Source organism: Aquarana catesbeiana, linkage group LG13 (assembly GCF_042186555.1).
Source record: "Aquarana catesbeiana isolate 2022-GZ linkage group LG13, ASM4218655v1, whole genome shotgun sequence".
In the NCBI taxonomy this organism is placed as follows: domain Eukaryota; kingdom Metazoa; phylum Chordata; class Amphibia; order Anura; family Ranidae; genus Aquarana; species Aquarana catesbeiana.
In genome coordinates, this window is record NC_133336.1 from 30251438 (window position 1) to 30395616 (window position 144179).

At 45.1% G+C, this 144179-nt stretch overlaps 4 protein-coding genes across 7 annotated transcripts in view; 2 read left to right on the top strand and 2 right to left on the bottom strand.

Annotated features, from left to right (window-relative positions):
• The first annotated feature begins 17210 nt into the window (after positions 1-17210).
• ZNF410 (zinc finger protein 410) lies at positions 17211-40847 on the top strand. Its single transcript, XM_073610774.1, has 10 exons — positions 17211-17359; positions 24444-24512; positions 24740-24836; positions 27769-27972; positions 29811-30002; positions 32067-32205; positions 33647-33828; positions 33901-33990; positions 35085-35183; positions 36611-40847. The coding sequence occupies exons 2-10, from the start codon at positions 24480-24482 to the stop codon at positions 36730-36732; spliced, it is 1158 nt and encodes a 385-aa protein (XP_073466875.1). The 5' UTR covers positions 17211-17359; positions 24444-24479; the 3' UTR covers positions 36733-40847.
• Positions 40848-42286: 1439 nt separating this feature from the next.
• Positions 42287-66850, bottom strand: FAM161B (FAM161 centrosomal protein B). Of its 2 annotated transcripts, none has more exons than XM_073610776.1 (8): positions 66758-66850; positions 55370-55596; positions 54817-55256; positions 49806-50143; positions 47521-47630; positions 47196-47363; positions 44227-44326; positions 42287-44120 (listed from the first exon to the last, which is right to left on the bottom strand). In XM_073610776.1, exons 1-8 carry the CDS (start codon positions 66833-66835, stop codon positions 43977-43979), a joined length of 1605 nt encoding a protein of 534 aa, XP_073466877.1. In that variant the 5' UTR covers positions 66836-66850; the 3' UTR covers positions 42287-43976. The 2 variants fall into 2 exon arrangements, with proteins under 2 accessions (XP_073466877.1, XP_073466876.1); XM_073610775.1 differs by having other exon boundaries at positions 66687-66833.
• Positions 44066-93930, top strand: COQ6 (coenzyme Q6, monooxygenase). Of its 2 annotated transcripts, none has more exons than XM_073610779.1 (13): positions 44066-44385; positions 67207-67387; positions 69833-69967; positions 70052-70110; positions 70178-70301; positions 72928-73058; positions 73145-73252; positions 79554-79616; positions 83384-83491; positions 91641-91843; positions 91959-92074; positions 93552-93718; positions 93807-93930. In XM_073610779.1, the coding sequence occupies exons 2-13, from the start codon at positions 67231-67233 to the stop codon at positions 93834-93836; spliced, it is 1401 nt and encodes a 466-aa protein (XP_073466880.1). In that variant the 5' UTR covers positions 44066-44385; positions 67207-67230; the 3' UTR covers positions 93837-93930. The 2 variants fall into 2 exon arrangements, with proteins under 2 accessions (XP_073466880.1, XP_073466879.1); XM_073610778.1 differs by lacking the exon at positions 44066-44385 and adding an exon at positions 66761-66861.
• Positions 93931-95689: 1759 nt separating this feature from the next.
• ENTPD5 (ectonucleoside triphosphate diphosphohydrolase 5 (inactive)) overlaps positions 95690-144179 on the bottom strand; it is a 70885-nt gene continuing 22395 nt past the window's right edge. For both annotated transcript variants that reach the window (XM_073608843.1, XM_073608842.1), the window contains 13 exons: positions 137910-138135; positions 135389-135468; positions 111077-111220; positions 107616-107691; positions 106654-106689; positions 103979-104061; positions 103807-103886; positions 103667-103728; positions 102124-102225; positions 100147-100287; positions 100015-100071; positions 96095-96210; positions 95690-96021 (listed from right to left, as the gene is read on the bottom strand). In XM_073608843.1, the coding sequence (XP_073464944.1) occupies positions 95938-96021; positions 96095-96210; positions 100015-100071; positions 100147-100287; positions 102124-102225; positions 103667-103728; positions 103807-103886; positions 103979-104061; positions 106654-106689; positions 107616-107691; positions 111077-111220; positions 135389-135468; positions 137910-138114 (1266 nt within the window). In that variant the 5' untranslated portion in view covers positions 138115-138135 and the 3' untranslated portion in view covers positions 95690-95937. The remainder of the gene's footprint in view (positions 96022-96094; positions 96211-100014; positions 100072-100146; positions 100288-102123; positions 102226-103666; positions 103729-103806; positions 103887-103978; positions 104062-106653; positions 106690-107615; positions 107692-111076; positions 111221-135388; positions 135469-137909; positions 138136-144179) is intronic.

Consider the following 144179-nt stretch of genomic DNA (forward strand, 5'->3'; position numbering starts at 1 on the left):
GCTGATAGGTGTCCCTCATTCCCATCTCAAAAAGTTGGGAAGTATGTAAATAGAACTCAATTCCATCACAGATTCTACAGGGAAATAAATTGGATGTAACCACCCTCTTCCATCATCTGTAAAAAAAAAAAAAAAAAAGAAGAAGAAGAAGAAGAAAAAAGACTCATTAAAAGACTCACTTTGCCCAGTTTGGAAAAGTCCAAACACCCAAATTAACAAGTAATTGAAGATGCAAAACCAAACACAAAGGGATTGATTTACTAAAGGCAAATAGACTGTGCCCTCTGCATGCGCAGTTGCCCCAGAGCTTAGTAAATGAGGTAAGGCTTCACTTTGCAAAGAATACCCAATCACACGCAAGGAAAATTAAAAAAAAAACAGCATTTTTGCTTGCACATGATTGGATGATAGAAGTCAGCAGAGCTTCTCCGCATTTACTAAGCTCTGGAGCAACTGCACTTTGCAAAGTGCACAGTCTATTTGCCTTTACTGAATTCAACCCCGAAAAGTGTATGGGGATGTCCTGGTCCTCCAAAGACGGATGTCCTCAAACTTTGAACCTCGAGGTGTAAGGCAGGTATTCTGATCCACCTAGTGAAATCCAGGTCTAGTCCATGGCAGGTACTCGGTGAGGGCTCTCTTGTAGTGAGACCAAAAGTTTTATCTGAAAGTGGTTGCAAACCTCAGACATGAAAAATGAACAAAGCATATCCCTCTATAGTGTGTATTTGTCTCAATACAGAGCACTAAGTGTCATTTCTGTCTGCTGCCTCCTTCCTCTGCTATCAGCATGAGTCACTTCTGACAAGTTTTCCTGACACCCAGAAAAAAATGGTGACAGGGGAGGGAGCTCCAGCTGATTGACAGCCTCAGCTCTGTTCAGTGTACTGTGTGAAGGAGGGGGGGGGGGTCCCTTCCCTTCAATCAGCTCTCAGAGCGCTCCTCAGTTAGCTCTGCAGTGTGTAATTTCAGCTCTTGCCCCCCCCCCCCCCCTTTTTTGACACCTCAGACAAGCTTTATAAATTCTGCACTTTGAATGGATGTAGAGAAGAGAAGACTTCAGATAAACAAGTACAACTTATGTAGGAGGATTTGTTTCATCTTTGTGTATCACTTGAGGATAGTCACTTCACTGGGTATATGTAAGCATAGCTCCCAACTGTCCCTGATTTTGAGGGACTGTCCCTGATTTGGAGCAATGTCAGTCTGTCCCTCTTTCCTCCTCATTTGTCCCTCATTTTGGTCTGATCTATATAGTTGTATATAAAATGCACTTTTTATCTATCAAAAAGGGTTTTCCAGTGCTAAACCTTTCATCTGATTTCTAAATTGCTACATTTGTAAATTCCAAAAGCCAATATAAAGGAATAGTAGTGGTAAAAAAAAAAAATCACTCGTGTGTTTAACCAATCTTGTTTTTTTGTACAGTTCTCCTTTAAGGGGGCGTGGCAAGGGGTGTGTCCTATGCCTACATACGTTTGCTGATAGGTGTCCCTCATTCCCATCTCAAAAAGTTGGGAGGTATGTGTAATGCCGCGTACACACGGTCGGACTTTTCGGCTACAAAAGTCCGACAGACCGTCCGACAGACTTTCGACGGACTTTTGGCGGACTTGCGGCAGACTTTCTAACAAACGGACTTGCCTACATACAATCACACAAAAGTCTGACGGATTCGTACGTGATGACGTACACCGGACTAAAATAAGGAAGTTGATAGCCAGTAGCCAATAGCTGCCCTAGCGTGGGTTTTTGTCCGTCGGACTAGCACACAGACGAGCGGATTTCTGGGTCCGGCGGAGTTACGACGTAAAGATTTGAAGAATGTTCCAAATCTAAAGTCCGTCAGATTTGCGGCTGGAAAAGTCAGCTGAAAGTCCGGGGAAACCCACACACGATCGGATTGTCAACCAGCTTTAGTCCGTCGGCGTCCGTCGGACTTTTGTAGACGAAAAGTCCGACCGTGTGTACGCAGCATAAGAGTTTACAACCACTTTAAAACACTATAAGTACTGGGAAGAAAAACAAAACAAAACGGATAATCTGCTGGAAATCCAGTGTGCTCCTAACTTCCTGTTTGGGCTGCCAACACACTGGCTTTGTTGCACTGTCACTATAATGCCCTACACACAAGTGCAACAGTGCAGAGAGCAATGCTGATGTCTTCACTGCATCAATGGGGACCACCCATACCCAAAGAAGAGACAAAGAGCAAGAGGAGCCATCGTGTCACATTACTGGCCTGAAGACTTTTGTAAAACCTAATAATAAAAAAAGAAGTATAATGGGGGTTTTAAGGGTTCCTCCTCTAAGATGGGGGAGTAATGTTCCTCAGGTGAGATCTCAAGGACTCCTCCTGACAAGACAGATGTGCCTGGTCTGGCCAGTGGCCAGGAAGGCTGAGAGCCTAGAATGCTTGTGTACCTCCCGGGGACTGGTGACCCAAGTGTGAGCAAGGTGTGGCAGGTATTAACCACTTGCCTGCCGGGCACTTAAACCTCCTTCCTGCCCAGGCCAATTTGCAGCTTTCGGCGCTCTCACACTTTAAATGACAATTGTGCGGTCATACTACACTCTACCCATATTCAGTTTTTATCATTTTTTTCACACAAATTGAGCTTTCTTTTGGTGGTATTAAATCACCACTGGGGTTTTTATTTTTTGCTAAACAAACAAAGAAAGACCAAAAATTTTGAAAAAAAAAACAGTTTTCATAGTTTGTTATAAAATTTTGCAAACAGGTAATTTTTTCTCCTTCATTGATGTGCGCTGATGAGCCTGCACTGATAGGCACTGACAAGGTGGCACTGATGGACACTGAAGAGGTGGCATTGATAGGCCACCTATAAGTAAATAGGTGGCACTGATAGGTGGCACTGATAGGTACTGGTAGGTGACACTGATAATAAGGCACTAATGGGCACTGGCAGTACTGATGGGCACTGATAGGTGGCATTGATGGGCACTGATAGGCGGCACTAATAGGTGGTACTGATGGGCAATTATAGGTGGCACTGATAGGCACTGACAAGGTGGCACTGATGGACACTGAAGAGGTGGCATTGATAGGCCACCTATAAGTAAATAGGTGGCACTGATAGGTGGCACTGATAGGTACTGGTAGGTGACACTGATAATAAGGCACTAATGGGCACTGGCAGTACTGATGGGCACTGATAGGTGGCATTGATGGGCACTGATAGGCGGCACTGATAGGTGGTACTGATAGGCAATTATAGGTGGCACTGATAGGCACTGACAAGGTGGCACTGATGGACACTGAAGAGGTGGCTTTGATAGGCCACCTATAAGTAAATAGGTGGCACTGATAGGTGGCACTGATAGGTACTGGTAGGTGACACTGATAATAAGGCACTAATGGGCACTGGCAGTACTGATGGGCACTGATAGGTGGCATTGATGGGCACTGATAGGTGGTACTGATGGGCAATTATAGGTGGCACTGATAGGCACTGACAAGGTGGCACTGATGGACACTGAAGAGGTGGCATTGATAGGCCACCTATAAGAAAAATGGGTGGCACTGATAGGTGGCACTGATAGGTACTGGTAGGTGACACTGATAATAAGGCACTAATGGGCACTGACAGTACTGATGGGCACTGATAGGTGGCATTGATGGGCACTGATAGGTGGTACTGATAGGCAATTATAGGTGGCACTGATAGGCACTGACAAGGTGGCACTGATGGACACTGAAGAGGTGGCATTGATAGGCCACCTATAAGTAAATAGGTGGCACTGATAGGTGGCACTGATAGGTACTGGTAGGTGACACTGATAATAAGGCACTAATGGGCACTGGCAGTACTGATGGGCACTGATAGGTGGCATTGATGGGCACTGATAGGCGGTACTGATGGGCAATTATAGGTGGCACTGATAGGCACTGACAAGGTGGCACTGATGGACACTGAAGAGGTGGCATTGATAGGCCACCTATAAGTAAATAGGTGGCACTGATAGGTACTGGTAGGTGACACTGATAATTGGGCACTGGCAGTACTGATGGGCACTGATAGGTGGCATTGATGGGCACTGATAGGCGGCACTGATAGCTGGTACTGATGGGCAAATATAGGTGGCACTGATATGCCACCTATAAGTAAACGCGGCACTGATAGGCACTGGTAGGTGACACTGATATGCAGCAATGATGATAAGGCACTAATGGGCACTGGCAGTACTGATGGGCACTGGTAGGTGGCACTGGTGGGCACTATTTAGCAGCAGTGGGTGTGGAGTGTGTTGGACTGATGTCCCGTTTACACAAGCTGATAATCAACTTTTCTTTTTCTCCTCACACTGTCAGCGTGAGGGGAAAAAAAGCAGACTACCAGCTTCTGTTTACATCACATGATCAGCTGTCATTGGCTGACAGCTGATCACGTGATAAGGGGCCAGGATCGGCCCTTTACTCCGATCTGTGATCAGCCGAGTCTCATGGACTTGCTGATCACAGAGCGCGCCGCCTTCCTTAAGGATCCATGCGGCTCGATGAGCGAGATTTCAAGTTCATGTTTGTGAGTAGACATCTTTTTGGTTTTATCAGAAATTTGTAATAAATGTGTTGGATAATGCACAAGGACAGTGCGCCATCTCTTTAGTCTTATATTCTTACAGCACGGCCAGGACAGCCCCAGTCCTAGAGGGCAGCAAGGCATTTAAGGGATTATCGGTTCTCTGACCAAGTAATACAGCACTATAGAGTCAGTTCACTCATGCGCAGGAGTATGTTGTTTTACTTAAAGTGGAGTTCCACCCACTTTTACAACTCTTCAGCATCCCTCACTGAACTGTGCACTGTAAACGAATTGGATAGTTTTTTATTTTTTTTTCTCAGCACTTACTGTATATCTGCTGTATTCATTTTTCACTTCCTCCTCCCTGGCCGCGGCCCATCGCATCATTTCCTGTGTGCAATGCCTTCTGGGAAGGGGCGGCAACTTCCTCTGACACTGCCATTGCTATGGAAACCTGACCTGAAACCTATTACACTGCTTGTGCTGCACTGGGCATGTGTGAGATCTGCAAGGATGAGATCCAGTAAGAAATACAGTCTGGCTTCAGATGCCCACACTTAAGATGGCCACGGCCTGCTGGAAGTTTATAAAATAACAAACTATTGCTATAAACTAACAAAACAGACCTTAGTTTACAGACTAACTTTACTAGAATACATTAAGCTTGTGTATTATAGGGGTATTTTTAGTTAAAAAGTATCATTTCGGCCGGAACACCACTTTAAATAGACTCTGCCTGACCCAAGATGGCCACTGAAGTCACATGGGGCGCCAGCGTCCAATCTGACAGCTGCCTCCTTGTGACTGCAGGAAATCATAGTACCTCAGAACTTCCTTCCCCTTCTGCATTGCCTCTTTGGTCAAGCGCCACCTGCAGTGGGGGGTGTAGGGTGCAACAGCCAACACAGGTGTGCCAAAAAATCCTTTAAAGTGGTTGCAAAGCCTCACATATACCCAGTGAAGTGACTGGCTTCAGGTGATACACAGAGATTAAACAAGAAGGCAAATGGACTGTAAAGTGCAGTCGCTCCAGAGCTTAGTAAATAAGGTAAGGCTCAACTCTGAAAAGAATACCCAATCACGTGCTAGGAAAAAAAAAAACAGCATTTTTGCTTGCACATGATTGGATGATGGAAGTCAACAGAGATTCAGATTCAGTTCATTTACTAAGCTCTGGAGCAACTGTACTTGCAGAGTGCACAGTATTGTTGCCTTTAGTAAATGAACCCCAAATCCTTCTACATAAGTTGTATCTGTTTATCTGCAGTCTTCTCTTTTCTACATCTGTGCAAAGTCCAGAATTCATAAAGCTTGTCTGAGTGTTTAGAAAAAGGGGGCGGAGAGCTGAAATTATACTCTACAGATCTCAGTGAGGAGAGCTCTGAGAGCTGATTGGAGGAACGGGACCCCCGCCCCGCACGCACACAGCATGCAGGAACAGAGCTGAGGCTGTCAATCACAGGCTGTGTGCTGGAGCTCCCTCCGCTGTCACCTTTAAGTTTTGAGACACCCCCCCACTGTAAGTCATTGGCACAAGGTCAGAGCACTCCAGATTTTTCCCTGCGCTCTCTTCCTAAGACATGCCTTCTGCCCAGCTCTGAACAACTTTTATATCTGGCTGCCGGGCATGCCATGTACTTATAGATGGCAAGTATGACTTATTTTTTGCACAAGCTCTCTTACTACACAGAGTCAGAAGGATGCAGGTTCCCCCGCCTGTCCTGATGACTGGGGAAGGATCTGTGGCCTATTGATTTCCTCTTCCCCACACTGGTGGTCTTCCTTCAAGGGAGCCCTCACCAAGTACCTGGTTGATCTACCATGATAGACTCCTCATGAACACTTTGTATTTGGTTTTGCACCTACACATTTTTGTTCATTTTGGTTTGCTTTTTGGGTTTTTAAAGGGCTTTCACACTGGGGCTGTAGGTGAGGCAGTTTTCAGGCGCTATTTTTAGCGCTAAAGCGTCTGAAAAACGCCTCCAGTGTGAAAGAGGTCGCAATGATTTTGTGAAAAGTAAGGGGACTAGGGGAAAAAAGGGGGACAATGGGGACTTTATATGAAACACATCACTAGAGCAGGCTGAGTCATCAGATGTAAAAAAAATGTAAATTTATTGATACCACATGAGAAACAAGGTGCAATAGATGATACTCGCATATAATCAATAGATAAAGTACAAAGTATGTAAAACATGGCAGTAGAACATATAATAGTAGCATAGTAACATGTTATACATTGTAACATAGATAGATTGCAGTATCATCAAAATTACACCCCACATGTGTATACGTAATTCATATTGTATTAAAATCCAACTGATGGCTAAAACACTAAAATGCCCATGGTAGATACATATTCGTTGTGACATGTCAAGAAGTTATGAATGTTCAGTTGTATTGCTCGACGCGTTTCGTGGAAGTTTGTCCACTCATCAGGAGCAGCTATCTGGAAATATCTAAAGTAACGTATAAAGTAGTAATTAATAATATTTAATTACAACAGGAAGAGGGGAAGCAAAACTGCTAGTCCTAACACTCTTACCTGTAGATATATGGTATAATAGTAGTAGTCGAGCAATACAACTGAACATTCATAACTTCTTGACATGTCACAACGAATATGTATCTACCATGGGCATTTTAGTGTTTTAGCCATCAGTTGGATTTTAATACAATATGAATTACGTATACACATGTGGGGTGTAATTTTGATGATGCTGCAATCTATCTATGTTACAATGTATAACATGTTACTATGCTACTATTATATGTTCTACTGCCATGTTTTACATACTTTGTACTTTATCTATTGATTATATGCGAGTATCATCTATTGCACCTTGTTTCTCATGTGGTATCAATAAATTTACATTTTTTTACATCTGATGACTCAGCCTGCCCTAGTGATGTGTTTCATATAAAGTCCCCATTGTCCCCCTTTTTTCCCCTAGTCCCCTTACTTTTCTCAGATATAATTGGATGGAGACCTGTGTACCGGATGGTCATGGTCTCATATAAAGTCCTAACCTATACCTCTTGTTTCAATATTAATATGGGATGGAAACACACACTAAATACTATATATACCATTGCTGTGGTCTTGTGTCATATGCCTAGTTATTATATTTACTTGCTATCACTGGAATATCTTTGTTTTATCCTAGTCATGTTATCTATCCAGGTTGATACTCGGGGGGTGGATCCTTTCCATCCCCGGGAGCTGCGACGCGCACCGTTGCTATCCCCCTATCCCCCTGATCCACCAGTCATGGGATCGGGGGCGGGTGTCCGCTGCGCGTCAACGCCATGCCCCGCACGTCGGCACGTTTGGCGTCAATTGACATCACGTGCCGTCGTGACGCTGTTTCCTTCTGGCGTGCATACTGATGGAGGCCGGAGGTTGCCTATATAGGCGCTAGTCTCCTTAGTGGGCTGCTTCCTCTCCTCCCTCCTAGCACGTCTTAGCGTGACGTTGGGGGTTCACCTCGTTGGCTGGCGGGCTGAGACTCTGTCATCTTAGGTAACCGGAGATCTCCTTGCACCATGCTTTCTTCACCCCCCTTACACACCCGTCCTCACTTCACCTGCCTTGCACTATCCCTTCACTTTGTTCGCTTGGTGTTGTGGTGGGCTCTTATTGTTCTTCCATTCCACCGGTCTCCCAGACACTATCTGTCTGTTTTTCCTATGTTCACTCCACTGTCACTTCACCTTGTCCCACACTTGATCTTCCACCTAGTGGTCATCCAACATCACCTGTTTTTTACCTATACGTATTTTATTTTATTTATCTACAGTTACCTTGGGTCAATGCTCTATCTTACACCACCTTGTTGGAAACCTAGGTGAACTTTTTCACTACCCATTGCTCTACGGCGTCCTGAGCTGCCTCGCCCTGCCGCCTCTTGGTTGCCTCCTCAGCTCCTGTGGGGTTGTTGTGTCCACCCCTGATTATCTCCTACCATCATGAACTTTTCTATATATGCCCTACTACTATTATACCATATATCTACAGGTAAGAGTGTTAGGACTAGCGGTTTTGCTTCCCCTCTTCCTGTTGTAATTAAATATTATTAATTACTACTTTATACGTTACTTTAGATATTTCCAGATAGCTGCTCCTGATGAGTGGACAAACTTCCACGAAACGCGTCGAGCAATACAACTGAACATTCATAACTTCTTGACATGTCACAACGAATATGTATCTACCATGGGCATGGGCGTCCGCAGAAATTTTTTCAGGGGGGGGCATCATTTAAAGGTCACCCATGCTCCGCCCTTTTTGTCAACATCATAGAGGGGAGGGGCTTGAGTGGGCAGTGCCGCACCAGCTGGATGTACATCTCTCTATCTCGCCCCAGTTGGTCATCAATTTAGAATTAAAATTATTGCACAAAACAATGCCCACCCCACTAACACTACACTGCCCACCCCACTAACACTACAACAATGCCCACCCCACTAACACTACAACAATGCCCACCCCACTACACTACAATGCCCACCGCACTACACTGCCCACCCCACTACACTACACTGCCCACCCCACTAACACTACACTGCCCACCCCACTAACACTACACTGCCCACCCCACTACACTGCCCACCCCACTAACACTACACTGCCCACCCCACTAACACTACACTGTCCACCCCACTAACACTACACTGCCCACCCCACTAACACTACAATGCCCACCCCACTAACACTACAATGCCCACCCCACTAACACTACACTGCCCACCCCACTAACACTACAATGCCCACCCCACTAACACTACACTGCCCACCCCACTAACACTACACTGCCCACCCCACTAACACTACACTGCCCACCCCACTAACACTACAATGCCCACCCCACTAACACTACACTGCCCACCCCACTAACACTACACTGCCCACCCCACTAACACTACACTGCCCACCCCACTATACTACACTGCCCACCCCATTAACACTACAATGCCCACCCCACTAACACTACACTGCCCACCCCACTAACACTACACTGCCCACCCCACTACACTGTCAGGCATGCTGCAAGTTTGCTCGCTGGCTGAAATGAATGCATGGATGTAGGCAGCGTGACTCTCCCTAACTGCTCGCTGGCTGGCGGCTGCTCCGTCCCTTCTCTGAGATGACTCACCTGCTTTTTTATGGATCAGTCTGCCACATTGCCGATTGCCAGATGACGTCCCAGTTCCAGATCCGGATCCGGCGCGGTCAGATGGAGAGGAGGAGACGATGGCGGCGACACAAATAAGGAGGCGGAACGGGACTCCAGGAACAGCCTTCCCACATGCACCGCCCAGGCCTTCCGCAGCATATGACCCCATTCGCTGGGTAAAGGTGTGAGCGGGGCCAGCGTCAGCATCAGCTTTTCTTGAGGGACCCATAGCTTTAGTGCCCTCCCTCTCCTGGTACCTTAAGGTTTTCCTCCTTTCCACATTTCCTCCCTCATGCTGGCGCCGGCTCTGCACCCACCCAGGATCAGCCTGGCCCCTGAGTGTCCATGTGCGGACACCTTGCTCCAGGGGGGGGCACTAGCCCCCCCTTGCCCCTACCTGCGGACGCCCATGACCATGGGCATTTTAGTGTTTTAGCCATCAGTTGGATTTTAATACAATATGAATTACGTATACACATGTGGGGTGTAATTTTGATGATGCTGCAATCTATCTATGTTACAATGTATAACATGTTACTATGCTACTATTATATGTTCTACTGCCATGTTTTACATACTTTGTACTTTATCTATTGATTATATGCGAGTATCATCTATTGCACCTTGTTTCTCATGTGGTATCAATAAATTTACATTTTTTTACATCTGATGACTCAGCCTGCCCTAGTGATGTGTTTCATATAAAGTCCCCATTGTCCCCCTTTTTTCCCCTAGTCCCCTTACTTTTCTCAGATATAATTGGATGGAGACCTGTGTACCGGATGGTCATGGTCTCATATAAAGTCCTAACCTATACCTCTTGTTTCAATATTAATATGGGATGGAAACACACACTAAATACTATATATACCATTGCTGTGGTCTTGTGTCATATGCCTAGTTATTATATTTACTTGCTATCACTGGAATATCTTTGTTTTATCCTAGTCATGTTATCTATCCAGGTTGATACTCGGGGGGTGGATCCTTTCCATCCCCGGGAGCTGCGACGCGCACCGTTGCTATCCCCCTATCCCCCTGATCCACCAGTCATGGGATCGGGGGCGGGTGTCCGCTGCGCGTCAACGCCATGCCCCGCACGTCGGCACGTTTGGCGTCAATTGACATCACGTGCCGTCGTGACGCTGTTTCCTTCTGGCGTGCATACTGATGGAGGCCGGAGGTTGCCTATATAGGCGCTAGTCTCCTTAGTGGGCTGCTTCCTCTCCTCCCTCCTAGCACGTCTTAGCGTGACGTTGGGGGTTCACCTCGTTGGCTGGCGGGCTGAGACTCTGTCATCTTAGGTAACCGGAGATCTCCTTGCACCATGCTTTCTTCACCCCCCTTACACACCCGTCCTCACTTCACCTGCCTTGCACTATCCCTTCACTTTGTTCGCTTGGTGTTGTGGTGGGCTCTTATTGTTCTTCCATTCCACCGGTCTCCCAGACACTATCTGTCTGTTTTTCCTATGTTCACTCCACTGTCACTTCACCTTGTCCCACACTTGATCTTCCACCTAGTGGTCATCCAACATCACCTGTTTTTTACCTATACGTATTTTATTTTATTTATCTACAGTTACCTTGGGTCAATGCTCTATCTTACACCACCTTGTTGGAAACCTAGGTGAACTTTTTCACTACCCATTGCTCTACGGCGTCCTGAGCTGCCTCGCCCTGCCGCCTCTTGGTTGCCTCCTCAGCTCCTGTGGGGTTGTTGTGTCCACCCCTGATTATCTCCTACCATCATGAACTTTTCTATATATGCCCTACTACTATTATACCATATATCTACAGGTAAGAGTGTTAGGACTAGCGGTTTTGCTTCCCCTCTTCCTGTTGTAATTAAATATTATTAATTACTACTTTATACGTTACTTTAGATATTTCCAGATAGCTGCTCCTGATGAGTGGACAAACTTCCACGAAACGCGTCGAGCAATACAACTGAACATTCATAACTTCTTGACATGTCACAACGAATATGTATCTACCATGGGCATTTTAGTGTTTTAGCCATCAGTTGGATTCTAATACAATATGAATTACGTATACACATGTGGGGTGTAATTTTGATGATGCTGCAATCTATCTATGTTACAATGTATAACATGTTACTATGCTACTATTATATGTTCTACTGCCATGTTTTACATACTTTGTACTTTATCTATTGATTATATGCGAGTATCATCTATTGTACCTTGTTTCTCATGTGGTATCAATAAATTTACATTTTTTTACATCTGATGACTCAGCCTGCCCTAGTGATGTGTTTCATATAAAGTCCCCATTGTCCCCCTTTTTTCCCCTAGTCCCCTTACTTTTCTCAGATATAATTGGATGGAGACCTGTGTACCGGATGGTCATGGTCTCATATAAAGTCCTAACCTATACCTCTTGTTTCAATATTAATATGGGATGGAAACACACACTAAATACTATATATACCATTGCTGTGGTCTTGTGTCATATGCCTAGTTATTATATTTACTTGCTATCACTGGAATATCTTTGTTTTATCCTAGTCATGTTATCTATCCAGGTTGATACTCGGGGGGTGGATCCTTTCCATCCCCGGGAGCTGCGACGCGCACCGTTGCTATCCCCCTATCCCCCTGATCCACCAGTCATGGGATCGGGGGCGGGTGTCCGCTGCGCGTCAACGCCATGCCCCGCACGTCGGCACGTTTGGCGTCAATTGACATCACGTGCCGTCGTGACGCTGTTTCCTTCTGGCGTGCATACTGATGGAGGCCGGAGGTTGCCTATATAGGCGCTAGTCTCCTTAGTGGGCTGCTTCCTCTCCTCCCTCCTAGCACGTCTTAGCGTGACGTTGGGGGTTCACCTCGTTGGCTGGCGGGCTGAGACTCTGTCATCTTAGGTAACCGGAGATCTCCTTGCACCATGCTTTCTTCACCCCCCTTACACACCCGTCCTCACTTCACCTGCCTTGCACTATCCCTTCACTTTGTTCGCTTGGTGTTGTGGTGGGCTCTTATTGTTCTTCCATTCCACCGGTCTCCCAGACACTATCTGTCTGTTTTTCCTATGTTCACTCCACTGTCACTTCACCTTGTCCCACACTTGATCTTCCACCTAGTGGTCATCCAACATCACCTGTTTTTTACCTATACGTATTTTATTTTATTTATCTACAGTTACCTTGGGTCAATGCTCTATCTTACACCACCTTGTTGGAAACCTAGGTGAACTTTTTCACTACCCATTGCTCTACGGCGTCCTGAGCTGCCTCGCCCTGCCGCCTCTTGGTTGCCTCCTCAGCTCCTGTGGGGTTGTTGTGTCCACCCCTGATTATCTCCTACCATCATGAACTTTTCTATATATGCCCTACTACTATTATACCATATATCTACAGGTAAGAGTGTTAGGACTAGCGGTTTTGCTTCCCCTCTTCCTGTTGTAATTAAATATTATTAATTACTACTTTATACGTTACTTTAGATATTTCCAGATAGCTGCTCCTGATGAGTGGACAAACTTCCACGAAACGCGTCGAGCAATACAACTGAACATTCATAACTTCTTGACATGTCACAACGAATATGTATCTACCATGGGCATTTTAGTGTTTTAGCCATCAGTTGGATTCTAATACAATATGAATTACGTATACACATGTGGGGTGTAATTTTGATGATGCTGCAATCTATCTATGTTACAATGTATAACATGTTACTATGCTACTATTATATGTTCTACTGCCATGTTTTACATACTTTGTACTTTATCTATTGATTATATGCGAGTATCATCTATTGCACCTTGTTTCTCATGTGGTATCAATAAATTTACATTTTTTTACATCTGATGACTCAGCCTGCCCTAGTGATGTGTTTCATATAAAGTCCCCATTGTCCCCCTTTTTTCCCCTAGTCCCCTTACTTTTCTCAGATATAATTGGATGGAGACCTGTGTACCGGATGGTCATGGTCTCATATAAAGTCCTAACCTATACCTCTTGTCGCAATGATTTTGTGTCTCCCTCAATGGCAGAAAAAGACAATAGGATTTTTGTACTCACTGTAAATTTATTTTCTTGGTGTGCATTGAGGAACACCTTGTTTATGATCATGCTTTTGGTGCTGCTTTGCTACAAAACTGAGGCATGCTGTTAGTAGAAGTGGTAGGAGTGGATATCCTGGGCTGGCCTACAATTATTTTGCCAGCATTTTTTACCCTCTGCACTCCTCTCCTGTACACACTGCCCTCTGTCATACCCTCTGCACTCCTCTGCTGTACATATTGCACACTGTTATACCCTCCACGCTTCTCTAGTGTACATAGTGCTCATTGTTATACCCTCCACACTCCTCTCTCATACATACTGCCCACTGTCATACCCTCCACACTCCTCTCCTGTATACTGTATACTGCCCACTGTCATACCCCCCACACTCCTCTCCCGTACATAGTGCTCACTGTCATACCCCCCACGCTCCTCTCCCATACATAGTGCTCACTGTCATACCCCCCACACTCCTCTCCCATACATAGTGCTCACTGTCATACCCCCCACACTCCTCTCCTGTACAAACTTCCCACTGTCATACCCTCCACACTCTTCTAGTGTACATAGTGCTCATTTTCATACCCTCCACACTCCTCTCCTGTACATACCACCTACTGTCAAGCCCTCCACACTCCTCTCCTCATACAGTCTGACACACCGCTACACCGATCTCGGTAAAGAGCCTCTGTTGGAGGCTCTTTACCACGTGATCAGCCATGTCCAATCACGGGTGATCACGATGTAAATAGGAAGAGCCGGTGATCGGCTTTTCCTCACTCATGTCTGACAGACGCGAGTAGAGGAGAGCCGATCGGCGGCTCTCCTGACAGGGGGGGTCTGTGCTGATTGTTTATCAGCACAGCCCCCCCTCAGATGCCCACTTCAGACCACCAGGGAAGCACATAACATGTGGATGGCCAGATACATCCCCCATGGCCATCCACATGTGCCAACATATGCCCAATCAATGCCAATCAGTGCCCACAAATGGGCACTGACTGACAGCATTATGAAAACAAAAAAATTCAGTGATGCCTAGCAATGCAACCCATCAGTGCCACCTATCAGTGCCCATCCGTGCCACCTATCAGTACCCATCAGTGCCACCCATAAGTACCCATCAGTGCCGCCTACGAGTGCCCATCAGTGCCATGTATCAGTGCCCATCTATCAGTGCCCATCCGTGCCACCTATCAGTACCCATCAGTGCCACCCATAAGTACCCATCAGTGCCGCCTACCAGTGCCCATCAGTGTCCATCAGTGCCACCTCATCTGTGCCCATCAGTGCTGCCTTATCAGTGCCCATCATTGAAGAAGAAAATGTACTTATTTACAAAAAAATTTAACAGAAACAAAGAAAAACTTTTTTTTTTTTCAAAATTTCCAGTCTTTTTTTATTTGTTGTGCAAAAAATAAAAATCGCAGAGGTGATCAAATACCACCAAAAGAAAGCTCTATTTGTGGGAACAAAATTATAAAAATGTAATTTAAGTACAGTGTTGTATGACCGCGTAATTGTCATTCAAATTGCGACAGCGCTAAAAGCTGAAAATTGGCTTGGGAAGGAAGGTGTATAAGTGCCCGGTATTGAAGTGGCTAAAGGGTAACATTGAAAATACACAGATTCTTTAATTGCTATACTTTGAGGATGCCATAAACCTGCATGTGACAGCACTACAGCCACTAAAGCCCTGGCTGGCTTCTGTTTGTGAACAAACTATCAGTTTCTTCAATTTATCGGTGGTAGCACTATTGCTGCTAAATGACAGATCCTCGCTGGCTTCTGTTTGTAAGCAGAAGAGCTGGAGATCCTGCGTGACCTCATTGTTCAAATATGGTAATCACAAAATGGTCGATGATGTCACCCAGCATCCTTGCTACTTTGTTTACCTTCAGAAGCCTCCTGTGTATCTGCCATTTACAACAGGAGTAGCTGCAAGAGAAGGTCCTTGGGCATGGCTGGTAAATGCGTTGGGAGAGTTTACCACACTCTGCGTCAGTTTTGACTGACGTGGATCTAAATCACTGAATGGTGTGACTGATGTCGGATTCACATTGGCAGACATTATTTTATTAAATAAAAGGACATATCCTACTTACCCGTTTTACTGGCCAACCAGATTGCATGCCTGAATAAGAGTCTTGTATGGATCCTTTTAAGCAATGTGTACTAACCCTTGGATCCAACTAGAGCCATACCAGGCCCTTATCCTGGCATGCAACCATAACCGTTTTTGGCTAATGAAGTCACTCAGCAAACACAGGTGCTGTGTTTATAGTGGCCATTGGGGATCTGTCATTTTGAGGCAGTAGCAGTATCTTCCCTCTACCACAGAGCCAACCCTACCCTACCCCAAGGTGGCTGCAGAGTAATTGTAAAGAGCAGCGCAAACTGATGGCGCTATATAAATCCTGTATATTATTAATAATAATAATAGATATACAGTGTGAGCACTATCAGGTACAACCACAAGGTGGCAGCAGAGGAGTTTAATATTATATTCACCTAAATGCAATGTGAATGCTACCATTATCGGCCACCAAGCGACAGCAGAGGAACCGTTTGGGGTGCCGCACATGTCCATTCTCACTGCAATTTTGGCGAGATTTTTTTTTTAATCAGCAGTTCTAGCAAAAACCTCAGTTTACACATGTGTGATTTGTAGCTGCAGTTCTTACAATAGCCACCATGTGTCACTATTTCAACATGTATACAATATTGTATCCTGAAGGGTTAATGATAACCACCAGGTGTCTATATTTTTTTTTTTCATAACACGCAGCTCTAAAAATAACCAACAGGTATCACTATTTTCACATTTCAACTTTATTTTTTAACTTGCATTTTCTAAAAATAACCGTACTGGTGAAAAATTGTATGTTAGTGCAAATAAAAAAAGTATCACGGACAGTACTCCATTTTCTCTGTCATAATTGCACTAATACGGCTACAATCAAATCTAAAAATAACCACCAGATGTCACTATTCTCAAAAGTAACGTATTTTTTCTTTTTACTTGCAGTTCTAAAAATAACCAGAAGATGTCACTATTCTCAAAACTAATTTTTATTTACTTGCAGTTCAAAAAATAATCAGCAGATGTCTCTATTCTGAAACGTAACATTTATGTTACTTGGAGTTCTAAAAACAACCAGCAGGTGTCGCTATTTCCACGTATTTTCCTCTGTAGGGTCCCCTCAAAAGTTTCACTTCATCCGTACAGCACAGCTCCGTCTTCCGTACAACCCAATGTATGTGTCTGTAAGGCCGCTTTCCTAAGGACTCTAAAGAACATCGTCTTCAGGTTTGACCGGCGCTTTCCGACGAGCAAACATTCTGATTCCCGTCACCTGTGCCCGGCGGAGTCCCTCCCACTTTTCTCTGCAACAATGTTTACTTCCGCCACAACCGCCTCCTGTATGGAGGAGAAAGAACAATTTCCGGTTTCCGTACAGAGCTTTGTTCGCTGTCATTGGTCCAAAAATACAGGGGTGGGGTTAGTCCGATCACATGACCGGGCTGATTCCGGCGTCTGTGCGGTGTGATGGTCATTGTGTACACAATTCCTGAGCGGTGGTCTGACAGCTGGAGAGGAGGGAGGTGGGTGTCAGGGGCCCCTGGGATCCTTAGAGGGAGTGTTGGGGGCCCTGGAAAGGTGTCTTATCTTTACTAACTACATAGTAATGGGAGTGTTTCTGTCACGTTTGTTTAGCTGTGCTCGTTATCATAACCCCTCCCATCACAGAATTTGTGGCCCCCAACTCCACCCATGGCGTCAATCGTGGCCCCTGACTCCACCCATCACAGGGCTCGTGGCCCCTGACTCCACCCATCACTGGGATCATGGCCCCTGACTCCACCCATGGCGGCACTCGTGCCCCCTGACTCCACCCATCGCTGCGCTCGTGGCCTCTTACTCCACCCATCACTAGGCTCGTGGCCTCTTACTCCACCCATCACTGCGCTCGTGGCCTCTTACTCCATCCATCACTGCGCTCGTGGCCTCTGACTCCACCCATCACTGCGCCCGTGGCCCCTGACTCCACCCATCACTGCGCCCGTGGCCCCTGACTCCACCCATCACTGCGCCCGTGGCCCCTGACTCCACTCATCAGTGCGCCCGTGGCCCCTGACTCCACTCATCAGTGCGCCCGTGGCCCCTGACCCCACCCATCACAGTGCTTGTGGCCCCTGACTCTGCCTCTTGCGCTACTCGTGGCTCCAACTCCACCCATCACTGTGCTCGTGGCCCCTGACTCCACCCCATCTCACCTCCTAGCCTAAAATGCACCCATTGCTGTGTTTGTGGTCCCCCTAAATGCACCCATCAAGCCACTCGTGTAATCTAATGCCATGTATTGCGGCGCCTCGGTCCCCCAACTCCCTGCATTGCGGCGTCTGCGTCCCCCAACTCCCTGCATTGCTGCACCTGCGTCCCCCAACTCCCTGCATTGCGGCGTCTGCGTCCCCCAACTCCCTGCATTGCTGCGCCTGCGTCCCCCAACTCCCTGCATTGCGGCGCCCTCGTCCCCCAACTCCCTGCATTGCGGCGCCCTCATCCCCCAACTCCCTGCATGGCGGCGCCTTCGTCCCCCAACTCCCTGCATGGCGGCGCCTTCGTCCCCCAACTCCCTGCATGGCGGCGCCTTCGTCCCCCAACTCCCTGCATGGCGGCGCCTTCGTCCCCCAACTCCCTGCATGGCGGCGCCTTCGTCCCCCAACTCCCTGCATGGCGGCGCCTTCGTCCCCCAACTCCCTGCATGGCGGCGCCTTCGTCCCCCAACTCCCTGCATGGCGGCGCCTTCGTCCCCCCAACTCCCTGCATTGCGGCGCCTTCGTCCCCCAACTCCCTGCATTGCGGCGCCTGCCTCCCCGAACTCCATGCATTGCGGTGCCTGCGTCCTTCAACTCCATGCATTGCGGTGTCTGCCTCCCCCAACTCCCTGCATTGCGGCGCCCTCGTCCCCCAACTCCCTGCATTGCGGCGCCCTCGTCCCCCAACTCCCTGCATTGTGACGCCTGCGTCCCCCAACTCCCTGCATTGCGACGCCTGCGTCCCCCAACTCCCTGCATTGCGGCGCCTGCGTCCCCCAACTCCCTGCATTGCGGCGCCTGCGTCCCCCAACTCCCTGCATTGCGGCGCCTGCGTCCCCCAACTCCCTGCATTGCGGCGCCTGCGTCCCCCAACTCCCTGCATTGCGGCGCCTGCGTCCCCCAACTCCCTGCATTGCGGCGCCTGCGTCCCCCAACTCCCTGCATGGCGGCGCCTGCGTCCCCCAACTCCCTGCATGGCGGCGCCTGCGTCCCCCAACTCCCTGCATGGCGGCGCCTTCGTCCCCCAACTCCCTGCATGGCGGCGCCTTCGTCCCCCAACTCCCTGCATGGCGGCGCCTTCGTCCCCCAACTCCCTGCATGGCGGCGCCTTCGTCCCCCAACTCCCTGCATGGCGGCGCCTTCGTCCCCCAACTCCCTGCATTGCGGCGCCTTCGTCCCCCCAACTCCCTGCATTGCGGCGCCTTCGTCCCCCAACTCCCTGCATTGCGGCGCCTGCCTCCCCGAACTCCATGCATTGCGGCGCCTGCCTCCCCGAACTCCATGCATTGCGGTGCCTGCGTCCTTCAACTCCATGCATTGCGGTGTCTGCCTCCCCCAACTCCCTGCATTGCGGCGCCCTCGTCCCCCAACTCCCTGCATTGTGACGCCTGCGTCCCCCAACTCCCTGCATTGCGACGCCTGCGTCCCCCAACTCCCTGCATTGCGGCGCCTGCGTCCCCCAACTCCCTGCATTGCGGCGCCTGCGTCCCCCAACTCCCTGCATTGCGGCGCCTGCGTCCCCCAACTCCCTGCATTGCGGCGCCTGCGTCCCCCAACTCCCTGCATTGCGGCGCCTGCGTCCCCCAACTCCCTGCATTGCGGCGCCTGCGTCCCCCAACTCCCTGCATGGCGGCGCCTGCGTCCCCCAACTCCCTGCATGGCGGCGCCTGCGTCCCCCAACTCCCTGCATGGCGGCGCCTTCGTCCCCCAACTCCCTGCATGGCGGCGCCTTCGTCCCCCAACTCCCTGCATGGCGGCGCCTTCGTCCCCCAACTCCCTGCATGGCGGCGCCTTCGTCCCCCAACTCCCTGCATTGCGGCGCCTTCGTCCCCCCAACTCCCTGCATTGCGGCGCCTTCGTCCCCCAACTCCCTGCATTGCGGCGCCTGCCTCCCCGAACTCCATGCATTGCGGTGCCTGCGTCCTTCAACTCCATGCATTGCGGTGTCTGCCTCCCCCAACTCCCTGCATTGCGGCGCCCTCGTCCCCCAACTCCCTGCATTGTGACGCCTGCGTCCCCCAACTCCCTGCATTGCGACGCCTGCGTCCCCCAACTCCCTGCATTGCGGCGCCTGCGTCCCCCAACTCCCTGCATTGCGGCGCCTGCGTCCCCCAACTCCCTGCATTGCGGCGCCTGCGTCCCCCAACTCCCTGCATTGCGGCGCCTTCGTCCCCCAACTCCCTGCATTGCGGCGCCTGCGTCCCCCAACTCCCTGCATTGCGGCGCCTGCGTCCCCCAACTCCCTGCATTGCGGCGCCTGCGTCCCCCAACTCCCTGCATTGCGGCGCCTGCGTCCCCCAACTCCCTGCATTGCGGCGCCTGCGTCCCCCAACTCCCTGCATAGCGGCGCCTTCGTCCCCCAACTCCCTGCATGGCGGCGCCTTCGTCCCCCCAACTCCCTGCATGGCGGCGCCTTCGTCCCCCCAACTCCCTGCATGGCGGCGCCTTCGTCCCCCCAACTCCCTGCATTGCGGCGCCTTCGTCCCCCCAACTCCCTGCATTGCGGCGCCTTCGTCCCCCAACTCCCTGCATTGCGACGCCTGCGTCCCCCAACTCCCTGCATTGCGGCGCCTGCCTCCCCGAACTCCATGCATTGCGGTGCCTGCGTCCTTCAACTCCATGCATTGCGGCGCCCTCGTCCCCCAACTCCCTGCATTGCGGCGCCCTCGTCCCCCAACTCCCTGCATTGTGACGCCTGCGTCCCCCAACTCCCTGCATTGCGACGCCTGCGTCCCCCAACTCCCTGCATTGCGGCGCCTGCGTCCCCCAACTCCCTGCATTGCGGCGGCTGCGTCCCCCAACTCCCTGCATTGCGGCGCCTGCGTCCCCCAACTCCCTACATTGCGGCGCCTGCGTCCCCCAACTCCCTGCATTGCGGCGCCTTCGTCCCCCAATTCCCTGCATTGCGGTGACCGCATCCCCTAACACCACACATTGTTTTTATTTTCTCCACAGGCACCGCACTCCTTGTCATATCCCCACCCCACCTCTGTGCTCAGTATATAAGTGTAGGTCTTATCTGATATTTCTCAGCTCATCCTCCTCCAAGGCAAACCCATGACATAGACTCCGCCCACACCCAGGTAAGCACAATCCCAGAGGAGTTATAAGCTTTCCACCTGTTCCTCAGTTCTGGTTTCCTGTGTCGCCTGCAGGCACATCTTTTTTCTGACCCTTATTTATTTTCTACCCCCCGATTCCTTGGGATCCCTCTGCCTGACCCCAGCTTTGTTACGGGTAAGAGGGTCCTGTGTTCTGGTTGGGGAGAGGACTTGGGCAGAATGCTGGGTTATGGTTGCTATAAACCACTTCCTTCTCCCATGTTGCAACCATTTTCTTGGCTCCTTGGCGTTACCCCTAGTTTTTCGGTGGGCGTACCTTACCTCTCTGGTGGTCTAGTGGTGCACTGAGTTGGTTTCTGCCACTAAGATCTTGCGCAGATGAGGAAAGGGCAGAAGCTCTGCCTTCTCTGACTGAGAAGTGACAGATGGCATGGTGGATGTCAGTCCCGGTGATGTCTGACAGATGTTGATGACACATCAGCGATACACCTTTTTCCAGGCATGCAATCAGAAGTTAAGCGGGTGACTGCATCCTTCACTTCTGATGGTGGAACACACCCTGGGCTCCATGGGCGGGAACTTGTGTGCGGGATACATGGCATTGGTCCTAGTGGATACAATTTCCCAGAAAGTTGTTGGTGTCCGCCATAGTGCTTCACTACAGCATCTTTATGTTCAGGCCCCCCTGTCATGAGACAGGGTGATACCCCTCTTGCAAGGCCATCGAATGTTGCCGGACCGATCTTGCAGAAGATGGTCTTCTTCCTTTTTTTTTTTTTTCTTCTCAACTCTTTAGGCATTTATGTCATTTCGGGTTTTGTTTTTTTAGACAGTGTAAAATGGCTGCCCTTATGGAGCCCAGGTTAGTAGGGATACTGTTCTCCTATCATGGGGGTTTCTGTCCTTTAAAAATCATTACCTGGGTTGTCTTCTGCTTAACCAAAAAAGGTGTTTTCCTCTACTTTGTTTGAATCCCGCCTCAGGCATATCTCCTGGCTTGGACTCTGTTGGAAGCCATCATGGGGTTGCTGTGTCCTTATCTCCGAGAAGCTCATCAGAGGAGAACTTAGTGCTTTTTGGGGTTGGTTGATGGATGGTGGGCTTTTGCTACAGAATTCCCCCTCCAAAGAATAGAGAGGACTTTAATGGTGGAGGACCTGTCCACCTTGGAGAAGACTTTATTGGTTTTGGAGGACCCATCCACCCGGGAGAAGACGTTAATGGTTTTGGGAGACCCGTCCACCTGGGAGAAGACGTTAATGGTTTTGCAGGACCCGTCCACCTGGGAGAAGACGTTTATGGTTTTGGAGGACCTGTCCACCTGGGAGAAGACCTTAATGGTTTTGGTGGACCTGTCTACCTGGGAGAGAAATTTTTAATGGTTTTGGGGCACCTGTAAACCTGAGAGATGATTTTAATGGTTTGGGGGACATTATTGGTTTTGGGAGACCCGTCCACCTGGGAGAAGACGGTTATGGTTTTGGAGGACCCGTCCACCTGGGAGAAGACCTTAATGGTTTTAGAAGACCCGTCCACCTGGGAGAAGACGTTAATGGTTTTGGAGGACCCGTCCACCTGGGAGAAGATGTTAATGGCTTTGGAGGACCCGTCCACCTGGGAGAAGACGTTTATGGTTTTGGAGGACCCGTCCACCTGGGAGAAGACGTTAATGGTTTTGCAGGACCCATCCACCTGGGAGAAGACGTTAATGGTTTTGCAGGACCCATCCACCTGGGAGAAGACGTTAATGGTTTTGCAGGACCCGTCCACCTGGGAGAAGACGTTTATGGTTTTGGAGGACCCGTCCACCTGGGAGAAGACGTTAATGGTTTTGGAGGACCCGTCCACCTGGGAGAAGACGTTAATAGTTTTGGAGGACCCGTCCACTTGGGAGAAGACGTTAATGGTTTTGGAGGACCTGTCCACCTGGGTAAAGGGTTGTCTTTTACTTGACTGAGGCAAAGCCTGTCAAGGAAGGCTTTTCAGGTGCTCCCCATGTTTTTGGGTTTCAATCAGGTGATGGTTCTTGTCCATGTCTAAGGGGTCTCCTGTCCCTGGTGCCACTAATTCTGATGCTTTGCTATATCAGGGAGATTAGGAGCATGTCTAGACCTATGGTTAAAGGTCAGGGATAGGGAGGATGGTTCTTTAGCAGGATACTTCTGGGATTTCCAAGGGCACCTTTTAATGTACTAGCCAGGGTGGTTTCTATCTTCATCCTCAGAGTGGGTGTTCCATCACCCCAATCTAGGGCTAGAGTCCCTTTTCTGAGTCCTGCCTACTCTTCTGGTGGGGTTTTCTATTCCTTTAGCCTTGTTGACTTCATGGGAATAAATTCGGGTGTTCTTTAGCAGACTCAGGAGTCTCTTCACACCCTTTGTAGGTTGTTATGTAGTTTCTGGGTCAGGCTTGCCCTGATGAGTCTTGCTTAACAAATCCTAATAGACATTTAACTTTTGTTCTTGGATCCTTAGAGATCATCAGTTTGTAGGTCCTTTTTTTTTTTTTTTTTTTCATAGGAATTTGTTTTTTGTTCAACTGTTTTAAATTCTGGTTGATCAAGTGATAATCTGATCAGGCCTTCTGCCGTTCACAGAAAGTGATTCTCCTTTTTTGCAGTAAGAAGGAGCAAGAATTTGCTTAAATAAGGAAGATATATTTTGTATATAGGATCAACTAGAGAATTTAGTTCTTCATCTCTGTTCATACTGTTCAGGGTGTTCCAACAATAGAAGTCTGTCTGTAAAACTTCAGGCGCAAGATGGTTCAGGTCTGTTATCTAATTAGCTTACACCCCCTAAGACCAGAATTTTCCTTCAAGGTTACAGCACATTCCCCTTGCTTGTTTCCAACTTCTTAGGCCGGGTGGGCTGGAGAAACCATTGTGCTATTTTGCAAAGCTGCCACGTGGTCTAGGACTGATCTCTTTTAAGACTTTGCACAATCAACCTTCTCAGTTGTTAAGATTGTCATTCAGGTGAAGAGGGTTTTCAGTCCGTGGTTCCTCTAAGTATACATCTTCGTAGGCTTTCTTGTCACCGTCCTTGGAGAGTGACTTGGAAAAAAATGAGTTATCTCCATATAATTCCTTTTTCAAGGCACCCTCAAGGACGATGAGCTCCCTCTCTATGGTTTTTTTTGCTGTGCGATCCTTTCAGTTGTTCTTGGGTTTACTGAAGACCTGGAGCTACTGGGAACTTATAACCTCTCTGTGCTTGTGTTTACCTGTAGATGGACAAAGCCTATCTCATGTGCTGGAGAATTCATGTGTTACAAGGTAATAACTTGTGTTTTTTTTTCTTTGTCAGGTGGAGCTGGATTTACTTGATAGCGGAGCTGCTCCAATGTTATCTGATGAGCTGCAGCCTAAACCTGAGGTGATTTTGGTCTCCACCAACATTTTCTAGTTCATGCCACCATCTTTTACTTGCGCAAAATCTAATTTATTACCATTAAGTTTCTTTCCTGTTTTAAATGCTTCCTATATTTTTATCACCAACACTATCTGTTACCCTTAACTGCCTTGGTACTGTCACCCTCATTGGGCACCATGAATTTTCACATTGATTTTGATCTTCTTCTTTTTTTTTTTTTTGTGTTTCAGCTGCTGGTGGAGTTTGTACAGAACGCTTCTATTCCGCTGGGAGAAAGTCTGTCTCTCCTGCCCGGGACCTCAGAATGCAGCTCCCTCCTCCTGCCAAGTAGGTACATCACAGTGGAGTCAGATGAGACATGGTAGACAGAACTATGTGGGTGAGGGAGCTCCTTTTGGGCACCTAATGCCCAGGTGCCCAACCTGCAGCTTGTCCGAATGTGTGCAGCACTTTGGTGCTTATTATTTTGCCCTCAGGGCCTCTGTAGACACCAGTCTGTGTTTTCCTTGCTGCAGCCAATGAAGGAATTACCGTATATTCCAGTACTTACCTGGCTAAGTTTATTTTGTTTACACTGTGAGGTTGTTTTACTCAAACTGGAGAGTGCAAAATCTGGTGCTGCTGTGCATGGTAGCCAATCGGCTTCTAACTTCTGCTTGTTCAGTTAAGCATTGACAATAAAATCTGGAAGCTGATTGATTTCTGTGCAGAGTTGCATCAGATTTTGCACTCTCCAGTTTTAGTAAAGCAACCCCTGTCTGTCTGACTTCTTCGCTTCCATTTTATTTTTAGAATGGATCCTGCTAAAAAAAAAAATTCTAATTTTGCACAAGTAATATTAAAAGGGGTGCACAAAAGTGGGAGCACTGATTTGTAAAGGGGGAGTAACGGCTATGATCTCTAGGTGTATCATGTTATGTGACTCCATTGACCATCTAGTAAAGTATGTCCTTAATTTCCAACAACACCTACAACCTACAGTGAGGGAAAAAAGTATTTGATCCACTGCTGATTTTGTACGTTTGCCCACTGACAAAGAATTGATCAGTCTATAATTTTAATGGTAGGTTTTTTTTAACAGTGAGAGACAGAATAACAACAAAAATATCCAGAAAAACGCATTTAATAAAGTTTTAAATTGATTTGTATTTTAATGAGTAAAATAAGTATTTGCAATCACAGAGGTCAGATGTTTCTAGTAGTTGGCCACCAGGTTTGCACACATCTCAGGGGGGATTTTGTCCCTCCCACTCCTCTTTGTAGATCCTCTCCAAGTCATTAAGGTTTCGAGGCTGACGTTTGGTAACTCGAACCATCAGCTCCCTCCACATATTTTCTATAGGATTAATGCCTGGAGACTGGCTAGGCCACTCCAGGCCTTAATGTGCTTCTTCCTGAGCCACTGCTTTGTTGCCTAGGCCGTGTGTTTTTGGTCATTGTCATTCCCATGTTCAATGCTCTGGCTGAGGGAAGTTGGTTTTCACCCAAGATTTGACGATACATGGCCCCGTCCATCATCCCTTTGATGAAGCGAAGTTGTCCAGTCCCCTTAGCAGAAAAACACCCCCAAAGCATAATGTTTCCACCTCCATGTTTGACGGTGGAGATGGTGTTCTTGGCGTTATAGGCAACATTCCTCCTCCTACAAACACAGCAGGTTGAGTTGATGCCAAAGAGCTAGATTTTGGTCTCCTCTGCTAACAACAATTTCACTCAGTTCTCCTCTGAATCATTCAGATGTTCATTAGCAAACTTCAGACGGGCCTGTACATGTGCTTTCTTGAGCAGGGGGACCTTGCGGGCGCTGCAGGATTTCAGTCCTTCACGGCGTAGTGTGTTACCAATTGTTTTCTTGGTGACTATGGTCCCAGCTGCCTTGAGATCATTGACAATATTCTCCTGTGTAGTTCTGATTCCTCACCGTTCTCATGATCATTGAAACTCCAAGGTGAGATCTTGCATGGAGCCCCAGACCGAGGGAGATTGACAGTTATTTTGTGTTTCTTCCATTTGTGAATAATTCGCACCAACTGTTGTCACCCTCTCACCAAGCTGCTTGGCGATGGTCTTGTAGCCCATTCCAGCCTTGTGTAGGTCTACAATCTTGTCCCTGACATCCTTGGACAGCTCTTTGGTCGTGGCCATGGTGGAAAGATTGGAATCTGATTGCTTCTGGGTCCCAGGTGTCTTTTTATCCAGGTATCAAGCTGAGATTATTATTATTATTATTATTATTACACAGGATTTATATAGCGCCAACAGTTTGCACAGCGCTTTACAACATGAGGGCAAGTTTGAGAGATTAAGAGTCCTCCCTTTAGCATAGTACTCTTAATATCAGTTCGTTACCTGTATAGATGACACCTGGGAGCCAGAAATCTTGCTGAATGATATTGTATCAAATATTTATTTCACTCATTAAAATGCAAATCAATTTATAACTTTCTGGATTTTTTGTTATTCTGTCTCTCACTGTTAAAATAAACCTACCATTAAAATTAGAGACTGATCATTTTTTTTTTTGTCAGTGGGCAAACGTACAAAATCGGCAGGGGATCAAATACGTTTTTCCCTCACTGTATTTGCAGTTGTTTCCCTCTCTTGAGATGTAGACCATCCACTATTTCATTTCTGTAGTCTCCAACAGCTTTCTGTAGCTATACATAACTAATATGTGCGGTCCTTTGATGGCAGGGTCCCCTTTATCAAGTAAGTGTGAAACCACTGACCTAAAAGGTCTTTTCTCACTCTGGTCCCATGACTTGGTGTCAGAAATATTGTGTGGGTTGGACAGTCGGGAGCCGGGCACGACTGGCAAGAGTCCTCTATAAAAGAAAAAACCCAAATTAGATGTAAGAAGAAAAGGCAGAATGTCTCAATTAGACCCCCACCCCTCCCCAGATTAGATTTTACAGTGTGACTGTTGGAGGTCATTTATGAGATCCCTCCAGATTAGATGTTACAGTGGAACAGGAGAGGTCTTCAGTGAGGCTCCCAGATTAGATGTTTCAAAGGGACCAACATTGGTTGTCTATGAAGCCCCCAAATTAGATTTTACAGAGGGATTATCTGAGGTTGTCTATGAAGCCTCCAAATTAGATGTTACAGCATGAGTATCAGATGTCCTCTGTGAGACTCCCATCTCCTGACACCTGTCTCCTTGGCCTCAATGATGGGGCTATGTAGATCAGTTTGGCTTTCATGTACTTTGTTTTTGGATAGAGGTTGATAATGTTTTTTGTTTTTCTCTGTTGAACAGATGCCCCTGTGGTGCAGAGGATGCCATGTAAGGTACCCAGCCCAGCGTTGTTGAACAGTCTTCAGGTGGACATTGATCCAGGTGCAGACACCCGAGATGATAAGAGCGGCGTTCTTTTATCGCCTTCAGAACCATCATCATTGCTACAAGATCTACCAGCCAATGATAATTCATCCTTCATCCTTCTTAATCTTGCCAGATCAGGTAACGATTCTGCATACTTTCCTTCCCTTATCTGTCTGGATGTGTGTCTTTTTCATTCAACCTGCACACATGTGATTGTGTGCAGGTTAACCATTTCCACATCCTCCATATATTTATGACCTATTGGGCGGAGAGAAGCAGTGTGCTGGAGTTGGGTGTATTTAAATACTGCTAACCAGTTTTGCTTATGGGATCAGAAGACTAAATTTGTTTCCCAATCTTTATAAATGCATATGCCAAGGAGGCAGATAAGATTAGTAGTATCAGTTTCACTGTGTGGTCTGTAGCATGTGCTGTTCCAGGAGTTTCATGTATGATGAGTCTTGAACCCAGTGTTGTCATTAAGGGGTAGGAGAAACAGACACGTTGGAGTTTTCTATACCCTAATGCATTAAGGTAAAAAACCTTCTGTGCTGCATGTGTCGTCTTCCCCTCCTCCCACACCCCCCTTCTACTTACGTTATCCTGATCCAGCGATGTGAATGAGCAGCGGCTCTGTCCTGCCTCACTGCACAGATAGCAGTGGAAGCTATTGGCTCCCACTGCTGTCAATCAAATTTAAAGAAAGCAGGGGCAGGGCCAACCCGCACTGTCTGCGTCAATGGATTCAAGGCGGCTCGGCAGCAAACCGCACGAATGTTCCCCTAGGAAATAGCTTCCTATGGGGGCACTTGCTGAAGAGGAAAGAGGAGGCGCCATGAGCGCCCGCGGGGGGACCCCAAAAGAAGAGGGTCGGGGCTGCTCTGTGCAAAACCCCTGCATACAGCAGGTAAGGATAACCTGTATTGTTTTTTTATAGAAGTGAACCTTTTTATGTTTATTTCTCATCCTTTTGGGGTACACAGGAAGTCTTGTAATTGTTGTTATCGTGCCACCGACTGGAGGGATTGGACATCGAAAAACAAAAAACCTAGGCCAGCTAAGGATAACCCCTCAAACCTGCTCAGTTCCCAAACCAAAAGAGGGGTATCCGTCCCATCTTGGGTCTCAAGACCCTAAGTATCGGTTCACTATATGCAGTGCGAGAACCGCATGCAATTTTTTAAATTTTATTTAATTTTTTGTTTATTTAATTTTTTTTGAGCATAAAGTCCTTTTAGGTGACTCCTGGGCTGCAGGTAGTCCCCAGTTCTAATGGTTTACACACCTCTCAGTTGCAATGCTTTTGGACATCCACCAGTGTGTCACCTCAATGGATGAGAAAGAAAATAGGATTTTTGGATTGAGGGACACAGGTCCTGCCTCTTTTTCTGATCTTGCTGATTTGCCAGTAACGGTGAAAATGTTTATTTACTGTACTGATCCTATGAAGAAGCAGTGTTGTCACCCTAGGCCAGTGATGAAGAACCTTGGCACCCCCAGATGTTTTGGAACTACATTTCCCATGATGCTCAACTACACTGCAGAGTGCATGAGCATCATGGGAAATGTAGTTCCAAAACATCTGGGGTGCCAAGGTTCGCCATCACTGCCCTAGGCTGCTCTCTGGGTTTGGATAACAAACAAGTTCAACTCCTACTCTCCATCTTCATTACATGGTGTGTGGGTTTGTAGTTTACAAAAGATAATCTAGAAAACATAACTTTTGAGATTTCAGATCATTTCACACATAGTTACAAGCACACTGAATTTGTGGCAAGACCTCCAGGTACTTTTTCCATACTTGCAGATGTACAGTAATGTACCTTTAAAAAAAGAAAACGAACAGCAAAAACGTTTTATACAATATCATTCTACAATCTATTATTTGCTTTAGGTTTAGATACCATTTTAAATCTTCTTCATATTTCCTTGGTTACATTCCGCCTCCACTGCTATATTGATTTCTTCTCTTCTAGGACTCGGGTCACCGTCAGAACATTTAGTCTTTGTTCAGGATGAAGCAGAAGACTCTGGAAATGATTTCCTGTCCAATGATTGCACAGATAGCAGTACGCCGTGGTTCCTGCGGGTTCAGGAATTGGCTCATGATAGTCTGATTGCTGCCACTCGGGCACAGCTGGCAAAGAATGCCAAGAATAGCAATAATGGTAATAACTAATACTGCAAGAGGGACTTCTTTGTATTTATTGTCCTGGTGTGCCTTATAACAAATGACAAGAATGCTTCATAACACCATTGTAGTCATTTGTATGTTTATTACATTTTCCTTTTTTTTTTTCCAATGCACTATAATCATGCCATCCCAAAGGCCATATATAGAAAAATTAAAATCCAGGATTGCTGCACTTAAAATGTTACCAGTAAAATCAGTCTGTGTATGCAGTAAAGCATGCTTGTTATACTCACTGTGGAACCTAAGGGGTTAATCCTCCACATTGTGTAAAAAAGATTGATTCTGTTCTCTCTGATCTTCAAGAAAATTGGGTGAAAGAGCTTGTGCAAAAAGAAAATGGTGGCACAGTCTCCAAAAAGCAACATTTTAAAGAGCATAGGGTATCCCTGAAAATGGAGACACAGGAATATGGGAGTTTTTTTTTTTTTTAAGGTGCCACAACCAATAGTAGACAAGATGATAATATGTTTAAAAACAATATTTATTAGTCCATAGAAGAAATGTAAAAAGACATTCTAAAACCACGTACAATGGCGCCCCTGCTGCCTTTCAGGCCGTCCTTGTGGCTTGCAGAATGTCCTGTTGCTTCCTTGGCTATACATAGGGCTGATACAGTTTATGACCCATGTTGCCGACTGGTGATATTCCATCAAAGGCTTTGACCACGATCCCCTTTCATCACCCTGCACTGGTCTAGTGGCCCTTGATGTGGGCTCCCTTTCTAGCTAAATATAATCACCATCACAAAAACTCTTTTTGATACCATTTTTGGGGTATAATTATTGTGAATGAGCCTCTGTATCCATCTTCTGTTATGTCCGTAATTCTGGGTTAATAATATTATGTGAACTTGAAGTGGATCCTGAAAAAGCCCAATCTGGGCAAAACACGTCAATTTCACCACCGTCCTTGGTTCTGTTGACTGTATGGCAAATTTGTCAACATTGTACACATTTTTAGAATGTCTTTTTACATTTCTTCTATAGACTAATAAATATTGTTTTTAAACATATTTTTATCTTGTCTACTATTGGTTGTTGCAAGTTAAAAAATCCCCCATGTTCTCCTGTCTTGCCTTGTGGGAAATTTGGGAATACCCTATGCTCTTTTAAATCTTCTCTAATCCTCCCCTTTTTCCACAGTTGCCAAACCATCTACTGACAGAACAGAGCCATAGGAGGCACTCTGCACATGCTCAGTTTGATGTGTATTGCTAGAGAGTTTCTTTATGGGGAGGGTGCATGTGATCAGCACAGGGCCAATCAGCACTGTCCAGACAGAGGGTCAGGAGTCATGCAGCCTCATAGGACAGTCAGAGGAAAATGAAAACTCCACCTACAAGCTTTAACCAGTTCTTGGCTGGACACTGCTAGAAGTCACAAGACTGCTATATACTGCGGATTAGAAAAGGTGTTTAGCAGTTTATATTTACTAAAATAATTGCATTCCCGTGTACTGAAATTAAACAAAATTTATATATATATATATATATATATATATATATATATATATATATATATATATATATATATATATATATATATATATTATATTTTAATAAGAAGAAAAACGTTACAAAGGTTGCTGCACTTAGAAATTTGTTGCTTTATTCCATCAAATCTTTGGAAAAAGATTACAAAGCAAGTAGAGTCATTCCAAACAAAATCGTTACAATCATCTGTTCAGACACAAGATTTCGTTTCGGGCTGATTTGTTTGCGCCCTTCCTTAGATCAGTCAGAACACATATATACAAGGTCGATGGGAGGACCTGTTTGCTGGCACTAGATTGAAAGCTGTGTGCGGTTCTCCTCTACATATACAGTATGTGTGTGTAATATATATATCTCTTTTTGTAGGTGTGATAGTTTGTTCCCCTGTCCCTGTGCCTTTGGCGGGACAGCTTGGCCATTGGGTAAATGTGGAAATTTGCCTTCTGTAGTGGTGGTAAAAAAACTAGGCAAATATGAAAGCTATAACGATCTAGCATTACTGTATTTAGAAATTTTTCTCTTTTTTTTTTTTTTTTTTTTTTTCAGTGGAAATTTCACAGAATAATCTTCCAGAATCTGAACCAAAAGCTACTCCATCAGAGAAACGTCTGCGCTGCTCATACAAGGGCTGTGACCGTGTCTTTGTGTGGCCGACACACATGAAATACCATCTGAAAACACACAGGTAACTTTCCTGTACCAGTATAATGACTGGGAAGTATTGTCTTTTTGTCCTCTTGTGAACACTGTAATTTTCTAAATTTACAAAAGAAACCCCAGAACTGGTACCTATCATCTTTACAGCCCGGGTGTTGGCTGCATGTTAACGTGCCAGGAATGTAAGTATTGGTCCTTGGAATTTTAGTGGCTAGGTCAATTGTACCAAACATTGCCAAGATACTATAAAATAGTATATATAAGGAAATATGGTGCTTTTTTTTTTTAGGTATGTGATTTTGAGAATTCGTTGACGAGTTTTGATTAAAAATCAATATATTAATTTCAAAATCTCAAGTCCAAACAGGGACGCTGGGTTTGAACAAACAACACATTCATTAATCTGGCGGGCTCCAAGAACTATTTCCTCAGGCGATGAACCCATAGAACCCTATGAAAAGCAACTGTGCAGGCATAGACAGCTCATTGCAATGAAAATTCCCAGTTCAACTTGCTAGCCAGCCTGCAACCAGCCAAATGCTGTATAACAATATGCATTAAAAACAAGGTTTTAGTTTGCACAGATTTGCAAATACATGCGTAAGCTGCAGAGCACCTCACGGCACCCCAGTATTATCTGCAGTCCTAACTCTTTATACGTTTTTGAGAGCCTCCATCGTTGAAGCACATGCATATTAATGGATAAATAGAGGGCGGGTATGCCTGAAGGGAGCCCACCCCTCCTTTGAAAGCACAGGGGCGCACTGGACACCCATCACAACGGCAGCAAAGGTGACCAGTGTGTCCCCTTACCAGTATTTAAACAGTACAGATGGCCATTGCCCCACCTATAACTGGCCTTTGCAGCAAGGAGCATATGGAAGGGCAACGCATGTTGCAGATAATACTGGGTTTCCTGTGAAGTGGCTGTGCAACTTTGCAAATGTGTGCAAACAAAACCCTTGTATTTTAATGCATACTGTTTAGACAGAATAATTTGGTTGGTTTCAGACTGGCTGGTAAGTTGAGCTGGGAATTGTCTTTGGTTTTGTTTGATATGCATCGCCCTTCCATGTGCTCCTTGCTGCGAAGCCCAGTTATAGGTGGGGCAGTGGCCATTTGTTTGTATAGACCGCACATGGAAGAGGTTGGCAGTGCGGTGGGATGTAAAATGAACCCTGGTGGGCACAGGAACAATTGCAAGGCAAGCATGCATCCAGGGGAGTGGGCTAAGTTAGCACAGTTGGGGGTTACAAAATACATAAAGGCACCATGTAAATGCCTTTATCCTTTAAACCATCCATATCAATCCAATTATTAGACAAATGTTACTCTTCAAATCGTAGCTAAATATCATCTAAGATGCACTCTGTGTTCCCTATCGGAGGAGCTCCAAGCTAGCAGCCTTATTACCCTGCTTGGGGTGTACTGAATCCCCCTCACTGCTCCTGTTTTTTTTTTTTTTTCAGGAATGACCGCTCCTTTACATGCCCAGCAGAGGGTTGTGGGAAGAGTTTTTATGTTCTCCAGAGGTTGAAAGTCCACATGCGCACTCATAATGGTGAACGACCGTTCCTGTGTCCGGAGACTGGCTGCGGGAAACAGTTCACAACAGCCGGAAACCTGAAGAACCATCTCCGTATTCACACTGGTGAGTGGTGGTAGCAACCCTTAGATCTTGGCTTGTGGTTGACCTGTTTACTGATGATTTGTCTTCTCGCAGGAGAGAAGCCATTTGTGTGTGAGATGGAAGGGTGCGGCCGATCGTTTGCTGAGTATTCCAGCCTGAGAAAACATCAGGTCGTTCATTCAGGTAAAGACTTTCTATGACCCTTTGACATAGTTATGGTGTATTGCTGCCTGTATGTGACACTGTTTAGCCAATGATAGTTTTAACCTTAGCAGCCACTGTATGGCCAATAGAATAAATAGGAAAGCATCCCAAATTCTGCATAAACATGTATTATATCGTGTAATTGTGTCAATTGCATCCTTCACATGGAACTAATAAGACATGTCTTTGATTGGAAGATATGATTTCTTTGCCTGCCTTCTCATATATAGGGTCCATGTAGTGTAGGCCTCTCCATTCCATAGAGCAGTGGTCTCCAAATTGCGACCCGGGTGTCGGATGTGGACCTTTGCTTGCTATTATCCGGCACCATTCTATCAACTGACCCCAATGATGGGGCACCATTCCCCCTACTGACACCTGGCACTATTCTTCCCATTGATACCATAAATGGGGCACTATTTTCCCCCATTGAAACCAATGATGGGGCATTTTCTACTCCCACTGGCCATAGTCTGGCCCCCCTAATGCCTGGTACCCACTACTAGTATTTTTCTTTTTTTTTAATAAAAAAAAACTGACAGCTCCGGTCAGAGCCGCTGTACTAACAATGAGACATTAGTACATTGATCTCCCCCACTGAGCTGTTGTGTTTTGACGGGGGATTGCCCTCTCACCAGAACACTCCAATCCGCGCTCTCCATCATTAGCAGAGAGCGCTGATGGGGAGTCGGTCGGCTACTGTTTTTCCTGTTGGCCGAATGTCAGCTGTTTTTATTAAACCGGCCAATGTTGCCCAAAATTCGGCCCGTATATATGGGGCTTAAAGCCTGAAGGACCGTAAACTGGCCCTTTGCTTAGAAAGTTTTTAGACCCCTGCCATAGAGCATTACAGCAGGTAATAAGGTGAAGCGTCTCACACTGTGTGTGCCCTTCCTCTAAATCTCATTAGAGTAACCTGTTAAATAGAACATCGGTTGGTCTAAAGCATATATGCCTATATACTTTGTACTAACTTTAGCCAAAGCTTTGACATTATACTTCATTTTGTAACGTATGGCAGCCATTATATGTGCACACTGTAATAAGGCTTCTATCTGCTGTGTGCTGGGCAGGTGTGAAGTCCCACCAGTGTCCCATCTGTGGGAAGAGCTTTTCCCAGAGTGGAAGCCGGAATGCTCATGTAAAAAAGCATCACTCAGGAAAGCTGCAAGGTAGGTGCTACATCCTGGAAAGCTTTTAAGGTAGGTGGCTCATCCTGGAAAGCTGAAAGGTAGGTGTACCTCCTGCAGTCCTCATGGGTTATGCTGGTAATTGGGGGGGGTGTTATAAGTTACATAGCTGTGCATAGAATGGTTACCTATGATGTTGCAGTGCCTTGAAAAAGTTTTCATACCCCATGAAATATTCTACATTTTGTCATGTTACAACCAAAATCATAAATGTATTTTATGTGATGAACCAACGCTAAGTGGAAGGAAAATTGATAAATGGCTTTCATTATTTATTTATTTTTTTACAAATAAATATCTGAAGTGTGACGTGCATTTGTATTCAGCCCCCTAACTAAAACCTAGGTGAACCAATCAATTGCCTTCAGAAGTCACCTAATTAACAAATAGAGTCCACCTGTGTGTAATTTAGTCTCAGTATAAATACAGCTGTTCTGTGAAGCCCTCAGAGGTTTGTTAGAGAACCTTAGTGAACAAACAGCATCACGAAGGCCAAAAGAACACACCAGACAGGTCAGGGATAAAGTTAAGGAGAAGTTTAAAGCAGGGTTAGGTTCTAAAAAATATAGCCCAAGCTTTGAACATCTCACAGAGCACTGTTCAATCCATCATCTGCAAATGGAAAGAGTATGGCACAACTGTAAACCTACCAAGACAAGCGTTTTGGAAGCACGGCCATGCCCCCATCAGCTAAAGAAAGGAGGCGTGGCTGTGCTTCCGAAACGTGTTCTGATTGGCCAATAGGCGGCTCCCAGGTTCACAGCTCCCAGGTTCACAGCTCCCAGGTTCACAGTTCCGGATCACTTTCACGGCGAGTAACCCAGCCGGCGTCTACCCGAGGTTCCAGCTCCTGGCTGTTAACGGCGCTCGTGGCTCACCATTAAAGGACATGCTGGCGGTTTCTGCTCCCATGCTGGACGTGGCAAGCCCTCACCCACTAAGCACTATGTGAGTGCAATCCATATTGTCTGTAATTGCTTATATCAATAAAATAATGCTGCACTAGGAATTGTCTGGCACTTCTGTTCCATTTCTTGCCCACATCCCCAAAAAGACTTGCAGCTCTAATTGTAGTGAAAGGCGGTTCTACAAAGTATTGACTTAGGAGGGCCGAATACAAATGCACGCCACACTTTTCACATATTTATTTGTAAAAAAAAAAACATTAAAACCATTTATCATTTTCCTTCCACTTTACAATTATGTGCCACTTTGTGTTGGTCTATCACAAAAAAAACAATAAAATACATTTACATTTTTGGGTGTAACATAACAAAACGTGGAAAATTTTAAGGGTTATGAATACTTTCTCAAGGCACTGTACATACAGTACATTTTGGAGTGAGAAGCTTTGCAGATAACCAGAAAAGTCTGGTTTTGGATTTTCAGGTTTTTCTTTCTTGTTTCAGAAAACAGCAGAATGGAAGAGCATCTCCAGCTGAGTGAAGACGCTTTACAGGACTCTTCTCTGCTCTCTGTGTCATCAGACAGACACTCCTATGAAGAGGACGTCTCCATTTTGCTTAGCTAAAGACACTGACTTAATTGGTTTTTCTCTTCACATGGAAACAGTATTGAAAAGAACAAGAACTGGCCGAGGAACCAAGTCTTGGACTTTTATGGCTGGCTCTGGACAAACTGATGAACTGAAGGCCTGCAGAGTCTGGGGATGTAAAGGACACCCCTGTAAAGGACAATCACTTTATGTATGACAGAAGCCAGGCCCTCATGTCTTCCTAAACATGACAGTCTGTAAAAGCACATTAAATGTGACCCCCCCCCCCCCCATGCTACTAACTTGTTAAAATAAACTCTTTCCCGTCAATGGGTTCATCTGTCAGTAAAGTGGTGTGCCACTGCCATCCCAGGAATGGATGACATCATAACGCTGGAAATTATAATGTATATGGGTACAACTCATAAATGACTTTTATTCTAGAAAAAGCAGTCTGTGTATAATCTGAGCAACATAAGACTTTTGTATTCACTGTAACATCCTTTTCTGGGAGCCCATTGAGGGACATAGTCTTTAAGTTATACAGTTGCCTAAGGTAGAAAGAAATCCTGGATAGCCGCACTCTGGGATAAGGACATCTTTATTTCAATAAAATCCAACAATACAGTTAATTGCAGAGACGTACAGGGTGGTAGACTGCTAACGCGTTTCACATCATTTGGATGCTTATTTGTATACAGTTGCCTGCACGAGGATTGGACAGGAGCAGACAAAAAAAAATTGTAGGCCAGCCCAGGATAACCCCTCCCACTGCCAAAATGCCTTTGTTTTGCAAGAAAGCAGTACAGAGAGCATAAACTACAACACAGAGGGGTTGGAACCTGTTTCCCTTTAAGGGGAAGTACAGCCAAAGCTCTGGCTGTACTTTTCCTGTAGATCACAGGAGTGATGTTCGTTCTGCACTCCTGTGACCTGTTTTGTTGGCTGACATCACAGAACTGGTCCAGGCTTGGGCAAGATCGTGACAATGAAGCCAGAATCCCCCACATGCCTGGACCAGAACCTGGTTTAGCGAGCCACTGAGAGGCTGAGCCGGCTGCTTCCGCCCCTCCACAGCCCCGTGCTCCAGTGAGAGAGGGAGGGGGCCACAGCACAGTCAGTAGTTCTATGCTCAGGGAGCCCTGAGAACCGAGCAATCAGCGGTGTTTAATTGCTCAGTTCTCAGTCTTAGAGCCGATGGGGGACAGATGCTGCATCCACCTAGGCAAGTATGATTTTGCAAAGAAAATTAAAAGTGTGTTTTTTTTTTTTAAGTGGTAGTAAAGTCTTTTTTTGCACTTGTACTTACAGGTAAGCCTATAATAAGGCTTACCTGTAGGTACAGAGAATATCTCCTAAACTTGCGCTGTTTAGGAGATATTCACACTGCATGCAGCCAGTGAAGTCACCGGCACATGTGCTCTGAAGGGACGGCATACCCTTGCCATCCCTTCAGGGTTCCGTGCCAAGGCCATGATATCATCATGGCTTGGCCAATCAGACGGCTGGACCACTCAAACCCAGAAAGACCGTGTTAAGGTGGAAGCCCTGTCAGCAGTGACAGAGTGCTGCTGGAGGGCTTTGTTCTAAGGTAAGTATTTCATAATGTGCTAGTATGCAATCCATACTAGCACATTTTGCCATTGTCTTGCAGGGTTTTTTTTTATTTATTTATTTATAAAAAGGTGCGGTTTAGTACCACTTTAATGGATTCCAAGAAAAGGATTTTACAGTGAGTACAAAAATCTTATTTCTCTCCTGTCCATTGAGGGGCACAGGAATTCAGATACCGTTGGGTTATAGTGTCCCCTACAGGACTTGGACATTGGTAAACAAAAAAAAAAAATCATAGGCTAGTCCAGAATGACCATTCCACTACGCTGCATGCCTCAGTTTTTTGCTGGTATTTTGAAAGGATGGATTTATTTGATTCAATTTTGCTGAGAAAAGTCTAACCACTGTTGCCAGACTTTTTTTTTTCTCTTCAATTTTTTCTCTGCTTTTTTAAAGTATTCCTCTGTATTGACTTATAAGCACCCTGAAGAGTCCTGGGCCCAACCTGAAAATGTGTTGGAATTCCCTTGTCAGAGGGAGTTTATTAAATGTTAGGTTATACCCACCGTGTATGAACCGGTGGACCCATTCACAGGAAAATCACTAGACCTCAGGAGGCTATGTTTGCCTTTAAATCAGTTTTCTCTGCAGGTTCTAGCCTCTGTTGACTCTAATCTGCCAAACATGGCAGAATGGGTTAAGGCCCTTTAAAAAAAAATAAACTCCTCTCTCCACTGATCTTAAACTCCTTCCTAACAGAGGGTGTGAAATAGATGTCAGGAGCCTAGTGCTTCAATTGTGCTGGCTTGTAGGTAGCATCTAAACTTTTACCCTGTATGAGTTTAGCTTTCATACAGATGCGCAGAGCACTCTGACTGAGAGCCTGGGATGCATATGCTGCATCAAAGGAGTACCTAACTTGCTTGGTGTTTGAGTGATGGCATCTCTTCAGTCTTACTCATGACCCCATCATCAAGTATTCTGCGGGAAGCCAGAGCATAACCTACCTCAGCGTTTTAAGACATTCAAAGAAAGGTTGGTGGGGTCCCGGCCTTCTTTTCTTCTGCTTCTGCAGGGAGTTCATCAAGGCCTTGTCAACCTATATCAGTCCATGTGGGGGGGGGGGGTTTGAAAGAAACTGACCAAATCCTCAACATGAGGGTGTGTCTTCACCTTTCTAAGGAAGGGGGGTGGTTGCTAGTTCTTGTAGATCCCTGGATTGTCTGTTTTTAGGGAAGACAATTGAGTGCCCCTTTAGGCTTTGACTGATCCTTTTGTCTCGGGTACTTTCTTTAGCTACTTACCCTCTTTGTCCTCTGTGCAGAAATTAACAAACCTCCCACTCTTTTGGGGTCTCCTCTACCTGTAATTTTGTACCTCTAGTCCTGGTGTCTGTTTGACCCTTGGAGTTTTGACCTTGCCTAGCCATCTCCCTCTTTCCTTTGGAGATCATCACCTCTCAGGACATGAAAAGTAATCAGTGGTACCTGATACCCTGCGGAAGCCTTTCCTCTCAGGGACCCACTCATCTGCCTGGTCTACCAGAGCCAGCTTCAGTTTTCCTCTGCCCTAACAGGATTATGCACCCTCAGGCTCCCCTCTGCACTCCTGGTACCTTCCAGACTGAGGTTCCTTAGTGTGTAAGGTACCAGGTAACTTAGTAGATGTTTGCTTAAGATCTTTTTCTTGGCATTTTCCTAATGGGATACTCGGGTGACCTTCCATGAAGAGAACAGTCTAAGTGGGCTTGGGCGGACAATCCTCTGAAGGTCTACATACCTGCAATATCTGGGTGGGATTTGCTTCATCAGCTTTGGGCATTGCAAGTTGTGGTTGAGCAGCTTGAAACTGCAGTGGGGGGGGGGTCCATAGAAGGGTTACCCTCAGTTCCCTTATCTTCTGTGAAGGAGTTACCTGGCTCTCCTCTCTTCCAGGTGCATCGGTTTTTATGGAGCACCTCTTTGTCCTCTTCATCCACCCCATTACTTTATGGCTGTAGGTTTAGTTCCTGAGCATTCTAGTGTCTGACTGTAAGGATCTCATGCTGATGAAGGCTTGGCAGGTCTTTCCCTAGACTTGCGGGTGGCCAGAGAACCAGATGTTGGAGGCCTAGACTTGCTTACTCCAGAAGTAAATTAATGTGCAATATCCAGTCTATTCCAGTGGAGTCTGGCAGTCCAAAAGCCATGCTGAGAACAGGCCAGGCTGGATAGCTGAAATCGAAGAGACCGCTCTAGCAGCAATGTAATAAGTCTTGTTTGAAGAAAAAAAAAATGCTAGCAATGCCATAGGTTAGTCTTTTAACATGAGAGCTGAACAAAAGATGTCCATCCTCCTAGAACACTAGCAAACACTCATCTGGTAGTGGATAAGATTATCTCGGCCTGGTCTATAATTTTTTTGCCGGTGTCCAATCCTCCTGTAGGCGGCTTTAAAACCTGATGGTGAAAGACTTTGTGTCCTCAATGGATGAGAAAGAAGATACAATTACAAGGAAAACATTGGTTTGTCAAAATGTTTGAACAATTACTCTACTTTTAAAGTGGACCTGTTAGTAACTTTTTACCGGTCAGTGTGAATAAATTCTAACATCGTCACATGCAGAAACAAAAACTCAACTTTTGTTATCACAAAGCAGCAGCCCCTGGGCTTCAATCGAGTGACTTGAGCGTATCTATAGTCAAAATATAAAATCATATTTATTTGCACATTGTATTTCAATTTAGATCTAGCCTACTCATACTAATTTTGAAGTTTTTGTAAACTTTGTGAAGAACCCCACACACATTTACTTCCTTGAATTCTGTGACATATATTCTTTGCTGTGAGTAGGCCCTTCTGCGTCACACATTTCACAGAGCCTGCCATCGGTGCTGAGAGGAGGAGTCAGTACAAGAATTACTGCTTGCAGGCAGCAAGGTACCATGGGATATGTAGTCCTTAGAAATCGAAAGGAAGCAGAGACAAAGCATGCAGGGAGTCCAATAAGTTGCGAAAAGGCATTGCGAGTAGTCTGGTAGCACTAACAACATGAAAGGAGATTTTTTTTTTTTTTGCAAGTAAGCTTATATAGGATTGGCAAAATAATTGTATTGATATTACAATGATGATGTTATAAAATGAAAGCGTATGCTGTGACTATAGCTACAGTCCTTTAACCAAGGCCTGAGAAGAAAATCCTGGGATTATATTGTCTGCAGGTAGAAGGAAGCATATCCTCAGTTTTCTCTCTCCCAGTGATCACTCACTGGAGCTGTACATTATAACTCCCGAGAAAGCATGCTGATATCTGTAAGACAGCCAACAACATACAGGCAACAGTATTTATCTCATGGTGCCATCCATCACTCAGCTTCTCAAGACAGGGAATAGATGTTGACATTGGATGATGCCTGCACCTAAGATGATGCAGCCTCTTTGGGAGAGGGGAGGAAATAGGCATTCTTAGACCCCATGCACACTATTAGATTTTCTGCAGATTTTTGTCTTCAGATTTAGCAAAACCTTATAATATGAGGTCAAACGCTAAGTGTTTCAATTGTAGTGCAGGCCCTTGCACTACATGGTTGTGTAAATCTGAAGACAAAAATCTGCAAAAAATCTAATAGTGTGTATGGGGCCTTAGTGTTGTGAACTCTGTGAGAGGTGATCATTATCTGCAAGGGTACACTTGTCATGATTATCTACCATTAAATATACTAACTATATCATTTAAAAGCTAGGTTATCTTTAAGTATATTCTGGTGCCCTATTTTATAAATGTTTAGTGTTACCTGACCAGTATAGGACCAGTGCCGAGTTTACATCCCCCATGTTCTCTGGGCGTTACCACCCATAACCCCCACCCCAGACTGCTGTATGTCCTCTGTGGAACAATTGACCTCTCTAGATTACTTTATATACTCTGTGTATCGTCTGATTATGGTAGGTGGTCACAGGTTACATAGCAGAGGTACAGAAATCTTGGGAAGGCGGTCCCATGTTACACAGCAGATATACAGGGCCTTGCAAAAGTATTCACCCCCCCCCCCCCCCCCCTTGGCATTTTTCGTGTTTTGTTGCCTCACAACCTGACAACCTGGAATTAACATGGATTGTTTGAGGATTTGCATCATTTAATTTACAGAACATGCCACAACTTTGAAGATGTTTTTTTTTATTTTTTAATTGTGAAGCAAACAACAAATAGGACAAAATAACAGAAAAAGTCAATGTGCATAACTATTCACCCCCCTAAGGTCAATACTTTGTAGACCCACCTTTTGCGGCTATCACAACTCCAAGTTGCTTTTGATAAGTCTCTATGAGCTTGCCACATCTTACCACTGGGATTTTTGCCCATTCCTCCTTGCAAAACTGCTCCAGCTCCTTCAAGTTGGATGATTTGCGCTTGTGAACAGCAATCTTTAAGTCTGACCACAGATTTTCTATTGGATTGAGGTCTGGGCTGTGACTAGGCCATTCCAACACATTTACATGTTTCCCCTTAAACCACTCAAGTGTTGCTTTAGCAGTGTGTTTGGGGTCATTGTCCTGCTGGAAGGTGAACCTCTATCCTAGCCTCAAATCACACACAGAGTGGTACAGGTTTTGCTCAAGAATATCCCTGTATTTAGCACCATCCATCTTTCCCTTAACTCTGACCAGTTTCCAAGTCCCGACTGCTGAAAAACATCCCCACAGCATGATGCTGCCACCACGTTTCACTGTGGGGATGGTGTTCTTTGGGTGATGTGTTGGGTTTGCGCCAGACATAGTGTTTTCTTTGATGGCCAAAAAGTTCAATTTTAGTCTCATCAGACCAGAGCACCTTCCTCCATACATTTTGGGAGTCTCCCACATGCCTTTTGGAAACTCAAAACACACCATTTTGTTTTTTGCTGAAAGTAATGGCTTTTTCCTGGCCACTCTGCCATAAAGCCCAACTCTGTGGAACGTACAGCTTATTGTTGTCCTATGTACAGATACTCCAGTCTCTAGGTGGAACTCCTCCAGGGTTACCTTAGGTCTCTATGCTGCCTCTCTGATTAATGCCCTCCTTGCCCAGTCTGTGAGTTTTGGTGTGCGGCCGTCTCTTGGCAGGTTTGCTGTTGTGCCATGTTCTTTCCATTTGGTTATGATAGATTTGATGGTGCTCCTAGGGATCATCAAAGGTTTGGATATTTTTTTATAACCTAACCCTGACTTGTACTTCTCAACAACATTGTCCCTTACTTGTTTGGAGAGTTCCTTGGTCTTCATGGCAGTGTTTGGTTAGTGGTGCCTCTTGCTAAGGTGTTGCAGTCTCTGGGGCCTTTCAAAAAGGTGTGTATATGTAATGACAGATCATGTGACACTTAGATTGCACACAGGTGGACATCATTTCACTAATTATGTGACTTCTGAAGGTAATTGGTTGCACCAGAGCTTTTTATGGGCTTCATAACAAAGGGGGTAAATACATACGCACATGCCGATTATCGCTTTTTATTTCTGAAAAATAGTTCTATGCATATATTTTTCTAATTTTACTTCACCAACTTAGACTATTGTGTTCTGATCCATCACATAATTCAGATTAAAAAAACATGGAACTAAAGGCTGTAATGTAACAAAATGGGTAAAAAGCCAAGGGGGGTGAATACTTTTGCAAGGCACTGTAGAACAATTTTGGGGAGGGTGTCACATATTACACCATGGAAGTACATAAGTCTGGGGGAGGGATACAGGAAGGGGGGGCAATTCTGTCATGGATCTTCATCATCTAGGTCGTCACTTTCGTCTGTCATTTCCTCATTTTTGATTCCCTTCTGCTGAACAAACTCTTCAGTCAGTCCAGCCTGTCGAAGAGTGTGAGTGAATTTACGCTCTGCTTCTTTAACCGCAGATCCCTGGAGACAGAAAGCATACTGGCAGGTCAAACTCATAGGGGATATATAAAGGATGAAAGTGATTGTCCCACATCACATTGTCCTGGACTAAACCTCTCCCATTTACCTTAGAGACTTGTTCAAATAGGAACGCTCTCCTTCTCACCCGGCTCTTCATCTCCTCCAGCTCCTTCTCATATTCCTGACTTCGCTTCCGATCAGATGCTCTACAGAGACAGGAAAGACATCTCTATTATAATCAATACTCTGGACTGATCATTACAAGGTAAAGTTTGTAGTTTTTGGGCTCAGTATAGCAAGGTTTAGTTGGTATTAGTCAAATATGGACTCATCATTAAGGCTGGGTTCACACCATCTTCGCATGTGGCTAACAGCAGGGGTCCTGTGTGTCCCCATTCACCGTCTCAGGTCAGATTTCAGACAGAATTTTTGGCTGAATTCGGACCTGTAACGGACCAAAAAGACATACAGGGCTCCTTTGCAAATTCACACCAGAACCGCAGCAGAGATATGTGAACCGACTCCATAGAGAGCCAGTCAAAATCTCCTGCTATTGCGAATTGGATGCGGGAAAAGTTGGAGTTTGTAGTGTTCAGGTATGGACTCATCACTACAAGGAAGGGTTGAAGGTATTCAGGTCTTGACTCATTATTACAAGTTGGAGTTGGTAGTGTTCAGTCATGGACTCATCATTACAAGGTGGGGTTAGTTGTGTTCAGGTGTGGACTCATAACAAAGTGGAGTTGGTAGTGACCCGGTATGAAATCGCTATAAGGAAGGGTTGATGGTATTCAGGTTTGGACTCATCATTACAAGGTAAGGTGGGGGTTGGTGGTGTTCAGCTCAGACTCATTTCTAGATAGAGTTGGTAATGTTTAGGTGTGGAATTACCTATTTATTATTTTAAATTACTCTGTGGGGTTGATTTACTAAAACTGGAGAGTGCAAAATCTGGTGCAGCTCTGTATAGAAACCAATCGGCTTCTATTTTTTTTCTTGTTGTTTGTCAAAGCTTAAAGTGATTGTAAAGTCTGTTCTTTTTCTATTAAAATAACAAACATGTCATACTTACCTGCTCTGTTGCAGTGGTTTTGCACAGAGCAGCCCAAATCCTCCTCTTTTCTGGTCCCTGGCTGGAGGTCCTGGCCCCTCCCTCCTGCCAAGTGCCCCCACAGCAAGCGGCTTGCTATGGGGGCACCTGAGCCGAGCTGCAGCTCCGTGTATCCATTCAGACACCTCTATCTCCTGATTGGCTGAGTTTGATTGACAGCAGCGGGAGCTAATAGCGCCGCTGCTGTGTGTCAGACAATCAGGAGGGAGAGTATGGGACGGCTGAGGCATTTGTGGACATCTCTGGATAGAGAGGGGGCTCAGGTAAGTATGAGGGGGGCTGCTGCACACAGAAGGCTTTTTATCTTAATGCATAAAGATAAAGAACCTTCTGCTATTACAACCACTTTAAGGCCCCTTTCGCACAGGGACGGTGGGGGCTTCGGCTTTAAAACGCCTCTATTTTTAGCGGCGGTATTCGGCCTCTAGTGGGGCAGTTTTAACCTCCTGCTAGCGGCCGAAAAAGGGTTAAAACCGCTTGCAAAACGGCGCTATGCCAGCGATATAGCCGCGCTGCCCCATTGATGGCAATGGGCAGGAGCGGTGTATACACCGCTCCAAAGATGCTGTTTGCAGGAGTTTTTTTTCCCTCCTGCCAGCGCACCGCTCCAGTGTTAAAGCCCTCGGGGAGACACAGCACCGGCAGTTTCAGGTCGGTTTGCAGGCGCTATTTTTAGCGCAATAGCGTCTGCAAACCGCCCCAGTGTGAAAGGGGCCTTATTGCACAAGCTGAAGTTAGAAGCTGATTGACTCCCATGCACAGCTGCACCAGATTTTGCACTCTCCAGTTTTAGTAAATGAACCTCTCAGTGTGTCATATTCTCTTTCCTCCAGTTAGGCCTAAGGCCTGATTCACACTGGTACAGGTTGCAGTTTGCATATTGCAGGTGCATTTTGCGTTTTTTCAATACACATCTTTAAACCATTGAATTCTATGGAACCAAAAAAACAGAAAAAAAAAAAACCCTGGCCCTTTCCATAAAATGCACAGATGTGAACTACATCCATAGGAAACCATGTTATATGGACTGTAGTGTGTTTCTGCAAAACTGTAAATGCACTAAAAAATGCATAGGTGCGAACCAGGCCTTAACCGCACCACAACTTTCACTCTCATTCTGCTAGTCAAAACTTTGTAGAATTCACCTCCGTAACATCTCTAAAATTCGCCCCTTTTTAACAAATGAAACCACCAAGCTCCTCATTCACTCCCTTGTTATCTCTCGCCTTGACTATTGCAACTCCCTTCTCATTGGCCTGCCTCTCCATAGGCTCCTCCCCTCTTCCGTCTATCATGAATGCTGCTGCCAGAGTTATCCACCTTACCAACCGCTCAGTGTTCTCCAACCCTCTCCTCCAATCCCTACACTGGCTCCCAATCACCCAGCGAATTAAATTCAAAATACTAACCACAACATACAAAGCCATTCACAACTCTGCTCCGAGCTACATCACAAACCTTGTCTCCAAATATCACCCAAATTGTCCTCTCAGTTCTTCTGAAGACCTCCTACTCTCAAGCTCTCTCGTATCCTCTTCTCATGCTCATCTCCAGGATTTCTCCAGAGCCTCTCCCATCCTCTGGAACTCGCTACCTCCACCCGTCCGGCTATCCCCTACTCTTGCTACCTTCAGGCAATCCCTGAAAACTCATCTCTTCAGGGAAGCCTATCACGTCTCCAACTAATCTCCTACCACTTCCACCAGCTCATTCCCCACAGTTACAACCTTTTGTACCACCTGACCCACCCTATTAAACTGTAAGCTCTTCTGAACAGGGCCCTCTTAATCCTCCTGTATTTTATTGTATTATAACTGTATTGTCTCCCTTTTATATTGTAAAGCGCTGCGTAAACTGTTGGCGCTATATAAATCCTGTATTATAATAATAATTTAACCATTTGCTGGCCTATCTACTGTACAATGACATCAAATGAGCTGAATGCTATACAAATTGGAACTTACTGGTTCTCTCTCAGCTTCTGTATGTTAGTGTCTGCCAATGGTTTATGTGGATCCATAGCTTTGGCACGGTGGGAGATGGAGCGCTGCATGCCCAGAGATCTTTGTCTGTGTTTCTGCAGCCACTTTTCCTGCTCTGCACCCTTGTGCTCTCTGTCTTGTAGTGAAGATCTGCAATAGATTTCTAGATATATAAGCTTATAATAACAGTCAATGGCATTCCCATTTCTACAGCTCTGACATAGAAATTTCACAGTTAGATGATGTGTGGGGGGTTACAGATGGAGCAGAATGAGGAAATGACTTTCCCACTCCCACCCTGGGATACCTGATAGAGGCTTCCCTCCTCTTGGTGCTGTCTGTTATGTACACTGGCAGGGTGTTGGGTGACAAACTGGACAGATGACGGTAGGGTGTGACAGGGTGTCGGTCTTCATCCTGCAGATACAGAGAGAAAAGGTAACATGCCATGTGATTTAGAAGCACCCCATCTTACTCTTATACAAAAAAATGGTTTAAAATGTGTGTAATGTTATCCAGCTCTGCACCCAAGCCAAATGTTCCCACTCTGCCTTGAACGCTAGGGGCAGGTGGCAAACTGAGCCGTCTATGTTAGAAAGTGGTTAGCACTTACGCATAGCAGAACCCAACCACGGCACTACCTGCCTGGAGTTTGCATGTTCTTCCTGTGCCTGTGTGGTTTTCCTCTGGGTACTCCTACTTCCTCCCACACTCTAAAGACATGCTGGTAGGTTAATTGGCTCCTGTCTAAATTGGCCCTAGTATGTATACACTATATTGTCAAAAATATTGGGATGCCTGCCTTTATACGCACATGAATTTTTTGGTCCAAATCATTTGGTGGTGGTGGTGGTGGTGGGGGGGGGGGGTTATGGTGTGGGGTTGTTTTTCAGGAGTTGGGCTTGGCCCCTTAGTTCCAGTGAAGGGAATCCTTAAGGCGTCAGCATACTAAGACATTTTGGACAATTTCATGCTCCCAACTTTGTGGGAACAGTTTGGGGATGGCCCCTTCCTGTTCCAACATGACTGCACACCAGTGCACAAAACAAGGTCCATAAAGACATAGATGAGCGAGTTTGAGGTGGAGGAACTGGACTGGCCTGCACCTCATCTCGATAGAACACATTTGGGATAATTTAGAGCAGAGACTGCGAGCCAGGCCTTCTCATCCAACATCAGTTCCTGACCTCACAAATGCGCTTCTGGAAGAATGGTCAAACATCCCCATAGACACACTCCTAAACCTTGTGGACGGCCTTCCCAGAAGAGTTGAAGCTGTTATAGCTGCAAAGGGTGCGCCAATTCAATATTGAACCCTACGGACTTATGCCCCGTACACACGGTCGGACATTGATCGGACATTCCGACAACAAAATCCATGAATTTTTTCCGACGGATGTTGGCTCAAATTTGTCTTGCATACACACGGTCACGCAAAGTTGTCGGAAAATCCGATCGTTCTGAACGCGGTGACGTAAAACACGTACGTTGGGACTATAAATGGGGCAATAGCCAATAGCTTTCATCTCTTTATTTATTCTGAGCATGCGTGCCACTTTGTGCGTTGGATTTGTGTACACACGATCGGAAATTCCGACAACGGATTTTGTTGTCGGAAAATTTTATAGCCTGCTCTCAAACTTTGTGTGTCGGAAAATCCGATGGAAAATGTGTGATGGAGCCCACACACGGTCGGAAATTCCGACAACAAGGTCCTATCACACATTTTCTGTCGGAAAATCCGACCGTGTGTACGCGGCATAAGACTGGGATGTCATTAAAGTTCATGTGCGTGTAAAGACAGGCGTCCCAATACTTTTGGTAATATAGTGTATGTAGGAATGTGAGTTAAGGACCTTAGATTGTAAGCTCCTTGAGGGCAGGGCCTGATGTAATCGTACAATATATACAGTATCTCACAAAAGTGAGTACAATCCTAAGTAAAAATGTCCAAATTGGGCCCAAAGTGTCAATATTTTGTGTGGTCACCATTATTTTCCAGCACTGCCTTAACCCTCTTGGGCATGAAGTTCACCAGAGCTTCACAGGTTGTCACTGGAGTCCTCTTCCACTCCTCCATGATGACATCACGGAGCTGGTGGATGATAGAGACCTTGCACTCCTCCACCTTCCATTTGAGGATGCCCCACAGATGCTCAATAGGGTTTATGTCTGGAGACATGCTTGGCCAGTCCATCACCTTTGCCCTCAGCTTCTTTAGCAGGGCAGTGGTCGTCTTGGAGGTGTGTGTGGGCAGAGCCCTGCACGGCCGTGCTGATTTCAAAAAGCGACAGCTAGTATGGGGAACTTCTCCCCAGTACTGCTGTCACAGGGAGTGCGGGGATCGAGCAGTGCCTGCAGCATTGGGAACATATTACACGTTCCACCCTAAAATCAGGTGGACCATATAACATGTTCCCAAAGGTGAACTTATCTTCTAAGAAACCAGCTCTGGTCACTTTACCCCCGGACACTAGGATGTAAAAGGACAAGCTGTGGTCACCTTAGATCCAGACCAGGCTGTACAGGGGCTGACTGTGGTCACAGGACAATCAGGAATTAAGGCTGTAGAGGCCCTGGATGCGGTCTCACCTGTTCATTCTCGGAGTGGCTTGGTTTCTTTCTGTGTCGCTGACGGGATGTGCGTAAATTGAAGGGTTTTGTCTGTGTAGGTTCTCTGACTTCTTGCCTAGAGAGAGAGAGTTTCTGAAAGTTTCTGTAAAGCGCGTGGAAGTCTGGGACGGCCGGGTTTGTGCGCGGCTGGAAACTGAGACTCTGTTGCAGAAAAGCGAGGTGCTGCTTTTTGCATTTCAGGGACGTTCTGGAATTGGGGTCTCTGATGTGACGAGTTAACGTTACCGGAGCAGTGGAACTCTGCAGCAAATCCTTTGCTCTTAACTGACTATTAATCTTTCTTAGAAGTTCTGCTTCTGCGGTAGAAACCAGATATATTTACATTCAGAGGTCTGCAATGTCATTATTACTATAACACTATAGTTACACAGTAGGTGAGGTTGAAAAAAAGACACAAGTCCATCAAGTCCAACCTATGTGTGTGATTATATGTCAGTATTACATTGTATATCCCTGTATGTTGTGGTCGTTCAACACTATGGGGTTGATTTACTAAAGGCAAATCCACTTTGCACTACAAGTGCACTTGGAGGTGCAGTCGCTTCAGATCTGAGGGGAAGATCTGAAATGAGGGGAAGATCTGAAATGAGGGGAAGCTCTGCTGATTTTATCATCCAATCACGTGCAAGCAAAAATGCATTTTTTTTATTTTCCTTGCACCCCCCCCTCAGATCTACAGCGACTGCACTTCCAAGTGCACTTGTAGTGCAAAGTGGATTTCCCTTTAGTAAATAACCCCTTATATCTTTACACATCCCATACAACAGACTCCCTCTATAGAGCCCAATACCCCAGAGTATAACATGCTATTCCTTCTACACCCAAGATCCTATACACCAGCTTGTCAAAGGTTTTAAAAAAATCTTTTTGTACTAATAAAATGTAACTTTTTCTTACATATGGAATCATGGTAGTGTGAAAGTCCTAAAATAGTTTTTAGTTAGGGTTGGTCTATTCTGATATTCTTCTATCCAATACAGTGGGGGTTATTTACTAAAGGCAAATCCACTTTGCACTGCAAGGCGCACTTGAAAGTGCAGTCGCTGTAGATCTGAGGGGGACATGCAAGGAGAATAAAAAAACAGCATTTTAGCTTGCACATGATTGGATGTTAACCGGTGCCCGACCGGCGCACGCTGATGTACGTCGGCAGAATGGCACGGCTGGGCAAATGGGCGTACCTGTACGTCCATTTGAATTCCCCGCTGTGCCATTGTGTGCGCGCCGGCTGGGAGCTCCGTGAGTCGGGTCGCGGGTCCCGCGGACTCGATCGCCGCGGGGATACCCGCGATCGCCTCACGGAGAGGACGAGCGGGGAGATGCTGATGTAAGTAGCATCTCCCCGTTCTGCCTAGCGACAAGAGTCACTGATCACAGCTCCCTGTTATCGGAGCAGAGATCAGTGACGTCACACACACAGCCCATCCCCCTACAGTTAGTAATCACTCCCCTAGGACACACTTAACCCCTCCCCGCCCCCTAGTGGTTAACCCCTTCACTGCCAGTGTCATTTACACAGTAATCAGTGCATTTTTAATAGCACTGATCGCTGTATAAATGACAATGGTCCCAAAAATGTGTCAAAAATGTCCGACATAACGTCGCAGTCACAATAAAAATCGCTGATCGCCGCCATTACTAGTAAAAAAAAAAATTATTATTAAAAATGCCATAAAACTATCCCCTATTTAGTAAATGCTATAACTTTTGCGCAAACCAATCAATAAACGCTTATTGCAATTTTTTTTTTTAACAAAAATATGTAGAAGAATACGATCGGCCTAAACTGAGGAGAAAAAATGTTTTTTTTATATATTTTTGGGGGATATTTATTATAGCAAAATGTAAAAAATAATGCGTTTTTTTTCAAAATTGTCACTCTTATTTTGTTTATAGCGCAAAAAATAAAAATCGCAGAGGCGATCAAATACCACCAAAAGAAAGCTCTATTTGTGGGAAAAAAAGGACGTCAATTTTGTTTGGGAGCAAGGTCGCACGACCGTGCAATTGTCAGTTAAAGCGACGCAGTGCCGAATCGCAAAAAACGCTCTGGTCAGGAAGGGGGTAAAATCTTCCGGGGCTGAAGCGGCTAAAATCAGCAGGGCTTTCCCTCATTTCAGATCTTCCCCTCAGATCTACAGCGACTGCACTTCCAAGTGCACTTTCAGTGCAAAGTGGATTTTGCCTTTAGTAAATCAACCCCCGTATCCTTCATAGAGCTGAAAAATCCCAGGGTATAATAGCCTTATGCCCCGTACACACGAGCGGAATTTCTGTCGGAAAAATCTTGGATGGTTTTTCTGAGGGAATTGCGCTCAAGCTTGTCTTGCATACACGCGGTCACACAAAAGTTCGCTGAACTTTCGACCGTCAAGAGCGTGGTGACGTACAACACTACGACGAGCCGAGAAAATGAAGTTCAATGCTTCCGAGCATGCGTCAAATTTGTTTCCGAGCATGCGTAGGAATTTTGCGCGTCAGAATTGGTACAGACGATTGGAATTTCCGATCGGAACTTTTTCCGACCGAAAAATAGAGAACCTGCTCTCAATCTTTTGCTGGCGAGAATTCTGTCATCAAAAGTCCGATGGAGCATACACACGGTCTGAGTTTCCGACCAAAAGCTCACATTTTTGCTGGCGGAATTTCCGATCGTGTGTACGGGGCATAAGGCTGGGCTTACACCTGTAGAATTGAATTTTAAAAGATGTCATTTTCAGAACATTTATTCAGTTGCCCTAAGCTGGATACACACTATACAATTTTCTGTAGATTTTTTCCTTTAGATTTACCAAAACCATATAATATGAGGTCAAACCTTAAGAGTTTCAATTTGTAGGCAATCAGGCAGGCCCTTGCACTACGTGGTTTTGGTAAATCTAAATCAGACAACAAAAGTTGTATAGTGTGTATTGGGTCTAAAGCCCCGTACACACGATCGGACTTTCCGACAACAAGACCGTTGATTTTTGTCTGAAGAATGTTGGCTCCAACTTGTCTTGCATACACACGGTCACACAAATGTTGGCCCAAAATTTCCGAACGTGGGAACGTGGGAACATGGTAACGTGGTGACGTGCAAGACGTGCGACGAGCCGAGAAAAAGGAAGTTCAATAGCCAGTGTGGCTCCTTCTGCGTGATTCCGAGCATGCGTGAGCTTTTGTGCAATGGACTTGTGTACACGCGATCGGACTTTCCGACAACAAGTTTTGTTGGCGGAAAATTTGAGAACCTGCTCTCAAACATTTGTGGGCGGAAATTCCGACAGCAAATGTTCGATGGAGCCTACACACGGTGGGACTGTCTGACAACAAGCTCACATTGAACATTCCCGTGTGTACGCAGCATTAGAGTTAAAGGGGGACTATTCAACAATCTGTTATGATCAGAACAAGCAAAAAAAAATCAAAGGACAAGGATAGAAACTTTTTGTCAAATCTAATAGAAACAAATACATTTTTAATGGTCAAATTCACTCCCGGCTGAGAAAAATCGTCACTAGTCTTATACGTCTGCACTTGTCAAAGTTAATCTGGAAGTAGAAAATTTGTTCTATGAAAACTGACACATTAACATGGTAGTCGAAAAAGAAGTAATTTTAAATGAGTCCAATCTATGAAGAGACCATTGAATGGTCAGACGATCAATTTTTATACTTTCTCATCTGAATGAAATTCTACGGGTATAAGGTCCACTTAACTCAATACTCCTCAGATCTAATACACTAGCCTCTATAGAGCTCAATACCCCCAGAGTATAATACCCTTCCCCCTCTACTCCTCAAATCTTATCCAATACTCCGGGGTGTAATACCTTGGCCCTCTACTCCCCAATTACATTAAGGAAAACCCTGGGTATAATACCCAACCTCTCTACTCAATATATCCTACAGAGTAGCAGCCTCTACAGAACCCAATATCCTTACTTTTTATACTCTGCCCCCCACTGCTCTATGGACCCTCTATGTTAGCATACTATATACCATTGAATGGTCACATCTGAACACATTTCTACAGGTATCAGGCCAACTTCTACTCCTCAAATCGAATACAATAGCCTCTATAGAACACAATACCCCAGGGTATAACACCTCATCCCCCTACTCTGTAGGCCCATGTTCTGATCCCTGAGTGGGGTGGCAGAAAAGTACCTGCTGAGATCTCCATCATCCACTCCATCATCCAGATCTAATACAACAGCCTCTATAGAGCCCAATACCCCAGGGTATCATAACCTGTCCCTCTACTCCCCAGATCTAATAAACTAGCCTCTATAGAACCCAATACCCCAGGGTAAAATACCCTGTCCCTCTACTTCCAGATCTAATACACTAGTCTCTATAGAACCCAATACCCCAGGGTATCATACCCTGTCCCTCTACTCCCCAGATCTAATAAACTAGCCTCTATAGAACCCAATACCCCAGAGTATCATACCCTGTCCCTCTACTCCCCAGATCTAATAAACTAGCCTCTATAGAACCCAATACCCCAGGGTAAAATACCCTGTCCCTCTACTTCCAGATCTAATACACTAGTCTCTATAGAACCCAATACCCCAGGGTAAAATACCCTGTCCCTCTACTTCCAGATCTAATACACTAGTCTCTGTAGAACCCAATACCCCAGAGTATCATACACTGCCCCTCTACTCCCAGATCTAATACAATAGCCTCTATAGAGCCCAATACCCCAGGGTATAATACCCTGTCCCTCTACTCCCCAGATCTAATTAAATAGCTTCTATAGAACCCAATACCCCAAGGTATAATACCTCACCCCTCTACTCCACAAATCCATTAGCCTCTATTAAGGACAAAGCCCCTGGGTATAATACCCCAGAGTAGCCTCTACAAAGACCAATATCCTTGGATTTAATACTCTGCCCCCACTACTCTATGGACCCTCTAGCACACTACATTCATGGGTAACCACTACAGCAGACTGGATAGTGCAGAAGGAACGTTACCTCTAAGCCGATCACTGACTGTTGGGTCCAGCACAGATTTGGGAATGGGTTTGATGACACTCTGGGTTTTTTGGGCCGGGGCTGTCACTGGACGCTCACATGACTTTTTCCTCTCTTCTACTAGGAAGTGAAATGGTTTCTGCATGGCCATCAGCTGCTCTTTTCTTCTCTGTATGTCAGACTTCCTGCGTTCATCTTGTTGCTCCATGATGTCATTGTAGAGGGGAAGGAGGACTTCTGCTGGAATGGGCTGGGCCCGGAACTTCTTATAGCATTCAATATCCTCCTCCTTCATGTCATCCTCAGGGTCAGCCCAGTCCTGGGCTCTCACCTTCTCTCCCCTTTCTGCTTCCCGCAAACTCATCTGAAATGGTTTGGGCACCGTGATGGTGAATGCGCTGCGGCTTCTCCTGGGTTTCGGCCTCGTGTTGGCAGCCGGGCTGGAAGAGAAATCAACAGCTTTATAAACCAAGTGGAGCCAAACACAAGTCCTGGTCTTTGTCACGCAGATCATGTCACAGGAAACAGAACCTGTAGACATGCAATCGCTTACCTCTGTAGGCCCATGTTCTGATCCCTGAGTGGGGTGGCAGAAAAGTACCTGCTGAGATCTCCATCATCCACTCCATCATCCAGACCGGCCTGGGATCGATATAGACTGGCCAGTTCCTGCAGGTAGAGCCTGTTTCTGCTTTTCAAAGAATGCAGAGTATCCAAGAACTGCCGGTCCTCCTCATCAGAGTGTCCACTTCTTTCAAAATCATCATCACCAGCCATGTCCTACAAGAGAGGTACATACATTAGATGGGTGCAGATATTGAGGGATATATACATATGGTAGGTGGTGGTAAACAGTAGATAGGGTAGACATGGTAGGTGGTGGTAAAGAAGGGACCATATCAGGGGTCTCAAACTGGTGGCCCTCCAGCTGTTGCAAAACTACTAAGTCCCATCATGCCTCTGCCTGTGGGAATCATACTTCTAACTGTCAGCCTTGCAATGCCTAATGGGACTTGTAGTTTTCGCAAAAGCTGGAGGGCCACCACTTTGAGACCCCTGGCAGTAGGTGGGGGTAAATAGGGATATATATGTATATATATGTATATATATATATATATATATATATATATATATATATATATATATACACACACACACAGCAAGTAGGAGTTATATATTGTAGGTGGGGGAGGAGAGGTATATACAGTAGATAGGTGGGGGTAGAGGGTAGGTATGTAATGGTACGGAGGGGCAAATAAAATATGTAGTTGGGGGGTAGAAAGGGGTATTTTATACATTACATAGGTGTGAGTATAGAACAGTGTTTCTCAACTCCAGTCCTCAAGGCGCCCCAACAGGTCATGTTTTCAGGCTCTCCATTAATTTGCACAGGTGATTTGATCAGTTTCACTGCCTTAGTAATTACTACAGCCATTTCATCTGAGGGAAATATTGAAAACATGACCTGTTGGGGCGCCTTGAGGACTGGAGTTGAGAAACACTGGTATAGAATATATACAGTAGGTAAGTTGGGATATATATTAATGAAAGGAAAGTCCAGATGGCTGCACACCAAACTGAGATCCAAATTATTATTATTAATATACACGATTTATATAGCGCCAACAGTTTACGCAGCGCTTTACAATGTAGAGGGGGGACAGCACAATTACAGTACAGTTCAATACAGAAGGGACAGGAGGGCCCGGCTCGTAGAGCTTACATTCTAAAGGGAGGGGGTGGTGGTACAAAAGGTAATCGATGCGGGGAATGATTTGATGGGGGTGGCTCGGGGACAGTTGTTAGGTGGGTGTGGGATAGGCTTCCCTGAATAAGTGAGTTTTCCTAAAGGTGGACAGTTTAGGAGCTGATCAGATATACCGGGGCAGGGAATTCCAGAGGATGGGAGAGGCTCTGGAGAAGTCCTGAAGGCGAGCATGAGAGGAGGTAACAAGGGAGCTAGAGAGCAGGAGGTCCTGGGAGGAGCGGAGAGGACGATTTGGGCGATATCTGCAGATGAGTGATAAGGTTGGAAATAATAGGTTGGAGTTCTACTTAAGTTGTTTTTCATTTTATGTATAATATGTGCGTGTCAGTTGTAAGACGTAGCTTAAGTCTTTCCAGATGTGTCCAGCGTCATGTATGTTGAAATTATACTGCTTGTTACCTTATATGGAAATTTGCTGAAATATGCGATCCTGTAACCAGTCTATAAAAAGCCCCAATAAAGAGCCGACAAGTTCAGTTGATAGTACGGGACCTTTAAGGCTCGGAGTTGATATACAGAAACTTTCTGATTCTGTGTCTTACTTCTTTAATAGAGCTAAATTTGGCAAAGCAATATAAACTAGAAGCAGTTAAGTTGAAAACTGCACTTATCATTTCTGGCGCCCGGAAGTAGGGACACACCGATGAAACTTCAAGAGGTGGATGAATTGGACTGACGGAACAAAAGCACAGGCATTCCGGGAACCACAGATTGAAAAACCTGGCCAGGTAAGAAAAAGCTTTATTTTTCTTATATTCTGTGCTCCCCTGATTTGTGCCTATCCGTTCTGTCAGTTATGGTTCTCCTGGTTTTAAAACACCAGCCTCTGTAGTGGTGAGTCTAGAATTACTGCATATTGTGGTTTATATTGCTGGAATTAATTGTTGTTTTGTTTTCTGTCTGTCTTGTTGAGAAAGTGAATGAGCCTTGCCTAGGTTGGTATGAATTGAAAGAATATCATCCCAATGAGCAGTAGAATGCGTCCTTAACCTCGCAAGAGGACTTTGGGGGTCTGCCGCTTAAGTTTGATATTCAATTTAATTCATAAACCATAGACGGGTTGAAAGTATAAGCCCTGTCTGCTCCATAAAGCAGGGATAAGAGTGTATGAGAGGGATTCCCAGATACAGGGGGAATGAGGTCTCCATAAGCCCGGAGATCTAGTCGGTTACCTGGTCACTTAAAGGAATGCTTGTATATGTTGTAGCTGTCAGTCTGGTCATAATATTTGTCAGTTGGCTAGCATATAAAGTAATTCGATTTCAGAAATCTCATCCTGGAGAGGTTTTTAGTATTCTGGCACCCTAGGAGGAAGGCAACGAGGAACTAGTGTAGCTTTTTTAGTATTTTGTATTGTACACTAAGTGTCCCACACGCTACCTAGGCACGGACTGTCAGAATGGGCCAGCAGAACACGAAACCCCGTCAGGGAATTGTGGCGCATTATACGGTACCACAGATAATTAAAAACATCTATGGGAAAGATGAAGCGCGGGACTTAAAGGATGTCCTTCGTAAATTTAAGGTGAAAGGAGCAGCGGGTTTAGACCCGGATGTATGGAGTGAAATAAAAAGGGACAGACAAGGAGAGGTGTTAGAGAAGCAATGGATGCGTCAGGTTCAATGCTTAATTAAGGTCTCAAATAGAGCGAAAGAAGAGGGGTGGAAATATAATCCAGATTGTGATGGTTGGGATATGAAAGATAGAAGAACAAAAAATGTTGAAATTTTAAATAATCTTAGTTCAACCATCCCACCCCCATATACTGACATAGAGCAAAATTCGCATAAGCCAGGGTTATATCCTGTACTTGAGGGGAGAGGATGGGTTTGTCAGGTTTGTGGAACACAGAATCCAGAATGGGCAATAGAATGTGTGCATTGTGGGGCACAAAAACCTCATTCAGAAACTGTAGCCCCCGTACGCACTGATACACGCATTGTACAGGTAAATAATCCAGAATTTGGACAAGCAGCCCATCCAAACGCCCCACCTACTATTACTCGTAGGATGCAAATAAGGACTTGGAAGCCTTGGTCAGCAGACACTCTTATGGCATTAATACAGAGCGCCCCAGACCCGGTAGCAAAGCCAGCTGCTTTCTGTAGATTTGTGACACAGTTAATGAATACACATGAAGCAACCTGGCAGGATGGGGAGGATTTATGCAGACACAAAATGACTCTGACCCTGTTTAACCAGTTTATGACTGAAATAGGTCCGCACCGACCTGCAGACCGAGCTGACGGGGATGGCAATCTAGAGGCAGGACATGTCAGACACATAGACTCAAGGGCCCCTTTTATTGTTAGATTAGAAGCTTTCTGTCAGACAAAACAACAGGAGAGGGGGTCCATATCACCCATGAAACAAATGCCAGGACAGACTGTATCAGAATTTTACTTATCTATGGAAAGTATGATGGCAGATGAGGGATTGGATTTGGCTCTGCCAGTCACGATCCGAGCCTTCAATAGACAGTTTATGGAAGGATTAAATCCACAGATAAGTGAAAGACTGAAAGCCTGCACACCAGAATGGAGGGCAATTAGAGATAGAGGGTCGTTGTTACAGAAGGCACAAGGCATAGAGGCGGACTTAGCAGAAACCAAAGGGAGGAAACATCATGCAATCAATGCGATTGTGGGTCCCCAAGAGCAAGGTAGAGGTTCCTCTCGCAAACCCCTTATCTGTTACTACTGTAACAAGATTGGTCACATCAGACGCCACTGCAGGAAAAGAATAAGGGATGAAGGAGATGAAGGTGTTGATTCTCCAGTTAATCAGAGAAGAAACCAGCCCAGGGGCAACAACAATAATGGTGACATAAGGCGACAGGGAGATGATCCACGGGCATGACTCGCCCCGGTTTTAGAAAGATCCAAAACAAAGATGCTTAAGACCACTATAACGGTTGGTAATAAGAAAATTTCTTGTTTAGTTGACACAGGAGCTTCACGCTCGTTACTTTCTGATTCTGAACTACTCCCTGAGCAAGAATCACCTGACACTATATTGATAACTGGATATGATGGCATTTTAGCCGACGCCCCGCTGACAAAACCTCTAAAAGTTAAAATAGGGAACCACATGTTCCTTTCACGTTTTCTGGTATCTAGAGGAGCCCCCACTAATTTGCTAGGAGCTGACATTTTGCAGAAAATAGGAGCTAACATTACCTATCACCCAGATGGTACTGTCACCTTAGCTATAGGGGATAATCAAGAACACATGGAGATGTGTAACCTGATACAATACCTGGAGGAGGAATCGGAACTGTCCGGTCCATCTCCTCCAGATTTGGATCAGATCTTGTCATCCCTTCCGGAAGAACTATGGGAGAAACATCCAGCTGATGTTGGACTTTTGCCCATACCTCCGGTTACCCTACAGCTGATTCCAGGAGCAGTGCTTCCCCAACAAAAACAGTATCCACTCAGTGCACCCCAAGAGGCAGCCATAGAAATGCAGGTCCAATCCTTGTTAAAAAGTGGAGCTCTAAAAGAGGTAAAATCACCGGCGAATACTCCTTTGTATCCGGTTAAAAAGAAAACAGTAGCCGGTAGTCCGGTTAAGTACAGAATGGTCCAAGACCTCAGAGCAGTCAACAAAATACTAGCCCCGATGACACCTTTAGTACCCAATCCACATACGTTATTGTCACAAATACCATCAACCAGTATGTACTTTACGGTTATAGATTTGGCCAACGCTTTCTTTTCCGTCCCGCTTGCGGAAGAATGCCAACCATGGTTCGCATTTTCCCTCAAAAATCGACAACTAACCTGGACACGCCTACCTCAGGGTATGGCGCATTCACCTACCTTGTATTCGCAAGCATTGCAAACGGTGTTGGGAGAATGGGTACCACCAGATTCCTGTGTGTTGTTACAATATGTGGATGATTTATTGTTATGCTGCCCAGACAAGGAAACTTGTTTGGCTATCACCCTTAATTTGTTGCGATTTTTGGCAGAAAAAGGTTGCAAGGTTAATAAGAAAAAGTTGCAAGTGTGTCAGAAAAAAGTTATCTTTTTGGGACATTGTATATCACAGGGTACAAGACATCTCACTGAGGAGAGGGTTCAAGTGATAAAGGGAATGTTACCCCCACGTAATTTCAAACAATTGCGTATGTTTTTAGGTATTGTGTCATATTGTAGACAATGGATACCACATGCTAGCGCTTTGATGCAGCCATTATACGATTGTTTGAAAATTGTACCGTATGTGCTTACAGAAGTAGCTTATGAGTCGTTTGTCACTTTGAAAAGGTTATTGATTTCTGCCCCGGCTATTGGTATTCCAGATTACACCAAGACATTTCATTTGTACATTGCTGAAATCACTGGACACGCCACAGGTGTTTTGACACAGGCACATGTAAAACAAAGACCCGTTGCTTACTTTTCAGCAGCATTAGATCCAGTGTCCAGAGGTTCACCGTCCTGTGTACGGGCGGTAGCAGCGGTGTCGATAATCCTAGATAAGTCATCAGAGATTGTTCTAGACAATCCGGTTGTAGTGCATACCACACATGACATACATGCAATCTTGTCTCAAGTACAGCCCAAACACATTTCCATGGCTAGGCAATTAAGGTTACAGTGTACTTTACTCTTACCTCCAAATGTCACTTTTCAGCGCTGTACAACCTTAAATTTGGCCACCTTTTTGCCTCTTCAGTCACCAGATTTGGCAAGGGGGAATAATAGTGCTAATAAGGAAGGAGATGAGGAAACTGACACCCTTCTGTTTAAAGAGATAGATGAGCACGATTGTTTTCAGCTCATGGAACAGGAAACAATGGGATTCCCACATGTTACAGATACACCGATTTTAAACGCTGAGCACACTTTGTACATAGATGGCAGCAGGTTTGCTGATGACAAGGGTAAATATCACACAGGGTATGCCGTAGTGACTGATACACAGGTGATTGACGCACAGCCCTTACCAGCCCACATGTCAGCACAAGAAGCAGAATTAAAAGCTTTAGAACAAGCCCTAGAATACTTAAAAGGACGAGAAGGGAATATTTACACTGACTCTGCCTACGTTTATGGCGTAGCACACGATTATGGCCATATATGGAAGGCTAGAGGTTATCTGACAGCAGCAGGTACACCTGTAAAACATGGAGAAGGGATTAAGAGAGTCCTGAACAATCTTCAAAAGGTTAAACGAGTGGCCATTATGAAGATCGCGGCACACACGAGCGCAAAAACAATTGAGGCAAAAGGAAATGCATTTGCAGATTTGACTGCAAAACAGGCAGCTCTAGGGGAAGGAAGCCCTGAGACCTTAGCAGCGGTAGAGGTGAGTATCCCAGAACCAACATGGCAGCAGCTGAGTAAATTACAGGAGCAAGTAGGGGAGAGCGAGAAAGATAAGTGGGTCAGAATGGGAGCAGCACCAGACCTTGACAATGTATGGAGGGAAGGAGGCAAAGTATGCCTGCCTGCCTCTCTGTACCCAGCAATGGCAGCGGCAGTTCACCTACCCACACACGTCAGTTCCAATTCCATGTATAGGATTGTGAACCAAGGATGGCTCGCCCCTGGATTCAGTAGTACTGCAAGAAACTACTGTGCAGCCTGCCAAATCTGTCTCCTGAATAACCCAGGACAGAGAGTAAAAACCCCACGGAAACACCAGGTTCGGGCCCAATACCCCTTCCAGAGACTGCAAATTGACTACATACAAATGCCTAAGAGCGGCCCCTTTGAATTTGTCCTCGTGTGTATCGATTTATTCTCGGGTTGGCCCGAAAGCTATCCAGTAAAATCAGCCACAGCAAAAGCCACAGCCAAGAAACTGATCACTGAGTTAATACCTAGGTTTGGTCTTCCTGAAACTATAGAATCAGATAGGGGGACACACTTTACAGGAGAAATCATGCAGAATGTGATGACCATGTTAGGAGTTCAACAAAGTTTCCACACCCCTTATCATCCACAGAGTTCAGGATCAGTGGAAAGAGTAAATGGGACAATAAAGTTGAAAATACAAAAAGCCATGCAAGAGTTAAACAAGCCATGGCCAGAATGCCTGCCTTTGGCTTTGTTCTCTATAAGATACACTCCAACAGGGAAAACGGGATTATCCCCATATGAAATACTTTTTGGGAATGCACCTAGATTAGGTCTATACTTTCCACAGAGTATGCAATTGCAATGTGATAGTTTGACTGCATATGTGATACAATTACAACAACGTCTAACTAAGATCCACAAAAGTGTGTATTCTTCTCTTCCAGACCCTAACTCAATAGCAGGTACACATACACTGCTACCAGGAGATTATGTATATGTTAAGAAACACACAAGAAAGACATTGGAACCTAGATTTGAAGGTCCTTATCAAGTGCTTTTGACCACAGCCACTTCAGTGAAATTGGAAGGAAAAGCAGCCTGGATCCACGCATCACACTGCAAAAAGAGTCTTGAACCAAGAGAAACAGAATGAAGATCCTTCTAACTATGATAATAGTGCTTGAATGTTTTCAAATGTTTGTTTATACATGGACTCCGGGTATCAATGTAACAGTTCATGAAAATAGTACTGATCTTAGATGGGTAAATCAGGATAAGAGTATAACACAATATCCTTACTACGAATGGTATACGGTAGGAAATTTCACGGTGTCAGGACAGGAGGGTCCTTTTTATATGATGCAGAATATGGAATCACCAGTAGTGTGGATAAAAGCTAAATCACAAGCACAAGTAAACATAACTTTCCATTGGAGGGACAATTTAACATGGCCCTTTAATAACACACCACATAAATGTCATAAGTTAGGTCCATCTGAAACATGGAGAGAAGTAAAAGACAAATTACTACAGTTACTTAGAACTCCGAATTCAAAAGAATACGAGATAGCACAGAAGGGAAAAGGTCCTAGACCAGCAAGGGGAAGTGGGCAATTCAATCTAATAGGTCCTCTTAGTACCAATCAATCTGCAACTTATATTTGTACAGCATGGTATTTTGTACCAGTAAGGAAATGGGAAAACACAACAGGAGGATATATACAATGGCAACATTATGGTTTCAATATAAAAATAGAAGACGCTCTACCCACCATCTTCGAATCCTCTGTATTAACTCCTATTCCTAGATCTTGCAGAAATGTTTCGGTATCACAACAGAAAACAAAAATCAAATTTAATGTAACTTTTCCCCAGCTACCAGAATGTAGGTATCGCCGAGAATGGTATGATACAGTTCTGGGAGCTGCAGGAACTGGAATGGGAATAATGAATGGGATACAGATGGAAATGATACAAAATAAGTGGAACCGTGCAGGAAGTCACATAGCTGATAGTTTAATAATTACAAGCAAATGGTTACCTACAACATTCGAAACACAAATTAGCCAGGTACAATTAACTAAATATCTCAATATTATGGTTAATCACACAGCACTAGCCAGTCTGGAGTTGTGGAAAGAAAATCAGGAGTTCATAAACATTACTCAATGTGCTTTTTCTACACTATCTTATCACATTCAAATTAATAGAGCTCGAGATGAGCTACGATTAGGGAATTATCGCACTTGGATGAACTATTTCAAGGGTTTAAATTTAGAAAGTACATGGTTTGAAGTACCAGGAAAAGAAGTTGAATGTGAGGAAAGATGGTGTGCTGGAAGGTTTGATGTATACAAAGTGGAGGAGGTCCAGGTAATGTGTAAGTTAATAGTGATGCCACTCCTGATAGGAAAGGATCTACCTGAATTTTGGTATCCTGAGATTTATGGACACTATGTAGATACACAAAACATGACTCATGATCTAAGTCTATGTGCTAAAACTAATAAGGGAATAGTCTGTGGAAGAAGTTCTCCAGTCTATGAACCTTGCTTATTGAAACATCAATCTAACATATGTAAGTTTCAGAGACTACCAGCAGGTGTAGGAAACAGATTTATGGAGATAGGACCACAACATATTTGTTTAGTCACAAATGATCAGGAAACTATGGAAAGTTTAAATAAAACGGCCCCTTTTTCAGGATGCGTAAAGAATGTTAAAATGCTTAAATGGCAAAATGACACTTTCCTTTTTGAACCAGATGCACATAGAATATTTAATCTAGAATGGACGGTAGATAATCTTACTGATACTACTCCTTTTATAATATCATTAGAGCCCTTACAGCAAATCTTAAATGAGTCCGAAATACTTAGAAAACACATAGAGACACAAGAACATACCCTTCAAAATAATCTAATATCTGCGGTTATAGATAAAGGGAAATTAATACATTTATCCTCACAAATAAGAGATGAAACAACACATCATTGGTATGATGTATTTGCTGGATGGTCACCCACTGCTACGGCAATTTTTAATTGGATGCTCAATCCGATACTTATTCTAATTTTAGTTTTTGTACTGCTTACCGTGATAAACTGTTGCTTATATAGGAAGATTAAGGCATGAACAGATAGAATGGAAAGAGAAAGGTATTAGGAACTCTAATGACAAAAAGGGTAACTTGACATCACCCCTTTTCTATTCTCTTTGCTTATAAGATGCTGGTATGGATTTGAGGGATGAGGGTAAATAAAGAAGACTTATCCTCCTCTGACAACCCGCGGTCAGGGATAGCACTCTTTGAAGTATCGGCTGTTCACTTGTTTGCAAGGACCCAGAATCGTGGAGGGGATGATGTCAAAGGGGGAAATTGATAAGGTTGGAAATAATAGGTTGGAGTTCTACTTAAGTTGTTTTTCATTTTATGTATAATATGTGCGTGTCAGTTGTAAGACGTAGCTTAAGTCTTTCCAGATGTGTCCAGCGTCATGTATGTTGAAATTATACTGCTTGTTACCTTATATGGAAATTTGCTGAAATATGCGATCCTGTAACCAGTCTATAAAAAGCCCCAATAAAGAGCCGACAAGTTCAGTTGATAGTACGGGACCTTTAAGGCTCGGAGTTGATATACAGAAACTTTCTGATTCTGTGTCTTACTTCTTTAATAGAGCTAAATTTGGCAAAGCAATATAAACTAGAAGCAGTTAAGTTGAAAACTGCACTTATCATGAGGTTGGTGATGTAGCTGGAGACAATGTTGTGGATGGCCTTGTATGTTGTGGTTAGCATTTTGAATTTTATACGGTGGGGTAGGGGAGACAAGGGATCAAGGGAGACACGACTTACATGTTTCGCACACGAAAAGCACATTTTGTGTGCAAAACATGTAAGCCGCGCCTCCCTTGCTTGTACATGTAGTGCTCCTCATGTTCTTCATGGTTTCATGTGAATAAAGGCGTTTGGATCTCAGTTTGGTGTGCAGCCATCTGGACTTTCCTTTCATTATTGCTTCGGCTGTGACTGGTTGAGCACCCTGCAGGGAGGAGGAGATCATGGTGTTGGAGCCGGCTGTGAGCAGTGTGGACCTTTTGTTTGGGGTATATATTGTTGGGCTCAACAGGTGGAAGTATAGAGGGGTATATTTGGTAGGTAAGGCTATAGAGCAGTATATACAGTAGGTAGGTGGGGGTATAGAGAGGCAAATATGATAAGTGGGGGGTATAGAGAGGTATATATGGTAGGTAGGTGGGCATAGGAGGCTGTTATAGAGAGTTAAATATGGTAGGTGGGTGTGGGTATAGTGGGGTATATACAGTAGGTAGGTGGAGGGTATAGTGGGGTATATACAGTAGGTAGGTGGAGGGTATAGTGGGGTATATACAGTAGGTAGGTGGAGGGTATAGAGAGCTAAATAAAATAAGAGAGGTATATATTGTAGGTAGGTGGGGGTATAGAATATAGAGAGGTAATATACGGTAGGTAGGTTAGGGGTAAAGAGAGGTAAATACAGTAGGTGGGTGGGGTCTATAGAGGGGTATATACGGTTAGTAGGTAAGTAAAGGGTATAGAGCGGTAAATATGGTAGGTGGGTGGGGTTATAGAGAAGTATATATGGTCTGTAGGTTGGTAGGGGGTATAGAGAGGTATAAATTGTGGGGGGGGGATATGGAGAGATATATACGGTAGGTAGATGGGGGGATATATACGGTAGGTAGGTGGAGGTATGGCTAGGTAAATACGGTAGATAGATGGGGGTATAGGGAGGTATAACTACGGTAGGTCGCTCCTCTTCTTCTATGTTCTGCGGCGTCCGTAAGGTTATGAGTTTCCATGGTGACCAATTACCTCCTGCAACCAGGCGGAAGTCAATAGACGCCATGTTGAAATTGGGCAAGGAATAGGAAAGTGGCGCACCGACGTCATTAGGCAGCGTCTGGATCGAATGACAGGTGATGTGCAGAGGACGCTGTGCAGGCTCATGTAGTATATCCGATATTCTTCCCCGACACTCTCCACACATCGAGACCTGATCGTGTCCACCCAACCAGAGGAGCTGACACTCTAACGTCCCCACAGTCACACACTATTATATAGCATAGCTCTGACATATTCCATAGTGCTGTACACAGGATATAAATCCAGCAGTCTGGTAGTGCAGTAGAAATGTCTCCGATGCTGTATAAGATTAGTAGAGGACACAGAGCCGGGCTCCGCCTTCTGTTCACATTGTCAGTGTTATAGTGGAGTTCCCCTTTAATCTCATGACGTCATATTTCTCTCTCTTTGCTCTGCAGAGGTGACTCCGGTGTGAGGTGATCATGTCCTTCCCTGTGTGCCGCCTGGGCCTTCCACCACTCCTCGGCCTGCACCGATCCGTCCGCCATCGCTCCCTGAATTCCTCCTCCGCCTCCGCTCTCTATGATGTGGTGATTTCTGGTGGAGGAATGGTGGGAACCGCCATGGCCTGCGCTCTGGGTGAGGAACCTTCCTATTATATATATATATATATATATATGTACTGTATATAGAGAGAGGAGCAAAGTTCAAGGTCACAGCTATCCGGGGTTCTTTATTGTAGCAAAATTCAAGTTTCTACAGCTAAACTTTCACCCGCCCTCTTCATCCTACTGTTACCTTCTCCCCCCACCCCTGATTCCTTCTCCCCCCCCACCCCCGATTCCTTCTCGCCATTGCTCCCTTCTCCCACCCTCTGCTTCCCCCTGCTCACTGTCTGCTCCCTCTCTTTACCACACCTCTGCACCTTGCTGCTCCCTTCTCCCGCCCTTTGCCCCCTCTGCTCTGCTTCCTTCTCCCACTCGCTGCCCCCTTCTCTCGCCCTCTTCTTCTATCTCCCATCCTTTGCTCCCCTCTGCACTCCACTGCTCCCTCCTCCCACCATCTGCTCCCTTTTGCTGCATTCTTCCGCCCTCTGCTCTCCATTGCTCCCTTCTCCCGCCCTCTGCACCTTGCTGCTCCTTTGCCCCCTCTGCTCTGCACTGCTTTCTTCTCCCGCTGCTCCCTTCTCCCCATGGATCCCTTTCTTGCCCCCTGCTCCCCTCTCCCACCCTTTGCTTCCCGCTGCTCCCTTCTCCCGCCCTCTGCTCCCTTCTCCCACCCTTTGCTTCCCGCTGCTCCCTTCTCCCGCCCTCTGCTCCCTTCTCCCACCCTTTGCCCCCTCTGCTCCCCACTGCTCCCTTCTCCCACCATCTGCTCCCTTTTGCTGCCTTCTTCCACCCTCTATGCTACCCACTGCTTCCTTCTCCCGCCCTCTGCTTCCCAGTGCATCCTTCTATTGCCCCCTTCTCCCCACTTTTTCTCTCTGCTCCCCACTTAATCTCTTTCCTTCCCTCTGTTTAATGCTGCTCCCTTCTCCCGCCCTCTGCTCTCCATTGCTCCCTTCTCCCACCCTCTGCTCTCCATTGCTCCCTTCTCCCGCCCTCTGCTCTCCATTGCTCCCTTCTCCCGCCCTCTGCTCTCCGTTGCTCCCTTCTCCCGCCCTCTGTTTTCCGTTGCTCCCTTCTCCCGCCCTCTGTTTTCCGTTGCTCCCTTCTCCCGCCCTCTGCTCTCCGTTGCTCCCTTCTCCCGCCCTCTGCTCTCCGTTGCTCCCTTCTCCCGCCCTCTGCTCTCCGTTGCTCCCTTCTCCCGCCCTCTGCTCTCCGTTGCTCCCTTCTCCCGCCCTCTGCTCTCCGTTGCTCCCTTCTCCCGCCCTCTGCTCTCCGTTGCTCCCTTCTCCCGCCCTCTGCTCTCCGTTGCTCCCTTCTCCCGCCCTCTGCTCTCCGTTGCTCCCTTCTCCCGCCCTCTGCTCTCCGTTGCTCCCTTCTCCCGCCCTCTGCTCTCCGTTGCTCCCTTCTCCCGCCCTCTGCTCTCTGTTGCTCCCTTCTCCCGCCCTCTGCTCTCCGTTGCTCCCTTCTCCCGCCCTCTGCTCTCCGTTGCTGCCTTCTCCCGCCCTCTGCTCTCCGTTGCTGCCTTCTCCCGCCCTCTGCTTTCCGTTGCTGCCTTCTCCCGCCCTCTGCTTTCCGTTGCTGCCTTCTTCCGCCCTCTGTTTTCCGTTGCTGCCTTCTTCCGCCCTCTGTTTTCCGTTGCTGCCTTCTTCCGCCCTCTGTTTTCCGTTGCTGCCTTCTTCCGCCCTCTGTTTTCCGTTGCTGCCTTCTTCCGCCCTCTGTTTTCCGTTGCTGCTTTCTTCCGCCCTCTGTTTTCCGTTGCTGCTTTCTTCCGCCCTCTGTTTTCCGTTGCTGCTTTCTTCCGTCCTCTGTTTTCCGTTGCTGCTTTCTTCCGCCCTCTGTTTTCCGTTGCTGCCTTCTTCCGCCCTTTGCTCCTCACTTCATCTCTCTCCCACCCTCTGCTTTGCTCCCGCTCTCCGCTTCCTTCTCCCTCCCTCTGCTTCCCTGTGCTTCCCTCTCTTGCCCCTGCTCCCCACTTCATCTCTCTCCCACCATCTGCTTCTTCCTGCCCTCTGCTGCCCGCTGCTTCCTTCTTCCTGCCCGCTGCTGCTTGTTTCCCCCTTCTCCTACCAACTGCTTCCTTTTCCCCTCTGCTGCCCACTTCTACCACCCTCTGCTGCCCACTTCTACCACCCTCTGCTGCCCGCCGCTTTCTTCATTTGTCACCTGCTCCTCACTACATCTCTCTCCCTCCCCCTGCTTCCTACTGCTTTCTTCTCCCACCCCCTGCTCCCAACTATCACTCCCTTTTCCCCACTGCTTCCATCTCTTGCCCCCTGCTTTCCTTCTCTCGACCGCTGCTCCCCACTGCTTCCATCTTCCACCCATGCTTCCCTCAATCTCTCAAGCCAAGCTATTGGTTTATCCACTGTAACCAATCAAATATATGTATTCATGCAAAATGGTAACATTTCTTACAGCTTGGTTAAAACCTCTTTGTTTTGTAAAAAAAAAAAAAAAATTTGTTTTCAAAAAATAGGTTCCCACCCTCATTTGCACAACAAGAAGATTCTTCTGCTGGAGGCAGGACACAGGAAAGTGTATGACCACTTACCAGAGCAGTTCAGTAACAGAGTCAGTTCTATTACCCCTGGCTCGGCTACCCTCCTGGCTAGTAAGTACTTGTGCTAAAACTGTACCATGTCCCTTCTATTTTCATACCCGCTGTCATGAAATGTTCCTATTGTTCTGCCAACAGGCTTTGGGGCCTGGGATCATATCTGTGCCATGAGGATGAAACCATACAAGAGAATGCAGGTGAGATAATGACTATACATTGTGCATCAATGAGGGCCCTTCTCTATAAACACCTGATCTCTTACAGGTTTGGGATGCCTGTTCTGACGCTCTAATTACATTTGATAAAGAAGGCTTGGAGGATATGGGATACATCGTGGAGAATGATGTCATTACAGCTGCACTGACCAAACAGCTGGACGCCATGGCAGGTCAGAGATGTCAACTAAATGATGTGACCATGGCCTAGTTATGTAAGCCCATGTTAAAGCCGAGTTCCCGCAATTCAGTCACTTTGTAAAAAGTGCAGGCGCACTATGAGTTAAAGTGTTACTAAACTCAGGACCCTACATTTATTATATCTGGTCTCCCACAGTACACAGAACATGGAAATGCAATTATTTTAGTAAATATAAACTGCTAAATACTTTTTCTCACCAGCAGTTTTGTGACTTCTATCAGTGTTTGGTTAAAGCTTGTAGGAGGAGTTTTCATTCTCCTCTGATTGTCCTGTCAGGCTGATTGGCCCTGTGCTGATCATAGGCACCCTCCCTAGAAAAAAAAACAACTCTCTAGCAAAACACCAAACTGAGCATGTGCAGAGTGCCCCCAAAGCTTTGTACTATCAAGAGATGGATTGGGGACTGTGGAAGAAGGGGACAATCAGAGGAGACAGGATCAAACAGCCTTTTTACACAATGCGGAGGATTAATCCCTTAGGTTCCACAGTGGGTATAACAAGCATGCATTACTGATATACAGACTGATTTTTCTATTGTGAGTTTAGTAACACTTTAAGTCCAAGAAGCTGCATGACATCTCATGGGCTTAGCTCTAACATTTATTTTTGACAGGTTTATGGCTCTGCCGGAGCATGCTATGAAAATAGAGAGAGGCACACAGAGCAGCTATGCCTGCCCCTCCCCTCTGCTGCCTATTCAGAGAAGCCTTTGTATTTTGTGAATGAGCTCACATAATATAAATGCTTCTGTGATTGGGCAGGAGGAGGAGAGGGGCAGACATAGCAGCTGCACTGACTCTAATGTTGAAGATGCTTAGACCTGAAGCATCAGCGTCGGGAATACAGCGATAGTCATCATCCGGGGTGCAATAAAACTGTCAGATGTAAATAATAGCGATAAGCCCAAGAGATGTCACGCACCTCCTTGGACTTAAGTCAGTGTGCCTTTACTTTTACAAAGGAGCTAAATTCCCGGAATTCGGCTTTAAATGTAACTAAGGATATGTCCTTTTTATTTAAAGCCGAATCCCAACTTTCTTTTTACTAGAACTGGATGGAATGATCAATATCAGCATAGATCATACCTGTGTGCTATGTAGCTCTGCTGTCTGCAGATCCCCTGATATTCTGGGTTTAGTTGTGGCTCTGTATCATGTGACACTCTGTATATCCTGCTGATAGACTCTGTCCCTTTTGCTGCCACTTCCTGCAGTGACCAGACGTTATACCACACCCCTCTGTAGTCTTTCAGACTCTGCAAATTATGTAACTTCCTTCACAGTTCAGATGGTCGGTGGAATGGAATACATCCTAATTAGCATTCAATCCCTCCCAGTCAAACCTGCAAGTTCCGCCTCACAGATCTCCACATTATTCAAGAAGGAAACCCCTTCATATAATATACACAGCCTGCTTTGAAAGCTAGCTGTGCTGCTTCTGGACAGGATTGAATGGATTACAATTAGAATTCAGTCCTGCCCAGGTAACTATGCCGACCCCCTGTGAATAGGTATAGTTCCACCCCTCAGATCCCGCCCTCCCAGAGCCCTGCTCTCTGTGATTAGATTAATTTACATAGAAAGAAAACACCTTCATAATAACCTTTCATAGCCTTTCCTCTGTGGTCCAAAAAAGACTGGGATGTGAGCCGCTCAGGCTTTAGAAGGTGTGCAAGTCCCCAATCCACTGCTGTGAGTGCTGGCTTGGGAGGGAGCTCGTCCCAGCTCCTACCATCCCTGTGTATAGAAAAGAATCTCCCTATAGCCGCACATCGAAACAATCCCATTAATCTTGAGTGTGTGACAACCTCAGTCGAGGTCCCAACCAGGCCGTGCCCCCAGGCGTGGCCTGGTTGGAGCCCAGGCTAAGGTTGCCATGGACTCAAGATTAACGGGATTGTTTCGATGTGCGGCTATAGAGAGATTCTATTCTATACACAGGGACGGTAGGAGCTGGGACGAGCTCCCTCCCAAGCCAGCACTCACAGCAGTGGACTGAGGACTTGCACATCTTTTTGATGTGTGACTGTAGGGAGATTCTCCTCTGTACACACCTTCCTCTGTAGTCTTGCAGTAAGCCATTATTCTTTGGCATTCTGCAAGACAGGAATGCCACAGGAGGAGTTATGACACCTTTACACCTTTCACCACCCACATGAAGGCCCAGAAACACCTACAGTAACCCTAGGACCCACCCACATCAACTCCTATAATTGGCTCTCCCCGTGACTCCCATAGCCCATCCTGAAGGTACATAGGTTCAATGGATCATGGGAGATCAGGTCTAAAAAAGGAAAGAAACAGGACGTCAGAGAACTTTGAAATTCAGCCAGGAGGAGGAGGAGTGACATCACAGACACATAAACCTGCTGTATACAGCTAAAGGAGGTAAGTTGCACACAAACTGACATTGAGGTTGTGATTCATTCACATGCACAATGCATCTGTTGTTTTAGAGAGGAAAAGCTGGAGTTCTCCTTTAAGCACTCTTATGAATTACACGTTTCTGCAACACTATATAGCCAGAGTGATGGCACCACTGTTTCCTTATTCAGCTTTGCAATTGGGGTTTATTCTTTGTCAAATATATACATACAGATCGCATTGAGGTCCTCTATCGGAGTCGGGCTGTGAACTACACCTGGCCGGCGCCTTACCCCGATAAGGAGGGAAGCAGCTGGGTGCAGATACAGTTGGCAGATGGACAGAAGCTGCACACAAAACTTCTGGTGAGGATGGTTGTCTGCTATTACAGACCACCCCACCTTCCCCTGTCTTATACCCCATTTGATCGTTTCATAATTCATCCTACTAGATTGGAGCAGATGGACAGAACTCAATGGTCCGCAGCACAGCCGGGATGAAGACCATTCAGTGGAGTTACAACCATGTTGCCGTAGTTGCTACTCTTCAGTTGTCTGAGGTGAGTGAAGTGCTTATATCTGCAGGACAACCACAGTCTGCACTGAGAATGTTAGTTTGTGGCCACTAGAGGGTAGCAGCCACTGGAAGCAGCACGAATATGGCCTTTAAAGTGTTTGTTAACACCAAAAAAAAAAAAAAAAAAAGATCCTGTTCCTTTAAAGCATTATATACAGCACAGTGCTTGTGCTGTGTAATTCCCCCCCCCCCCCCCCCCCCCCCGTATCACCTGTAATACCTGGCTGATCCTGCCCCTCTGTACGCTGACCACAATAATCAAGGCTGCTGAGCCCTGACACCATTGTCAGCATACGTGCCTCCATCAGCCACAGCCCTGCTCTGTGTCTCCTGTGATCCCCCCCCTTCTCTGACTGTCTGCTCTGTGTCCGCGCTGCCCCCACGCAGATCGGCGATCACGTGACATGCCGCCTCTCTCTTCTCTCGGGCCGACAGTTGCAGCGTGTGGTGCCGAGGATCCCTCGCTGACGTCATTCAGGAGGGGAGGAGGGGAGAGGCGGCCCCGCCCGCTGCAGCTGCCGTGCGAGAGGAGAGGCAGCATGTCACATGATCGCCGATCTGCTCTTAGTAAACAAGGTATATAGCTGCATTTTTAATAAAGCATAATCACAGGGGGACATTAGATTAATCAACAAAGAGGATAATGTAAAGTTAACCCTGTGGGTTAACAAACACTTCAATGGATAATGTGTTGGCAATATTCTGGCTCCAACCATGTCTGAAGGAAGTCCATTCATTTTATGAAATATAATGGGATGAGATTTAAGCAAGTCGTAGATGGGCTGCAGGAAAGAAAATTGCTTGTTTCCACCATCAACACAATCAATGTGGATGGGGGTAACCCTCCCGCAGTGCTATTGTATTTTGCCAGCGGGGAGACTTCCCTGCCGGGAGGAACACATTAATCTCTGCTGGTTGCTGTAGCCGTTGGCAGTAATTGCATTAAAAAATGCAACAAGCTGGTTGTAATGAAGTTGATCGATCAGCTTCAGTAAAACCAGCCTGCCCATAGATGGACTGAATCTTGGCCAGTCCCTGCTGAACCAACCTTGATTTGATCTTTAGTCACATAAAAAGGTTCCAATGAATGCTGTTAGGTTGCATGGACACATGATGAGGTTGCATTGGATATAAGGGTAGGAGATTTTACATGTCATAGGATGAGGTTATCTCGGATAAGGGGTGGGAAAATACACCATATGTGTTTGCCTTTTACCTTCTAACCTATTGACTGAGGGCATGCATGATGTGTTCTAGAAGTGAATGGTGCTTGATTGCCATGGGAGTTGCTTTACTAAAACTGGAGAGTGCAAAATCTGGTGCAGCTGTGCATGGTAGCCAATCAGCTTCTAACTTCAGATTGTTCAATTAAGCTTTGATTTAAAAAACAAAAACTAGAAAAAACTGGAAGCTGATTGGTTACTATGCACAGCTGTACCAGATTTTGCACTCTCTGGTTTTAGTAAATCAACCACATGATGTTTGTTACATCAGCATACTGTAGAGAAGGGAAGACCTTGGAAAGCTAGTAGACATGATCTGTGTTGGGAAAGCATTCTCTAGAAGAGGCAAGACCTTGGAGAGTTTGTAGACATGGGGGGTTTATTTATTAGAGGCAAATCCACTTTGCACTACAAGTGCAAAGTGCAACTTGGAAGTGCAGTCACTGTAGATCTGAGGGGGACATGCAAGGAAAATAAAAAAAAATGCATTTTTGCTTGCAAATGATTGGATGATCAAATCAGCAGAGCGTCCCCTCATTTCAGATCTTCTCCTCAGATCTGAAGCGACTGCACTTCCAAGTGCACTTGTAGTGCAAAGTGGATTTGCCTTTAGTAAATCAACCCCATGATGTCTGTTAGGTCAGTGTACGCTAGTGGTGGAAAGATGTTGGAGCGCTAGTAGATATGATGTGTGTTAGGTCAGGATACTTTAGAGGAGGTAATACCTTGGAGAGCTAATAGACATGTCTGTCGGGTCAATATACTATAGTGGAGGGAAGATCTTGGAGCGCTAGTAGACATAATGGGGTTGGTTTACACACCGGAGAGTGCAAAATCTTGTGCAGCTGTGCATGGTAGCCAATCAGCTTCTAACTTCAGCTTGTTCAGTTAAGCTTAGACAAAAAAGACAAAAAACTGTACATGGAACATGGGGCCCTTCTGTCTGGTGGATCCTGTCTCAGTATGGATAGAACCATAGAATCCAAGGGAATGCAGAAACTAAAAACTGGCAATGGAGCAGCTCTTCTGAAGAGTAGAAGCAACTCTGGCTGGCAAAGGGAGGGAGGTAGAGAAGGCACTTCTAAGTGCAGTATTTAGACAGTTTAGTTGGCCGACGCAATAAAATACACTTACGAATTGTAGAAGTACAGCAAACTCATCTGACAATCATAAATAGAGGCCGAGTTCCTGCCCTTGTGGCTCCAGATCCCCTTGCCACCCAGCAGCAGTGGGAGAGATGTGATGAACCGATGTGAAGGAAGACCTGTCATCTGGGATGCACACCGCGCTCGGAGACCAAACAAACTGATAGTGATGTCAGGGTGGCGGAGGTTACCCATTTCAGAGCATGCGCACAACACTCCTTCCTCAGACCCAATGGGCCACTTGTTCATTTAAGTCGCAAATTCCACTGCGGCCTTTGGATGACAGGTCTTCCTCCACATTGGTTCATCACATCTCTCCCACCGCTGTTAGCAATTGATTAGCAAGAGGACCCGGAGCCCCAGGGGCAGGAACTCGGCCACTTTTTGTGATTGTCAAAGGAGCCCACTATACTTCTACATTTTGTAAGTGTATTTTATTGTGTTGGCCGAATAAACTGTTTAAATACTGCACTTAGAAGCGCCTTCTCTACCACTCTCCCTTCAACAAAAAACAAACAAACTGGAAGCTGACTGGTTTCTATACAGAGCTGCACCAGATTCTGCACACTCCAGTTTTAGTAAATCAACTTCGGTGTCTACAGTGCATCTGGAAAGTATTCCCAGCACTTCACTTTTTCCACATTTTGTTATGTTACAGCTTAATTCTAAAATGGATTAAATGGATTATTTTCCTCAAAAATCTACAAACAATACCCCATAATGACAACATGAAAAAAAGTTTGTTTGAAATCTTTGCAAATTTATTAAAAATAAAAAAAATCTCATGTACATAAGTACTCACAGCGTTTGCCATGACACTCAAAATTGAGCTCAGGTGCATCCAGTTTCCACTGATCATGCTTGAGATGTTTCTACAACTTGATTGGAGTCCACCTGTGGTAAATTCAGTTGATTGGACATGATTTGGAAAGGCACACACCTGTCTATATAAGGTCCCACAGTTAACAGTGCATTTCAGAGCACAAGCCAAGCCATGAAGTGCAAGGAATTGTCTGTAGACCTCCGAGACAGGATTGTATGGAGGCACAGATCTGGGGAAGGGTACAGAAAAATGTCTGCAGCATTGAAGGTCCCAATGAGCACAGTGGCCTCCATCATCCGTAAATGGAAGAAGTTTGGAACCACCAGGACTCTTCCTAGAGCGGGTCGTCCGACCAAACTGAGTGATCGGGGGAGAAGGACCTTAGTCAGGTAGCTGACTAAGAATCGATGGTCACTCTGACAGAGCTCCAGCATTTCTCTGTGGAGAGAGGAGAGCCGTCCAGTAGAACAACCATCTCTGCAGCACTCCACCAACCAGGCCTGTATGGTAGAGTGGCCAGACGGAAGCCATTCCTCAGTAAAAAGGCACACGACAGCCCGCCTGGAGTTTGCCAAAAGGCACCTGAAGGACTCTCAGACCATGAGAAACAAAATTCTCTGGTCTGATGAAACAAGATTGAACTCTTTGGCCTGAATGGCAAGCGTCATGTCTGGGGGAAACCAGGCTCCGCTCATCACCTGGCCAATACCATCCCTACAGTGAATCGTGGTGGTGACAGCATGATGCTGTGGGGATGGTTTTCACCAGCAGGGACTGGGAGACTAGTCAGGATCGAGGGAAAGATGACTGCAGCAATGTACAGAGACATCTTTGATGAAAACCTGCTCCAGAGCGCTCTGGACCTCAGACTGGGGCGAAGGTTCATCTTTCAACAGGACAACGAACCTAAGAACACAGCTAAGATAACAAAGATGTGACTATGGGACAACTCTGTGGATGTCCTTGAGTAGCCCAGCCAGATCCCAGACTTGAACCCGATTGAACATCTCTGGAGAGATCTGGAAATTGCTGTTCACCGACACTCCCCATCCGACCTGATGGAGCATGAGAGGTCCTGCAAAGAAGAATGGGAGAAACTGCCAAAGCTTGTAGCATCATACTCACTCAAAAAGACTTGAGGCTGTAATTGGTGCCAAAGTTGCTTCAACAAAGTATTGAGCAAAGGCTGTGAATACTTATGTACATGGGATTTTTTTTTTTTCATTTTTTTATTTTTGCCCCCCTCGGCATATACTGGAGTCAAGCACTTTTCTGCAGCAGAGAATGACATTTTCCAAACCGATTTTGGGGCCCCGTATCTCAGGGCCACTTGGTGCTAGGAACCCCAAATGTGGTGTTCAAACCCAATGGAACTAGCACTACAACATATCCAAAGCTGGGGTTCCCAGCACCAAGTGGCCCCGAGATACGGGGCCCAAAATTCTGTTTGGAAAATGTCATTCTCTGCTGCAGAAAAGTGCTTGACCTTTTCCGAACCGACTTTGTGGTATCTCGGGGCCACTTGGTGCTAGGAACACCAGCTTTGGATATGTTGTAGTGCTAGTTCCACTGGGTTTGCACACCAAATTTGGTGTTCCTTGCACCAAGTGGCCCGAGATACGGGGCCCCAAATTCGGTCAACTGTGTCCACCTGCAGCAATATAATTTCGGGACCCTTTGGGTCCAGAGACCCCAAATTTTGGCTGCAGCTAGGGGGCTTCTAGGAACCCTTAACTTGAGTTTGAAGTTCGGGGGGACCTATGGCTGCAAATGGGCACAATGAGGCATAGAAATGGGCACAGTGAGGCTGCAAATGGGCATTGTTGACCCTCTTTTCCACTTACAGTAGCTGCGCACTTCTCACCCTCGTCTTATACTCGGGTCAGTCCTATTTTTTTGTGGTAAATTTTGGTGCCTCAGCTTATACTCGAGTATATACGGTAAATTTGCAAAGATTTCAAACAAACTTCTTTCACGTTGTCATTATGGGGTATTGTTTATAGAATTTGGAGGAAAATAATGAATTTAATCCATTTTTGAATAAGGCTGTAACATAACAAAATGTGGAAAAAGTGAAGCGCTGTGAATACTTTCTGGATGCATTGTATTGGGCCAGTATACTCCAGTGGAGGGAAGACGCTGGAACACTAGTTAACATGATGTCTGTTAGGTCAGTATACTCCTAGTGGAGGGAGGACCCTGCAGAACTACTAGACATGATGATGCTAGGTTAGAATACTCCCAGAGCACGGTACCCAGGACAAAGAATAACGATGTTACATAAACATGCTTGTAGTTACTGTGTTTCCCCCGAAAATAACCTGGGTCTTATATTCATTTTGGCAACCAAAAAACAAAATAGGGCTTATTTTCGGGGTAGGGCTTGCCATTTAATGTCTTCTCTACCTCTCCCTCCCCCTCCCTGCCTGACAGGAATCCCCTGTGTGAAGGGAAGGAAAAGTGGTTGTTAAAATTCCTTTTTTTTTTTTTTTTAATCTTGGTAGTTATTTTTCTTTTGGGGTTTTTCTTTTTTTTTTTTTTTTTTTTTTTCCTCTTAATTGAAGGATGCAAAGCAGTGTGATTGGAATTTGAACCTGTATTTATATTTTGGCACAATGTGTACAATGTGTTGTTTTGTTTGTCTTTTATTAAATAGATAAAAAAAAAATTGGTTGTGGGCTGCGGGCTGCTAGAGTCCTTTCTATTACAGTAGTATATGGTGGGAAAGGTGTGTGTTTCTGTAATCTGTTGTGTCAGGTACCTTATTATAGCACCGCTCTAGGCTTCCATAGCCCGCCTGAGCTCTCTTCCACGATCCGAGCATTGCAGAGGGAGGGGGGTCGAGATCCCCAGCTGACAGGCAGGAGAGGAGGAGGAGACAACCGCTTCAAACTAGGGCTTATTTTCGGGGTAGGGCTTATATTGCAGCCCTCCTGGAAAACCAAGGTAGGTCTTACTTTCGGGGAAAAACGGTAGTCTTTTTAGCCATGCAAGATGGCCTCCGTAAAATTTCTGTGTTTAGCTCTTCTTATCCTACAATGACCCCAAAGCTGGAATAGTCATGTCTGTGGTTTGTGTGTTCATTTCTTGTAGCTCACCGACAACAATGTAGCCTGGCAGAGGTTCCTTCCTACTGGTCCCATTGCGCTTCTCCCTGTAAGTTGTGTGTTTTTTGTGCTGTGGAATAACCGGGGTCCTTCTGTCATTGTTTCGTGTTCTTATTTAACTGGTTAGATTAAAAAGTGTTATGTGCAGTCATGTAACTTGGACCATCAGGATTGTCCTGGTAGCTGACAGTCTCTAGATGGCTGGCACTCTCAAAAACAATTCCAAAGGCAATCGATGGAAAACTATTTAACAGAATCAAGCAAATATATACTTAAAGTGGTTGTAAAGGCTCAAGTTTTTCTTTTTACCTTCATGCATTCAATGCATGAAGCGAAAAAAAATGTGTGCAGCAGCCCCCTAATACTTACCTGAGCCCCATCATGATCCAGTGATGTGCATCAGAGCCTCGGCTCTCTGGGGACTCTCCGTCCTCAGTGGATGAGACAGATATATATATCTCTATCCACAGTTGTGCTCATAAATTTACATACCCTGGCAGACTTTATGATTTCTTGGCCATTTTTCAGAGAATATGAATGATAACACAAACATTTCTTTCACTCGTGGTTAGTGTTTGGCTGAAGCCATTTATTATAAATCAATTGTGTTTACTCTTTTTAAATAATAATGACAACAGAAACTACCAAAATGACCCTGATCAAAAGTTTACACACCCTGGTGATTTTGGCCTGATAACATGCACATAGTGCATAGTGTAGTATGTTATAATAAAAACAAGGTTTAATTTAATGTAGTAGTTGGACTCTTACAAGAAAAATTTTAAAACAAGCATGAATCAGCACACAAGGCGTCCGAACGCCACTCTTACGTCACTTCCGGTGCACTTTCAACCTACGGCCACTCCCTACGCGTTACGTCATCACGTGACTTCATCAGGGGACGTACGGAGTGGCCATAGGTTGAAAGTGCACCGGAAGTGACGTAAGAGTGGTGTTCGGACGCCTTGTGTGCTGATTCATGCTTGTTTTAACATTTTTATTGTAAGAGTCCAACTACTACATTAAATTAAACCTTGTTTTTATTATAACATACTACACTATTGGAACTTCTTCTCTCCCCTACCTTTGCCCTTCATCCTCGTTTCCCCCCCCCCCCCCCCCCCTTGAGCGGAGGTGACGAGGTCGGATGAGGACTTGGATGGGATGTCTATTTGAGGTTGCCCATTTGGTGGTGTAGAGGACCCCCTAGTGGTGGATATCGGCACAATAGGATTACTCCTTATCTATGGGCCTAGATTGGCACTTCGGTTGGTCGTGCATACAGTGGAACAGAGGGCCCCCTGGTGGCTGAAGTGGTAACAACACAACGGATCCCTGTCCATTACATGCTGATTTTTCAAGTTATGAAGGTGAGGGCTCTGTGAGCTAATTTTTTGGATTTATACCTCTCCGTGCCCACTGCCTTTACTGGAACTTTTTTTGCGTGATCTCTCTGCAGACACTTGTGATTAACGCACTTTTTATATATATATATATATATATATATATATATATATTTTGAAGATCTTTTTAAGAGACGATTATTACTCTTCATGCCTTTGGATTGATTTGTTTATTTGTTTATTTTTTTATTTAATTGTATGTTTTTACACTTTAAGAGAAATATTATTTGTTCACTTTTAGACACTGCAGGGTCATTCATAGGGTTAAAATTTGTTTGTGGTTTTGCTGTAGCGCGGGATCACTTTTAGCTTTTACCAGGTAGACCAACTAATATATTTCAGCCACAACTGCCAGGAAAATTGTTTGGGATGTAAAGAAAATCCCACAAATAACTTCAGGTGAAATACAGAACTCTCTGAAAACATGTGGTGTGGTTGTTTCAAGATGCACAATAAGGAGGCACTTGTAGAAAGATGGGCTGCATGGTCGAGTCGCCAGAAGAAAGCCATTACTACACAAATGCCACAAAGTATTACGCTTACAATACGCCAAACAGCACAGAGACAAGCCTCAAACCTTCTGGCACAAAGTCATTTGGAGTGATGAGACCAAAATTTAGCTTTTTGGCCACAACCATAAACACTACATTTTGGGGAGTCAACAAGGCCAATGAATGGTACGGAGGTGGATCGCTGATGTTTTGTGGATGTGTGAGATACAAAGGAACAGGAAATTTGGTCAAAACTGTTGGCAAGATGAATGCAGTATGTTATCAAAAAATACTGGAGGAACATTTGTATTCATCAGCCAGGAAGCTGCGCATGGGACGTACTTGGACATTCCAACACAATGATCGAAAACACAAGGCCAAGTCGACCTATCATTGGCTACAGCAGAATAAAGTGAAGGTTCTGGAGTGACCATCTCAGTCTCCTGACCTCAATATCATTGAGCCACTCTGGGGAGATCTCAAACGTGCCGTTCATGCAAGACAGCCCAAGAATTTACAGGAACTGGAGGCTTTTTGCCAAGAGGAATGGGCAGCTTTACCATCTGAGGAGATAAAGAGCCTCATCCACAAATACCACAAAATACTTCAAGCTGTCATTGATGTTAAAGGGGCAATACACGGTAATAAGAACTATGGTATGTAAACTTTTGATCAGGGTCATTTGGGTAGTTTCTGTTGTCATTATGATTTAAAAAGAGTAAACAGAGTTGATTGATAATAAATGGCTTCAGCCAAACACTAACCACGAGTGAAAGAAAAGATTTTGTGTTATCATTCATATTGTCTGAAAAATGGCCAAGAAATCATAAATTCTGCCAGGGTATGTAAACTTATGAGCACAACTGTATATGTGTGTGTGTGTGTGTGTGTGTATATGTGTATATATATATATATATATATATATATATATATATATATATATATATATATATATATATATATATATATATATATATATATATATAGTGCGTGTGCATCCACCATTTCCCTCCTCAAATTTAAGAAAAATGTGTGTGTGACACTCTAGTGAGTGAATCTGCTCACCTCGGATTCAACTTCTGAACAAAGAGAAGATTAAAGACAGGCAGTTTTACATCAGAAAAAGGGGGCACTCCCTTTTGTCAAATCAGCTTCAGTTGCCCTCAGTGGCACCATCCTAATCGGTGCGACGCCGCATCAATTTCAAAAAGTAGTTTCTGTACTACTTTTTGTGATTTCGCGCTGCGATTTACATTGACACCCTGCACAGATGTCGCCGAAATCGGGACTGACATGCGGGAGTGAAATCGGCTGAACTCGCACAGCTTCATTCCCGCAGCTCAGTGTGAACCTAGGCTTAGACAGATTTGTGAAAAATATTTGAGAGAAATAAGCCTTTTGTGTACATAGAAAAAGTCGTAGATCTTTAAGTTCAGCTCATGATAAATAGGGGCAAACACAAAAGTGTTGCATTTTATAATTTTGCTCAGTGGTGTTGCAGGGATGTCTCGGCTGCTCAGGACTCCACTCCTCAGTAGCTGAGACAGCAGTGCGGCGCCATTGGCTCCCGCTGCTATCAGTCATTCAGCTAGTGAGAGAAAGGGGGTGGGGCTAGGCAGCAGCTTCATGTCTGAATGGACACAGGGAGCTGTGGTTTGGCTCGGGTGCCCCTAGAGCAAGCTGCTTGCTCTGGAGGGGCACTTGTCAGGAGGGAGGGGCCAGGAGAGCCGAAGAGGGACCTGAGAAGAGGACGATCTGGGCTGCTCTGTGCAAAACCATTACACAGAGCAGGTAAGTATAACATGTTTGTTACTTTTAAAGAAAAAAAAAAAAACAAGTCTTTACAATCACTTTAATGTATGTCTTGTGTTCCTTGCCCTGCAAGTTTCCTGACCGTTCACATCATTGCTTCCTCCTGACAGGTTTCAGACACTTGCAGTTCATTAGTCTGGTCCACGTCTCCGGAACATGCCGCTGAGCTTCTTAACATGGATGATGAAAACTTTGTTGATGCTGTCAATTCAGCTTTTGTAAGTACTTTTTTTTTTTTTTTTTTTTTTTTTTAAACTGAAGCATTGCATAGATTGTGTAGTTCTTGTCCTTTATGATTTCCATGTCATATCGTCCACAACAGACAATACAAAATATACCCAGCACCAAAATCAGACAGCATAGGGCAATGGATTAAATTCTGATTTGAGCATTATAATAAAAACACAGTTCTGCATACATTTGCAGTTCCATGTGTAAGGCACACACCACACCTAGCTGGCTTTTTAAAGCATGGCTCTTCTCTGATTCATCCGATTTTCAACACTGTACATATAGCATACAGGAACTGAGGAACTTGGCGCCCTGCAGTGGCTGTGTGTTGCCTGTAAAAGAGAAGCCAAGCCTGAGCTTTTTAGGCTGGGCTTCTCCTATGGGTCACAGGAGTGCATCTCATTTTGCACTTCTCTGACCCATTTTCAGCGGAGAGCAGTCTGAAGTCCGCTCTCTGCTGACGTCACCAAGTTTAGTCGAGGCAGCACGTCATCCCACCTTCTGAAGTCTGGATCCGCCAGGTGCTTTGACTGATGGCAGTCTCAGCGAGCCGCAAAGACGGCTGCTCCCTTCCCCTCCACAGCTCAGAGCTCCAATGAGCGTGGAGGAGCTGAGCAGGAGAGATGCTGACCGACAGGCAGCATCTCTCTGCTCTGGGAGGGGAGAGAACCCAGCCATTGGCGGTGTTCAGTGGCTTGGTTTTCAGTGAAGAGGTGGCAGGGGACAGCTGCAGCATAGTTCTGATGCTCCATCCACATAAGTAAATATGAGTATAAAAAAGACAAAAACATACTTCTCTTTTAACATTTAACTACTTCCCCTACCGGGCTAATTCTGGCATTTCTGTCCTACATGTAAAAAACATTATTTTGCTAGAAAATTTAGAACCCCCAAATATTTGTATATAATAATTTTTTTTTTTTAAGCAGAGGCCCTGGCCTAGAGAATAAAATGGTGGGTGTTGCAATTTATTATGTCACACCGTATTTGCGCAGCAATTGTTTTGGAAAAAATACACAAAATTAATTTTTTTGTTTACAGACATGTTTATTGTAGAACAAATCAGCATTTTTTAATGCAGAAAAACATAGTATATACCCAAATTTTTTGTTCAAATATAAAAGACGATGTTACGCCGAGTGGATAGGTACCTAACGTGTGACGGTTCAAAATTGCACAGGCTCGTGGAGTGGCGCCAAACGTCAGTACTTAAAAATCTCCACAACACTTTAAACATTTTTACAGGATACCAGTTTAGAGTTAGAGAAGAGGTCTAGTGCTAGAATTCATTTATTTTATTTATTTTTTACACTGTTCCTTTCATTTTTTATTAATTTTTCTTTCTTGAACATCACGGGACACAGAGCCTCAGTAATTACTGATGGGTTATATAGGTATCACTAGGTATTGGACACTGGTCACACCCTAAGCAGGAAGTTCAACCCCCTATATAATCCCTCCCCTTGCAGGGATACCTCAGTTTTTACTTAGGTGTCTTAGGTGTTGGACATGTAAAGATGTCCTGTGCTGAAGCTCCAAAGGGAATATCCTGATATCCTATACTGGGGCAAGCCAGGCGAACCGGATCCATTCAAAGTGTCCTTTCTAGGCCGAATTGCATAGTACTCGGGCCTCGTCTGAAGAAACAAGGTTTTACCTGTAATGCTTCTCTTTTAGAGAGCTGGACCCCGCATATCAGAAAAGGGTCTTTAACACCTTATTTCTGGCTGGGTGCTTTACAGGGCCAGAACTGCAGGATCCCTCTATTCGTAGGGGGCCCCAGTCTCTGACAGTTTTTTCAAACGGAGCCCACCATGAGAGGTGAAGATTGGGCCTGTATAAACAGAACCCTGCGGCTGGATAAGGTAAGGGAGATTCCACAGAATTTTTTAATTCTAGTAGGTTTTCTCCTTTAAGGTAAATGCATGCTATGCCTATTGTGACCACCGGGGGCTGCCAAGAGCACATACCTTCTCATGCTGATGTCTGTCTCAGTGTTCGCTGCACAAGCTCCTCCGGCCGGCTCCAGGTAGGATGGGATGGGGGGTTTTCTCTTCAGGGATATTCCCCCCAGGCTAGGGGGAGGCCGCAGGGGGTCTGTGAGGCGGTTGTACAACGCTCTATCACCGCCATTGCACGTGCAGGCCCATCACTACCGGCCTCTCTCCTTCCTCCCCCTCCCCCAGCCTTCCTCCATGTTGGTTCCGGAAGGGTCAGCTAGCGCGGGAAGCGCTCGTTTTTTCGAAAAACGAAAGGGGGGGAGGGCGGTAGGGGGGGGGGCGGGGTGTCAGCACAGCATCCAGCGTGCTCAGACACCCACATTGCAGGCTGCAGGCTATTATAGGCACACTGTACAGGTGCACTATGCCTTGGAGGGACACAGAGCTGACGGTCGCATGTAAGGTGGGACACACGCATTCTCCTAGGCAGCATTTACTAAGGGAACACCAGACTGGGCATTTGGTAGCAAGGCTTTTGCCAGACTACATCGCTCAGCAGTAAGTGTTCATTTTTGTGATACCTCCACCTTGTTGCTTTGCACTATAGGTAGAAGAGGTTCAAATACCCCAAGAACCAGGGACTCTAGGGGATCTCGTTCAGGTTCTGAGGACCCCCTTTCTGCAGCACCTTCCCCCCCTTAGGGGCCAGGGACGGCTAGCAAGGGAGTGCCGTTGGGGTCAGGGGCTACACCTGCTTTTTGCACTTCAGCCCCTGGATAAATTACACAGGAGGTTTTTTCCTCAACCATTAATGGTCTAGAGGAAAAGATTATTGGCTGTAGTTGCATCTTCACTCAGTGGAAGAAAACGCACTAGGTCTTCCTCTGTTACCCAGGACCCTCGGTCAGAGGAGATCTGGGATAGGGGAGAAAAAAATCACTTTCAGAGGATCGGGATGGGACGGATGATTCCTTCTCTGAGGAATCAAGTGGGGAAGGGCCCTTTTCGCTTCTCAGGATGAGAAAGTCTTAGTACAGATCCTTACTGGATTGGTCCGCTCCACATTTAAAGTACCCGTATCTGAATCAGTTTAAGAACCCTCTATTTCTTAGGGGTCACTGAAACCTCCTCAAACAACACATGCTTTTCCTGTACATAATTTACTTAAAAAAGCTAATTTATTCTGAGTGGGACCACGTTTTTTTCCGCCTGAAAAAGTTTTCAACACTTTTATCCTTTGGAAGAAATGTTTTAAAGATGTTGGGGATGCCGGCCGTTGATGCAACCATTTCCTCTGTAGTCTGACTTGTCCTGTAGACAATGCTCAGAGACTCAGGGATCCTGTGGATAAAAGGATGGAATCCCTATTGAAGGATATTTTCTCCTTAGCAGGTTTCAGTAGTTCAACCTGCAGTGGCAGCGATCGGTGTCTGTCAAAACTTAAGAGACCATGTTAAGTAGGTCATCAAAGTTTTACTTGAACTGCAGGCCCAGGGGTTGGCTAACCTTCCAGAGGCCTTATGTTTTGTTGTTTACGCCATCAGAGATTCTATCATGCAAACCCATCGTTTTTTACTTGGGTTGGTGCGTATGCGTAGAATCTTATGGTTAAAAAATTGGTCAGCTGAAGCACCATGTAAGAAACTTCTGGTTCCTTTTCAGGGTGCAAGGTTGTTTGGAGAAGACTTGGATAATTATATTCAAAGGTTCTCTAGTGGAAGAGCACTCTCTTATCTGTTAAGAAGAGGAGTAAGCCTCCCTCTTTCAAACGGACTATTTTCCCCAGTGCCAGGGGCATCAGCCTCTAGGCAGTCACGACGGCCTCCTCCGTCTGGGGCAAGAAACAAGAGTCAACCCCAGGGACAAGAGAAGTCCTGGGGGAACAAGTCTACTAGACAAGACACTAAGGCTTCTTTATGAAGGGGTGCCCCCGCTCGTTCGAGTGGGGGGAAGACTGCTGCAGTTCTCAAAGCTCTGGCAGGAGGACTTCCAGGACAGATGGGTAATCTCCACGGTAACCTTAGGGTACAAGCTGGAGTTCCAAGAATTTCTCTCTCCTCGTTTCCTCAGATCAAGTGTCCCCAGAGACCCAGAGAAGAAGCAGTCACTCCTTCTAGCGCTAGAGCGACTTTTGACGCAAGAGGTCATTATGGTGGTTCCCACAAAGGATCAAGGATTGGGCTTTTATTCCAACCTTTTACGGTCCAAAAACCAAATGGGGATGTCAGACCCATTCTGGATTTAAGAGATCTGAATCGATTCTTAAGGATTCAGTCCTTACGCATGGAATCAATTCGGACAGTAGTCTCCATCCTGCAGGGAGGAGAATTTTTGGCATCGATAGACATCAGAGATGCATACCTACAGGTGCCCATTTTTCCTGCTCATCAGAAGTTTCTATGCTTCGAGATAGGAGGGCGCCATTTCCAGCTTGTGGCTCTGCCTTTCGGGATAGCCACTGCACCTCGAGTGTTCGCAAAGATCTTGGCTCCTCCTCTGGCCAGATTAAGGGCTCAGGGTATAACTGTCATAGCATACCTAGACGACCTGCTCTTGATAGACCGGTCGGTAGCCTCCTTGAACGGGAACTTGAGGACCACGGTCAAGTATCTGGAACACCTATCTTTCCTAAAACCAGTAAGAAGACTGGAGTATGTGGGTCTGATCATAGATACAAGCCAGGAGAAAGTATTTCTTCCTCAGGCAAAGATCACTGCTTTAAGTGAGCTGATTCTGATAGTCAGGACCAAGAAGGGTCCTTCTGTCCGCCTTTGTATGAGGCTGCTAGGAAAGATGGTGTCTTCATTTGAAGCAGTTCCCTATGTTCAGTTTCATTCAAGACTGCTGCAACACAGTATTCTGTCCACCTGGAACAAGAAGGTTCAGGCATTAGACTTTCCGATGCGCCTGTCTCATGCGGTGCGTCAGAGCCTCAATTGGTGGCTAATACCCGAAAACCTGCAGAAGGGGAAATCCTTTCTACAGGTTACCTGGACGGTGGTAACAACAGATGCCAGTCTGTCAGGTTGGGGAGCAGTTCTGGAAAGTCTGCGATCCAGGGGCTATGGTCCAAGACCGAGAGGACCTTACCCATCAACATTCTGGAGATCCGGGTGGTATACCTAGCCCTAAGAGCCTGGACTATCAGGCTATAGGGTTGTTGGTCAGGATCCAGTCCGACAATGCCACAGTAGTGGCTTATGTCAATCATCAGGGAGGCACCAGGAGCCGTGCTGCTCAAAAAGAGGTGAACCAGATCTTAGTCTGGGCAGAGATGCAGGTGCCATGCATATCGGCAGTTTTCATTCCAGGGATAGAGACCTGGCAGGCGGACTATCTAAGTCGCCAGCAGTTACTCCCAGGGGAATGGTCTCTGCATCCCGACGTCTTTTGGGCCATAGGCCAAAGATGGGGGGTCCCAGATGTAGATCTCTTTGCATCCCGATTCAACAAAAAGATAGACAGATTTGTGGCAAGGACAAAGGATCCTCTTGCATACGGGAAGGATGCGGTGGTGATTCCGTGGCATCGGTTCTCACTGGTTTCTGCATTCCTGCATGTTCTGCTACTGCCATGATTCCTTCACAGGATCAGGCAGGAAGGTCGGTACTTCTGGTAGCCCCTGCTTGGCCCAGGAGGACTTGGTATGCAGAACTAGTAAGGATGACGGTGTGTTCCCCGTGGACCCTACCGTTACGCCCAGACCTGTTATCTCAGGGTCCAGTGTTCCATCCTGCCTTACAAACGCTAAATTTGACGGTTTGGCTATTGAGACCTACGTCCTGAAGAGTCGTGGGCTTTCAGGTCCTGTGATATCTACCTTGATCAGTGCAAGGAAGCCAGCTTCCAGAATGATTTTTCATAGAGTCTGGAAAGCTTATGTATCCTGGTGTGAATCCAGGGGTTGGCATCCCAGAAAATATGTGATAGGTAGAATTCTTGGTTTTCTACAATTGGGATTAGAGATGAAGCTGGCCTTGAGTACCATCAAGGGCCAGGTCTCGGCCTTATCTGTTTCAACGGCCACTTGCTTTGCATTCTTTGGTCCGAAACTTTATGCAGGGGCTGATGCGTCTTAATCCTCCGGTTAAGGCGCCCCTAAACCCCGGGGACTTGAACTTGGTTCTGTCGGTGTTACAAAAACAGCCTTTTGAACCAATACGTCAGATTCCTTTGGTCTTGCTTACAAGGAAGCTAATTTTTCTGGTAGCCATCTCTTCTGCTAGAAGAGTATCAGAATTAGCAGCTCTTTCCTGTAAAGAGCCTTATTTGATTGTACACAAGGATAGAGTGGTATTGCGCACTCATCCTAGTTTTTTACCGAAGGTGGTTTCAGATTTTCATCTAAACCAAAACATTGTTCTGCCTTCCTTCTTTCCAGATCCCTGTTCTCCAGAAGAGAGGTCACTACATTCTTTGGATGTAGTAAGAGCAGTCAAGACCTATCTGGAAGCAACTGCTCAAATTCGCAAAACGTATGTTTTGTTTGTGCTGCCAGAGGGTCCCAATAGAGGACAGGCAGCGTCAAAAGCTACCATTTATAAATGGATTCGACAGTTGATCATTCAAGCTTACGGTTTGAAACAAAAGATTCCTCCGTTTCAGATCAAGGCACATTCCACAAGGGCTATTGGTGCTTCTTGGGCAGTGCATCACCGGGCCTCTATGGCCCAGATCTGCAAGGCCGCAACCTGGTCTTCAGTTCATACATTCACCAGATTCTATCGGGTGGATGTGAGAAGGCATGAGGATATCGCCTTTGGGCGTAGTGTGCTGCAGGCAGCGGTACAGGGTCCTCAGGTCTGATTGCACCCTACTTGGTTGTGATTCCCCTGCCCTCAGGTAGCATTGCTCTGGGACATCCCATCAGTAATTACTGAGGCTCTGTGTCCTGTGATGTTCGAGAAAGAAAATAGGATTTTTTTTATAACAGCTTACTTGTAAAATCCTTTTGTTTCGATGGACATCACGGGACACAGAGGTCCCGCCCCTCTTCTAATACACTTATATTGCTTGGCTACAAAACTGAGGTATCCCTGCAAGGGGAGGGATTATATAGGGGTTGAACTTCCTGCTTAGGGTGTGACTAGTGTCCAATACCTAGTGATACCTATATAACCCATCAGTAATTACTGAGGCTCTGTGTCCCGTGATGTCCATCGAAAGAAAAGGATTTTACAGGTAAGCTGTTCCTATTTTTTGGATCACTTTCATTCCTATAACAAGAAATGTAAACATTGTGATAGAAATAAGTAATGACAGATCCTCTTTATGGGGGTTCATAAGACCCCAAATCTCTCCTCTACCCTGCAAAGCATGAGATAAAAAAAAAATTGATCTCTGCTTTCTAGAAAAAAAAATGGAAGTGTTTACATCTGCCAGTGCCGGCAGTCATGTCATGACGTCTTTTCTGGCCTCCCAGGAGCATAGAGATGGCCAGGGACCATCTGGTCCACGGCCGGCTCTGTGGTAACCCTATTATGGAAGCACCGGATCAGATCCTGGGCTCTCTGATCACACAGGAGAGCCTGGAGAAGGGGGGTGGGAACACGTTCCCTCCCACTGCTTGTAAAAGCAATCCAGCGGCTAATCAGCTGCTAGTATGGCTTTTTACAAAATAAGGAATCGCTGGCTGGTAAAAGATACTAGGACGATGCCTGTAGTTGCAGTTTTATCCCAGTACAAACAATTCAACCTAAGGACGTCCTACAATTGGGAAATTACTAATCTCTAGTCCTCAGATGTAGTGGGTGCATTCGTTTTTCTTTTTTTTCAGGATATGATTACTTTATTTTCACCTGGTGATCCTATGAGTAACACATTTTCTGTCTTAGGATGACAATGCTCACTTACTGTATCTATAGAGGGGCAGTGTTGTTACCCTAGGACAGGAAGTGTGTTGGGACTACAGAAGACCTTCCTCCCTCCCTCTCTCCATAACATAAGGAGGAGGTAGTCTGCAGTCCTAACACACTTTCTGATAACAATGTTTAAGACAGGACTGCAGTGTGCACTGGCACAGGGCCACACTAGATTTTTATCGAATAAACAGATTTTTATTTTTTTTTTTTGCACTTCTCAAACTGATATAAGAAACCACTAAATGATATATTTTAGGGAACAAAAGAGAACTTTATCATTAGGGTTTACATATACTTTAAACATTGATTTTTTGCCATCTTCTGTCTTTTCACAGTGGAGCAGCGAGTACCACTCAGAATTCATCTCCTCCGCCAACTCGGTGCTCCGTTCAATCGTATCTCTCCTCATGCCGAGTGGAACCCCCGCACGCCAGCTTCCTCCTAGCGTCTCCGCTGTTGGGGAGAAGAGTAGGGCTGCTTTTCCGCTGGGATTGGGCCACGCCCCTGAATATGTGCGCCAGCGCGTGGCTTTAATTGGGTAAGGTGACAATCAGTAGATGATTATTATTTAATAGGGTGAGGTGACAGTAGGTTATTGAACAGCTCTGATTAGATGACATGTAAAGATGAGAATGTTGTATGTTGTTTTTTAGGGACGCCGCACACAGAGTCCACCCGCTGGCAGGACAAGGAGTTAACATGGGCTTCGCTGATGTGGCCAGTTTACTCAATCATCTGAGCAGCGCTGCATTTGATGGACGAGATTTAGGTAACTGCAGTACAGAGATGTCATAGAGCAAGCTTCCCAGGAGATATGGAGTGATGTATGGGGATAGAGAAGTGGTTTATAGTTATAAGAATGGTTTACGGCGCAATGGACAGAGATGCACTGCCTTAAAGTATTCATACCCCTTTACATTTTCTTATGTTACAAACAAAAACGTAAATGTATTTTATGTGATAGACCAACACAAAGTGGCAAATAATTGTGAAGTGGAAGGAAAATGATTTTCAACATTTTTTACAAATATGTGAAAAGTACATTTGTATGGCGCCCCCCTGAGTCAATACTTTGTAGAACCTCCTTTCACTGCAATTACAGCTGCAAGTCTTTTTTGGGGATGTCTCTACCAGCTTTGCACATCTAGTGAGGGACATTTTTGCCCATTCTTATTTGCAAAATAGCTCAAGCTCTGTCAGATTGGATGGAGAGCGTCTGTGAACAGCAATTTTCAAGTCTTGCCACAGATTCTCAATTGGATTTAGATCTGGACTTTGACTGGGTCATTCTAACACATGAATATGCTTTGATCTAAACCATTCCATTGTAGCTCTGGATGTATGTTTAGGGTCGTTGTCCTGCTGGAAGGTGAACCTCCACCCCAGTCTTAAGTCTTTTGCAGACTCTAATGCCGTGTACACACGGGCGGACTTTTCAGCATCAAACGTCCGACGGTCCTTTAGACAGCTTTGCGAACGACCGGACTTGCGCACACACGAATGGACTAAAGTCCGTTCGAAAGTCCGGTCATTTCAATGTGATGAAGTACGACCGGACTAGAATAAGGAAGTTCATAGCCAGTAGCTGCCCTAGCGTTGTTTTTTGTCCATCGGACTAGCATACAGACGAACGGATTTTTCGACCAGACTCGAGTCCGTCGGAAAGATTTGAAACCTGTTCCAAATCTAAAGTCTGATTTGACAGAAAAGGTCCGCTGAAGCCCACACACGGTCGGATTGTCCGACGGATTCGATCCGTCGGACCAGTCCGGTCGAAAAGTCCGCCCGTGTGTACACGGCTTTACAGTAAAGTCAGAAGTCCTCATCTGCTTTGGGTAAGGAGGGTCAGTGTGGCAGGTAGGCAACTAGCATTTTTAGATTGCAGCCCCAATGTTTCTCTCCAGAATGGCTTCCTTCATTTTGTATTCTCAATGTAAAAATGTACTAAAACACATTTGTAATATATTTTTATTTTTTGTGTGAGTAGACTAGTTTTCTGCTTAGTTATTATCAGTGCACAGCATCTGAGTGCCCCTGTACAGTCCTGCCTGTCATTGTGCTTTCCATGCAGTGTGTACATCCTTGTTCAAGCATTGTGACCCTGAGAACTACAAGCCCCAAGCTGCTCTCCCTTTTACACTTTGGAAGCAGTGCTGGTTCTCCGTTATACAGGTCTTCTCCTTGTCTCTGCTGTCCTATAGGGACCTCTGCAGATCTAAATAGCCTTTACGTTTCTCTTTTGTCAGGATCCTTAAGACATCTCCTGGCATATGAGACAGAGCGGCAACGCCAGAACCTCCCTCTAATGGCTGCTATTGACTTGTTGAAAAGATTATACAACACAAAGCTGCCTCCAGTTGTTCTTTTGCGCACTTTTGGTCTCCAAGCTACGAATGCAGTGACACCAATAAAGGTAGGCTGTCTTCCACATTCCGTGTGCCGTTGGTGACTAGGTGGGGTGTGTGGGCTCATCTAACTTTGTATTTTTTTGTCACCTCCAGGAACAGATCATGGCATTTGCCAGTAAATGATGATGATGCTTCATCCAATGACAATCAATATATAATTTATTGGCCGTCATTTCTTGTTATATTTTGTTTATAATAAAGATATGTTTTACACAGATTTTTAATAATTTTTTCCTATGACTATCACATCAGATGAAACCGTAAAATGAGTGCAGTGTAAAAATAATGACTGAGCTTATATCCATATTATACAGTGGAACCTTGGACTATGAGCATAATCCATTCTAGGAGAATGCTTGTAATTTAAAACACTCGAATATCAAAGCGAGTTTCCCCATAGAAGTCAATGGAAACAAAGATAATTCGTTCCGCATTGACTTCTATTACATGCAATACCACTTGTGGCCAGAGGTGGGAGGCGGTGGAGAGCCTTGGAAATAATTGGGGACAGCTCGGAAACTGAGTATTTCCGAGTCATTCCGAGTATTTCCGAACGGCTCCGAAGCGTTCCCAGTGTCCCCGGCGCCCCCGCACCTCTGGCCAAATGCGGTAATGCACCGCCCACGAGACAACACTCGCAAACCGGGTCACAATTTGAAAAGAAAAAGTTGCTCGTCTTTCAAAATGCTCGTTAACCGCGTTACTCGTAAACCAAGGTTCCACTGTAATTACAGCTGGGTCTGAAGAACATCACTTATTGTGTAAGCCGGCCATAGATGGATTAAATCTCGGTCTATCCCTGCTGAACTGGCCGAGCCTAAATCTCAGTCTATCCCTGCTGAACTGGCCGAGCCTAAATCTCAGTCTATCCCTGCTGAACTGGCCGAGCCTTTGCGAGTCATGCTTGTAACTGTCAGCCTTGCAATGCCTTATGGTACTTGTTCAACAGCTGGAAGGCTGCCAGTTTGACACCCATGCGTATAGTCCATTTGGTTTTTAAAGGATAAGTTCACCTTTGGGAACATGTCACATGTTCACCGGATTTTAGTGTGGAACGTGTAACGTGTTCCGAGTGCTGTAGCCCCTCCTCTCTGTGGCAGCAGTATGGGGAGAAGTTCCCTGTACTAGCTGTCGCTGTTTGAAAAACAGCATGGCCGCGTCATTTAAACCAGTGGTCATCAACCCTGTCCTCAGAGCCCACTAACAGGCCAGGTTTTATGTATTACCTTGGGGAGATGCAGACTAGGATACTGCAATCACTGAGCAGAAAATGATATCACCTGTAATGTATTTCAGTTATCTTGCAAACCTGGCCTGTTAGTGGGCCCTGAGGACAGGGGTTGATGACCACTGATTTAAACACACAGCTCTGTGTGTCTGAATGAACTACAAGCCCCAACATCCTTAGCGGCTGTCAGCTTGTAGTTCTCAATGAACGCCCATGGCGCTGTGGTAGCTCATTGAGTCTTCCTGTCAGCGAGAATCGGCTTACCCATACGGGATATGTGGGCATACAGATACACTGACCGTGTACAGGAGACCTGCATGGCATCATCGATCTGTCGATCGCTGGTGCAATGCGTTCCAGGCTCCTACTACAGGAAAATAATTTATTTCCACTTTTTTTTTTTTTTTTACCTGCAAAAAAAAAAAAAACGTGCATTTGTTATTATTTTTCTTTTTTTAAAAGTGAACTTCTCCTTCAAGGATTTTTATCACCTGCCTGTAGTGGCTCCAAATACCCAATCTGCTCACAGCTGTGTTTTTAAAGATCCCATGCAGACTTGTGCTTCTTGCTGGGCTGTGACAAGCAGATGGAGCACAGAACTTACTCTGGCTAATCACCACAATCCATGAAGAAACAGGAGAAATTCAACTGAACTGCCTGATTTTCAGGCTGACATCCATTGACGCAAACACTACAAAAAAGGTGACAGACATCAGTGACTCAAAGTACTTTACAGTAAATTAAATAATTTATTTAGTATTCATTACATTTTAATAAATTAAATACAAAGAGCAGCTGGTTAGAGATGGTCAGTGCAAATTGCATATTATTCTAGATTGGGACATGAATAAGAGAAGAATATACAATTACGATGAGCTCTCTCCTCCCTTAATCAGAGAACATGAATCTTTAGAAAACACATTTCTGGGTTAAATCCCGGGTTGTGCAATAAGACTTGTGATAAGGCACTGGGTTGTGATATTGCTGCTGGCGCTACTACAACGGTAACAGGGACTGCAACACGTGGAAAGCGGCTCCCAGCGTCCAACTCATCTCCACGTTTCGAACTTTTTTGCTTAGCTGAAATGAAAAGCCAAAACGTGATTCAGAAGGTGCAAAAACCAAGAAATGAGCATCAGGAAAGTCCATTTACCTGCAAGAGAGTTCCGTCCTCAAAGCCAAAGCCTTCCCTGAGCAGAGCAGTGATGTAGGTCAGATCCATACACAGGAAGTGGCTGTGAGATGAGTCGCTGGTCATGTGATCGCACACTGTGGGAAGACGCACTCTCTTTTTACAGTTTGCCATAACACATTCCCTCCATATCTAAAGAGAAACATCTCTGATACAACCTTTATCTGGCCTTTCTGAGCTTCAATTATGCTTTCAGAAGAGCTTTGCATAAAATTTGCATACATTTTTTATTTATAAAACACAAAAATTGTCAATTTTTTATGCAAGCAGAAGTGCCCCTGATGGCAAAAGCTATGCGAGATAAAAATAGACTATTAATATGAACACAGGGGAGTTAAAGCGATATTAAAGTCTTGTTTTTCTATTAGAAATAAATAAATAAACATGTCATACTTGCCTGCTCTGTGCAGTTGGTTTTCCACAGAGCAGTCTGGATCCTCCTCTTCTTGGGTCCGACGTCAGCACTTCTTGCTCCTGCCAGGTGCCCCCACATCAAGCAGCTTGCTATGGGGGCACCCCAGCTGAGCCACTGCTCTGTGTGTCCATTCACACATGAAGCCATTGCCAGGCCCTGCCACTGTCTCCTGACTGGCTCACTAGCTGTGACTGACTGCAGCGGGAGTCAATGGCTCCCGCTGCTGCCAAAAGCCAATCAGGAGTGCCAGTCCCCGGAGAAGCAAGGCTCTCCTGGACAAACGCTGGATTGAGAGAGGGCTCAGGTATTGGGGGGGGGGGGCTGCTGCATACACAAGGTTTTTTTTTTTTACCTTCATGCATAGAATGCATGAAGGTAAAAAACCTTGTGCCTTTACAAACACTTTAAAGTGTTACCAAACCCAGGAGCCTGCATTTACTATATCTGGTCTCACACAGTACAGAGAACGTGAAAATGCAAACGGCTAAATACCTTTTCTCATTAGCTGTATATAGCAGTCTTGTGACTTCTATCAGTGCCTGGTTAAAGCTTGTAGGAGGAGTTTTGATGCAGGACCCCTGGCCCTCTGAACAGTGCTGATTGGCCCTGTGCTAATCGCATGCATTCGCCCAAGGAAAAAACCGCTCTAGCAATACACACCAAACTGAGCATGTGCAGCCTAACTCCAGTAACTCTTGTCTCATCCAGACATGTTTTGGAGTCAGTGCAAGAAGGGAAGGATCTGTGCATACAGGATCAAACATCCTTTTAACACAATGCAGGGGATTAACCCCTTGGGTTCCACAGTGAGTATAACAAGCATGCTTTACTGCATATACAGACTGATTGTACTGTTATGGGTTTAGTAACACTTTGGCTACTTTCACACTGAGGTGTTTTTCAGGCACTTTTGGGCTAAAAAAACTGCGCCTGAAAAACGCCTCCCCTGCCACCCCAGTGTGAAAGCTTGAGTGCTTTCAAACTGGAGCGGAGCGCTTGCAGGACATAAAAAAAAAGTCCTGCAAGCAGCATCTTTGGGGTGTTGCGGGAGCGGTGAATAAACCGCTCTTAAAAAAAACCCCTGCCATTGAAATCAATGACCAGTGCTGCCGAAGCGCCCGCAAAATGCTTTGCGGGTGCTTTTAACTCTTTTTCAGCTGCTAGCAGGGGTTAAAAGCACCCCACTGGCAGCCATAAAGCGCCGCTAAAAAAAGAAGAAAACATTTGCCGCCGTTGCGTGCCCCCCCCCCCAGTGTGAAAGTGCCCTTTAAGTATAAAGGCTACAGGCTTTTCTTGTAAAATTTGAGCTTAGCCACAAAGCCTGCTTATTGGCCATCAAGGTCACTCATCACGTTAAAGGGTCAGTTGGGTTTATAAGAGGACAGAAAGGAGCAATTACCAAGACCAATAATTATAGGAAAAGTCAGGATCAGCATATAGCTTTCTTTGGCTACCTGCATCTGATGTGCCTTTCACTGCTTATGAATTTTTGATCGACTCAGAACTAATTCCCCAGGTTTGTTTTAACTTCCTTCTCCGGAAAGGTAGTATCATAAGAAACCCTAATCTTGACAACCGTTGAGCCTCCATATTCAAAAATCAGGTCAGCAATAGCAGTCCCATACAAAATCACTTCATTCTTTTGGATATGTACGATTTCTCTTTTCACCCTATTGCTTCCACTTAAAAATAGGATTTTTAAACAGATGCTTTATACCCAATATAAAATCCTTTTCTTTGAGTTGATTGACCAACACAGGAAGTCTTAAACCTTTGGGGTTATACTGCCGCCTACAGAACGTAGGATACTGACAAACAAAAAAAGTGTAGGCCTAAGCAGGGTATAACTTAGTACCAAAGAAAGATCAAAAGTAATCAAACACAAAAGGGGTCCCTTGTCAAGAAAAATATATTACGGTGAGTACAAAAAAATGTATTTTCTTTCTAGTATGCGATGCATACTAGCACATTATGCCTTTACACATACCACTGCAATCAGTCATGTAGACACAATTTTGCTGCCCGGGCATCACCCTGGTACAATCACTTAAGCAAAATGAGTACAGGTATGTGATTTTGCGGCAAGTGGTTAAAGAGTAACTCCACTTTTGTTGAGAATAAAAAAAAACATTCCCCTCCGGGTGATCTATGTACTTCACAAGGGTTTTAACAAACTTTGTTGCAGATTCCTATCTTTTGTTATTCTGAAGAAATCCCTGAGTGTTTTAGTCCCTGTGGTAAGTGAATCTAATGGGAGTAGTTTCATAATTGTCAATCAGCTGCTGTACCTGCTGGGCTCTGTATCCCTTTAGATGTGATTTCCTATTGGGAGTGTCTCACCAAAAATGACATTTTTGTTGCAGGGGATGCCTGAAATCTGACTTGTATCTTAGTACAGTGGAACCTTGGATTACGAGCATAATCCGTTCCAGGAGAATGCTTGTATTCCAAAGCACTCGCATATCAAAGCGAGTTTCCCCATCAAAGTCAATGGAAACGAAGATAATTCGTTCCGCATTGACTTCTATTGCATGCAATACCGAATGTGGCCAGAGGTTGGGGGGGGCGCTGGAGAGCTTCGAAAATACTCAGGGACAGCTTGGCTGAACTCGGAAAGGCTTGGAAACACTCGGGAACGGAATACTTCCGAACGTCTCCAAACCGTCACCCCCCCACACCTCTGGCCAAATGCGGTACTGCACACACCATTGGCTTGAATCCTGCTTGTTTTTCGAGACAACACTCGCAAACCGAGTCAGGATTTTTTTTTTTACAAGTTGCTCGTCTTTCAAAACGCTCGTTAACCGCATTACTTGTAAACCAAGGTTCCACTGTACAGACTTCTGGGATAAACACACAAGCAGGAAATGATGCATCTGGGGGACGTTCTGTACACATTCTGTGTAAAGAACACCTCCGGGTAGCCATATTGCTTTTTACTGAAAATTACAGAGCTGCAGATTGAAAATGAAAGGTAATTTCCCATAACATTCAATTACAATATGACTTGTGTCCCAATTGTATACGCCAGGGATATGCAATTAGCGAACCTCCAGCTGTTGCGAAACTACAAGTCCCATCATGCCTCTGCCTCTGGGTGTCATGCTTGTGGCTGTCAGAGTCTTGCTATGCCTCATGGGATTTGTAGTTCTGCAACAGCTGGAGGTCCGCTAATTGCATATCCCTGGTATACGCTATATTATTTTTTTTGCCTTTTTTTTTTTACCCACAAAATGAAGTTACCCTTTAAGAGCTGCTTGCAGGGCACATCTATAGGGACAGAGTCTGGGGTGCATCATTTCTTCTACAACACAAGAACTTATTATGTGTGATTACTTTAAGTTTATAACTTAGGATGTGTGGAGGGGACCGATGTTTGTGACAAGCTTATGATCACGTAAAATAAACCAAAAGAAAAAAAAAAAAGGCTTTAGTAAATCTGCTCCTTAGCAATCCAAATTCTTACCTTCTCTTGCTTTTTGGGCAAAGTCCCGGACTTCCAGCACACCACCGTTCTCGAAATCTGATATAACAAAAATACTGCATTAGGAGAACAGAACATCAGTCAGGTTACATAGACAGGACGCTCAGCACTCACCAATCAGGCTGCTGTCTACAGCACGGTCATAGAAGTATGAGAAGGCATAGAATGGGCTGTGTCGGATCTCATCCACCTGGTGCAGCTTTCCTCCTACAATACGTCGAACCTCCGAGTAACATAAATTAAATCCAGCGAGACCTGAAGGGAAGAATGGAGGGTACCTGATGTAAAGAGTGGAACATAAGGCTAGCCCACATATGTAATACATCAGCAATATCTTAGACAAAAAATTTAAAGGACAAACCCACTTTTGAAGCACATTCTAAAAACTGGCATATCCAATCACATTAGAGGCTCCCTGAGCAATGAAATAAGCACCCCGCCCCCTAGCCAAGAGTTGCTTATAGGCTTTATCAAGGCATCTTTGAAAATCTATAGAGAGACTATAGAGTACAACTGAAGTCAGAGAAACAGATATTCTGTTAGATAGACGTTTAAATAATCTCCATATTCAGTGTCTTCCCACTGCTTTTTTTTGTTATAGCGCTTGCATAGTAGTGCCTAAATTGGCTGTGCAGTCCAATAGGCACCAGAGATTGACCACTGTGCCCAGTGCCCTCTGTAATCCTTTATAGCACTACCTTGTATGAGGACACCTGTGAAGACTGCGGCTGTTACTTATTTAAATTAGCATAGCAATAGTTTCCACTAAGAGAAAAAAATATTTTAAGGTGTTTCCACCATGTCCTGTAAGAGGATTTAAAAAAAAAATTACAATTGTCACCACAACAGGAGTAAATGGGAAATTTCCCAAATGGGACAACTCATTGATGGAGTTAATACATCCGTCATCATCAAACTGTCTTCTCCTACATAAAAACCTGAATGTGCCCCTCAGTATCAGTATCCTTTTTTACTCAGAGTTTGCTCCTTGCAATTATACTGTCTTTTCCTTCCTTAGAACTTGAGTGTGCCCATCACCGTCAGACTGTCTTCCCCTTCTAGAACCTAAGTGCGCCCCTTATCATACGACTGTCCTCTCCTTCCTCAGAACTTGAGAGCCCCCATTACCATTAGACTGTCTTCCCCCTTATAGAACCTGAGTGGACCCCTTATCATCAGGCTGTCCTCTCCTTCCTCAGAACCTAAGTACCCCTCTCCATCAGACAGTCCTCTCCTTCCTCAGAACCTAAGTACCCCTCTCCATCAGACTGTCCTCTCCTTCCTCAGAACCTAAGTGCCCCCTTCTCCATCAGACTATCCTCTCCTTCCTCAGAACTTAAGTACCCCTCTCCATCAGACTATCCTCTCCTTCCTCAGAATCCAAGTACCCCTCTCCTTCCTCAGAACCTAAGTGCCCCCCTCTCCATCAGACTGTCCTCTCCTTCCTCAGAACCTAAGTACCCCTCTCCATCAGACTATCCTCTCCTTCCTCAGAATCCAAGTACCCCTCTCCTTCCTCAGAACCTAAGTACCCCTTCTCCATCAGACTGTCCTCTCCTTCCTCAGAACCTAAGTACCCCTTCTCCATCAGACTGTCCTCTCCTTCCTCAGAACCTAAGTGCCCCCTTCTCCATCAGACTATCCTCTCATTCCTCAGAACCCAAGTACCCCCTCTCTATCAGACTGTCCTCTCCTTCCTCAGATCCTGAGTGTGCTTCTCACCATTAGAGTGCCACTCCCCTACTAAGAAACCTCAGTACGCCCCTTGCCTTCTCCTTCCTCAGAACTATTTTGTCCTTCTAGAACCTCAAACTGCCTTCTCCTTCCTCAGAACCTAAGTGCACCCCTCACCATCAGGCAGTTTTTCCTTACACAGAATTGGAGTGCATTCCTAACTTTTACAGTTTTCTCCTTTCTCAGAACCCGAGTGCAATTTCACCAGAAGACCATCAGGCTGTCTTCCCCATCTAAAAGCTAAGTGTGCCCCTCATCATCAGACTGTCATCTTCTTTCTCAGAAACTGAGTGCGCCCCTCACCATTCTACTTCCCCAGTTCAAGAATCTTATTGCCCCCCTTAATATCGGACTCACCATCAGAGTGTCCTCCATATCTGTAGGTTACACTATCAAATACCCATGATCCATTCAGCTCTGGGGGAAAACAATGGCTGCGCAAGGTCTGCTTCTGTTCGGCTGATATAGAGGAGAAATAGGATGTCACACATGTAGTATGTTATTTAATACAGTATTATGACTATAGTTTTACTGATGGTAAAGCAAGATAATAACAAGCAAGACATATCATAACATGAATCACTGAGAAAGAAAGGGAAACACGGATCAGTATAAGAAACCACATAGTTTAAAAAGATTTAAAAAATTCAAAATAAAAAAAAAATAGAAAAACACGTGTATCGCACAAAAATTAAAAATCACGAAATGTGTGATGCACATTTACTGATTTTTTTTTTCCTTCTTTGCGATACACATTTCGCGATTTTTTATTTTTTTGCGATACACATATTTTTCTATTCTGAATTTTTTTAATCTTTTTAAACTATGTGGTTTCTTATACTGATCCGTGTTTCCTTTCCTTTTCTTTCTCAGTGATTCATGTTATGATATGTCTTGCTTGTTATCAGTTCCTGAGAAACATGCACCTGCATTGGTGTTCTCGTTTACCATCTAATTAGTGGGAGTGACATGCATTATCCTTTTATTTCTTTCACTATTTTTATGTTGTATTTTTCTATGGTGACTGTGCTGGGAACAAGGCTAAGTGCCGAAACGCGTCAGCTATCACATTTTCACGGTCATGTTATAATAACAGATTACAGAAGAATTTCCAGAGTTGCCGGCATTTCATTTCTTATTCTCAAGTATCTTAGTTGGATGGAAGGAGGACATCCCAAGCCTGAGCACCTGGAGTAGGTGCGTCGGTCTTCCATTATCTCACCAAGGCTTGACAGTCAGAGCAGTGCTCCTCTTGCATGCACATATTTTGAAAGATGAAGTTACGCCGAGTAAATTGATACCCAACATGTCACGCTTCAAAATTGCATCCGCTCATGGAATGGCGACAAACTTTGGCACTTAAAAATCTCCATTGGCGACCAGTTTTGAGATACAGAGGAGGTCTAGAATTATTGCCCTTGCTCTAACGATCGTGGTGATACCTCACATCTGTGGTTTGAACACCGTTTTTATATGCGGCGCGACTTAAAATAATTAGATGCCATAAAAAAAAAATGTCCCTTTAAGACCATTGGGAGGAAGTAACGTTTGACGTTGCTTCTGCCATCTAATGTTATGGAGCTGAGTGGGGGCCATCTTTCCCTCACTCGGCATCCAGACTCAGAGGGTAAAGGACGCAATCATCTCCGCCGCTACCGACGGCTTCAGTATAGCTGCTGGCAAGAATTTCATGAAAAATCCGACCTATACATGGTTCGAATCTCGGCCAGTCCCTGCTAAACCTATGGGCGGGTTGAAGCTAGCATAAACATTAGATGGTCAAAACTTCAAAACTAAAAATGGACAGATTAAATGACACGATCATTATATATAGTGGAGTCGCACACATATAGCAACCCACCACTGACTTTGTGGTGACAACATACATTTTAAGATTTACCTACAGACACCGAAGCGTCAAGAACTGCAAAGCGAGCCTCCTTCAGACCGAAACCCAGATAACTGGAACAACAACAATGGCATTAATTACTATCGGCAAAGTCCTCTAAAGAGAGCTGACCGGCGGCACAGAAGACCCACCTATGTGTGTAGAGGCGATATGTGCTATTGAACAGCTCAAAGGAAGCCAACGACTCCTGTGAAGTCTCATCTAATGTAGCCTAAAAAGATCAAAAAGAGAAAGGACCAGTCTACTAAAGAGAGCAACAGACAGCAGTTAGTGTTGTACATAGAGAGAGAAATAAAAACTTACTTTATTAAGAGGAAGGAAGGTGATCTGTGTAGATGCTCCACCCAAATCCAAAGTGCCCACACTACGATCTCCATGTAACCGACCTAGAGGGTAGCAGAGAATATAGCTGGTGCACACAGTGACCTGACTGAACCCCCCCATCCACGCTGCACACAGACATACTGACCCAACTGTACCCCCATCTACACTACATAGTCATACTGACCAAACTGTACCCCCATCTACACTACACACAGTCATACTGACCCAACTGTACCCCCATCTACACTACATATAGACATACTGACCCAACTGTATCCCCATCTACACTACATAGTCATACTGACCCAACTGTACCCCCATCTACACTACATAGTCATACTGACCCAACTGTACCTCCATCTACACTACACACAGTCATACTGACCCAACTGTACCCCCATCTACACTACACACAGTCATACTGACCCAACTGTACCCCCACCTACACTACACACAGTCATACTGACCCAACTGTACCCCCACCTACACTACATATAGACATACTGACGCAACTGTACCCCCATCTACACTACACACAGTCATACTGACCCAACTGTACCCCCATCTACACTACACAGTCATACTTACCCAACTGTACCCCCACCTACACTACATATAGATATACTGACCAAACTGTACCTACACTACACACCGTGATACTGACCCAACTGTACCCCCATCTATACTACGCACAGTCATACTGACCCAACTGTACCCCCATTTACACTACACACAGTCATACTGACCCAACTGTACCCCCATCTACACTACACACAGTCATACTGACCCAACTGTACCCCACCTACACTACACACAGACCTACTGATCCAACTGTACCCCCACCTACACTACACATAGTCATACTGACCCAACTGTACCACCACCTACACTACATATAGACAACTACACACAGACATACTGACCCAACTGTACCATCCACCTACACACAGACATACTGATCCAACTGTACCCCCATCTACACTACACACAGTCATACTGACCCAACTGTACCCTCATCTACACTACACACAGTCATACTGACCCAACTGTACCCCCACCTACACTACACACAGTCATACTGACCCAAATGTACCTCTACCTACACTACATATAGACAACTACACACAGACATACCGACCCAACTGTACCATCCACCTACACTACACACAGACATACTGATCCAACTGTACCCCCACCTACACTACAGCCCTGGCCAAAAGTTTTGAGAATGACACAAATATAAATTTTCACAAAGTCTGCTGCCTCAGTTTTTATGATGGCAATTTGCATATACTCCAGAATGTTATGAAGAGTGATCAGATGAATTGCAATTAATTACAAAGTCCCTCTTTACCATGAAAATGAACTGAATTAAAAAAAAAAAAATAACCTTTTCCAGTGCATTTCAGCGCTGCCACAAAAAGACCATCTGACATGTCAGTGATTCTTGTGTTAACACAGGTGTCTGTGTTGACGAGGACAAGACTGGAAATCACTCTGTAATGCTGATTGAGTTAGAACAGACTGGAAGCTTTAAAAAGAGGGTGGTGCTTGAAATTATTGTTCTTTCTCTGTTAACCATGGTTACCTGCAAGGAAACACGTGCAGTCATCATTCCTTTTCAAAAAAAGGGATTCACAGTCAAGGATATTGCTGCCAAGATTATTGCCAAGATTGCACCAAAATCAACCAATTATCAGATCATCAAGAACTTGGAAGAAGAAGAAGAGGAGAGAGGTTCAATTGCTGTGAAGAAGGCTTCAGGGCACCCAAGAAAGTTTAGCAAGCGCCAGGACCGTCTCCTACAGTTGATTCAGCTACAGGATCGGGGCACCACCCGTACAGAGCTTGTTCAGAAATGGCAGCAGGAAGGTGTGAGTACATCTGTACGCACAGTGAGGCGAAGACTTTTGGAGGCTAGCCTGGTGTCAAGAAGGGCAGGAAAGAAGCCACTTCTCTCCAGGAAAAACACCAGGGACAGACTGATAGTCTGCAAAAGGTACTGCTGAGGACTGGGGTAAAGTCATTTTCTCTGATGAATCCCCTGATTGTTTGGGGCATCCAGAAAAAATGGAGAAGAAAAAGGTGAACGCTACCATTAGTCTTGTGTCATACCAACAGTAAAACATCCCGAGACCATTCATGTGTGGGGTTGCTTCTTAGGCAAGGGAGTGGGCTCACTCACAATTTTGCCTAAGAACCACAGCCATGAATAAAGAATGGTGCAAAAACATCCTCCGAGAGAAACTTCTCCCAACCATCCAAGAATAGTTTGGTGACAAACAATACCTTTTCCAGCATGATGGAGCTCGTTGCCATAAGGCAAAAGTGATAACTAAGTGGCTTGGGGAACAGAACATCACCATTTTGGATCCATGGCCAGAAAACAAAAATATTTGTGTCATTCTCAAAACTTTTGGGCACGGCTGTACATATAAATATACTGGCCAGACCGTACCCCCACCTACACTATACGCACAGACATACTGAGCCAACTGTTCCACCCACCTACATAGGCATACTGATCTGACTGTAGTCCACCTACACTACACAGTCATACTGATCCAACTGTACCCCCAGCTTCACCATACACAAAGACTTGACTATACCATCCACTTACACCATAAACAAAGAGGTATCCTGCCTGTGTTTACCTGTCAGAAAGTTTACACTGATCCAGGCTAATATTCCTAAGAAGAAAAAAAAAAAAAACACAACAGACAAAGAATCCAGTTAGAACCCTGAGGACTAGCTTTTGTCTACCATGTCTATGATCCCATCATATAGAGACCAAAGCAATGTTCTTCAGATCTCTAGAGAAGTCCATGATAGAATAATCTGCAAAATATATCAATATGTATTGACAGGAGAGTAGTTGGGGCAGAGTAATGTTCTGCAAATCTCTAGAGGCAAGTGATGGATTAATTTTCAGAACATATGTAAAAATGTGTTGGTGCTCATCACTGATCACCTGCTGATCTCCTATCTTCTGTATTATGCGAAAAAGGAGATTGCCATTAAATGGGCTTCACCAACCCCCGCCCCAGCTATATCCTCCTGGGAAGTAATGATAAATGTGGCCTTGCCCATGTATAAGATTACTGAATGGGGGGTGTTCATGGAAATATGACAACGTTTGGTCCCCATGGACTTCCACCTGAAGCTAATTGTTGGATCTGTATAATAATGCACCGGGCATTTTGACCAGGGTTATTGGGATGGGCATCCAGGCCCTTAATCCCCTTTTCTTTTTCTCTCCTCCTCTTCCTTCCCCAATCTCATACCCGCCCCCACCCCCCCTCCTGCCTTCCCCCATACTACACTTTGTCTCCGCCCCAGATATAGTTAATCGACTGATCCATTTTTCATGTTAAGTATACCTTGGGCATTAATATTGCTTTTCCTCGCATACATTTATTTTATTTTCTTGTTTTATTGCTATAGGATATACCAGGCCATGTCATTATGTATATTTTTATATTGTTCTTTTTTTTAATACCAATAAAGCACTCCTGTTTTGTTCAATATGAAAAAAAATGTGTTGGTGGTGTCTGTAGATCGTGCACATTGGAAATATTTGCCATTTCTGTGTTGTGTGATATTTTTGTGTTCTCACCTTCATCAGTTCCATCCAGAATGGTGACGCTGTTTTCTGGTACTAGAAAAGGAGACGAGTTGAAGACTTTCCTCACCTAAGTAAGAGGAAAAGGAGATCCGTTCATGACCTATAAAAAAACATCCCATCCATTCACCCACCTAAGTCATGTACCCAGACCACTTAACCAAGCCATGAAACCAAAGCACATATTCAAGCCAAGCACCCAGGCTACATACCCTACATGCAGCTTGAAATGAAGACAGACACAGTTTTTGTTTTATACAGCTATATTTACTCAGTGCAACTTATAACATCCAAGTGAACGATATAACACCAACATCTCAGAAAAAAAATACAATTTCAAAAACAAAATCACAAAAAAACAAAGTTGGAAAAAGGATCACCCCATTGTGTCAGTATTTTGTTGAACCACCTTTTGCTTTAATTACAGCCTTTATTCTGTTGGGATATGTCTCTACTAACTTTGCACATCTAGACTTAGACTCATATTTGCCCACTCTTCGTTACAGATTTGCCAAAGTTTAATCAAATTTGATGGTGACCGTTTGTGGACTGCAGTCTTTAAGTAATTCCACAGATTTTCAATGGGGTTTAAGTCTGGGCTCCGACTAGGGCATGCAAAGGACATGCACCTTTTTCTCCTTCAACCACCATGTGCTCATTTTTGCTGTGCGCTGTGGGTCATTGTCATGTTGTCAGCAGATTTTTCTCAAGCATTTAATGGTATTTTGCCCCATGCATTTTTCCTTCTATCCTGACAAGTGCTCCAGTCCCTGCTGCAGAGAAACGCCCTCATAACAAGATATTACCACCTCCATGCTTTACTGTAGGAATGGTGTTATTTGGATGGTGAGCTGTATTGGATTTTCGCCAGACAAATCATTTGGTGTTGAGGCCAAATAATTCAACTTTAGTCTCATCTGACCAGAACACCTTTTTCCATGTGGCCTCAGAATCTTCAAGGTGTGTTTCGGCAAAGCTCAGTGGTGACTGCATGTGGCCTTTCTTGAGGAGTGGCTTTTTTTCTTGCAACCCTCCAATACAAGTCACATTTGTGGAGAATTTGTGATATTGTTGTCACATGCTCACAATGATCGCTCTTTGTAATGAATTCCTGCAACTGCTTCAGAGTTGCTGTAGGCCTCTCTGACCAGTTTCCTCCTGGCTCTTTCATCCAGTTTGGAGCGACGTCCTGATCCAGAGAGGGTCTGTGTTGCACCAAATACCTTCCACTTCCTGATAATAGCCTTCACCATACTTCTAAGCATTGATAAAGCCTTTGAAGTGAAGTGTTTTTGTATCCATCTCCTCGCTTGTGCCTGTCCACAACTTTATCCCGGAGTTCTTTTGACAGTGCCTTGCCACCCATAGTTGATTGCTTGCTTCAGTTGCACTACCAGGGACTGAAATGCTCCAGGAAAGCGCTTTTCATGCTGAGCTAATCAAAATGACCACAACTGATCACAGTTGAAAGTCAACTGGCTTTGTGTGCCATTGAGAAGGTGATTAGCTACACCGGCTTGAGTTTACATGTCATTTTTAAGAGGGGGGTGATCCTTTTTCCAACTCAGTGATTCTCTCTTTTTTTTTTTTTCTGACATGTTGGTGTTATATCTTTCACTTGGATGTTGGAAGTGAATACAGCTGGATAAAATAAAAATTGTGTCGGTCTTTATTTCAGGTTTTCAAATAATAAAATGTGATTATTTTAAAGGGGCTAATTCTTTCCTATACCCTCTGTATATACAGTGCCTTGAAAAAGTATTCATACCCCCTTGAAATTTTCCACATTTTGTCATGTTACAACCAAGAATGTAAATGTATTTTATTGGGATTTTATGTGATAGACCAACACAAAGTGGCACATAATTGTGAAGTGGAAGGAAAAGATAAATGGTTTTCAAAAATTTTTACAAATAAATATGTGAAAAGTGTGGGGTACATTTGTATTCAGCCAATACTTTGTAGAACCTCCTTTCACTGCAATTACAGCTGCAAGTCCTTTTGGGGATGTCTCTTTTGGCCATTCTGCTTTGCAAATTAGCTCAAGCTCTGTCAGATTGGATGAAGAGCGTCTGTGAACAGCAATTTTCAAGTCTTGCCACAGATTCTCAATTGAATTTGGGTCTGGACTTTGACTGGTCCATTCTAACATATCAATATGCTTTGATCTAAACCATTCCATTGTAGCTCTGGCTGTATGTTTAGGGTCGTTGTCCTGCTGGAAGGTGAACCTCTGCCCCAGTCTCAAGTCTTTTGCAGACTCTTAACAGATTTTCTTCTAAGATTGCCCTGTATTTGGCTCCATCCATCTTCTCATCAACTGACCAGCTTCCCTGTCCCTGCTGAAGAAAAGCATCCCCACCACCATGTTTCACGGTGGGGATTGTGTGTTCAGGGTAATGTGCAGTGTTAGTTTTCCGCCACACATAGCATTTTGCTTTTAGGCCAAAAAGTAAAATTTTGGTCTCATCTGACCAGAGCACCTTCTTCCACATGTTTGATGTGTCCCCCACATGGCGTCTCGTAAACTGCAAACGGGACTTCTTATGACTTTCTTTCAACAAAGGCTTTCTTCTTGCCACTCTTCCATAAATGCCAGATTTGCTGGAGTGCACCACTAATAGTTGAGCTGTGGATCTCTGTAGCTCCTCCAGAGTTACCATGGGCCTCTTGGCTGCTTCTCTGATGAATGCTCTCCTTGCCCGGCCTGTCAGTTTAGGTGGACGGCATTTCTTGGTAGGTTTGCAGTTGTGCCATACTCTTCACATTTTCAGATGATGGATTGAACAGTGCTCTGTGAGATGTTCAAAACTTGGGATATTTTTTTTTATAACCTAACCCTGCTTTAAACTTCTCCACAACTTTATCCCTAGCCTGTCTGGTGTGTTCCTTGGCCTTAATGATGCGGTTTGTTCATTAAGGTTTTCTAACAAACCTCTGGAGGGCTTCACAGAACAGCTGTATTTATACTGAGATTAAATTACACACAGGACTCCATTTACTAATTGGGCGACTCCTGAGGGCAACTGGTTCCACTAGATTTTAGTTAGGGGTTTTAGAGTAAAGGGGACTGAATACAAATGCACATCAGACTTTTCAGATTTTTTTTGTAAAAAATTTTTAAAACCATTTATCACAATTATGTGCCACTTTGTGCTGGTCTATCACATAAAATCCCAATAAAATACATTTACATTTTTGGTAGCGACATGACAAAATGTTTTAAAGGGTGTGAATACTTTTTCAAGACACATACCCAAGATATGTAACCAGGCCACATATTAGGCTGTATACATAGACTGTGCCTTCCCCTCCCTAGCCACGTACAAATGACTTGAACCCAGACTATGCATCAAGGCCATACATTCCCCCTTCCCAACCAAGTCCAAAAGTCATGTACCCAGGCTATATACCCTGACCTTGCATGCCCCTCCCTTGCCATGTACCCGTCTCACCTCGGAGAGCAGGCTTTCAGCCTGGTGTACAGGAAGCAGTCGGAAGCCGGCAGTAGCTTTCAGTATCAGAGGAGTTTTCTGCCAGTGAGAAGATGGGACAGCGTCTTGTGCCAGTTGAAGTAAAGAACGCACAGCATCTGCAGCCTGTAAAAAAAAAATTTATTTCTGGGGGGCTCATCTCTGCTCTAATAATGACACACAAGGCTTTCCCTCCAACCTTTAAAAAAAGACTATCTGACATACTGGATGGTGGGCATGTACTTTCTTATGGGCTCAAAGCCTTATTACCATTTCAGCTAGTTTTTGTAGACATTCCAATCTTTACTAAACATTATCTGCTAAATTTTAGCTCAAATTGACATTAGCCATGAGAGAAATTGGGGTTTCACTTAAGATAGCGCTTCTGAGAATTATTATTAGTTTATCCACTTGCTGACTGACCCATAGTAAAAAAAATACATCATTACTTTGATGTTTAATACTGGTTTCATGGCAGCAGCTAGCTGCTATAACCCCAGTTAATTTTTTTTTACTATGGTTGGTTCTGCGTCAGATAAAAGTGGTCCCATGGGCGGATTTGCCACAGAATCAGAGATAGAAGCAGCGGGAGGGGTGCTGCCCGCCCTCCCTCCACTTCCCGGTCATTCCCGTGCTTACCTAACCCATCAGTAAAGCCAGAGAACTAACCGATGCGGCCGTTAGCTGGGCAGAAAGATAAGTGAAGCCAAAATGGCCACCATTCATCTCTATGCCTTTGGAGGACCGATGCGACATTTGACGTCACTTCTGGTTCTCGGGTCAAAATATTTTTTTTTTTAAGTAAAAATGCAAAAAAAAAAAAAAAATTAAATTTTTTTCTTTTGTTTTTAAAAGGTAAATGAAAGATCTGTTTTTTTTTTTTTTTTTTTTGACTCCAGATCTCTCAATAAAGAGGACCTGTTATCCTCATTTCTATTACAAGGGATGTAATAGAAAAAAATAGGCATAAAAGTGATAAAAAAAAAATAAAAACAAAAGGGACAGTGTAAATATAAATACAATAAATAAGAAAATAAAATTTAAACCGCCCCATCCCTACGTGCTCACGTGCAGAAGCAAATGCATACGCAAATCGCGCTCACATTTCTAAATAGTATTCAAATCACACATGTGAGGTATTCCCGCGATCGTGAGTGAGAGCAATAATTCTAGTGCTAGACCTCCTCTGTAACTCTAAACAGGTTTCCTGTAAAAAATAGGATTTTTTAAAACAGCTTACCTGTAAAATCCTTTTCTTTCGAAGGACATCACGGGACACAGAGCCACAGTAATTACTGATGGGTTATATAGGTATCACTGGTGATTGGACACTGGCACACCCTATCAGGAAGTTCAACCCCCTATATAATCCCTCCCCCTTGCAGGAATACCTCAGTTTTGTAGCCAAGCAATATAGTGTATTAGAAGAGGGGCGGGACCTCTGTGTCCCGTGATGTCCTTCGAAAGAAAAGGATTTTACAGGTTTCCCCACCTTGGGGTTTTTTGGCAGCGCAATAATGGATATAGACTCAGTTGTATGAAAAAAGTATAACAATTTTTATTGAGTAATAATAGACCATCAAAGTTAAAAACTGTGAGCTTCAGTGGGAATTATTTAAAAAGTAAGCTGAACATACATAAGCAGACATTTGTTCATAATCATACTTTGAATCATGAACATTAAACCTGACGCGTTTCAACCCCTACAATTGGGGTCTTCTTCAGAGGATCAGTCTGCTGGGGAGAACATGAAAATAAAGTTGATATATATATATATATATATATATATATACATACATGTTCCATTCGTATGAATCTAGTATGAACTACATTGGCTATGCGATACTTTAGTGCAGTATAATTACCAAGTGCAGGTATTCTTCACTTTGTCTCTTTCTTATTTCCTTTACTTTCCTCTTTTTTTCTGTTTTTTTTTTTCTTTTTCTTTCTTTTCTTGTGTCCTCTTTTCCCTTTTCTTTTTTCTTTTTCTCTTTTCTTTTTCCTTTTTCTTTTTACTTTCTTTTTCTTTTTTCTTTCTTTCCCTTTCCTCCCCCCCCCCTCCCTCCCTCCCTTTCCTCCCCCCTCCCTCCCTTCCTTCCTCCCCCCCTCTCTCCCCCTCACTTGCACTTATTTGTATTTCGTTGTTTATTTCATCACTTATAGACTGTATGTCTCTCTCCACCTCCTCAGCCCCTTTACATCACTCCCTTTCACTCTGGTATCACTATCTCCTCTCCAGCACAGACACAATATTTCCCAATCTCCTTGCAGTCTTGCCTTGTGCATGTTCTTTTCTTCTCTATTTGAACATACACCAGAGGGCTATGGTTCAGAACATTTCTTGGTTTTGGGCCATATATATCCTATTTATAATACCTTTGATCTTATAGTGGCTTTCTCAGCCCACTGATCAAATTTGACTATTCCTATATGGGTCTTTACTGACTATTCCCTGCAAACCTCCATCACAGGTGTTTTGGTGTTTTCCGGCCGGTCATCCGTCTTGACGGGCGGTGTTTCAAAAGTGTGATCTCTCGTAAGCCACGTTATACCTCACAATCCTGGTCCGGGCTGTGGCGGCGATAGAGGTGGTTGGAGCCCCCCACTGGAGAAGAGGACAAAGCAACTTACCTTTTAAAGGGATCTTCATGTGGGAATCTGTGTTCTTTGTTGAACATACCTACACTTGGTAATTATACTGCACTAAAGTATCGCATAGCCAATGTAGTTCATACTAGATTCATACGAATGGAACATGTATATATATATATATATATATATATATATATATATATATATATATATATATATATATATCTCAACTTTATTTTCATGTTCTCCCCAGCAGACTGATCCTCTGAAGAAGACCCCAATTGTAGGGGTTGAAACGCGTCAGGTTTAATGTTCATGATTCAAAGTATAATTATGAACAAATGTCTGCTTATGTATGTTCAGCTTACTTTTTAAATAATTCCCACTGAAGCTCACAGTTTTTAACTTTGATGGTCTATTATTACTCAATAAAAATTGTTATACTTTTTTCATACAACTGAGTCTATATCCATTATTGCGCTGCCAAAAAACCCCAAGGTGGGGAAATCTTCTTTTTTCTGTTCTAGCTTTTAAGGGGTGAGCAGCAACTTTCTTATCGTGTCCCCTCCATTCTTTTGCAGGATTTTACAGGTAAGCGGTTTTAAAAAATCCTATTTTCTTTCTCGAACATCACGGGACACAGAGCCACAGTAATTACTGATGGGATGTCCCAGAGCAATGCTACCTGAGGGGGGGGAACCAAGACCAAGTAGGGTGCAATCAGACCTGAGGACCCTGTACCGCTGCCTGCAGCACACTACGCCCAAAGGCGATATCCTCATGCCTTCTCACATCCACCTGATAGAATCTGGTGAATGTATGAACTGAAGACCAGGTTGCGGCCTTGCAGATTTGAGCCCTAGAGGCCCGGTGATGCACTGCCCAAGAAGCACCAATAGCCCTTGTGGAATGTGCCCTGATCTGAAACGGAGGAATCTTCTGTTTCAAACCTTAAGCTTGAATGATCAACTGTCGAATCCATTTAGAAATGGTAGCTTTTGACGCTGCCTGTCCTCTATTGGGGCCCTCTGGCAGCACAAACAAAACATCCGTCTTGCGGATCTGAGTAGTTGCCCCTAGATAGGCCTTAACTGCTCTTACTACATCCAACGAATGTAGAGATCTCTCTTCCGGAGAACAGGGATCTGGAAAAAAGGAAGGTAGAACAATGTCTTGGTTTAAATGAAAATCAGAAACCACCTTCGGTAAAAAACTAGGATGAGGGCGTAGTACCACTCTATCCTTGTGTATAATCAAATAAGGCTCCTTACAGGAAAGAGCTGCTAATTCTGATACTCTTCTAGCAGAAGAGATGGCCACCAGAAAAATTAATTTCCTTGTCAACAAGACCAAAGGAATCTGACTTATTGGTTCAAAAGGCTGTTTCTGTAACACAGCCAGGACCAAATTCAAGTCCTAGGGGTTTAGGGGCGCTTTAACCGGAGGATTAAGACGCATCACCCCCTGCATAAAGTTTCGGACCAAAGAATGCGAAGCAAGTGGCCGCTGAAATAATACTGATAAAGCAGAAACCTGGCCCTTGATGGTACGCAAGGCCAGCTTCATCTCTAATCCCATCTGTAGAAAATCAAGGATTCTACCTATGACATATTTCCTGGGATGCCAACCTCTGGATTCACACCAGGTTATATAAGCCTTCCAGACTCTATGATAAATCATCCTGGAAGCTGGCTTCCTTGCATTAATCAAGGTAGATATGACAGGACCTGAGAGCCCACGACTCTTCAGAACGTGGGTCTCAATAGCCAAACCGTCAAATTTAGCGTTTGTAAGGCAGGATGGAACACTGGCCACCAGAAGTACCGACTTCCTTTCCTGCCTGATCCTGCGAAGGAGTCGTGGTAGTAGCAGAATAGGCGGGAATGCATAAATCAGTGAGAACCGATGCCACGGAATCACCAACGCATCCGTCCCGCATGCAAGAGGATCTTTTGTCCTTGCCACAAATCTGTCTATCTTTTTGTTGAATCGGGATGCAAAGAGATCTACATCTGGAACCCCCCATCTTTGGCATATGGCCCAAAAGACGTCGGGATGCAGAGACCATTCCCCTGGAAGTAACTGCTGGCGACTTAGATAGTCCGCCTGCCAACTCTCTATTCCCGGGATGAAAACTGCCGATATGCATGGCACATGCATCTCTGCCCAGACTAAGATCTGGTTCACCTCTTTTTGAGCAGCTCGGCTCCGGGTGCCTCCCTGATGATTGACATAAGCCACTGCTGTGGCATTGTCGGACTGGATCCTGACCGGACAACCCTGTAGCCTGATAGTCCAGGCTTTTAGAGCTAGATGTATCGCCCGGATCTCCAGAATGTTGATGGGTAAGGTCCTCTCTGTCTTGGACCATACCCCTTGGACCGCAGCCTGTTCCAGAACTGCTCCCCAACCTGACAGACTGGCATCTGTTGTTACCACCGTCCAGGTAACCGGTAGAAAGGATTTCCCCTTCTGCAGGTTTTCGGGTATGAGCCACCAATTGAGGCTCTGACGCACCGCATGCGACAGGTGCATCGGAAAGTCTAATGCCTGAACCTTCTTGTTCCAGGTCGACAGAATACTGTGTTGCAGCATTCTTGAGTGAAACTGAGCATAGGGAACTGCTTCGAATGAAGACACCATCTTCCCTAGTAGCCTCATACAAAGGCGGACTGAGGGACCCTCCTTGGTCCTTACTGTCAGAATCAGCTCTCTCAAAGCAGTGATCTTTGCCTGGGGTAGAAATATTTTCTCCTGGCTTGTATCTATAATCAGACCTAAATACTCCAGTCTTCTTACTGGTTTTAGGAAAGACTTTTCTAAGTTGAGGATCCAACCCAGGTGTTCTAGATACCTGACCGTGGTCCTCAAGTTTCCATTCAAAGAGGCTACCGACCGGTCTATCAAGAGCAGGTCGTCTAGGTATGCTATGACAGCTATACCCTGAGCCCTTAATCTGGCCAGAGGAGGAGCCAAGATCTTTGTGAACACTCGAGGTGCAGTGGCTATCCCAAAAGGCAGAGCCACAAACTGGAAATGGCGCCCTCCTACCTCGAAGCGCAGAAACTTCTGATGAGCAGGAAAAATGGGCACATGCAGATATGCATCTCTGATGTCTATTGATGCCAGAAATTCTCCTCCCTGCAGGGTGGGAACTACTGTTCGAATTGATTCCATGCGGAAGGATTGAATCCTTAGGAATCGGTTCAGATCCCTTAAGTCCAAAATGGGCCTGACATCCCCATTTGGCTTTTGGACCGTAAAAAGGTTGGAATAGAAGCCCAATCCCTGGTCCTTTGCGGGAACTATCATAATGACCTCCTGCGACAAAAGTCGCTCTAACGCTAGAAGGAGCGACTGCTTCTTCTCTGGGTCTCTGGGAACATTTGATCTGAGGAACCGAGGAGAAGGGAATTCCTGAAACTCCAGCTTGTACCCTAAGGATACCGTGGAGACTACCCATCTGTCCTGGAAGTCCTCGTGCCAGAGCTCTGAGAACTGTCGCAGTCTTCCCCCCACTCGAGTGAGCGGGGGCGCCCCCTCATGCAGAGGTCTTAGTGTTTTGCCTAGTAGGCTTCTTTCCCCAGGACTTCTTTTGTCCCTGGGGTTGACTCTTGTCTCTGGACCCCGATGGAGGCGGCCGTCGAGACTGCCTGGAGGCTGAAGCCCCCGGCGCTGGGGAAAGAGTCCGTTTGAAAGAGGGACGCTTACTCTTCTTCTTGACAGGTAAGAGAGTGCTTTTCCCACAAGAGATTCTCTTGATATAGTTATCCAAGTCCTCTCCAAACAACCTTGCACCACGAAATGGAAACCCAGCCAGTAGCTTCTTACATGGTGCTTCGGCTGACCAATTTTTCAACCATAGGATTCTACGTATATGCACCAACCCCAGTGAAAGACGGGAGGTTTGCACGATAGAATCTCTAATGGCGTCAACCACAAAGCATAAGGCCGCTGGAAGGTTAGCAAACCCCTGGGCCTGCTGTTCAGGTAATACTTTGATGACCTGCTTAACATGGTCTCTTAAGTATTGACAGACTCCAATCGCTGCTACTGCAGGTTGGGCCACTGATCCTGCTAAGGAGAAAACATCCTTCAATAGGGATTCCATCCTTTTATCTACAGGATCCCTGAGCATCTGAGCATTGTCTACAGGACAAGTCAGGCTATTATTTACGGAGGAAATGGCGGCATCAATAGCCGGTATTCCCCACATTTTAATAAACTTTTCTTCCATCGGATAAAGTGTTGAAAACTTTCCCGGCGGAAAAAAACGTTTGTCTGGGTGATCCCACTCAGAATAAATAAGCTTTTCAAGTAAAGTATGAACAGGAAAAGCATGTGCTGCTTGGAAAGGTTTCAGTGACCCCAAAGCAGAAGAGTTTCAGGTATGGGCAACTTAAATGTGGAGCGGACCAATCCAGTGAGGATCTGCACTAAAACTTTCTCCTCTTGGGAAGTCGCAGAGGGTCCCTCTCCACCTGAATCCTCCGAAGAGGAATCATCCATCCCATCCCGATCCTCTGAAAGGGATTCATCTCCTTTATCCCAGAGCTCCTCTGTCTGAGGGTCTTGGGGAACAGAGGAAAGCCTAGTGCGTTTTCTTCCACTGAGTGAAGACGTAATCACGGCCATTAATCTTTCCTCTAGACCATTAATGGTTGAGGAAAAAACCTCTTGTGTAATATATACAGGGGCTGAAGTGCCAGAAGCAGGTGTAGCCCCTGACCCCGATGGCTCTCCCTGGCTAGCCGTCCCTGGCCCATCTTTAGGGGGGGAGGATGCTGCCGACAGGGGGCCCTCAGAACCTGAACGAGATCCCCTAGTGTCTCTGGTTCCTGGGGTGCTTGAACCTCTTCTACCCATAGTGCAAAGCAACAAGGTGTGAGGTATACAAATGAACACTGCCCGCTGAGCGATGTAGTCTGGCTAAAAGCCTTGCTACCCAATGCTCAGTCTGGTGTTACTTCAGTAAATGCTGCCTAGGAGAATGCCTGTGTCCCACCTTACATGCGACCGTCAGCTCTCTGTCTCTCAGAAGGCTGAGTGCACCTGTACAGAGTGCCTTTAATAGCCTGCAGCTGGCCTGAGTGGGAGTCTAAACACTCTGTGCTGACGTCCCGCCCCCTCCTCTATCGCCCCCCCCCTCGAGTTTTGAAAAAAACGAGCGCTTCCCGCACTGCCGACTCTCCTGTCATGCTTCTGGAGAAAAGGCTGGGGATGGGGGGGGGGGGGAGGAGGGAGACTGGTAACAAGATCTGCCTGAACGGCTATCTTCAGAGATGGTGGCCATTAGGCCGCAGAGCCCGGGTGGTATAACCACTTTCTAGACCCCTGTGGCCCCTCTCTAGCCTGGGGGGAACATTCAAACATGAGAAATCCCCCTTTCCACCTTACCTGCTTGCAGCCTGCTTTGAGATGCTGGGACATAATCAGCACTGAACACCTGAGACAGTCAGTCAGCATGTGTAGGTTTGTGCTCTTGGCAGCCCCCGGTGGTCACAATAGGCATAGCATGCATTTACCTTAAAGGAGAAAAGCCACTAGAACTCAAAAATTCTGTGGAATCTCCTCTTACCTTATCCAGCCGCAGGGTGCTGTTTACACAGACCCAATCTTCACCTCTCACGGTGGGCTCCGTTTGAAAAAAACGTCAGAGACTGGGGCCCCCATCAGTAGGGGGATCCAACAGTTCTGGGACCGTAAAGCACCTCGCCAGAAATTAGGAAGTTTAAAGCCATTTTCTGATCTGCGGGGTCCAGCTCTCTAAAAAGAGAAGCATTACGGGTAAAACCTCGTTTCTTCGGACACGAGGCCCGGGTACCATTCAATTCGGCCATGAAAAGACACTTTGAATGGATCCGGTTCGCCTGGCTTGCCCCAGTATATGATCTTAGGATATTCCCTTTGGAGCTCAGCACAGGACATCTTTACACGTCCATCACCTAAGACACTGGCGTAAAAACTGAGGTATCCCTGCAAGGGGGAGGGATTATATAGGGGGTTGAACTTCCTGATAGGGTGTGCCAGTGTCCAATCACCAGTGATACCTATATAACCCATCAGTAATTACTGTGGCTCTGTGTCCCGTGATGTTCGAGAAAGAAAATGTCACCTATGGAGATTTTTAAGTACTTTAGTTTGTCGCCATTCCAAGAGCGTGCACAATTTTAAAGCATGACATGTTAGATTTCTATTTACTCGGCACTTCACTTTATACAAAACAATTGGGCTAACTATTGTGTTTTTTTTTTTTATCATTAAAGTGCATTTTTTCCAAAAAAGTTACGTTTGAAAGACTGCTGCGCAACTATTGTGTGACATAAAATATTACAACGATGGCCATTTTATTGTCTAGGGTCTCTGCTAAAAAAAATATATAATGTTTGGGAGTTCTAAGTAATTTTCTAGCAAAAAATACTAAATTTAAACTTGTAAATAAAAAGTTCCAGAAAAGGCCTGATCTTCAAGTGGTTATTTTTGGGTTGAAATATGTTAATTTTTTTTGTTACACTGCTTTTTTTTTTTCTTTATATGTAATATACCTTCTTGGGAACTACTATGTTAGCTTGCAAAAAAAATAAAAATTAACTCTTCAGGACAAATTTCTTTATCCAATTGTTTTCACCAGGATTAAAATAAAGCTTTGATTCAGAATAAACAGGAGTCCTTTTGTTCCTGGGAAAAGAAGAGAGTGATCCGCAAAGCCAGGAAAGTTCTTACTGCCAAGTAGAAATAAAAGGTATAGACTGATAATAAAAACAAACAATAGGAGGTATCGAATTCACCAAAAGGAATGTTCATACATACCTTTGCAGCTTATGAGGGAAATATGAGTCCCTTCTGTTGAGGGTCACTATTTAAATTATATGACTTATTGGCCCCTAGTTCTCATGGACCATATGTATGGTCATTTTAAATGCAATTAATGAGGGCGGTTGGACATTCACCTAATTGGCACTCAAGTTCAAATTTCAAAATACTTATCAAAAGGGTAAATAACCATATTATTGATCCCAAAACGTGATGAGCTCAGGTGGGTTCGGACGGGAGTTCGAACCCACCTAAGCTATCCAGCCGCGAAGCTGTTAAAGCTGACAGGCGATTAGAGGTGTTAGAAGCATTCAATGCCATCCATTTACAGTGTTCTGGCTGAGGGAAGAAGGTTCTCATCCAAGATTTTACAATGCATGGCCCCGTCTATTGGCCCCTCAAAGTCAGCCTGTACCTTTAGCAGAGAAACAGCCCCAAAGCACCATGTTTCCACCTCCATGCTTGACTGTAGGGATGGTGTTCTTAGGGTCACAGTCAGCATTTTTCTATCTCAAAACACGTTGAGTCCCCCTCCTCAAGAAGGCACATGTACAGTCATGCCAATGAACATCTAAATGATTCAGAGAAGAATTGGGAGAAAGTGCTGTGGTCAGATGAGACCAAAATTGAGCTCTTTGGCATTAACTCATCTCGCCATGTTTTGAGGAAGAAAATGCTGACTAGAACCCCAAGAACACCATCCCTATAGTCAAGCATGGAGGTGGAAACATGATGCTTTGGGGCTGTTTCTCTGCTAAAGGTACAGGCTGACTTTGCGCATTGAGGGGTCAATAGACGGGGCCAAGTATTGTAAAATCTTGGATGAGAACCTTCTTCCCTCAGCCAGACTGCAAATGGATGGCATTGAATGTTTCTGACACCTCTAATCGGCTAACAGCTTCTCGGCAGGATAGCTTAGGTGGGTTCGAACTCCTGTCCCAACCCACCTGAGCTCATCACTTTTTGGGATCAATAATATGGATGATAACCTTCTTCCCTCAGCCAGAACACTGCAAATGGATCGTGGGTGGGTCTTGCAGCATGACAATGACCTAAAACATACCGCCAAGGCAACAAAGCAGTGGCTCAAGAAGAAGCACATTAAGATCATGGAGTGGCCTAGTCAGTCTCCCGACCTTAATCCTATATAAAATTTATGGAGGGAGTTGAAACCTCAAGTTGCCAAGAGACAGCTAAGAAAGCTTAATGATTTAGAAAAGATCTGTAAAGAAGAGTGGACCAAAATCCCTCCTGAGATGTGTGCAAACCTGGTCACCGACTACAAGAAACGTCTTACCTCTGTGCTTGTCAACAAGGGTTTCTCCACGAAGTACTAAGAAATGTTTTGCTTGGGGATCAAATACTTATTTTATTCACTGCACCTTAATTTATAGCATTTGTTTTATGTGGTTTTTTTCTGCATTTTTGGTTGATATTCTGTCTCTATCATTTAATATACATCTATGATAAAATCTATAGACCCTAATGCCGCGTACACATGAGCGGACTTTCCGGCATACTTGGTCCGGCAATCCGATCATGTGTAGGCTCCGGCGGACTTTTTTTTCCCAAAAGTCCGCCGGACCTAGATTTGAAACATGTTTTAAATCTTTCCATCGGACTCAGTTCCTGACGGAAAGCTCGTTCGTCTGTATGATGGACCGACGGAAAGCCCGTTCGTCTGTATGCTGGTCCAACGGACCAGATACGACGCAAGGGCAGGGTATTGCATCTCGCGCTCGCTGCAATAGGAAAAACAAATTTTCCTATTGCGGCGAGCGCGGGGCATACCAGGCCCTTAGGTCTGGTATGGATTTTAAATGGAACCCCCTACGCCGAAAAAACGGCATGGAGTCCCCCTAGAATCCATACCAGACCCAGATCCGAGCATGCAGCCTGGCCGGTCAGGAAAGGGGGTGGGGACGAGCAAGCACCCCCCCTTCCTGAACCGTGCCAGGCCGCATGCCCTCAACATGGGGGGGTGGGTGCTTTGGGGGAGGGGGCGCCCTGCGGGGCCCCCCCCACCACAAAGCACCTTGTCCCCATGTTGATGAGGACAAGGGCCTCTTCCCGACAACCCTGGCCATTGGTTGTCGGGGTCTGCGGGCGGGGGCTTATCGGAATCCGGGAGCCCCCTATAATAAGAGGGCCCCCAGATCCCGGCCCCCCACCCTATGTGAATGAGTATGGGACACATGGTACCCCTACCCATTCACCTAGGGAAAAAGTGTCAATAATAAAACACACTACACAGGTTTTTAAAGTAATTTATTAGACAGCTCCGTGGGGGTCTTCTTCCGGCTTTGGGGGTCCCTCCGGTTCCTCTTCTCCAGGCGTACGGTTGGTTCTTTTCCGCCCTCTCTGGTCTCTTCTCCCGGTGTTTCAGTTCTTCTGCCGGCTCCTCCGCTATCTTCATACCGCTCTTTTGCCAGCGGAGGCCCAGACTTCTGGCTTCTGGGCTTCTTGGCTTCTTCTCTTCTTCCGATGTTGACACGACGGTCTCTCTGGCTGGAATGCTCTCTGAGCGCTCCGATGTGACTTATATAGGCGGAGACCCCGCCACCTTATGCCGTCACAGTCCCTGGGCATGCTGGGACTGTGATGTTTTAGGGGGCATGGTCAACAACCACGCCCCCTTATGCCGTCACAGTCCCAGCATGCCCAGGGACTGTGATGACATAAGTTCTCCGCCTATATAAGTCACATCAGAGCGCTCAGAGAGCATTCCAGCCAGAGAGACCGTCGTGTCAACATCGGAAGAAGAGAAGAAGCCAAGAAGCGAAGAAGCCAAGAAGTCTGGGCCTCCGCTGGCAAAAGAGCGGCATGAAGATAGCGGAGGAACCACCAGAAGAACTGGAACACCGGGAGAAGAGGCCAGAGAGAGCGGAAGAAGAACCAACCGGACGCCGGGAGGAATCGGAGGGACCCCCGAAGTCGGAAGAAGACCCCCAAAGCCGGAAGAAGACCCCCACGGAGCTGTCTAATAAATTACTTTAAAAACCTGTGTAGTGGGGGGCGTGCCCGGATGTAGAGAAGGCAGGACGCGTTACTGAGGAGCTCCGCGATCCTGACTAAATCCATCAGCATCCTGAATAACACACAGCCTGGGGAGCCTCGAAATCTCACCCAGTTACCCCCAGACATCCTATAGACCAGCCCTTGGGGAAAATTGTGGAGCTCGGCCGGCCGATCGAGCGTGTACGGGGCCGCGACCGGCTCCACACAGCAGCAGCCGGCCGCCATCTTGAGGCCTGCTAGGCCTCCAACAGCCCCAGGCTAAAGTGCCGAAATCGGAGGAGCAGCGTACAGCTGCTCCATCAACATCTGTAGCGGAGGTCCCTGGGAGGTGTCTGCGGTGGGAGGAAGGCCGGATAGCCGCCGGAGGATTCGTTCCGGACGCCGCGGCCGGCCGCCGTTTTGAGGCCTACGGAGCCTCCAGCATCCCCGGCCTCGATTTCCGCGATCGGCGGGGCGGGAGGCGGCCGCTACATCCACATCTGCCGAGGTGGTCCCGGGGAGCCTGTCGATCGGTGTGGGGACCCGGAGACCGCAGGAGACGGAGGTGCTGAGGCCTGCTACCATCTTCCAGGCCTATGGTGTTTAAAGCATCCCCCATATACAGGTGCCGTGTCCCAACAGTGCTGTGCTGCCTTCCCCAAATCACTATACCTGCAGAACCTGTGCCCTGCAAGCCCTGACCCTGTGTATCCTCTATCCTGCCCACTGTGTCCTGGTGCCTGTCTGCTGCCTCTCACCAACCACACAGCCCGTATCCAGAGCAGAACACGCTGCGGATGGGCCCTCCTAAGACCCGTTACTCTCATTCAAAAAAAAAACAAGGCTTCTCCTACCGCTCCGTCAGTGACCAGGCGCTTGCCGGCGGCGGAAATGGCGGCGAATGCGAAGGCGGCGGTGGAGTCAGCGGCTGCAGAGTCCCCCACGGGAGCAGAGATCCTGACGGCTATTACGGCATGTAAAGAAACCCCAAACTGCTAAAATAGACTTCCTAACTGTAGATGTCAGTCTTATCCGCCAGGATATGGATAAATTCCGCTCCCGTATTGCTGAGGTGGAGGACAGAGTCTCCACGGTGGAGGATGTGGTCCGGTCAGATTCCAGAGAGGTAAGGGCCCTACAGCTCCAAGTGAAGGCGCTACAAGAACGAGCCATAGACACCGAGAACCGCCTTCGGCGCAACAATATTCGCATCCTTGGCTTGCCTGAGAGAGCGGAGGGTCTCAGGCCAGCTGAATTCACTGAGCAATTATTATCCACCCTGTTTAATCTGGGGGATCTGTCGCCCACCTTTGTAGTGGAAAGAGCGCACAGGGTCCCGCCACTTCCTCCGAGACCGGGGGCCCCTCCACGTCCCTTCCTGTTACGGTTACTGAACTACCGTGATCGAGACCGTATCCTGGTGGCGGCCCGAACCATGCCGGAAATCAAATATGAAAATACCAGGTTATCTTTCTTTCCTGATTACTCTCAAGACGTACAGCAGCGCCGCAAATCTTTCACAGATGTCAGACGTCGACTCCGAGAGAAGGGAATACGTTTTGGCCTTTTATACCCCAGCAGATTGAGGATCACGGATGGGGACAACACCCGTTTCTTTGATACCCCTGAGGCCGCTGCGGCATGGTTAGACACCCGTTAGTGTCATAATGGGAATTGAACCGGTGTTGAATACACGATCTGTTGGGTTCAGATAAGTACCTCAAATTCCTACAATGATCCTCCTTCTACCCCATGTGGACTTCCAGCACAACTCATTCTCAGCCACCACATCTTTCTGCACTGAGACACCAAGTCATCATCCTCACCCTCTACTATACATCTTTTGCGAATGGAACTGAAACTAGTGCCTCCTGTCTGAGGAGCTCCAGTAAATTTCATACAGACTTTCTTGTCATTGACTCCTAAACGGTGATCCGTCCCTGTTTGTTTTGCCTTGACACCCCCCCTCCCCCTCGCTCAGGTTCAGACGAGGACATTTGCCAGCTACAGCGACCCCCCTCACCCTGGTCCAGGACGTGACCATACGAGTCAAGTTCAAGGGTTTCTGGACTGGCATGATAGTGTAGTGCACTGAGTTGTAGGTTGCCACTACAGTTACAAGGTTTCTTGTTTAGGGGTAAAACTATCCCCATCCTTCTCCCTCGTTTCGGAAGAGAGATGGGGCATAGTAGGAAAGGCACATTGTGCTTGGGTTTGTTTAAAAATGTTCTAAAGGTTTTCTTACTTTTTTTCCTTTTTGGTGCACGATATTGGATAAATCTAACAGCTGCTAACACATGGTGTGCTATGTCGAGGATTTTGCTGTTCATGGTCCGCTCTCTCATTCATCCCAGTTGTTTCCCACCTTTTAATGTAAATGGCTAATCCCCGTGCCGATTCCTTTACGATCCTTTCCTGGAATGTCAGAGGCCTTGGATCAAAATTCAAGCGAGCTCTCCTTTTTCAGTACCTGAAGTCCCAATCCCCCCAACTCATTCTTCTTCAAGAGACCCATCTAATGGGCAGCAAAATCCTGACATTGAAAAAACCGTGGATACAGAGGGCTATACATGCCACATACTCTACGTATGCAAGAGGGGTGTCGATTCTTATACACAAGAACTTCCCATGTGTGATTGAAGAGGTGTGCACGGACCCACAGGGTAAATTTGTTATTGTTGTATTTACACTATGGTCTCACAGGTACATTGTCATTAATATGTATATCCCCCCGCCTTTCTCACCTGTAATATTATATGCGGTTATGGAAAAGATTGCACCCTTTTGCCCTGGGAAAATTTTAATTATGGGAGACTTTAATGCTATCATGTCCCCGGATCTAGATAGACCTGCCCCACCAAAGCATCATTGCACAGATCTTTCTGGTTGGGCTCAGGCAGTAGCCCTAGAGGAGATTTGGAGGTGGAAGCACCCTACAACCAGAGCCTATTCATGTTTCTCAGCATCCCACAAAACTGCATCACGTATAGACCTGGCCTTTTCTAACACCCCATTGTTGGCGGATGTATTAGAGGCATCTTATTTGCCAAGTGGATTGTCTGATCACAGCCCCTTGGTGGTGACGCTTCGCTCTCCTGCATCCCGGAGTGCTGCACTGTGGAGACTAGGGGCTCATTGGGTCTCCCATCCAGACTTAACTGAGAGTATACCCCTCCTGCTAGCTGATTTCTGGGAGCAGAACACTGGATCCTCCTCCTCTGAAATCACTTGGGATGCGTTTAAAGCATATACGAGGGGACAATATATCTCATCTATTGCCCATATTAAAAAGAAACAATTAAAGGAGACCCAATTACTGCAACAGTCGGTGACAAATCACACCTCTACTTATAGCTCAGACCCCACACCATCTCATTTTGACTCACTTATGGCAGCTCAGAGAGAACTAAATCTTCACTTGACAGAGGTTACACGACTTGGAACTCATAGGGGCAGACAAAGAACTTTTGAACAAGGTGACAAAAATGGTCGCCTGCTGGCCCTATTGGCGCAGAACGACCAACCACTTACACTTGTCTCCACTCTGCAGACTGCTGATGGGGACATGGTGACTTCACCCTCTGAGGTTTTGCAAACGTTTACTGCTTTTTACGAAAAGTTGTATACCTCCACCCTGCCCTCCGACTTTCAGCCTGGGCGGCTACGGGACCTGTTAGACCCCTTGGCGCTGGGCTGGCTGTCGGATCAGGAGCGTGAGACACTAGTTAGGCCATTTACGGCCCTAGAAGTTCTAAATGCCATCCAATCCTTCCCCACGGGTAAGGCGCCGGGGCCGGATGGCCTTCCAATTGACTTTTATAAGTCGCATGGAGACCTTCTGGCACCCCTGTTGGCCCAGCTATATAATAAATGCCTGAAGGATGGCAAACTGCCCGACTCAATGTATCTTGCATATCTGACTCTAATACACAAACCCTCTAAAGACCCAACCTCCTGCGCCTCGTACCGGCCAATTGCATTGTTAAATAACGACTTTAAAATTTTGGCCAAACTACTTGCTCTACGACTATATCCCCTACTGCCTTCAGTCATTGATTCGGACCAAACTGGCTTTATGCCCCGTAGATCCACTGATGTCAACCTCAGAAGGTTATATACCAACATACATGCCCAACATCACAACACGGGTACGAGAACTATAGCCTCACTTGACATAGAAAAGGCTTTTGACACCCTAGAGTGGCCTTTTCTTTGGGAAACATTACGTAGAATGGGGTTTCCCTTGTTGTTTATTCAATGGCTCCAGATATTGTATAAATGCCCCACTTCATCGGTAAGATTGGGGGGTGGACTATCGGCCCCTTTTAGGCTCACCAGGGGGACCCGGCAGGGCTGTCCTCTCTCTCCGGCTTTATTTGCCTTAGCTATTGAACCAGTGGCGGAGGCGCTCCGTACGTCCCCGCATATTAAAGGTCTCCGTATTGGCTTGCTGGAGGAGAGGCTGGCCCTGTACGCGGATGACATGCTACTGTTCCTCAATGATGCTGGCCCGTCTTTACAGGGTGTTCTGAATGTGTTAGACACCTTTGCAGGAGTCACCGGACTGAAGGTCAACTGGTCCAAATCCATACTTTTTCCGACAGACCAGGCGGCCAAAACTACTTCCTCCCCAGACTGTTCACTAAAATGGGTGGAAACTTTTAAGTACCTGGGGGTCCATATATCCACACAAGCAGCAGACTTCATCTCACTTAACCTTACCCCTATACTCGTAGACACTAAGGCAAAACTTAAAACATGGAGTAATTTACCTTTATCAGTTTGGGGACGAGTGAATCTCCTCAAAATGAAAATTATCCCCAAATTCACGTATTTGTTCCGCCACTCCCCTCAGTGGATACCTAAATCGTTTTTTAATACAATGAATCAATTGTTCTCATCCTTTATCTGGGGCTCCTCGCCGCCCAGGTATCGGCTGTCGACTTTGATGCGGCCGACAACGCAGGGTGGTATGGCATTTCCTGATTGCTACAAATATTTTCTAGCCACCCAACTGGTGACAGTGGCCTGGTGGCTGCACCCTGACAAAACTAATTCTTCCACAGCCCTGGAGGCCACGATAGTGGGCTCTTTCGAAGCCTTGCAATTCCTGATATTCAGAGGCCCTCGAGCCCCATATCATTTGACACCCTCTATGCGTACCACCCTGCGGGCTTGGCGGGCGGGTCTAGATATAGAGAAATACAAATCAACCGACATCTCTCCTAACACCCCGATCTGGCTGAACCCTACTTTGCCACACATTTACAAACTTCCGGACCCCTTTGCATGGACTAAGTATGGTATAAAAATAATTTCTCACATAGTGTCACAAATGTCATTATCTCCCTTTTCACACCTTTCGTCCATGTATAACATACCTCATCATTACCAATTTCGCTATCTCCAATTGTCACATGCTTTTGCTGCGCAGTTTCCACGCGCCTCCTGCATCGTTGTCCAGTCAGGACTAGAGAAGACACTTAGAACTAAGTGTGCAGAGAAACCTACCTCACAGCTTTATGAGCATTTGGTCTATGTGTCTCTCCCACCTCTAGATAAGCTCTGGTCTCGCTGGCAGCTTGATATACTCTCGCTGGACAATGATGATTGGGATGATGTTTGGGATCTCCCCTTCCGCTCCTTAGTTTCTATGCGGGATCGGCTGATCCAATTCAAAATAGTGCATAGAGCGTACTTTACTCCACATAGACTCCATCAAATGAACCCTACATGTCCATCGGAGTGTTGGAGATGTGGAATCTCCCCAGGAGATTTCTCTCATATTTTTTGGCACTGCCCTAAAATCCAGCGATATTGGAGTGAGGTACTTGACACGGTAAATAGAGTCGCATCGACTACATTGCCACATGCCATGGAAATCTGTCTATTGGGGTTAATTGAAACACTTGTACCAACAGTGGCAAAACGTACACTGGTCGGGTTATTGCTGTTTTATGCCCGGAAAAACATTGCCATGCGGTGGAAAAAGCCCACCCCCCCTTCATTGACACAATGGAAAAGTCTGGTCAATAATAACCTTCCTTTATATAAAGACACATACTTCAACAGAGGATGCCCGATGAAGTACGATAGAGTCTGGCGTACATGGTTGGAAGATGTGGAAACAGCTGTTTGAGACTTCAAATAATATGATGGGGGGGAACAGTGAGAATTTATTGGTTACGATTGGAGAGAGGACTTGACGTCTTAAGTGACCTCTAAATAAACACAAGAAGAAGCGAGCCATAGGTTAACTCATCATAAGATAAATAACACAAATTATAATATCTTGTCTTGCGATGTGTAGGAGATTCTGTATAAGCACCACAGATTTTTCTTTCTCTTTTAGTCGTTAAGTTGTATTTGTATTGTTTGTCTTGAAAAAGCAATAAAAAGAATTTAAAAAAAAAAAAAAAAAACCTGTGTAGTGTGTTTTATTATTGACACTTTCTCCCTAGGTAAGTGGGTAGGGGTACCATGTGCCCCATACTCATTCACATAGGGTGGGGGGCCGGGATCTGGGGGCCCTCTTATTATAAGGGGGCTCCCGGATTCCGATAAGCCCCCCGCCCGCAGACCCCGATAACCAAGGGCCAGGGTTGTCGGGAAGAGGCCCTTGTCCTCATCAACATGGGTACAAGGTGCTTTGTGGTGAGGGGCCCACACAGGGCGCCCCCTTCCCCAAAGCACCCACCCCCCATGTTGAGGGCATACGGCCTGGTACGGTTCAGGAGGGGGGGGGGCGCTCGCTCGTCCCCACCCCCTTTCCTGATCGGCCGGGCTGCGTGCTCGGATCGGGGTCTGGTATGGATTCTAGGGGGGACCCCACACCGTTTTTTCGGCGTAGGGGGTTCCCTTTAAAATCCATACCAGACTTAAGGGCCTGGTATGCCCCCCGACAGGGCTCGCAAGGTGTCAAGCTCGTCGATAAAATCGGCGAGATTGACTTCCTCTTCTAGTCCCGTCGTACCTGAGTCCCGTTCAAAATGAACCGACTTGGCTGTGTGTGGGCAAGTCCGTTCATTCTAAAAGTCCGCCGTAACTCCGGCGAAAGTCCGTCGGAAAGACCGTCGGACCAAGTCTGCTGGAAAGCCTGCTCGTGTGTACGAGGCATCATTTGTAAGTGGGCAAACTTACACAATCTGCCAGGGATCAAATCATTATTTTCTCCTCTGTATCTATCTATCTCATTCTCTCCCTCTTTCTCTCTATCCATCTACCCTATTTCCCCGAAAATAAGACCCAGCGTGATTGTCGGTGATGGCTGCAATATAAGCCCTACCCCCCAAATAAGCCCTAGTTAAAGTCCTTGTAGGTCTTTTTTTCAGGGTAGGGCTTATTTTCGGGGAAACAGGGTAGGGCTTATTTGGGGGGTAGGGCTTATATTGCAGCCATCACCGACAATCACGCTAGGTCTTATTTTTGGGGAAACAGGGTATGCACATTTTTCCTGCAAATATTAGTGCATTAATTTTTGTTTTGCAAAAGGTGGACTTAGGATAAGAGCTGTAAAGTGGCCGTGAGTGATGTGACCGGCCTGAAGACAGCTCAAATTAGGTATTTACACTGCTCGTTTTTTTAAAACTAGTGACATAGTGTGCTATGCCAGCCTCTAATAGAGGGGCTGGCATAGTTGTATATAGATGGGTTAACAAACCCTTTAATTGAATAAGCTGAAGTTAGAAGCTGATTGGCTCCCATGGACAGCTGTACCAGATTTTGCACTCTCCAATTTTAGCAAATCAACCTCATTGTGTCATTTTGTGCGAAGCTGGACATGAACTTATTTTAGGTGCTCAAAGCCATGTTAGCTTTTTATATCTTCTCAGGTAAAAGGTTACCGTGTTTGTGAGCACATAAGAAAATGGAATGCATTCTCAAACATTCCAGTCTTTACTAACCACATGACTTTTATCTGTTAAATTTTAGCTCAATTGAACATTAGTTATGAGGGAAATGGGTGTTTCACTTATGTCAGCAATTCCAAGAATTAAAGTGGCTGTAAACCATAAATATACTTTGTAAAGTGTCTGGCCTCAGATGATACACAGAGATGAAACAAATCCTCCTACATAAGGTGTACCTGTTTATCTTCAGCCTGCTCTTCTTTACAGCTTTCTAAAGCACACAATGTACACCGCATTAATGAGCTCCAGAAGGTATGGGGTGGGGGATCCTCCAGATCAGTCAGTGTATCTACAGCAGGTAAAATAAGTATTGAACACGTAACCATTTTTTTAGGTAAATAGATTTCGAAAGGTGCTATTGACAGGATATTTTCGCCACATCAGTAACAACCCATGTAATCCTTACATACAAAGAAAGTTCTGTGTTATAAAAAATAGAATGACACAAGGCAAAAAGTATTGAACACACTAACTGAAATGTCCTTTGTTGGCAATGACAGCTTCAAGACGCCTCCTGTATGGAGAAACGAGTCGCATGCGTTGCTCAGGTGTGATTTTGGCCCATTCTTCCACACAGTCTTCAAGTCTTGAAGGTTCCGTGGGCCTCTTCTATGAACTTTATGATCTTTAGTTCTTTCCATAAATTTTCTATTGGATTCAAGTCAGGTGATTGGCTGGGCCATTCTAGCAACTTTATTTTCTTTCTTTGAAATCAATTAAGATTGTACTTGGCTTTGTGTTTGGGATCATTGTCTTGCTGAAATGTCCACCCTCGTTTCATCTTCATCATCCTGGTGGATGGCAGCAGATTTTTATCAAGAATGTCTTGGTCCATTTTTTCATTCATCCTTCCTTCAACGAAATTAAGTTTTCCAGTACCGTATGCTGAAAAACAGCCCCACACCATGGTGTTCCCACCTCCAAACTTCACTGTTGGTATTGGGGTGTTTTTAGGGTGATGTGACATTTGACCTCCAAACATGGTGTGTATTATGGCATCCAATTCTCCCAGTATTTGAAAGGCTTGTCTAAATGTTGTGCAGTACACTTTAAACAAGCTTCAACATGCTTTTTCTTCAGCAATGGAGTCTTGCGCGGTGAGCGTGCCTACAGACCATGGAGGTAGAGTGCATTACTTATTGTTTTCTTTGAAGCAATTGTACCTGCTGATTCCAGGTCTTTCTGAGCTCTCCACAAGTGGTCCTTAGCTCTTCGAAAACTCTTCTGAAAATTCTTTCCACTCCTCTGTTAGAAATCTTGTGAGGAGCACCTGGTTGTGGCCGGTTTATGGTGAAATTATGTTCTTTCCACTTCAGGATTTTGGCCCCAACAGTGCTCACTGGAACATTCAGAAGTTTAGAAATCCTTCTGTGACCAATGCCATCAGTATGTTTTGCAACAATAAGGTTGTGAAGGTCTTGAGAGAGCTCTTTTACCCATCATGAGATGTTACTTGTGTGACACCTTGGTAACAAGACACCTTTTTATAGGCCATCAGTTGAGACTGAACCAGCTGATATTAATTTGCACTGACATGGGGCAGGATTGCTTTCTAATTACTGATAGATTTCAGCTGGTGTCCTGGCTTTCCATGCGTTTTTGCACCTCCCTTTCTTCATGTGTTCAATACTTTTTCCCTGTGTCATTTCATTTTATTACACATAACTTCATTTCTGTACATATTTGTTTTGGGGTCTATGTATGGATTGCATGGGTTGTTACCGACATGTGGTGAAAATTTCATTACAATAGCACCTTTAGAAACATATATACCTAGAAAATTGGTGACGCGTTCAATACTTATTTTACCCGCTGTATGTGTCTGTACATTCCGTATAGGCAAGCAGATACACGGACAGGAACATTGAACCACCACGGCGCTGTGGTAGTTCATTGAGAACTTCAAGCCGACAGCTGCAAAAGGATGTCGGGGCTTGTAGTTTGTTCACACACAGAGCTGATGATACGGCCGCTGATTTCAAAAAGTGACAGCTAGTACAGGGAACTTCTGCCCTGTATTGCTGTCACAGGGAGGGGGAGGGGGAGTGATCGGGCAGCAGCTGCGACATTGGGAACATGAAACATGTTCCACCTTAAAAACATGTTCTCAAAGGTTATGTTATCCTTTAATTGCCATTACAAGGGATGAACAACATCCCTCGTGATAGCATGGAAAGCGACAGGTACTCTTTACTGAGAGATCTGAGGTCTATTAGATCCCAGATCTCTTTTCTGCCCTCTAAAGCATCTGATAAAAAAGCGATCGGTTTGAACAGATCGTTTACAAGCCATTACCTGCTTGTAAACAAACAACCAAAACCAGAAGTGACAAAATCCTTGTTACTTCCAGTTTCATACACTAGAGATGATCAGGGAATGGAAGTTTCTTCAACTCTATGGTGTGTGTTTAGGAGTGTGTCTATGGGAATGTTTGACCATTCCTCCAGAAGCACATTTGTGAGGTCAGACGAGAAGGCCTGGCTTGAGGTCTTCGTTCAAATTTATCCCAAAGGTGTTCTATCGGGATTAGGTCAGCGAGTCAAGTTCCTCCAGCCCAAAACTCGCTCATCCATGTCTTTATGGATGAAACAAAATGGTAAGGACTAAACACTAACATTTGCACAAAACACGTCTACCTCTTTGTCCCCTGCTCCATCTGTTAACCACTTGTCATATGAAGCTTCAATAAAAAGGATTATTGGAAGTGCAGCCGTCCGGAATCATTTGCTTGATCATGTCTTTATGGACCTTGCTTTTGTTTCAAATCATTTGGTGGAGGGGGGGGATTATGGTGTGGGGTTGTCTTTCAGGGGTTGGGCTTGACCCCTTAGTTCAGGGGTCTTCAAACTGCGGCCCTCCAGTTGTTCAGGAACTTCAATTCCCATCATGCCTGGTCATGTCTGTGAATGTCAGAGTTTTACAATGCCTCATGGAAAGTGTAGTTCTGCAACAGCTGGAGGGCTGCCTTAGTTCCAGTCAAGGGAACTCTTTAGGCTTCAGCATACCAAGACATTTTGGACAATTTCATGCTCCCAACTTTGTGGGAACAGTTTGAGGATGGCCCCTTCCTGTTCCAACATGACTGAGCACCAGTGCACAAAGCAAGGTCCATAAAGACATGGATGAGCAAGTTTGGGGTGGAGGAACTTTACTAGCCTGCACAGAGTCCTGACCTCCACCCGATAACACCTATGGGATGAATTAGAGCGAAGACTGCGAGCCAGGCTTTCTTGTCCAAAATCATTGCCTGACCTCACAAATGCACTTCTGGAAGAATGGTCAAACATTCCCATAGACACACTCCTAAACCTTGTGGACAGCCCTCCCAGAAGAGGTGAAGCTGTTATAGCTGTAAATGGTGGGCCAACTCAATAGTGATCCCTACGGACTAAGACTGGGATGCCATTAAAGTTCATGTGCGGGTAAAGGCAGGAGTCCCAATACTTTTGACAATATAGTGTATGTGTTTGAGCTTTGAGTTGCACACCCTAATGCAACATGCTGTGCACACTCATGAAAAAGACTTAACATAAAATAAATAAAACCGGTTTCCTTTGTTTTCTGCTATAAAATATATCAAATAAAAATGTCAGGACAGTTCTAACACCCCCTTTTTTGGAAAAAGGTGATTTTTTTTGCCACTATTTTTTGGAAATGAATAAACATGATGGTATTGAAGTGGTAAAGGGGTGAGCTTGACCTTTAACGGTCACCCACTGAAGCCAAGTTCAAGTCTTCCATTATTGGTGAGCCAACTGCAAGTGTTTCGTGATTGGGAGGAAAGTTCCCCAGGGGATCAAATTACAGTGCGCTAAAATGGCAACGTGTGCAATGGCTAGATGCTATGGATAAACTCAAGGATATTTCCAATCTACTCAATGGTGATGTATATCATTTTATATAACAAAATGTTACAAGTGTCTTAGGAGTTATCATCAATTTATCATGGCTGAATTGAAAAATTTAAAATAACTCGGCTCACCTTCTCTGGCTGATTGGCATAAGCAGAGAGACCCGGCTTTACCGACTCAAAGATTTCTCCATCCAGCTCCAGAGGAGAACCTGAATAATGGAGAGAAATTAGACCAGCAGATCAGTTATGAGCACAAATCCAATGCAAATTATGTTCTGAGCAGCAATAAACGTGGAGTCATACAACACCGCCCGGAAGCTTTAAAGTGGTTGTAAACCTCAGACATGAAATATGAACAAAGCCTAGCCCTCTATAGTGTGTACTTGTCTCATTCCAGAGTACTAAGTGTCATTTCTGTCTTCTGATTCCTTACTCTGCTATCAGCATAAGTCACCTCTGACAAATATACTTTGGAATTTAAGTAAGTTATTAAATAACAGCCATAGCGGTAGATCCAGGCATCAAAGATTAATTTTTTCAAAAAAATTTTCCTGACACCAAGAAAAAAAGGTGACAGGGGAGGGACCTCTAGCACAGAGCAGGTTATTGACAACAAGCTTTTTTTCCGGTGTGCTGTGTGAAGGGGGTGTGTCCCTTCCCTCCAATCAGCTCTCAGAACTCTCCTTACTGAGATCTGCTGTGTATAACTTCAGCTCTCCACTCCTTTTTTTTTCCTGACAGCTCAGACAAGCTTTATAATTTCTGGACTTTGAACAGATGTGGAGAACAGAGGACTGTAGATAAACAGGTACAACATATATAGGAGGATTTGTTTCATCTCTGTATCACCTGAGGCCAGTCACTTCACTGTATACATGTAAGCATTTAGATCCGCTTTAAAGTGATAATATAGGAAAGTTTTTTTTTTTTTGTTTTTTTTTTAAATAACAGACATGTTATACTTACCTGCTCTGTGTAATGGTCCTCTTTTCGGGTCCCCTGCCGGCACTCCTGGCCCTTACCTCCTGCCAAGTGCCGCCAGAGAAAACAGTTTGCTGTGGGGACACCCATGCAGGATCGCTCTTGAACCACTGCTTTGCATGTCCATTCTGACACAGAGCGGTGGCTCGGCCCACCCCTTCTCTATTCTTATTGGCTCACTGGCTGCAATTGACAGCAACAGGAGCCATTGGCTCCCACTGCTGTCTCAGCAAATGACGAAGGAGAGTCCCCGGAGAGCTGAGGCTCTCGTGCAGATTACTGTATCACGATGGGGCTCAGGCAAGTATTATTTTTTTACCTTCATGCATAGAATGCCTTTAGATCCACCTTAATAGAGAGGTATAGACATATGACCACCATGGAAAGGCAAGAAGAAAGCTCAGTAACTAATAAACCAAATATGGTACAGAGATTTGAAATGTCATAGTGGGCACACACATCTTTACATTTATGAATTTCCAGGGAGCAGTACATCTTTACATTCATGATATGCCAGGATGGGTAAATCTAAAGTTTATAAACAGCCAGGGCTGGCACAGCTTATTATCACATATCAGCATCTAAAAAAAAAACTGAGCCTCCACTTGGTTGCTGATGTTGATCTGCCACTACACATCATTACTGACAGAACAAAATACCTGATGCCCTTATGAGTTAACCAGGGATGATTCATAAAATGATTTACAATGTAACCATGAAATATTTGTGTGTTGATGGTCCCACCACCATGAAATATCTGTGTGTTTATGGTCTACCATTAAAATATGTATGTGTTGATGGCCACCACCATGAAATATCTGTGTGTTGATGGTCCCACCACCATAAAATTTCTGTGTGTTGATGGTTCCGCCACTATGAAATTTCTGTGTGTTGATGGTCTACCACCATGAAATTTCAGTGTTTTGATGGTCTACCACTATGAAATATTTGTGTGTTGATGATCCACCACCATGGAAAATCTGTGTGTTAATGGTCCCACCACTATGAAATATCTGTGTGTTGATGGTCCACCACCACCACAAAATATCTATGTGTTAATGGTCCCACCACTATGAAATATCTGTGTGTTGATGGTCCACCACCACCACAAAATATCTATGTGTTAATGGTCCCACCACTATGAAATATCTGTGTGTTGATGGTCTACCATTAAATATATGTGTGTTGATGGTCCCACCACCATGAAATATCTGTGTGTTGATGGTCCACTGCAACGATATATCTATGTCTTGATGGTCCTCCACCATGAAATATCTGTGTGTTGATGGTCCACCACCACCACAAAATATATATGTGTTGATGGTCCCAACACCATCAAATTTCTGTGTGTTGATGGTCCCACCACTATGATAAATCTCTGTGTTGATGGTCTACCATTAAATATATGTGTTTATGGTCCACCACCACCACAATATATCTATGTCTTGATGGTCCACCACCATGAAATATTTGTGTGTTGATGGTCCAACCGCCATATAATTTTTGTGTGTTGAAGGCTCACTACCAGCACCATGAAATATCAGTATGTTGAAGGCCTAATGCCAAGGTAACATTTTACACTGAGTGGTTTCCTCTAAACTCATGGAGTGTTGAGGGCTGTACTCCCACCATGGACAACAAGAGAACCTTAAACATTCCATGCGCTCACCTGCAGCTCTTTGGTGAAAGGTGTAGATGTGAATTCGAGTCCCAGTACTGCCGGCATCAAAAACGATGCCATAAATGGTGTTATTCTTGGAGCTTATTGCTGATGGTAAAACAGACCTCAGATCAGGGGCAGGATCCGTATCAGATGAGCAGAAGCCAAGAAAAAGGGTCAAACACAACACAGAAATGGGGATCCAGGAGCCCATGCTTTCAGGTAGTTACCAGTCCTACAAGAATAAGGCATGAAGTGAGAGGGCTATGGGAGAAGAAGCAAACTGAATAGGAGAAAGAGTCTCCAACCAGATAAAGAGACTAGAAAAGAATAAAAAGATTAATTATTTTCATAAGATCACCAAAAATTATTGAGCAAACATGGAGCCTTTTGATTATTAGGAACCAGTATAGGAACATTACTATCTCATATAAGATAAATTGTGCATTTACTGCGTCTACCCCATCTACTTACAGTGTGGAAAATAATGATTTGATCCCCTACAGATTTTGTATGTTTGCCCACTGACAAAGAAACGAAGGGTCTACAATTTTAATCATAGGTGTATTTTAAATGATAGAGACAGAATGTCAACCAAAAAAATCCAGAAAAAAAAAAAAACACATAATACAAATGTTATAAATTGAGTTGCAGTTCAGTGAGTAAAATAAGTATTTGAACCCCTACCAACCAACAATAACTCTGGCTACAGAAAGTGTGGTACACAGATTAATCCTGTCAGTTTAAGAAGGTGCTCCTAACGACAACTCGTTATGTGTATAAAAGTCACCTGTCCACAGAATCTCTTTCTTCCATTCAAACCTCACCATCATGGGCAGGACAAAAGAGCTGTCACAGGACATTAGGGACAAGAATGTAGACCTGCACAAAGCTGGAATGGGCTACAAGACCATCAGCAAGAAGCTTGGTGAGAAGGAGACAACTGTTGGAGTGATTCTTCACAAATGGAAGAAATACAAAATAGCCATCAATCACCCTTGGTCTGGAGCTCCATGCAAGGTTTTTCCTCATGGGGTAAGGATGATCATGAAAAAAGTGAGGGATGACCCCAGAACTACACGGAAAGAGCTTGTGAATGTTCTCAAGGCATTTGGGACCAGTCACCAAAACAAACCATTGGTAACACAATACTCCGCCATGGATTGAAATACTGCATGCCCGCATGGTCCCCCTCCTTATGAAGGCACATGTACAGGCCCGTCTGAAGTTTGCCAACGAACATTCAAATGATTTAGAAAAGGATTGGGAGAAAGTGCTGTGGTCAGATGAAACCAAAATTGAGCTCTTTGGCATTAACTTGTCGTATTTGGAGGAAGAAAAATGCTGACTATGACCCTAAGAACACCATCGCTACAGTCAAGTATAGAGGTGGAAACATGATGCTTGGGGGCTGTTTCTCTGCTAATGGTACAGGCCAGCTTTGCCGCATTGAGGGGCCAATGGACAGGGCCATGTATTGTAGAATCTTGGTTGAGAACCTTCTTCCCTCAGCCAAAACACTGAAGATTGGTCATGGATGGGCCTGCCAGCATGACAATGACTCAAAACATACCGCCAAGGCAAGAAAGAAGTGGGTCAAGAAGAAGCACCTTAAGGTCATGAAGTGGCCTAGTCAGTCTCCACACCTTAATCCTTTAGAAAATTTATAGAGGGAGCTGAAACTTCAAGTTGCCAAGAGACAGCCAAGAAACCTTATACATTTAGAGATCTATAAAGAAGAGTGGACCAAAATTGCTCCTGAGATGTGTGCCTACCTGGTAGCCAACTACAAGAAACGTCTTACCTCTGTGCTTCCCAAGGGTTTCTCCACCAAGTACTAAGTCATGTTTTGCTTGGGGAACAAATACTTATTTTACTCACTGAACTGCAACTCAATTTATAACATTTGTATCGTGTGTTTTTTTCTGGATATTTGGTTGTTATTCTGTCTCTATCATTTAAAATACACCTATAATAAAAACTATAGACCCTTCATTTCTTTGTTAGTGGGGAAACTTACAAATATTGCAGGGGATCCAATAATTATGTTCCCCACTGTATACTGTGTCATTACAGTATACAAGCGGTATTAAACGTCAAACCAAAAATGTAATATATTACAGCTTACCAAACATTAGATGTAGTGGCTGCATTCGTTTTCTTTAATTTGGCTTTTTCCCTCTGTTTTCACCTGGTGATCTGCCCAGTAACACCCCTCCTGTATTACTGAGACACAGTCCTGGAGGAATGAGAACAGGAGGCACAGCGGACAGCAGCATTGTCAGTTTGGGAGGAGGGGAGGGAGTGTTAGATGTATTAGCAGATTTTAAAACAGTAAGTAATTGAAGCCAAACTCCAACGAATACTTTATATATATTGACCGGATTGTCTCATCCATAAGTAGACACATTCACTTGGAGAGCTTGAGCTTTTGAAAAACAGACTTGCTGGCTGGATCACCAGATGAAAATAGAAGAAAGAAAGCCTAAAAAAAATAAATGAATGCAGCCATCACATCTAAGAATTGGTAAGCTGCAATATATTAAATGCTTGCTATTGGGTTTATTACTGCTTTAAAGAATACCTCCAAGTAACATAATAAATAGGACAAGGGCACAACTGGCATTCATTTTCAACAAAGGTTTTCTGGATCTCCTTTCCTAGTTCTTTCATTATATTTACAACAGCATTTTATCAAATTTATTAAAAGAATAAAAATGCACTTACAAGATGCATAATCATAAACAGCGTGTAGATCAAACAACCAGCATGTCCGAGCTTCCACACGGCTTGGGGAATGAAGTCACGTGTGAGGCCCTTCCCAACACGTTTCTCCATAAAGCGTCACCTGGGGAACCAAGGCTTGGTTCCCCAAACAACGTTTATTACCAAGAAACGAGTTGAGTGGGGACTCACGCGTGACGTCATTCCACAAGCTGGGTGGAATTTCAGACGTGCTGGCTGTGGGCCTCCTCTCGTATTACCAACCAATAAAATAAAAAAAACACCACATACAATCCCATATACACGCTCCTATACCCACAGTTGATCCAGAGGAAGGCGGAAAACCCCAGCAAAGCATGATCCAATTTGCTACAGCAGGGGGAAAAAATTCCTTCCTGATCCCACGAGAGGCAATCGGATATTCCCTGGATCAACTTGTACATTTAGGAAAGAATCCAGGACTTTAAAGCAATCTACTGAGCTGGCCAGGACCAGGTCTGGAGGGAGTATATTCCACATTTTCACAGTTCTTACTGCGAAGAAACCTTTCCGTATTTGGAGATGAAATCTCTTTTCCTCCAGAAATAAAGAGTGCCCCCGTGTCCTCTGTGAGGACCTTAAAGTGAATAACTCAACACCAAGTTCACTATATGGACCCCTTAGGTATTTGTACATGTTTGGAGAGTCCTAATATCTTGGATCGTGGCATATTTGGCTGCACAGAAGCAAGGCGTTTTAGGATGTCCTTGCAAGACCAGAATATCTGGTAAGGAGCTCTGTTAACTATTTGTGGTGAAGAGGCTTTGGGAACACTTTCTTGTAGTGGTGCATTTCTAATTTCCCACATTAAAGCTACTTTCACACTAAGGCGATTTACAGGCGCTACAGCGCTAAAAATAGCGACTGTAAAGAGCCTCTCCTGTCTCCCCAGTGTGAAAGCCCGACGGTAAAGGGACGCTAAAAATAGCGCCGCTTTACCACCGATGCCCGCCCACCCCAGTGTGAAAGTAGCCCAAGAGAGAAGATTATGGAGGATGATGAACGGAGCACTACTTTTTTGCACTTTAATAATTTATTTGCTGTTAATGCACTTCTTTGTTTAATTTATTTTCTATGAAATTAATTTATCATACTTTGATATGTAGTCTTTTTTTTTTCTTTTTTTTTTTTTACTGCGTACTCGAATATTTGTTTTTTTATTTTGTAGTGTAATGTAACAAGAACTGAAATTGAAGGTCCAGACACAAATTTATTCCATTAAAAGTCAGGGGTACAATCCAAAAAAGTAACCAACGTGTTTCAGGGGTCCAAGCATCAGGGTTTTCCCAGTGTGAATTAGAAGCACAGGCCTTATCAGCAGCTTGTTTGGCTGCCACTCTAGGATCAGACTTTGTCCAGCTCCACTTGGCACTGAGTATTGGTCTCTCTGGCTGTCCCTTGCCATGTGTCCCTCACCCCCAGCTCTCCAAGCAGACATGGCCTCTGCCAGGCGGCAGCTTCTCAAATAATGATTGTCAAGCAGCACTGCCCCCCACCACCAAAAAGGGGGTCATCAAATGCTTGATGGGCTTCAGGATAACCGAGGTGAGATCGCATCAACTGCTCTGCACATTCTGATGGTATTGATGGCAGTGTGCAGCCTTTAACAGGAATAAGCATTCTTAGAAGTAGAGTTCCTCAAGTGCTGGAGAGCAAATACATTGCAGCTAAGGAAATACCTGCCAGCAATTTTTCATTACCACCCTGCAGATACTCACGAATGAGATGTCCTCAGAGCATAGACACAAAATGCTAATTGTATGATCTGGAGGATCAAGTGATGTTCTCATATTTGTGGATCCCACTCATGGTTGCTGATCGACTGCACTGTAAGCAAATGTTACCGCTGTTGCTGTTGGCTTTACCTCTCCTTTTTTCCATGTTAACTAAAACATGGACATTCTGCTTAGCTGAGCATTCATTACAATGAGCCAGCTGGCTCCAGAGAGTGGTAAGATCATGCCTTCACCCTAAGGGCTCATGTACACAGAGACTATGTTGACCGCCATAGGAAAACACAAAACGTGGCAAAAACTTTCCATCTTAAACAAGATTCTTCCACGTTCAGGAGAAGAAGGTTGAGGGAGGTTGAACCTCCCCTAACCGCAGCACCTTCTAAACTCATGTACATGGACACACAGGCTTTTATGGAGTTGCATTAAGGAGCTTTGGCAAAAAAAAAACGCCAAAAGCTCCTAAAACCAAAATGAGAAGGCGTAGTGTACATGAGCCCTAAGGGCCATGTCACATTAATGATTCTGACACTGGTGGAAACTTGCCAGCATCAGCAGGCTAAAAAAGATCACTCACGTGCTCCTTTGGCATCCCTGAAATGTTGCAGAAACTTGCACACCAGCAAGGAAGCAGCTCACAAATGACAGCTCACAGGTTTAGCTAGTAAGAGAGGTACATTTTAGGAGCAAGTGAGCGTTTTCTCTGCTTTCCCAGAGATCATGTCACTGGCGACTAGTTGCTAACAACAGGGTTACTAGAGCGAGAAGGCCCCAAGATGATTAGACAGCATACCGGGAGTGACCAGCCTTGACCCATTACCTACCCTCCTTCAGAGGTCTGGGACTCCCTTCTTCTTTACCTGACCAATGTGTAGATCTGGTATACAGACAGTGCAGTCCTTTTTCTCCAATGTAAAGAAGACTGTTCACACTTGCAATTTTAACTGCAATAAACAGGTTATTCTAGAGCAGGGAAGAATCCCTGCTAAGACTCATTGGGTTGCCTTTGGGTACACTAAAGTAACAGATAACCTTTGCAGGCTATCCTCGCAAGCAGCAGGGTAGGCTGTAAGGGGCCCTGTCTGATAGGCTGTATAGGGCCCCATGATTTCTAATGGCAGTCCTTCCTTCACCTGTCACAATGTACAATACACTACACCCCTCACCTGTCACAGTGTACAATACACTACACCCCTCACCTGTCACAATGTACAATACACTACACTCCCTCACCTGTCACAATGTACAATACACTACACTCCCTCACCTGTCTCAGTGTACAATACACTACACCCCTCACCTGTCACAATATACAATACACTACACCCCTCACCTGTCACAGTGTACAATACACTACACCCCCTCACCTGTCACAGTGTACAATACACTACACCCCTCACCTGTCACAATGTACAATACACTACACCCCTCACCTGTCACAGCGTACAATACACTACACCCCCTCACCTGTCACAATGTACAATACACTACACCCCCTCACCTGTCACAATGTACAATACACTACACCCCTCACCTGTCACAGTGTACAATACACTACACCCCTCACCTGTCAATGCGTACAATACACTACACCCCTCACATAGTACAATACACTACACCCCTCACATAGTACAATACACTACACCCCTCACAGTGAACAACACCCCTCACCTGTCACAGTGTAGAAAACACTACACCCATCACCTGTCACAGCGTACAATACACTACACCCCTCACCTGTCACAGTGTAGAAAACACTACACCCATCACAGCGTACAATACA

Coding starts and splice junctions, on each gene's coding strand:
- COQ6 (XM_073610779.1), top strand. CDS start 67,231: ATGTCCTTCCCTGTGTGCCGCCTGGGCCTTCCACCACTCCTCGGCCTG. Junction 70,111..70,177: donor AACCATACAAGAGAATGCAG/GTGAGATAATGA, acceptor GATCTCTTACAG/GTTTGGGATGCCTGTTCTGA. Junction 91,844..91,958: donor CAGCGCGTGGCTTTAATTGG/GTAAGGTGACAA, acceptor GTTGTTTTTTAG/GGACGCCGCACACAGAGTCC.
- FAM161B (XM_073610775.1), bottom strand. CDS start 66,791: ATGGCGTCTATTGACTTCCGCCTGGTTGCAGGAGGTAATTGGTCACCA. Junction 44,327..47,195: donor CAGAAGCTGAGAGAGAACCA/GTAAGTTCCAAT, acceptor CTGTCTCTGTAG/AGCATCTGATCGGAAGCGAA. Junction 44,121..44,226: donor TATTTGAACAAGTCTCTAAG/GTAAATGGGAGA, acceptor TTCTGTCTCCAG/GGATCTGCGGTTAAAGAAGC.
- ZNF410 (XM_073610774.1), top strand. CDS start 24,480: ATGTTATCTGATGAGCTGCAGCCTAAACCTGAG. Junction 27,973..29,810: donor TCTTAATCTTGCCAGATCAG/GTAACGATTCTG, acceptor CTTCTCTTCTAG/GACTCGGGTCACCGTCAGAA. Junction 32,206..33,646: donor TACCATCTGAAAACACACAG/GTAACTTTCCTG, acceptor TTTTTTTTTCAG/GAATGACCGCTCCTTTACAT.